Below are 112,118 nucleotides of genomic sequence, written 5' to 3'. Positions count from 1 at the left end.
CAGATTTCACATGCATAATAATACATCTATAGAACACTTTTAAAGGCTCTTTTACAGCTTACCTACTACATGTAGAACAAGATATCAGGCCAATGATGATTTGCAAAGAAAACAGATTAGGTCCTTGTCCTGGTCCTAGATCAGGAGTCTCAAACTTTAACACATCAGCATCATCTGGAGGACTTGTTAAAACACATATGGCTGGCCCCACTCCCAGAGTTTCTGAATCCGTAGGTTTGGGGTATGGCTAGGAATTGCCTTTCTAACAAGTTCCCAGGTGATGCTGATGCTGATGGTCCAGAACCACACTTCAGGACCAGTGACCTAGAACAGAGATCAGCAAACTTTTTCTATAAAGGGCTAGAGCTAGACAGTAAATATTTCAGGCTTTGTAGACTATGAGGTCTTTGTCACAATGATTAAACTCTGCTGTTGTAGCATGAAAGCAACCATAGACAATAGGTAAACACAATGAGCATGGCCAGGTTCCAATAAAACTTTACTTATGGACAATGAAATTTGAATCTTGTATAATGAAATATTGTTCCTCTTTTGATTTTCAACAACTTAAGAATATAAAAAATATTCTAAGGTTGAGGGCCACACAAAAATGGGCACCAGGCTGTGTTTGCTGGCCCCTACCTGAAAGAGAGTGATTATCTAAGGAAGACAAAACAAATTTTAAAGAAAGACATAAAGCAATAAATACAGGAGAAAGTGGTTGACATTGATAGTCATCAGGGAACTGCAAATTAAAACCAGAGTGAAGTAAGTACTGCTACACATCCACTAGGATGACCTTTTTTTTTTTTTTTTAGACTAACAGTACCAACAATTGGTGAGGTTGAGAATCAATGGAGAACTTACACTCACATAAGAGTGTAAATTGCACAACCATTTTGAAAGCCAGTTTGTCATTACTTACTAGAGCCAAATACATATGTATCCTATTGTGGTAGAGAAACAGAGACTTACCTCCCGATTCTCCTCCAAGGAAGGTCACTCTGCACAGATACAGAGAATGCTGTCAATAGGTAGCTTCTAGCTACCAGCTCCTTGAGGGTCTGCCTTAGCTGCAGAGAGTTGCTTTGCCCAAGGTCACGCTGATCCTAAGGTGAGTGAGCAAGGTAGGAGTGGAAATGCGCAAAGCCTGATGCAGAATACATTGATGGGCACTACTTATATTCCAGCTCCATGTCAAGTTGACCCAAGCTTTTTCAGATTTGTATTGCTGTTCATCCTTTCCCTCTGCACAGTTTTACTTCCTCTGCCTTACATTCATGAGTTTTTGGTCCTCAATAAGCATTCTGTACTCAACACTCCATCCTAGTTTTTGCTTCAGGAGAGCCCAACGTGCAATATATTTGACTGAGGAATTCCACTAGGATAATATGCCCTAGAGAAAATAATTCATAAGTGCACCGAAAACTGTGCACAAGAATGTTCATAGCAGTTTTTGTTTATTGTAGCCAAAGAGAGGAAGCCACCTAAATGTCCATCAACAGGAGAATGAATGAACTGTGATATATTCATATGATGAATTATTACACATCAATAAAAATGGTAGCTATATACAACTGCATGCATGACATAACATTGAGTGAAATAAGCAAGATATAAAAGAGTGCATACTGTATGGTGCCATTCATATAAAGTTCAAAAACAGGTTAGCAGTATTTATGGCAGCATTCACAAGTGATAAAAATATAAAGAAAAGCAATTAGATGATTATCACAGAAGTCAAGATAGTGGCTATGTCTATGGGATGATCATCAAAAATTTTAACAATCAGTATGACACAAATCTTTTTTTTTAAATATATTTTATTAATTTTTTACAGAGAAGAAGGGAGAGGGATAGAGAGTTTGAAACATCGATAAGAGAGAAACATCGATCAGCTGCCTCCTGCACACCCCCCACTGGGGATGTGCCCGCAACCAGGGTACATGCCCTTGACCGGAATCGAACCCGGGACTCTTGAGTCCGCAGGTCGACGCTCTATCCACTGAGCCAAACCGGTTCGGCAATATGACACAAATCTTGACCAATGAAGCCTGGCTGGCGTTCTCAATGGCTAGTGTCGACCCATGAACCGGAGGTCACGGTTTGATTTCCAGTCAGGGCACATGCCTGGGTTGTGGACTCCATCTATCCCCAGCAAGGGGTGTGCAGGAGGCAGCCAATTGGTGATTCTCTCTCATCATTGATGTTTATGTCTCTCTCTCATCCCCTCCCTTCTCTCTGAAATCAATAAAGTATACTAAAATAATGAGTAAATAAAGATGTGAGAATTTACATGATGCTTAATATCTTTCTAAAAAGTCTTGACCAATGAAAACAGAAGTTTTTTTAACAAGTTTTTGATCCAAGAACTTTGTTGTTGCTGTTTTATTTAAATATATATATTTTTAACTACCATAGCACTTTTATTTAGTCTCTATTTCTAAAATATTGTTTCTAAAATATTATTTCTAGTAGTTCTCAACCTGTGGGTCGTGACCCCTTTGGGGGTCGAACGACCCTTTCATAGGGGTCACCTAAATACATCCTGCATATCAGATATTTACATTACGATTCATTACAGTAGCAAAATTACAGTTATGAAGTAGCAACAAAAATAATTTTATGGTTGGGAGTCACCACAACATATGAGGAACTGTATTAAAGGGTTGCGGCATTAGGATAGTTGAGAACCACTGCTTTATAAGCTACATTTTCAAGTTTCCTTGTTTTCTTTTTTCCAATAATATCATTTCTGAATTATTTTATTCTTTTTAAATTTCATTTTATTGTTTAAAGTATCACAAATAGTAGTACATATGTCTCCTTTTTTTCCCCATTGACCTTCCCCCGGCCTCTGCTACCTCCCCCCTGGCACATGCCCTCACCTCACCACCCCCCCCGCCCCCCTCAGTGTCTGTGTCCATTAGTTATGCTTATATGCATGCATACAAGTTCTTCAGTTGATCTCTTACCATCCCCCTCCAAATATATTTCTATTGATTTCAGAGAGGAAGGGAGAGGGAGAGAGAGACAGAAACATCAGTGATGAGAGAGAATCACTGATCAGCTGCCTCCTGCATGCCCCTCAATGGGGATCAAGCCCACAACCCGGGCACGTGCCTTTGACTGGAATTGAACCTGGGACCCTTCAGTCCACAGGCTGACGCTCTATCCACTGAGCCAAACCAGCTAGTGCTAGACATAAGTTTTATACCTCACCAGAGTATGCTGGCTCAATACTAGCCCTGGTTTAATTCTGGGTGAGGGAGGAAGGGGTGGTTAGAAAGAGAGGCACCTGGTTTGAGGGTGATTCCCAAAATGCTAACAATGTTTGATTTCTTCGCCTAGGTGAAGGCTACTTGGGCATTCACTTTATAATCATTTCTTAAACTGTACATATATATTTTATGCACATTGAAAGAAGGAAATATAAATATTTTATAGGAAAATATAAATAAATGTTGCCCTGGCTGGTGTTGCTCAGCGGTTAGAGCATCAGCATGTGCTCACTCTCTCCCTCTCTCCCTCCCTCCCCTTCCTCCTGCTCTCTCTAAAAAAAAAATCAATGGAAAAATATCCTTGGGTGAGGGTTAACATAAATAATAAATACATACATACATACATACATACATACTTTATAAATGTTTACCTTAAAAAGTATAACTATAGCCCTAACTGGTTTGGCTCAGAGGATAGAGCTTCGGTCTGCGGACTGAAGGGTCCCAGGTTCGATTCCTGTCAAGGGCATGTACCTTGGTTGCGGGCACGTCCCCAGTAGGGTGTATGCATGAGGCAGCTGATCGATGTTTCTCATCAATGTTTCTCAATATCCCTCTCCCTTCCTCTCTGTAAAAAAAAAAATCAATAAAATATGTATATTAAAAAAAGAAAAAGGAAAAAAAAAAGAAAGTCTGCTTCTTTAAAAATAAAAAAGTATAACTAAAGCCCTGAGAAGATTGTGGGGGAGTGAAGATTAGAATGACCAGCACTATCTTGTGCTTATGCGCTTTGTAACAATATGGTAACAAAACAAACAGACCTTGAGAAATTCCAAGTTCTATAAGAAGTACACAGTGACACTGTTGTTCAGAAGAGAGAGCACTCTTTTCCAGCTGAGAGGCGACAGGGGAAAAGCTTCACAGAAGAAAGACCATTTGAGGTGAGCATTGAAAAACAGAGGATTCTAGCAGGTACTGTTGTAGAGGAGGTTGGGGGGAAAGACAGCATTAACGTGATGGAAGTAAAAATAAGTAGCATGTGATCAAGAAATTAAATAGTTAAATTGATTAGAGTAGCATCTCCCAACTATTTTATTTATATTTTTATTGATTTCAGAAAGGGAGAGCGAGATAGAAACATCAATGATGAGAGAGAATCATTGATTGGCTGCCTCCTGCATGTCCCTGATCATGCTGGAGCCCGCATGTGTCCTGACCAGGAATCTAACCATGACCTCCTGATTCATAGGTCGAGGCTCAACCACTGAGCCAAGCCAGACCAGTTCCCAACTTGTTTTGATGCTTATCACCCTGAGGAAAATTCTAAATCATACGTTATTTTCTCTAGAGAATAGTTATACATTCCACAGATACCACTGAATAATTACTGTGCTACGTGCTAGGGATACAGGCATCCTCGCAAGACAGATAAGGTTCTGAAAATTACACTGCCGATATCTCGGTTTAATTTCAACATTCTTCCTGAGAGCAGAAAACAATCTAGACTCATCCACAAAATGTGTGCGTGCGTGCGTGTGTGTATGTGTGTGTGCGCGCGCGTGTGCGATTTCATGATTAAACAGATTTAAAGTCACCCTCTCCCTCCTTCATGGCCCTACTATTGATTTTTAACTCCAGAGTTTATGTAAGATTAAAATAGCAGTGGTGAGAAGGAGGTGTCCACTTCTTGGGCTCTTGATATATTCCGCACTGGCCTTCTCTGAGAAGTACACTCACCTTGTCATCCCTCCCTGCTGCCATCCATTAAGGTGGACAACTCCTCACCAGGCATCTAATGGCATGGTCCTTACTGCCACTCAATGCTGCATCCCTTCATCAGGACCACAGACCCCAGCTTCTAAGTTCTCTTTTCCTATTTGTCTCCTTCTTCTCATCTGGGAGGCTCTTACCTACTAGGGTGGAGGGATGTGGTAAGTAACCTAATATGTCTTACGCAGCAAGCATTCTTCCCTAAAGTTTTCTGTCTTATACTCTGGAATGAGACAGAAAACAACCTAAAAACCAAGAATGTATTCTGCCCTTCAATTGTGACGCCTGCAATGGCAGTGAGATCAGCCTCATGGGTCACTGCCGGCCTTGAGAAGGGTCACAGGGTTGAGGATAGAAGGGAGCTCAGCTAATAATCTTCATGGTTTGCCCCACTGGATCCATCAAAGAGCCAATTAAATGTCACAAATAGACAAAAAAAAACTTTTTTACAAGATCTGATCGGATTTTTAAAATTTTGTGCTTTAAAAAAAAATCAGCTTGCTTTAATTTCTGTGTTTTATTTCTAAATAATGAGATTAGAGAAATGTTTTTTACTTGGCAGATGTGGATAATTTTTATTCCCAATAAGCGAAAAACTGAGGTGAATTTAGCCATAACTCTACTCTCTCTTTTAAGATTTTCAAAGTACTAGAGGAACCTGTACGTGCTCTGTAGGAATTTTGATCAGATAAATGCAGCTTATGGGTCTGATGAGTATCATCTTGAGAATTTGTAGAATTTTTATCATTTTTACCACCTGTTTCAACATCAGCATGTCTTTGTTTCTTTGTAGATATACATTAAACAACTTATGACCAGTATTTTTTTAAAAAAATTTTTTTTTAACAATCTCTAATGGTCAAGACCAAAATGTCAAGTTAGCATTACTCAGCTGCATGATCAACGAAGCACCTGAGTCATGAGCACACCCGTCTGATTGCCACTAACCACTGCCCATGTTCGATTTCTAAGGGAAATGTTGGATAGAGCATAGGATTTGTGAAGACTGTTCTTGGGAAGTGACTCTGAAAAGGTTTGTTCAGGACGGCTTCCTTGGAGCCTTAAATACCAGGCTAAGTCCATATTCTTTTAGTTTATATCTCCAATCTCTGCAGAGAGGAGGAAAGTAGGCCTAGGCGGTGCCAGACCTGGCTATGGGATTCATTGAGCTTACAGGAGAGCCTAGCCTAGCGGAAAAAAATAGGACAAAGGGAATTAAGAAACTAGCGGGGGCAGAAATAAAGTAGCAAAGGAAAGGTGCCTCTCACCATCTAATGAGCCTTTCTCACCCCAAATTCTATAAGGAATGAAAAACATAAATGGAAATATGTAAATAAAAATGAGCTCTTCTGCATGATTCAGTGGTTGAGCATTGACTTATGAACCAGGAGGTCACAGTTCGATTCCCAGTGAGGGCACATGCCCTGGTTTTGGGCTTGATTCCCAGTGAGGGAGCTGCAGGAGGCAGCCGATCGATGATTCTCTCTCATCATTGATGTTCCTATCTTCTCTCCTTCTCCCTTCCTCTCTGAAATCAATAATATATATATATCTTATTTATGATTCACTATATGGAAAGAAATATCTAAGTTGGACTTGTGCATATGAAAAGCAAGGCTTTTCAGCTAGTGGTGTTTTAAAAATCATTGAATCATTTTTACCTCTGCCTGGTCTGCTTTCCAGCCTCTGGCTGCTGACTCACCTATTTGAAATCTTCCTCCCCAGCCTCATCTATGTTAAGCAGGCCTGTTTTTGCCTTGCAGGCCCAAAGCTCTCTTACTTGTAAAAGCTTCAGCCAGTATTATATAAACATATTAAAATGCATCTAAATCCTGCATTTAAAATATTTATATTTTTGCTGTAAATTTTTGAAAGGGCTTTTATAAGTTTGCTCTTGAAATTATTTGTGCATAACTAATTTAATTTATAATGGCTATAATTTCTCTATAATTATTATGTATACCTGGAAATTCTTGGGAAGTGAGACGATCCAACTTACAAATTGTTTTCAAAGACAACGTTTTAATAACAAATTTTAATAATTAATGAACTTAGTATAATGTTATATTTTGTAACTATTTCATTAAATGGTTATTATTTTGAGTTTTCCTTTTCTTTTAGTGTTTTATAGTCTCTTTTTTAGATCTCAATTTTTTATTTTGTCTCCAAAGAGCCCATAAATCCTAAGCACTTAGTTATAATTGTCTAATGGATAAAGACAGGCACTGAGCACCCATTTAATTGTGTGTGTGTGTGTGTGGTGGTGATGAAGGTAAGTGAGGCCTGTGTTTTCTTGAAGCTAGAGTTTCATTTATTTGAATTTTGTTTAATGACCATTTAACATTTGCATTGGCTGTCTCTTGTATGTAAATACAAGTATAAGGCACAGGACCTTTCTCTGTTAAGGCAAAATGCCATCTGATAGGTGAAAATGATCAGAGCTATACATTAAGGAATTTACTATAGAAATGGCAAAACTTGATTTATGGAGTATCATAGGTGAAGGAGAAGCAGGGTTGGTGGATAAACCTGAAGTTTCAAACTTGAATGACTAGTTAAACCGTGATGTCATTAACAACCACAGATAAGTCAGAAGGCAGTTGTGAATTTTAAAAAAAATGATTTTATTCAACTTACAAAAATGGCTTTACATACAGAAGCACATACAGTCCCCAAAATGATCCCCCCAAAGGAGATATAACAATTTACCACAGGATCAGGCCTAAGGAAATGATTAAATTCATCAAGGTTGCCTTTGTTCCCTCGGCTGGCCCTAGTCTGAGGGGATTCATATCTTCACCTAACTTTGACTATAGGGCCAGCTATTTCAATGCATCCTAAGCACCACTTTAGACTCCCTCACCCTGTGACCTTCTGCTGTGCCTGCTATACTAATTCCCAAGCCTAATGTACCTTCTTGGTATATTTTCTTACTCTTGCTTTCCATGTGCCAAGCATTGCCAGAGAAAGTTATAGATGCATGCTCATTTGGATCACTATAGAAAGTCGTGCCATCTGCTTCCAATGGGGCTCTCTCTGTTGTTCTAGAACCCTTTATTAACCTTTCTGCATTCACTATCACTCTCCAACAGTGCCTTCCCTCCTTCTCTGCCTTATTTAAGTTCTCAAACCCTCCTCTACTCTCAACTTTAATTTCATCAGATTAAATGTGATAATTCAGGTAGAGCAGGTACCATAGTACCTGGCACATCGAAGGTTCCAAATAAATACTGTTTTTACTATTAATACTGAATGAATGGCAAACTATCTTGGTTAAAAAGCTCCGGCTTTGCATGGCTGGTGTGGCTTAGTGGTTGAGTGTCAGGGCACATGCCCGGGTTGCGGGCTCAGTCCCCAGTGTGGGGCATGCAGGAGGCAGCTGATCAATGATTCTCTCTCATCCTTGATGCTTCTATCTTTTTCTCCCTCTCCCTTCCTCTCTGAAATCAATCATATATATTTTTAAAGCTCTGGCTTTGGATTTAGACAAATGTCAGTTTGAATCACGATTCTGCCAATTACTAGTTAATGAGCAAGTTGCTAAACCTCTCTGAGTCTCAGTTTTCTCATCTTTAAAATAGAAACAATATTATTTCTTTACAGAGATTTAGTGATAATTAATTTTTTTAAAGTATGTATGCAAAGCCATGAGGAATGTCTGTCATGTGAATATTCAATGTTAGCCACCTGGATTAGGAATTATTTTTGTTATTACAACACCCACTTATCACATTTTTTGAGAAAAGCATCATCTCCTCTTTGAGAAACCAGAAGTTTTGGTGTCCTCACCTCCATTTCTTCACAATTTCTTTTTTTTGTTGTTCATTTTTATTTGTTGAGAGAGAAGAAGAAGAGGAGGAGGAGGAGGAGGAGGAGGAGGAGGAGAGGGAGAGAGAGAGAGAGAGAGAGAGAGAGAGAGAGAGAGAGAGAGAGAGAGAAACATGGATTTGCTGTTTTATTTAGTTATGCACGCACTGGTTGATTCTTATATGTGCCCTGACCAGGGATCAAAACTGAAACCTTGCCATATCATATTGAGATGATGCTCTAACCAACTGAGCTACGCTGCCAGGGCACCACCTCTTATTCTTTACAACAAATACTTGAGTGCCCACTATATGCAGGGCACTATTTTACATGCTGGTGATACTGTAGACTTGGGGGAGGAAGTATGAGCTTCTCTAAGATTGATGTGTCCATCTCCAACTTGGATCCTTGCCCTTCCTAATTACTGAGGAATTTTTCTTGCAAAGTTTCTGTTTTCCTCACTAGTATCTTAAATGCCCCCCACCCCTTCACTGGTTCCTTCCCCTTTGTTTTAAAGCAGCTTCAGGTTTTGCCAAGTATTTTTCTTTGACCCTTCTAGCTAATTTAATTAAAATTTTATTCCACTCTTTTTTATACTCAAACCTCTGCAATACATGGTCTCTCATCTCCATTTCCTCATGATACACTCCTTCTCAATTGTCACCTTGTTTGTACCACTTATTTTTTTGTTTGTTTGTTTGTACCACTTACTGAAACCATTTATTTTGTGGTCTCCAGTGAACTCCTTGACACATCTGAACACAGTCTCTCAATCCTCATTTTCCTTGTCCTGTTTAAAGCATTTGACACTGCTGACCCTCCCCTGCATATTATTTCCTTTTCATTGATAGCAAACAATTTAAAATGCAGGAAGTAACATGAAATAACATTACCAGTATATGTAGCAACCACCCAATTATATCAAATCTTGCAACATCAACTTTCAGATTGTTTAAAAAAATAAATATTACAGATATAGGTGATATTCTCTGTATGTTCCTCTCCAGTCTCAGTACACTCCCTCTTTTGGTGGTGATTATGCCCTTTTGTGTTTGTTTGTTTGTTTTTTATTGAAGAGAGAGAGAGAGAGAGAGAGAGAGGTTTGTTGTTCTACTTATTTTACTCATTCATTGGTTGATTCTTGTATGTGCCCTGACCGGAGATCAAACCTGAAAGTATCAGGACAACTTTCTGCTCTAACTAACTGAGCAATCCGGCCCTGGCCTGCCCTTTCATGTTTTATAGACTTTTACTATTATATCTATGTGGCCATAAACAACATACAATATTTGAAGACTTTATATAAATGGTATACTGTACATGTTTTACAATATTCTCTTTATGTTCAATATTGTATTTTATGATATCTAACTCTGTTAATACATATAGTTTGAGTTATTCATTTTAATTTAAAAATAGTAACCAACTTCATGAATACTATGCTTTATTTATCCATTCACCTGCTGGTGGACATTTAATTTGCTTCCATTTTTTTTTCTGAGATTGCAAAGAATTCTGTAATGAACATTCTTTGTGCCCTCCTTGTGCACAAAGTACAGAATTTTGCCCAGTTCTGTAGCTGGAAATGGAATTTCTAGGTTGAAGTATATTACATATACAATTTTATTGCATTATGTCAAATTCCTTTTCATAGCAGTTCTACCAACTTACACTCCTTCTCACATGATCAGAGTTCTATCTGTTCGAAATCCTCAACAACACTTGGCGTCATCTGAATTTTAATTTTTGCCAAACTAATGGTCATGAAATGCTATCTAATGGTTCTAATTTTCAATTTTCCTAAAGAGTAATTAAGTGAAACATCCTTTCATGTCTTTATTGGCCATTTGGGTTTCCTCGACTATGAGGTTCTTATTCATATATTTTGTCAATTTTTCTACTAATTTTCTTTTTTGCTCACTGATTTATAGAGGATCTTTTATATTCTAGCTATTAGTTCATTCATTCATTTAATCAATATTTTTGTAGTATCTACTTTGTTATAAGAATAGTTCTAGGCACTGGGAATGAAGCAATGAATAAAACTGACAAATATGCCTGCCCTCCTGCCTGGCCGGTTTTGCTCAATGGTTGAACATTGACCCGGGAACCAAGAAGTCACTGGTTAGATTCCCCTTCAGGGCACATGCCTGGGTTGTGGCCTCGATCCCCAGTATTGCGCATCAAGGAAGCAGCTGACCAGTGATGTTTCTCTCTCTTCTTTAAAAAAAAAATATATATTTTATTGATTTTTTACAGCGAGTAATAGAGAGTTAGAAACATCGATGAGAGAGAAACATCAATCAGATGCCTCCTGCACACCCCCTACTGGGGATGTGTCTGCAACCAAGGTATATGCCCTTGACCGGAATCAAACCTGGGACCCTTCACTCTGCAGGCCAATGCTCTATCCACTGAGCCAAACCAGTTAGGGCTGATGTTGCTCTTATCGACATTTCTCTCTATCCCTCTCCTTTCCTCTCTCTCTAAAAATCAATAAAAATACATATTAAAAAAAAATGCCTGCCCTCATGGAACTAACATTCTAGTAGGGGAAGGGACACAGTAAACAAAATTAATAAGTAAAATAGACTAATAGATAGTGATAAATCCTCTGGAGAAAAATAAACAAGGAAGAGGGTATAGGATTGGAAAAAGAGATTGATGAAGTGAAATTTTAAATAAAGTTGTCTAGAAAGGCCTCATTGAGAAAGTGCCATTTTAGAAAAGACCTGAAGGAAGTGCAAGTGCAGGCAAGGTAAACAGCAAATGCAAAGGCCCTAAGGCAAGAGTGTGCCTGTCAAGTCCTAGGAATAGCAAGGAGCAGTGTGTCTAAGCTGAGTGAATTGGGGAGAATGGTGGAAGAGGAAGTCAGAAAGGTGGTACCAGCTGGAAATGTAGAACCTCACAGGTTATCCTTTGTTATATATATAAAGTTCTCCTAGTCCATGCCTTGTCTTTTAACTGTTTATGTTGTCTTGGAGTGCATACATTTTGAAGTGTAATATAGTTGTGTTCTAATCAATTCCCTTATTGTTTATCCTTTTAGTATATTAAGTAATTATTCTCATTCCCTATTCTAAGGTCAGAAAGATGGTCTCCTATTTTCTTCTTAAAGTTTTAAAGATCTTCTTTTCACATTTACATCTTTAATCTACCTAGAATTGCTTTTTCCCCTCTGTGGTGTGAGGTAGAGATATAATTTTATAATTTTCCATGTGGATGATCTATAGTCCTAGCACCATTTAGTAGATAATCCATTTCCCCCCACTCATTTCAAATGTCACATGGTGCATATCAACTTCCATATATGTGTGATCTGTATTGGGGCTCTGTATTCTGTTCCACTGGTCTATTTACTTCTATAACCACTATAAAAATCAGTTTAAAATAAGACATATAGTCCATTGTAGATTCTTGAGCAAATGAATAAGAGCTGAAGCATTCCACTGGGAGTAATATTCTTATGACTCAACAGAGTAAAATGGTCAAAGGAGAGATCTATCACAATGGCTTACAATAAAGTGATAGTGGTGCAAATAGAGAGAAAACATAATTCCAAAGGAAATATTAACAAGGTTTGTTGACTGATTGGATACAGAGAAATGAGGAGAGATGAAGAAAGCATATGGCTTTGATGTTTCAAGCCTGGGTGGCTGTGTGAAATTATGATGAGTTGGTTTTGTTATTCAGTGTTGTGGTAACAATGGGGTATATTAGGTAAGGGGTCAGGGCCAGGGATATACACTTGGTTGTTGCCTGCATAGAGGTGACCTGGAAAGGGTTCAAAGATCTGAGCTTTGGGTATTTTTCTGATATAGTGGGTGTAAGGAATAAGAGGAAGAGGAGGAAGGAACATCTGAGAGATAGGATACCCAGGACCGTGCATTGTAATGGTAATAAGGACAGTTTGAATGGATGATGTGGGTCCTGTTGGCCCAACTCTTTTGAGTTCCCTCACAAATATGACTATGTTTTATTTCTGTGGCAATCTTCAAAGTCGCCAGAACAATTCTGGTGTCAAGGGCAGCATTTAAAACGTATTCCATACTGGACGTGTCGGAGACGCCCAGTCCGTCGGGTCTCTCGCTGCAGTTCCGCAGGTTGGCCGCAGGGGGCGGACTCCGTGGCGGCCTGGGAAACTGGCGGGGACGCGAGGCGACGCTCTCTCTCGGTCCGGCTCTCGGCTCCCGGCTCCGTCTCGGCTCGCGGCGTGGAGCTTCCCCTAGCCTACACGCAACGGAGGCGCGCGTGTAGGAGAACGCGAGCGGCAGTGTCGTCCGCAGTCCGCAGCCCGGCCGAGTCCGGAGGCCGCCCGGATGGAGGCGCCGCTTCCAGTCGGAGCCCAGCCCCTTGCAGTATCCGCCTGAGGGAAGGAGGAGGGGAGGCCGCGCCGGGCGAGGGTGGGGGTCGGAGGGACTGAGGAACGCGGCTGGGGCGGGAGCGGGAGCCGTTAGGCCCCGAGGCAGAGCCTCGCCGGGGGGAGGGGGGAAGGGGCCGGCGCAGGAGGCCGAGCCTCCGGTTTGGGGGTGGGCGGGCCGAGGGGCGGCAGCCTCCCTCCGTCCCGCCACGGGCTACCCCTCGCTGGCCGCGTTTTAGTGCAAACCCTTGACTAAAGCCCACATACTGTGGAGGGTGTGGAGATTAAGGGTCCTGTCCAGGAGCCCTGCACCCTGACCCTAGCCCAGAGGAACGGGCAGTATGAGTAAGTAACAGCTGATTCCCACAGGGTAGCCTGCCATTCCCTCCCAGCCCCAAACCGAGGAGCCAACCACCTTCCCCCTGATGCCGCGTGGGCAACAGGTTCAGGGCCAGGTGTGAACTGCGAGTGTTCTAACCGCGGGGCCTTGTCGCCAACTCTTAAGCCACAGGATGGCTCCTGGAAGTGCAGCTCAGTGGAAGGACTCAATGGGCAGGGAAGCAGGAAGCCTGTGTTCTTAGTTCCCGCCCCTGCAACTGACCTGAGTTGTGTAACCTCGGGCAAGTCAATAAAGGTGTCGAGGCCTTAATGCTGTCATAAGTTAAATAAAAACATTAATTGCTTACCTTATAGCCTTTGGAGTTGGAACTGAAAGAATAATAAATGTGAGAGTGGTTTACAAAAGGTGAAAGTGCTGTAGAATCACTTCATTGTTAATCTTGACAGAAGTGCCTTTTCTTAACCCCATTCAACTGGTTCCTCCAGTCTCCCCACCCGCTTAGTCCACTGGCTAGAACGCATATTCATTAATTCAGTAATGGTTTAATGTAGCCCAGTAAGTGCCCCATTTATTGACTTGACTGTTAGAAAAAGTAATGAAATGTGCAGAAATAGAAATGACATTTGGCATTTTATCTGTTGCCTTCTACTCTGCCATGCATGTAGGAGCTTGGTAAATACTGTTGACTGATGGATCAAATGATTATTTTGATAAGCTATCACTATAGCTGTTGGTTTCACTCCATCACCACTAATGCCTCATCTTCCAAGTATCTATGGTGACCATTACATTTCATAGGTCCCTATCTATCCCTGTGAGCTCAAGCCACTTCTCTTGGTTATTCACAGGTTTCTTGACATTAGAGTTTAAAAATTGCTGATCACTTAAACCCTGCCATTGCCCAACATTGGATTCTGCCTAAAAAACAATTTTTCTCAGTCCCTGCTTTTAGGTTGTTCAGACTCAGTCTGTATCTAATTATACAGAAGACATTCCCGCTGGCTTATCCTGCCCTTTTTCTGAGACTCTTAGAGCCACCCTATCTGGACATCAACTGGTTCTATGAAGTAGCTCTTCCCGAGGGCCTTCTTGGTCAGATCTGTTGATGTAGGAAGCTTGTATTCTTTTCCCCGGTTTCATCAAACCCTGCAAAACCAATTTAATAAAAATCAGTTTAACATAAATGTGAATTGAAAAGTAGACCACCACTGCCACTTCTCAGAATTACATTGTGTGACGCTAGAAAAGGGTGGAGAAATGTGACCCTTGGACAAATCAGTAAATTTTTTTGTGCCTTGGTTTTCTCACGGACAAAAAAAAATTATGAGGATTACATAAAATAGCTGCATTGTTGAGATCATCACAGCCCAGGACTCAGCTAAAAGGGAGTGAGCAGCTGGCCTTGAGATAAATGTCTCACTATCTGAACTTTTACTAGAACTTTTAAACTTGCAATGATAGCTGTCCTGACTGTGATTTTCCCACATAAAATCAAATTCTTGTGTTCCATATCTGCATAGGTTATGGGGGTACAGCAACAGCTAACATTTAATGGCTTGATTTGTGCCAGGCCCTCTTCTAAGCACTTCATCACCCACCTTTTATACAGAGAGAAATTGAGGCACCGAGAAATTAAGTCACTTGTTCACAGTTAGAAGATTTACACCCATATAACATATCTCAGAATTACATTGTCTGAAGTTTATTTAGAGATCATTTATTAGAGACACCCAATACTATCATACCATCTATAATTCTCAAATTCTAATATCTTGGGGTCCTTCTCTGAATTGGGTGTCCAGAACTTTTTTACTTTAGGCCTTTTTGTCCTAGAACTTGAAGCCTACCTTAATATTTAGTTCTGTAGTTGCTGCTATTGACTGTGGAGAAATTTACATGAGAGACTAACATTACAGTTAAAAATAAGATTTTTGGAAATGAAATCAAGCACTAACATTTATTTTTTTCAAGGAAAATAGATTATGATACAAGCTGTTGTTTCATCTTGAACCTTCCTTGAACAAATCATAGTATTTCCTAGGGATAATGCTGAATCCACATTTACAATTTGTCATTCTTTACTGCTTGATAACTACCAAATTCTGATTTCCATTGTTTTGTCATGTTCCTTTCTGTTCTAAAAGGAATGGTTAAGTAGCATTTTTGTGATTATTCTTAGCCCTACTTTCTTGTCACAATTCATTTAGTGACTAACATGTAGATATTCATTAAATGCTTGTGGAATTGAATTAAATTCTCAGATTATCTTTGTTTTCTGATGGGCTTTTGTGGCGGTTGCATTTCAGGTGTACAGTGTAAAGATTCAATATTTGTATATGTTGAGAGATGATCACCACACGTAGTTACAGTTTTGTAAAGTAAATTATGGGAATGTAACATACAGACCCATAACTGAATCTGTGTTCCTTTTTACCACCTTCACACATTTTGCCCACCTCCTACCTCCTACTTCTGAAGACCACCAATCTGTTCTCTGTATCTCTGAGTTTGTTTCTTGTTGTGTTTTGTTGAGATCATGCAATATTTGCTTGCTCTGTCTGATTTATTTAACTTAGCATAATGCATTCAAGACCCATCCGTGTTGCCTGTTTTGTGATCGTTTTTTGCTTATACATTCCAGTTGAAGCTTTACTGCTAGTGTTTAACACGGTTTCTAGTTTAGTTATTTTGAGATTATATTGGTATGTGTTCATTCCTCAAAGTAAGTTCTTCCTCCTTGACCCTTGCTTTCTCAGCCTTTATCTAGTTTCTGGTCTCCATCTGGGTTTATAGGACTCTCTGCTCAACTCATGAACTTTGCATGTTGAAAGGGTCCCACATTCCCCTAGTCACCTTAAAATACAAACCACTGCAAATTAAGGTCAGAGCAGGCAAGCAGTATTCTTTTCCTTAGTTTATTTCCCTTAGTTCTGTCTAAGCAACTTCTTTCTCCAGTTTATCTCCCCAAATGATAACAAAATAGAAATCAAACCCTTCAAAACAATGACATTTTTAATGTCAGATGTTGAACAGTTATATTTAGACATTCATCTCTGTTTATAGTTTAATCTAGTTTGTTTATTCAACGAATATTTATGTATTAGGCAGGAGACAGTGAATATGATAGGGTCTTTGCTTTCAAGGAGTTCACATGTTTGGGAAGTAAATATAACTATAATGGAGTATAAAAGTGCTGTATTACAGGACCACACAAAGGGGATGAAGTCTCCGGCTCTGCTTGGGGTATTGGCGGGGGGGGAGTGTCACACAGAAGGTTAGATTTTGAGGTGGCTCTTGGGAAGAAGAGTGTTCCTGGTAAAGAGAACCACCTGAAGACTGATAGGATTGGGGGAAGCAGGAATGTGTTCAGAATGGCCATTTAACAGTAGGTTATACCTTGATTCTGGGCCACAGCGGATAAGTAGTGAATGAGAATTAGTATTTCAGGTGTGCATAGGAATTTAGAATTCATACATTTTATACGGGGGGGGGGGGGCAAGTTTTTTAGTCATGTTTACGTAGAATTACCAGCATAGAAGTTGGAAACCAGAGGAAAAAAACATAAGGGACATAAAGGCAGTCTGGTGATATCTGCTACCTTGTTGCCCACTGGGGTTATTTTGAGTGATCTAGCTGGCTGGGCACTTCCTCTTAGTCCTCCATGAACCTGTATACTTTGAAGAGATAGAACCATTTTTTGGTAAAAGCCATGGGGATATAATTACAGAGGTATTTTATGAAATTCTAAGACATTCATTCAACAAACTTGAGCAATTGCTATGTGCCAGACACTGTGCTAGGTGCTAGAAATACTATGGTAGAAAGCTACAGTCCCTGCCCTTAGGGAGTTCACACCTAGCTGCTATTAGTTCTTCTCTCTGGTATGCATACGCTGAAGGTATAGTGCTGTAATTCATGCTCTTAAGATTGTAACCTGTTCTTAGGACATAGGCTACTCTATGTTATTTATGGCGTAGGACAGTGTGGATATTGAGATATTGATCACCACTAAATCCTTTTAGTCCTGGAGCAATATCTAGCTGTCATGATGCTCAGATCTAGGGAACAAGATACAGCTAACCTAATCAATACAGTCTAGATTTGTGTAACAACACAGCACTGTATTTTGTTGTTAAATGTTTGGATTTTTCAGTAGCTATTCGTTGATACATTCTTCTGTTTCCTAGGTTAATAATCCAGTTGCACGGGAAGGAACAGCATGTTCAAGATATCATTCCTATAAATAGCCACTTTAGATGTGTTCAAGGTACTAGCTTTAATTGCTTAGCTAGTTTTATAATGTTTTTCCATGGTCATTATTGCCTTGTTTAATACCATACATATTTAAATTTATCACTGTATGTATAATGAAACATACTAGTCTGCATGAATCTACCATTGAGAAGATGATAAATGCTTTGTCTGAGAGCTGAAGGGTTATATGGAATATATATACATATACATATACATATACATATACATATTCACACGCTTCCCAGGCTGGGGGTTAAAAATGTAGTCTGTTCAATGGGCAGGGGGGAGGGCATGAGTGGGGGGGGAGATGGGGGATAATGTGGGGATAAGGACACATGTAATAACTTAATAAAGAAATTTAAAAAAATAAAAAAATTAAAAAAATGTAGTCTGTTACCTATGTAGGTAGTCTTTTATGCTGACAGACTCATGTAAATTTAAGTGACATTCTTGGGTTTAACTGACAAACTGCTCATTGCAAAGTATCAAGGTTGCTGGGATTCACACACATTCAGCACTTTATCCCCTCACCATTTGAAATTAAAACATTTGGCAATTTACCTTGACATTGGTGAATCATAAGAAAATCAGCTCTGGGGAGGATATATTTGGCTTCCTGCCCTCAAATTTAGGGACAGAGAACAGAACATGTGTTGTTTCATCTGCTACAATGAGCAGCAAAAAATTGGGAGGTTTGTGTAGGAGGTGTTGCTTGTGTCATCTCACATTGCTCCGGAAAGGAAACTGATTACTAGAGAACAAACTCGTTATGTTTCCACTGGGTCCCTTGGCTTCATCTGACAGAAGCGTTCTGTTTAAGCTGTAGCTCCTTAGAAAACTTGAATTCTACCTTGCGTGGATTCTTTCTTAAACTACATTGAACTTTTTTTTTTGCCCCAAAAATATTTAATAAAATTTTTGAAAGAATAGAAATGTATAAAGCAAAGCAAATTCTCATCCTTCAGAGATAAACACCTAACATTTTCACCTTTTTCTACACATGTGACTTTTAGAGTTGGTGGAACTCAAACTATATGTAGTTTTTTGTTGGTTCTGTATGCCATCATGTTATGAGTGCTTTCCCGTGCCATTGATAGCTGTATACTATTCCATTTTATGAATGGCCCATAATGTAATTATTTCCCTGTGTTTGACATTTGGGTTATTTTCTGCTAGTATAAATAGTAATAGGATAAGTATCCCTGTACATAAATCTTTCTGCACATCTTTTATTTCCTTAGGATTTGTTCTTGCAAGTAGAAATACTAAGTGGATAGGACTTTTTAAGGAAGCATGTATTAAGAATGAAAAATACCTGCAATGAATGGTATCCACATTGTAGAGAAGATTGAAGTCATAACCATCCAGCTTGCCCTGTGTGAGAGAGACATTGAACAAGGCACCTGCATACCACACAAGTTGCTATAGTCACTTCACTTTTCATGGTGTAGCACCCTTTGTTGCATACCCAGACCTTTAAGGAGAAAAGCCAAAGATGGCTTTAGATTAGTATACTATTAACTCTATACCTTTTTGTACTACTTCTAGAGTCTCTTTTACCCTCTTAGTATTGTTTTTAATAAGAAATACAGCAGTGTTAGATTGAAATCTAGGAAAATATGTGTGCACACACACAGTAGTTCCCCATAACAAAAGGAAGTTACTTCGAGTTTTCATATTTTCTGTTTCCTGACCTGTGCCCTGTTTTGAAAAGTCTATAAATACTGGGTTTTAAAGAATTAGTTACTGAAGAACAAGGACAAACATATAAACAGCTATGTCCTGTGACCCTTGCTTCATCATGCTAGTAAGAGTATTAAGTATTTCCTAATATTAGACAGTTTAGTTCCTTACCAGTTGCTTCTGTTGTGCCTGAATAATGGAGCCAAATATACAATCCTGGCTTGTGAAGGAACTAGAAAAGGCCGAGACTACTCCATTTGGCCACAGTCAATCCAGGCTAATCCCATGGAGTCAGTACCCAGAGTGCAGTAACCAGGAAGATCTGGCAGGTGCCGTAGGCCAAATCCAGGGAAGTCAGAGAGGAAGAGATGGGTTGGGTCGAGACAATAAAGGTAAATAAGGAATTCCAGGAGAGCCATGGAGAGAAAAGAGAACTCTGAACATGGAGACTATATTTTGCCTCAATTTATACTTCCTTTTTGAGCGTGGGAGGCCTTGGACTGATGGGTACTAGTTGTAGCCTGAAGATAAAGAACTTTGGGTATTCTTTGTTGCTCAATGGGGCAGGGGCGGAGGTAATGGGATCACTGGGAAATTTTCAGAGACTAGATCTGAGTGTAAAAAGTAATTAACCTCTGGGCTTTTGGGGTCACTTCCTTGGCTTTTTATAAAAAATATCTAAATTTTGCTGATTATATGAAATTTGTATGTTATAGTTGGGGGGATTTAAACTCATCTTCACTTGAATTAACATGTTATGTTCCCTTGATTTGCTTTGAGGCGTTCCATTTGGTTACTTGTTCAATTCCTTTTTCTTTTAGTTGACTTGCTCATAATCTTTAGCATCAGTACTATTAAAATCCTTTTTTTTAATGCTAAACAAAAAAGCAAAGGGTTTTTAAAAAATATGTGTTCTAGGACCTAGAAGTGGTGATTGAGAGAAGCAGTTTTTTAGTTAGGCATATACTTCTTTTGGTTGTAATGACTGGTTTCTCTTCCCTGATCCTATTCTTTTTTCCCCTCAGAAGCAGAAGAAAATCTTTTGATTGATATAGCTTCAAACAGTGAGTATCTTTCTGAATGGAACTAATTTTCATTCAACAAACAACTACTTGAATACCCACTATATTTAAGACACCTTTTTGCCACATTTTTCATCTTACCATCTTATCCTATATTCTCCATTTTCTTCAGGCAGTCATACAAATTAGAATTTCTTAGGTAAGCATAATATAAAGCAGGTGGCTGGCAAGAATCTCTTAAAAAGTTGAAAATATGATCATGTTTCTAATGCTGAACTTCTTTGAGCTACCAGTATTGTTGCTATCAGTTAAATCTTTGCTATGGAATTGATAATTATAGGAAGGGCCAGAAAATGTTTAAAGCACAGAAGGTTTATGAGTTTGTTTTTTATCCTCACCGAAGGATATGTTTATTGATTTTTAGAGAGAGGGGGAGGGAGAAACATCGATGTGAGAGAAAAATATCGATCGGTTGCCTCGCATACATGCCCCTACTGGGGATTGAACCCACAACCTAAGTATGTGCTGTGGCTGGGAACTGAACCCACCACCTTTTTTAAAAACATATTTTTATTGATTTTCGGAAGGGAAAGAGATAGAGAGATAGAAACATGGAAGAGCGAAACATCAATCGGCTGCCTCCTGCACACCCCCTACTGGGGATCGAGCAGGCAACCCCTGGCACGTGCCCTGACCAGGAATCAAATGGTGACCTCCTGGTTCATGGGCCATACCAGTCAGGCAAACCCACCACCTTTTGGTGTATAGGACAGTGCTCCAAACTGGCCAGGGCATTGATTGTTTTTTAACTGCTGTTATGCTTTAAACTTTTTTTTATCCATTTATTATTTTATATGTTAAATCATAATGTTCACCTTTACTTGTTATATTCTTTTGGGAGGCTATAGAGCAGGGGTGGGCAAACTTTTTGACTCGAGGGCCACAATGGGTTCTTAAACTGGACCGGAGGGCCGGAACAAAAGCATGGATGGAGTGTTTGTGTGAACTAATATAAATTCAAAGTAAACATCATTACATAAAAGGGTACGGTCTTTCTTTTTTTTAGTTTTATTCATTTCAAATGGGCCGGATCTGGCCCACGGGCGGTAGTTTGCCCACGGCTGCTATAGAGTCTCTCTTACCAGGCATACCTTTTTTTTTCTTAAAATAATTTTGGGCTTTTATTTTAGCCCCATCCCCTCAAGGCATCCCTTTATTAAAGAGAACATCATCTTCTCACTGTTTTCATTCTTTCATTTATATCTGTTTGAAGCAAATCATTGACTTTCTGTGCAAGCTGTTCTTTGCTTATCTAATTGTACTGTTTTATGGGAAGGAGAAAATGGGCACTGTTTGATTGTTGTTGAAAAGAGTATGTGACCACATGAATCTGAATCAAACCGGTTGCCTTATCTCTTGGTTGAGTCCTTGGATGAGTGGGACTGAACTCTTATCTTGGAGTTGTGGATTGTATACATTTTTGTCACTTTTGTTTAGACACATAGTCCCTGTCCTTGGCACCATTAATTTGCATTTAACAGTTTGGGTGAGCTTTTCTGGTTTAGGTTTTATTATTATTTTCTTTGGAAGTCTTAAAGGCTAATTTCTAAAGGTTAAATAAACTCAGCTCCTGACTTCTACTGCAGGTATCCAAGATAGAGAATAACTTACAATCTATGTTTTCTTGTGCTTAGAAAGAAGGGAAAAAGAACTCTAAAAAAGTTTGAGTAAAGGTAGTTCAGCAGTGGCTGACATTGCTGCTGAAAGAAGAGACTGAAATATTCTGTTCTTAGTGTGGAAATAGGTATTTCATCCAAAGTTGAAAAATTAAACTGAAGTGTGCCTTTTCTCTTATAAACACCTAGTTTGTGGCATTAGTTTTTTTGGCCTCTCCTACATAGAAATTAGCCACGTGTTACTCTCTCCAGAGTTCAGGTAACCATTTGAATAAAATTCTTGTTATTTTTGCCCATTTAGTAATATGCACTGAAACCAAATTTTATCTTGATCCTTGGACATCATACCTAAACTTTTTTAAAAAATATTTTATTGATTTTTCACAGAGAGAAAGGGAGAGGGATAGAGAGTTAGAAACATCGATGAGAGAGAAGCATCGATCAGCTGCCTCCTGCACACCCCCCACTGGGGATGTGCCCACAACCAAGGCACATGCCCTTGACCGGAATCGAACCCGGGACCTTCCAGTCCCCAGGCCGACGCTCTATCCACTGAGCCAAACCAGCTAGGGCATACATAAACTTTAAGGCACACAGCATGTTACAGGAGGTGGATCCTGGATTTGTTAGTATAAATATACATATATGTCTCCAAAGCTCAGGCCTGGGTTTCTAGTACATAGATAGTATTTGAAACCAGAGAGATAATGTGATTGCATATAGAGCTGTGCTATCAGATACTGTATAGTAGCCACTAGATACATGTGCCTATTTAAATTAATTAAAAATAAAATTAGAAATTCAGTACCTCGGTTGCACTAGTCACATTGCAAGTGCTCATTAGCCACATGTGATCAGTGGTTACCATATTGAACAGTGCAGTTATAGAACATGCCCATCATCACAGTTAAGTCCAATGACAGTGCTGTTATAGAGTGAGAAAAAGGTTTAGGATTGAACTCTAAGGAACTCTACTTTTTAAAGGTTAGACAGAAAAGGAGATGCCTCAAAAGGCTCTGAAAATTAGTGACAAGAGGGAGGGAGGGAAGTTGGGGGGAAGGAGGGAGAGAAACTAGATAAATACGGTGTCATGCCTTTGGAAGAGATCATTTCAAGGAATGGTCAACTGTTGATACCTGTTAATAGGTCAAATGAGATAACTGAAGTGTACCCATTGGATTTAGCAATATGGAGGTTATTGGTAACTTTAACAAGTCAACTTCATAGAGGTGGTTGGAGCCAAAGTCATATTGGAGTGAATTTAAGAGAGAAATGGGAGATGAGCAAGTTGCGACTTTGGTTTTTTGAAGGAGCTTGACTGTGGAGGGGAATATAGATACGGACTAGAGTTGGAGCAAATAGGGGGTCCAGGAAGGGTTTTTTTGCTTTTAAAACGAGGGATTTGCCGAAACCGGTTTGGCTCAGTGGATAGAGCGTCAGCCTGTGGACTGAAAGGTCCCAGGTTCGATTCCGGTCAAGGGCATGTACCTGGGTTGCGGGCACATCCCCAGTAGGAGATGTGCAGGAGGCGGCTGATCGATGTTTCTCTCTCATCGATGTTTCTAGCTCTCATCGATGTTTCTAGCTCTCTATCTCTCTCCCTTCCTCTCTGTAAAAAATCAATAAAATATATTTTTAAAAAAAAAACAAAAAAAACGAGGGATTTAAAATGTGGTTTAATTTAATGATGATGGGAAGTAGCCTATGAAAGGGACCGGTTAAAAATATTCGGGGGAGGTGTCTAGGAATGAGTGTAAGATTCCTATAAGAATCAGAGGGGTTGTAATTCAAAGAAAAGATGGTCTTTGATAGGGGCTGTAATTAAAAGAAAATGTGGCCTTTTCTTTATATCTGGAGGGAAAGGAAAAAATGAGTACAGATACAGGTAAGTTTCCATGTGATGGCTTTCATTTTCTCTGAAGTGTGAAGTAAAGCTTTCAGCTTGGAATAAGAGTGCTTGAGAAGAGGGGGATGCAAAGATTGAGGATAAATGAAAAGATGTGAAATAGTTGTTCTAATAGTAGTAGGACACTAGTTGACTATGAAAACTTAGATTGCTCCCTATCATAGAGTGCCCAGTTGAGGTTAGCAATCAATTTATAATGTGTGTGTGTGTGTTACACTCTCTAGTTGCTCAGGTGTAAGTAAAGAGAAAGCAATTAGTTGGATTTCTGAGGATTGGATGTTTGCCAGCTAAGTGCTGTGGAAGAACAGAATGGAAAGGAAGTTCTGAGCTTTTGGAACAGCGTAATGATGGCATCTGTTTGGTATAAAGGGAAGTGAAAGCAGAAGGGAGTGAGTGAGTGGATGCTGAGAAAGAGGAGGGATCAATGGGCTGGAGAGGTTGTCATGTGAGCAAGTAAGGTAGAAGGAATAACAGGTCAGAGTGGGATATTTGAATTAGAGATTTATGAAGAGGTGGTGTTTCCATGATGAAAAGGTCCAGTGTATAACTGAGGGAGTCCCAGTAAGGACTAAGGGATGACCCAGTAGATGACTGAGGTGGAAGGGCAAGGTCATTGGATAAGGAAGTTGAAGGTATTGACTCGGTTTTCTGTGCTAGTTTTGAAGGGACCAAAATTTAAGGCAGGAGTTTGAGTGGAGAGGAAGTCTTATGAGTCATATATTGAACCCTGGATTCAGAAGTTTCTGGGAAGATAGTAAATGATCTCATGGAGGAAGGGGGGTAAGAAGCTGGTATACACAATGGGTGAGTCTCAAAGGAGACAGGATTTAGGGAGAAGAGGGAATGGCCTGGAAATAGTGTTAGGACAAATAAGGACACGAATCTTAAATTACATATGGTGTGGGAGGCTACAAACAGCCTCCATTTCAGAGGAGTACAGGGGGACCAGCCAGTTTGCAGGTGACTCTGATTTTTAATCTGGATGCACATAGAATCACTCAGGGAGTAATTTAAAAACTACCAGTGCTTGGGCTTCACCCACTTGGATTCTGTTTTATTGGCCTGAGGTGGGGCCTAAGAGTCAGTATTTTCTAAAAGTGCCTCTGGTAATTCTAATGCAGCTATAGTTGGAAACCACTGAAAGTTGCAGGGAATGTTCAGAAAAGTTGAGGATCTAGGTGTGTTTATTGATCACAAAGAATCCAGAGTCTTTCAGAAGGGAGCCAAATAGAAGGTAGGGTCATGGGGTAATTTGTTCTCTTTCCCATGCAGCATGGGGAAAGAGCATCTAGTGTTATTTTGTAAGCAGTTTCTGGAATCTTCTTTCCATTAAATGGGTTAATTTATTTTTAAATGTGCTAAAATATCTTTCAAGGATTGTGAGAGAGAAGACTATGTGTTCTTGTTCTAAATTTCTATCAGATTGAAACTTCTCTTTTATATTATTTTTTTATTTTTTGCTGTTTTTAATATAAATTATCTGAGAAAGAAAGGACTACTTGTGCCCTGAAGGAGCATTTTCCTGTATCTCACAGCTGCTCTTCATTGGCAGTCTATTCATGCCCTCTCTTTTTATCTCCTCCTTACAGTGGCACCGTCATTGATTTTCTTATTTCTGATCCCTTGCGTGCCTTCTTTTTTATTTATTTCTCTATTTTATCTCTTTTCTGATCACTAAATCTATGGCAATAGAAACTTAAGGAAATACAAAGGGAAAAAAAGAGTCAAAGGTTCAGCAGTGGATTTCTACCATGAGAAACTAGGATTTTCATTTTATTTTCTCATCTCTTTGTTATTTACAAGTATGAAAGAGTCCAGTTAAAGTCATTTATTAAATGCCTTCTATCTGCGAAGTCATGTCATTGTCGCCGGTAAAGTGACCAACTATCTCTGTTTTTCTGGGACATTCCTGGTCTTAGCTTTGCAAGTTCTGAGTCCTGAGAAGCCCCTCCATTGTAGACAACCCTGGGAGACCATCAAAAGTATGTGCTTGCAGGCTGCCTCTTGCTGTCAAGGAACTTATAGTTTCCAGGGGCATGAGAAAGCAATAGATGTAAATAAATCAGTTAAAATAAAAATATAAACAACTATATAGTTTTCCTAGATCACCATATCCAGATGATTGATATAGACGATAACTATAGGGCATCAGAAAAAAGGGAGATTGAATGTTGTAAAGTCCTAGATAACTTTGCTTGTAATTATACTGTTTTTCAATTGGTTGTACTTGAACCAGACCACTCCTGAACATAGGTCATTATATTGCTTTTATAAGTTTATCCAAGACATACGTTTTCCACTAGTAATGAAGTATAGATGCTTCTTCTCAGAATAATTTAAACCAATCCCATATTCTTTTCATTTTAATTAGTTTGTAAATTTGATTGCCTAGGTACATCTGTACCTAGGAATAATCATCCTATTTCTTTTACTTTCTTCACACTTCAGATACTGTTACTATGCGATCTGGATTTGAAATGGTAGGAATTTCCAGCTAGGAGATGGGAGGAGGGTGGTTGCAGAATTAATCTTTTGCTAGAATTTAGAAGTCTCTGCATTGACATCTGAGAAATATATCAGATCATAGGAAGCAATGATTTTAGTATATATTATATCAGTATATTGGGCTGCTCATTGACACAGTTCACCAGCCCCTTAGATTTCCCTCTCTGCACCACCCTCCAACCCTGCATTACCCTCCACCACCACTATCACACTGAATCTCTTGATCTGGTGGACATGCTTCCTACATTAGAGGTCTGAAATATTTGTGATCTGGACTTTCTCCTATTAATCTGGTAAGTTGAGAATATGATCCCAAGAAAGCAGTGTATTCCATAGCTGTATGTGTATGGATTTCAATTCTTTTTAGGTGGCTGCAGAATTCGGGTTCAGGGGGACTGGACCAGAGATCGCCGCTTTGAAATCCCTAATGAGGAACGCCTTTTGAAGTTCCTGTCAGAGATTCTTGCTGCCCAAGAAGGTAACTCAAGACTCCTCAGTTTTCTTTCTACTATTTGAATAGGAGTGAAGTTCTGACATGCTGATACAGAAGCAAGTGGCCATGAACAAAGTACCTCACCTCCTGAGTCTTGATAGCTGATTTTTTAAAAAATTCAAGAATAAACCCAGGGATGGGTTAGGGAACAAGTCTATTCAGCTTTAAGGACACTGAGCCAGTTTCCAGAATCTCCATTACAGCTTACTACATGACAGCTTACTACAGAGTGTAATCTGCCTTCTGTCCCCAAATGATTCCCAAGCTGCCCTCATTTTCTTAGTGTCTTCCTTTACATTCAAGAATGCTGCTGGCCCTGCATTTGAGGAGTGCTGAGTGAATGGCTTTTGGTTGTCATAAATTCCACCCAATGACGGGGCTCCCCAGTTTCTGACCATGACCCTTATCTCTCCAGCACATTCACAACTTCTTGTTCCAGAACAAAAGGACTCATCCAGCTGGTACCAGAAATTAGACACTAAGCATCAACCTTCTGGTTTTTCAGGTACTGAAAAGATTCTTTTTTTCTGGTTGCTTTGATCATTGCAGAGTCAATAGATTTTATCTAGATAGATAATATAATGTGGATTAATATCAGTGTCAGGCATCTCCTATGGCAGTGATGGTGAACCTATGACACGCATGTCAGAGGTGACATGCGAACTCATTTTTTGGGTTGATTTTTCTTTGTTAAATGGCATTTAAATATATAAAATAAATATCAAAAATATAAATCTTTGTTTTACTATGGTTGTAAATATCAAAAAATTTCTATATGTGACACGGCACCAGAGTTAAGTTAGGTTTTTCAAAATGCTGACACGCCGAGCTCAAAAGGTTCACCATCACTGTCCTATGGAGTGGTTTTATGGAGTCCATGCCCACTGATCAAGGTGCACTCCTGATCCTTTCCGTGGCATGTTAGCTCTTCAGGAGCCAGCTTAGTGTGGTTTAAAAAAAAATGCAAGCTCCAAGGCCACACTGCCTTGGTTTGAATCCCAAATTCTACAACTTACTAGTTATATGACCTTGGTCAAGTTGCGCAACAACTCAGAGCTTCCATTTTTTTTTCTGTAACATGGGAAGATTTTTAATAGCATTGACCTCACGAGGTCTTTCTGATGATTAAGCAAGATAAGATATAATCCCTTACTATCAACCAGGCATTGTGCTAAATCTTCAATAAATGTTAGCGCTCATTATTTAAGGTTCAAATTAACTGTTCTAGTTAATGTGTCAATGCTCAAATCAAACCCACTGATCAAAGCAAAGCCCTATTTGTCCTGGATAAGTTGCATGTTATCCTTCCCCCCACCCCCTGGTTTGATGATGGATTCTGTGTCCTTCAGGGCTTCTTGGATTTGAGGATAATTTTTCAATTATGAATTTGGAGAAGAAAAATTCACAAAGTCAGCCTTTTGGGGTTCACCGGGAACCTCCACCCCCACCCCCTTCAGTGAGCAGAATGTAAGTCCTATGTCAAAACGTATTTCCCATGTAGAAGACTTCTATTTTAGGCAGTTTAACTTTTGGATTTCTCATTTATTTGCTAGGCTTCCACGTGACAAAGAAGCTACTAACAAGGAACAGCCCAAAGTGACTGATACCATGCGGAAGCTCTTTGTACCAAATAACCAGTCTGGGCAGCGGGAAGGTCTCATCAAACATATCCTGGCAAAGCGAGAGAAAGAATATGTCAACATTCAGACTTTCAGGTAGGTCCGTCTTGCACTACTGAAGTATAGCAGAAAATGGCCTTTTGATATTTAAGGTATTAGTTTAATTAGCTTAATTAAGAATCAAGGCATAATGAAAAGGAATGGTTAACTGATTCAAGCCCCTATGTCACGCGTGTCAGAGGTGACACGCGAACTCATTTTTTTGGTTGATTTTTCTTTGTTAAATGGCATTTAAATATATAAAATAAATATCAAAAATATAAATCTTTGTTTTACTATGGTTGCAAATATCAAAAAATTTCTATATGTGACACGGCACCAGAGTTAAGTTAGGGTTTTTCAAAATCCTGACATGCTGAGCTCAAAAGGTTCGCCATCACTGCCCTATGTCTATCCGAAATAATACAAATGCCACAATTTCCCTTGGGTTTTCTAACTACTAATGATACTATGTCTACTAATGTTTCTGTCTACTCTTAGGGAACCAGATCAAGCTTACATGTACTAGAGCAGTAATTTTTAACTGGTATACTTAAAGAATTTTTAAAACATGCAATACCCAATTATTTAGTCAGGGACACTGACCTCTTTTCCATTAGATCATCAAATAAAAACACGACAACAGCCAATACAACAAAGCCGTCTGGTGTGAATGAATCAAAATTATACCTATTTTTCATCAGAGACAAAAGTATATTTTTTGTTGTGCTGCAGAATTTTAGTAATTAGTTTATGTGCCACGAGATGAAAAAGGTTGAAAGTCGCTGTACTAGAGAATTGTCCCGTAGCACAGTCCATAAGCAAGTGTGTTTATCTATCTGGCCTGCTGAATTTTTTTCCCACCAATATTGGAAAATTAAAGTCCACCATAACCACTAGATCTTAACTTACTTACTTTGGTAGTTAACTAAAGAACATTTCACCTAATCCTCTTGGTGGGGAGGTATGTCTTAGATCAGGGGTGGGCAAACTTTTTGACTCGACGGCCACAATGGGTTCTTAAACTGGACCGGAGGGCCGGAACAAAAGCATGGATGGTACATAGATAGTATTTGAAACCAGAGAGATAATGTGATTGCATATAGAGCTGTGCTATCAGATAGTATATTAGTTCACATTTGTAGTTTGCCCACAGCTGTCTTAGATTCTTTCCTGTATATTATATTTTTCATGTCACCCTTACATGTTGATATCTTCTTTTCTGGATGCAATGTGTGGTATGTGGTGTGGCATGGCCTGGTGTGTATTCCAATGTACAAAGCAATAACACTTTTCTTTATTTGTGAACAGTATGTACCCTTCTGTTCCAAGATTCCAGTCCCATCTGCTATCCCATTATGCCTCATTTATTCTAATTCAATCATAGCTATATCCCTATGCTAAAACCTTCAGTTCTTTATAGTCCTCATGATGCTTATATTTGTATGTAAACAGTTAAGACAATCAGAAGTTTTCCCCCATAAAACTATATCTTACTTCCAGGATTACAGATACCTGTAATATATGTGACACAGCACCAGATACCTGTAATCCTGGAAGTAAGTTTTTTAATTCAAGCACTAGTGGCCCAGGGTGGGGGGTCCCTCAGCCCAGCCTGCACCCTCTCCAATTGGGGACCCCTTGGGGGATGTCTGTGGGTCAGGCCTAAACCAGCAGTCGGACATCCCTCTCGCAATCTGGGACCACCGGCTCCTAACCGCTCGCTTGCCTGCCTGCCTGATTGCCCCTAACCCCTCTGTCTGCCTGCCTGATCACCCCTAACCTCTCTGCCTGCCTGGTCGCCCCTGACTGCCTCTGCCTCCCTGATCGCCAGAGTCCGGGGTGCAGGTGAATGGGATTCCTGGCTGGCAGGCTGCTGACAGTAAGCTATCCAACGGCCGATTCTGCAAGGAATGGGGCTCCCTCCTCCCTCCTGTCATGGTCTGGTTTGAAGGCCAGTCACGCCCCCAATTGCATGAGACCAGAGTTCCACCATCCCCCAGCCAACTGTGGCCCACAGCTCCCTCCTGCCATGGCATCCTGGGGACCACAGCCCCCTCGGCAGTCAGTGCTGGGTCACCGCGGCACCCATGGGAGCGGGTTGGGGGAGGGACCGAGAGGTCAGCAGTTCGGCCCACTCGCCAGTCCCCGCCCACCTGAGCCTACTGTATGTGCCACCTGGCATTTGGTCGTCCCTTAGGTCGATTTGGACATTACGGACCCTGGCTCTTGATAGATAGATAGATAGATAGATAGATAGATAGATAGATAGATAGATAGATAGATAGATAGCTGTTACAAAATAGTTATCCATATATATTTTTTAAATTTTTTTGATTAAGGTATTACAAATGTGTCTTTATCCCCCATTGTCCCCTCACCCCCTGTTGCCTGCATCCATTGCTTATGCTTATATGCATGTATACAAGTCCTTTGGTTGATCTCTCCCCTTAACCCCCATCCTCCCCTACACCCCCATCCTCCCCTACCTTCCCTCTGAGGTTTGAGCATCTGATTGATGCTTCTCTGTCTCTAGATCTGTTTTTGTTCATCAGTTTATGTTGTTCATTATAGTCTACAAATGAGTGAGATCATGTGGTATTTATCTTTCTCTGACTGACTGATTTCACTTAGCATAATGCTCTCCAGCTCCAGCCATGCTTTTGCAAACGGTAGTAGTTCCTTCCTTTTTTCTGCGGCATAATATTCCATTCCATAGATGTGCCAAAGTTTTCTAATCCACTCATCTGCTGATGGGCACTTAGGCTGATTCCAAATCTTAACTATTGTAAATTGTGCTGCTATGAACATAAGGGTGCATATATCCTTTCTGAATGGTGTTTCTGGTTTCTTGGGATATATTCCTAGAAGTGGGATCATTGGGTCAAATGGAAGTTCCATTTTTAGTTTTTGGAGGAAACTCCATACTGTTCTTCACAGTGGCTGCACCAGTCTGCATTCCCACCAGCAGTGCACAAGTGTTCCTTTTTCTCTGCATCCTTGCCAGCATTTGTCCTTTGTTGATTTGTTGATGATAGCCATTCTGACAGGTGTGAGATGGTACCTCATTGTTGTTTTGATTTACATCTCTCAGATGATTAGTGACTTTGAACATGTTTTCATATGTCTCTTGGCCTTCCTTATGTCTTCTTTCAAAAAAGTATCTATTTAGATCCGTTTCCCGTTTTTTGATTAGGTTGTTTGTTGCCGGGGTCCAGCCCCAGCGGTCCAGGGGTTCCCAGAGGTGTGGACGGAGTCGGCGAAGAATGTTTTACACAGAGACAGCATTCAGAACTCTCTAGCTTTCCTTAGTCTCTGTGGCTCTTCCTATGCCTGGCTGAGGCCACAGAGAGAGATCCCAAGGCAAGCTGAGCCTTTATTTTTATAGCCAGAGGTAAACAAGGTAGTGGTTACCAAAGTTACACTGTTCTTGTGAGTTTCACTTGTTTTTGTTCTTGTGAGTTTCACTTGTTTACACCATGGTTATACTTCCTGCACTTCCTCAGCCCATTAGCTTCCCAGATAAGATCTAGGGAGTGTTACAAGGTCAAGCCTAATTATGCTAAGAGGACTGTGCCCTCTAAGCTGGGAATTGTTTGTGACTTTGCCCACAGGTCAGGCTGAGGCTTAACCCTATATCGGCTCCCCACAGTTTGTCTTCCTTTTGTTAAGTTGCATGAATTCCCTGTAAATGTTGGAGATAAAACCCTTATCAGAGATATCATTGGCAAATATGTTCTCCCATGCAGTGGGTTTTCTTGTTGTTTTGTTGATGGTTTCTTTTGCTGTGCAGAAGCTTTTTATTTTGATGTAGTTCCATTTGTTTATTTTCCCTTCAGTTTCCATTGCCCTAGGAGCTGTGTCGGTGAAGATATTGCTATGGCATATATCTGAGATCTTGCTGCCTGTGGATTCCTCTAATATTTTTATGGTTTCCCGTCTTACGTTTAAGTCCTTTATCCATTTTGAGTTTATTTTTGTGTATGGTGTAAGTTGGTGGTCTAGTTTCATTTTTTTGCATGTGTATGACCAAGTTTTTTAGGACCATTTATTAAAGAGACTGTCTTGACTCCATTGTATGTTCTTGCCTCCTTTGTCAAATATTAATTGAGCATAGTGGTTTGGGTTGATTCTGGGTTCTCTATTCTATTCCATTGGTCTTGATATACAGCTTGATATCTGGTATTGAGATCCCACCGACTTTGTTTTTCTTTCTTAAGATCGCTGCAGTTATTTGGGTTTTTTTCTTTTTTATTTCAGATGAATATTTGGAGAGTTCTTTCTAGATCTGTGAAATATGCCGTTGGTATTTTAATGGGGAGTTCATTGAATTTATAGATTGCTTTGGGTAGTATGGACATTTTAATGATGTTGATTCTACCAATCCATGAACACGGTATGTTCTTCCATCTGTTTATGTCTTCCTCTATCTCTTTTTTCAACATCTTGTAGGTTTCTGAGTACAGGTCTTTTACCTCCTTAGTTAAGTTTATTCTTAGGTATCTTAATTTTTTGTGTGCAATGGTAGATGTTTAGTAATTTCTCTTTCTGTAAGTTCACTCTTGGTGTATAAAAATGCCATGGATTTCTTGGCATTAATTTTGTATCCTGCTACATTGCCAAATTCGTTTATTAAGTCTAATAATTTTTTGATGGAGTCTTTAGGGTTTTCTATGTACAGTATCATGTCACCTGCGAATAATGGCAATTTCTTCTTTTCCAATTTGGATGCCTTTTATTTCTTCTTCTTGTCTGATCGCTATGGCTAGTAGTTCTAGTACTATGTCGAACAGGAGTGGTGAAAGCGGGCATCCCTGTCTTGTTCCTGTTCTTAAGGGAAATGGTTTTAGTTTTTGCCCATTGAGGATGATGTTGGCTGTAGGTTTGTCATATAAGGCTTTTATTATGTTGAGGTATGATCCTTCTATTCCCACTTTGCTGAGTGTTTTTATCAGAAAAGGGTGCTGGACTTTGCCAAATGCCTTTTCTGCATCAATCGATATGATTATGTGATTTTTTTTCTCTCAATTTGCTTATGTGATGTATCACATTTATTGATTTGTGGATATTGTACCATCCTTGCATACCTGGAATAAATCCTACTTGGTCGTGGTGTATGATCTTTCTAGTGTAATGCTGGGTCTGGTTTGCTAGAATTTTGTTGAGGATTTTAGCATCTATGTTCATGAGGGATATTGGCCTGTAATTCTCTTTCTTTGTGGTGTCTTATCTGGTTTGGGGATTAGGGTAATGCTGGTTTCATAGAAAGAGCTTGGAAGTGTGCCTACCTCTTGAATTTTTCGGGATAGTCTGAGAAGGATTGGTTTTAGTTCTTCTTTGAATGTTCGGTAAAACTCCCCTGGGAAGCCATCTGTTCCAGGGCTTTTGTTTGTTGGAAGCTTTTTGATTATTGTTTCAATTTCATCAGTAGTTATTGGCCTATTCAGGTTTTTTTATTCTTCCTGATTGAGTTTTGGAAGCTTGTATTTTTCTAGGAATGTGTCTATTTCGTTGAGGTTGCCCAGTTTTTTGGAGTAGAGTTGTTTGTAGGGTCAGTTGTTACTTCACCGCTTTCATTTCTGATTTTGTTTATTTGGGTCGTCTCTCTTTGTTTCTTGGTGAGCCTGGTGAGAGGTTCATCAATCTTGTTTATCCTTTCAAAGAACCAGCTCTTAGTTATCCATATTAAACACACTTACAGCATGACAATATCTCTTCCCCATCAGTAAGCTCTCCCTTCAAGTATGAGTTTGGATGGAGTTGAATTGAAAAGCAACATGGCAGATCAATTAACTTTGTTTTTTTTAAATAGAGACGGCTCCTTTCTATAGGTTCACCTAATGTAAAGCTTAGAGAGAATAAGCTCACTGCCTTTGTGTTCTACATGCAGGCGGTTTTTCTTATGTTTGGCAAAACATTTGAGAAATTATGTTGGCTTATTTTGAACATACCGTTGTATAGAAGTGATGAGAGAACTTCCATTGGTTCATTGTTGACATTTGTTTTTACTTTTTTTTTTGTATTATGTATTAGATTTTTTGTTGGAACTTGGAATGTGAATGGCCAGTCTCCTGATAGTGGGTTAGAACCTTGGCTGAACTGTGATCCGGATCCTCCTGATATCTACTGCATTGGGTAAAGAACACATTTGGACTTTCCTTTTGGCTGTATGTTTGGTGTTAGTTTATGTGAAATTTTGCCTTTTTTAAAAACAAAAACAAAAAACTTTGTGGTAAAATTCTGCTGTAGACTCTAAGTGAGAGTTATTTGTGGGTCAATTTTGTGAGATCAAAAATGAACAGATGTCTAAAATGGTATAAAGAAGCATCTAGTCCTCTTGAAATACAGAAAACTATATTCTTCACAGAAACTGAGACATGGAGTCAGTTCTAACAGTTGCTATTTCTAGGATGTATAAGCAAAACACTTCTGTATCCCTTGTGGAGAGCTGTGTGTATACATCTTGCATAGTCTGTGCATATACTTGTGGGGAGTCCTTTTTTAAATATATTTTATTGATTTTTTACAGAGAAGAAGGGAGAGGGATAGAGAGTTGAAACACCGATGAGAGAGAAACATAGATCAGCTGCTTCCTGCACACCTCCTACTGAGGATGTGCCCGCAACCAAGGTACATGCCCTTGACCGGAATCGAACCTGGGATCTTTCAGTCCGTAGGCCAACGCTCTTATCCACTGAGCCAAACCGGTTAGGGCTGTGGGGAGTCTTTTGAAAAGAAAGCTACTTATCCTTACAGATCACCTGGGTCAGCAGAGCAGTTCTATATAATTTCTCTCTCTCCCATTTCTTTTTTCACCTAATGTCTCAAAATGGGACAGAAGGTAGTCAGCTATAATTATGGGATATGTATAGATTTTACATCCTCTTGTTTCTCACAGATTCCAAGAGCTTGATTTGAGCACAGAAGCATTTTTCTACTTTGAATCCATCAAAGAACAAGAATGGTCCATGGCTGTGGAAAGGGCTTTGCATTCCAAAGCCAAGTACAAGAAAGTAAGTCACATTTAATTATCTTTTTAGTATGTGACTAAATAAAACTGTCTAGAATTTATTGTTATGTATAACTTGTTCCAAAAGAATGATTTAATTGATTTTTTTTCTCATGTGTAATACTGGAATAGGGCAGACTAATCCTTTTTATACCTACCTTAGAAAAAAATTTCCTGAGCTTTCTGATTCTGTATTTTCATTGCTCGGTTAGCTTTTAGGAGAAAAAAAAATTGTTCTTATAACAATAATTAAAACAATTACCTATAAAGCCACTGATTTGTGGAGTAAAAGTTTAAGGTTGAAATTGTTCACTGACATTGTCAGAAATGAATGCTTTACAGAAAAGCAGTTTGAAGCATGCAGATGCATAGGGTATGTTTTGGAATCAGAGCAAGAATACAAATTGTTGTGGTATTTAAATGAGTTCTAAACTTGGTCATAAGTCAAGACTTTAGCAAGGTGGGCCAATTTGTTGGTCTTTAGAAGGCACAAGGTAGAGGCTACCATAAGAGTTGTTTTAATTGCAGGGTTACCACACTAAGACCTTTAAAAGGAGTTATCTGCCTGAGTAATTTTTACCTTTATCTTCTAACAGTTGATGTAGGTAATAAATATCCTGATGATGTTATTCCTCTCAAATCAGCCCCTGCCTAATACATATTTCAGACATATGTCTAGTTCTAGTTCACAGACTTAAGATAATCAAAATAAAAGGGAAATTGGAAATTAGAAACTAGGAAGGAGGGAAAAGGGAACAAACTGGGATAGAGGTTTTCTCTTCACTATTTGAATTTTTAATACGCCCTACTCCTGATAGGCTAAAAAAAGTGATTAAAATAATGACTCTAGAGCTGAGTGCACTCATTGTGATTAAAAAGTAATTAAAATAATGGCTCTAGAGCTGAGTGCACTCATTGTCCCCCAAAGACTTTTAACTTACTGGTCAGAAGAGCTTCCCAAGAGAAATTTTGTTTCCTCTTCATGGAGGTCCACCAAGAAATTAGATGATTTGGATACAGGTTGGGTATTTGTTATGTCTTCTTGATGGAAATTTAGTTGTATGAAGTTAGATATGTGGTATCTAAAAGGAGTGGTATTAACATGAACTCTAACACCTTGGCTCTCATAGGTTCAACTAGTTCGCCTTGTTGGAATGATGCTCATGATATTTGCCAGAAAGGATCAGTGGCAATATATCTGTGATGTTGCTACAGAAACAGTTGGAACCGGAGTCATGGGGAAAATGGTGAGTTCCTTTGGAAATGAGCTTGATTATTACTTATGTCCATGTGAAGTTCAGTTGCTATTTGTATCTTTGAACTAACGGAACAATTACTCTTGCCAACAGGGAAACAAAGGTGGGGTAGCAGTGAGGTTTGTATTTCACAATACTACGTTTTGCATTGTCAATTCCCACCTGGCTGCCCATGTGGAGGACTTCGAGAGAAGGAATCAAGATTATAAGGACATCTGTGCACGAATGAGTTTTGTGGTCCCAAATCAGGCCCTCCCGCAGCTGAACATCATGAAACATGAGTGAGTGGTTAAGTCTCCTTTAGCCTTGGAATAGTAGAGCTGAGAAAAGAATAAGCATGGTGAGAAACTGTAGAACCGTGAAGAGTAAGGAATTACCATTTAGGGATAGAGTCACAAAGAAGAGGGGGTTTGGAGGAATAGATTCATGGAGACAGAGAAATTAGATGCTATCAGAGGAAAGGTTAATTCTGTTAGGGCATCTCAAGTAATGCAGGAAGGGACTGCCCATTGGAGTCAGCTTTTATTGTTTTCTAATTATAAAATAGAAATGTTTGTTGTAAATGTAATAAGGATAAGATTAAAAGTAAAAATCCCTGATTTCTTATCCTCTACTCTCCCCAGCCAATCCCTCTCTCCAGAGGAAACCACTACTAACAGTTTGCTGTGTATCCTTCTAAGTCCATGCTGTCCAGTATGACAGCCAGGAGCCAGGGGTGGCTGGGGTTCTGAAAAGCAGCTAGGCTGAGCTGAGATGTGCTATAATCATAAACTATACAGTGGATTTCAGAGACTTGGGAAAACATGTAAAATATCTAAAATTTTTAGTATTGATTACATGATGAAATGATAACGGATATATTGAGTTAAATGAAATTTATTGTTGAAGTTATTTTCACTTGTTTCTTTTACTTTTTAAATGAAACGATTACAAATTTACAATTCCATTTGTGATGTGCATTGTATTTCTTTTGAATAGTGCTGTTCTAGACTTTTTTCTATGCACATACAAGCACATACTTATTATATGGGACTATATTGTCCTATTTATTGTGGATCTCTTTTTAAGCCAGTATATATAGATCTACATTGTTCTTTTAATACCTGTGAATCATTAAGAATAGGGGTGGTGGAGATTTAAAGACCCCAATGGATCAGTATGAGAGACAGTTTAGTGAAGAATGGGACTTAATAAGGATAGAAGCAGAAATCAATTGAGGAATGGGTTGGGTGGTAGAAAATGATCAGTTGTAAAGAAATTAATACTGGTAATTGAAATTCTGAGAGGATGATGTGGTTTCGAATAAGTGGTTTGAGATGGGAATTGTAGGAAAACAAAAGATAATCTCAGGGTAGTAGAATCAATAGAGAGTTGGGTAACTGAGGAAAGAACACAGATCTGGGGCAGGGGGAGAAGGATAGTGATGTTGGCCTGTTTTCATATTGTCTCAATAATTAGGATCAGGTGGAATTCTGTTTCACAGTGGTAAAATCAAGGCCTTGGCATTAACGGTCATAAAGTTACCCTGAAGTCCCATAAATTTATTTCCTCAGGATTCCAGAAATTCCGTGTTGCACTTAAGATTGGCAAAGAGACTCATTCAGTGCTTGAGTAGCTCACAGGAGAATCCATTTGGTATGGTAATTTCAAGGTCTCACCTGTGGGGTTCTCAGCACATGTAGGGGTCTGTTGGTGTGATTGGGAGCCTATAGATCCCAACATATTTCAGTCTCCTTTCTGCTTGGGATTTGGAGCACAGATTTGGGGCAGGGGCAGAAAGATTGGCTGCAGCAGAGAGCCCTGGACCCACTTTTCCCAGTGATCCCTGCCTGGGAGAGGTGTCATTCAGACCACGCAGACCTTAGTGGAGAGCCTACAGAATCCAGGGCTTATAGAGACAGAAAACATTCAGATTCTCTTCCCTTAGAGACCTGGCAAGCAGCCAGGCAAAATTTTGAAACTGGTCCAGCAAATAAACTTCATGCTTCTCTCAGGCAGTTAACTCCTTGGCTTCTGAATCCCATACATATACTGTGTTATTTCCTCGCCATTGTTCTTCATGTTTGGAGTGCCTACCCTCCTGCCTATTTTATAATCCCTAGTCCCTCTCAGGTATTGATAGTGCTTGCCCCTAAAGGACAATTTCAGCTTCAGGCCCTTGTCAGATAGTGACAAACAAATCCTTATCAACAATCTGCCCATTTTTCTTCTCTGATTGATTTTTATGCTAATTATGGCTACTTCTGTGTATATATTTCTCTTTGTTAAATGTTTATTAAACTGATTGGGGTGACATTGGTCAGCATGAACATATAGGTTTCAGGTGTGAGTTTCGGTGTTACACGATCTGTATATTGCACCATGTGCCTACCACCCAAAGTCAAATCTTCTGTCACCTTCTATTAGGACCCTCCCCCCCTTCCCTCTGGCAATCACCACACTGTTTGTGTTCATGAATTTTATATCCCACATATGAGTGAAATCATATAGTTCTTAGTTTTTTCTGACTGACTAATTTCACTTAGCATGTTCATATATTTCTTGATCCTCAGTGTGGTCATCTGGTTGGGAGATTTGAACTATAGACTTTGCATGCCTGATGCCAACGAAGTGAAGAGTCTTATTAGCAGGAATGATCTTCCGAGACTCCTGAAATTTGACCAGGTAAGTAAATTTTCATTTTATAGGTACTTTCTTAGATAGCAGATAAAATTGTTATGAGACAGACGTGTGGGAGGTGTGTCTTACTCTAGGAATAGATGGAAGGGTTTCATTGTCTTGGGAAACAGGGTGATTAGTGATGCAGTGAATGCACACAAGGTTTGTGGTGCTTTTATGAAGCACTTAGATGGCAGGAGGTGAGATAGTGATAAAGAGTAAATATAAGGTTATTCATTAACTTCTTATCAAGAAAAGATTTGTGTCAATGAGTTGGAGGATGGGTGGGATGAATTTGAGAACACTTCCTGGAGGAAGTGGGCCTTCAGCCATGTTGATGTGGTTTGGCAGATGGAATAGGGAAAGCTGCTCTGATTGTTTGGCAGGCTCAGCAATAGTTTAGAGGTAAAAGGGAAGTCCTGTAAGGGAATCGGGAAGCACAGAAGAGAAGTTTGGGACAAATAACACAGACTGTGGTTTAATGTGAACTGATTGAGGGGTTGGAGCTAGCTAGGTTATAGATGTTAAAATCTGTGGGGAAAGTATTGTTTTGGTAACATTTATATAAAACTTGATATTCTGGAACCTAGTTTTCTGTAAATTTGCCTCGGAACCTGGCACATGACTTGAATTTTTGTTTCAGCTTATGAGTACTGGATGCTAAAAGTGAATGCTTATTTGAATGTCTTTAAATCCTTCCATGAGCCTTTTGATCTGACATACTAAAATTTCAGGTGTTTTGCAGTAGAATGGTTTTTATAGTGAGCCTTTCTTGTCTGTCTTCCTTCACATTGAAGTTGGTTGGCTAATTTCTTTGCATGGCTTTATCTATTCTGCCTCCAAAGGGGTTATAGTTGGATTAAATTCTTCGTCTTACGTACTTCTGGTAAAATATTTGAGTGAGGATAACTTTCAAAACAATCTGTAGCTCTTCACTGAATTTGACTTTTGGAATTATCCAACATTTGTGTGGTATTTTTTTAAATCCTCACCTGACGATATTTTTTTCATTGATTTTTAGAGAGAGTGGGAGGATGGGGAAGAGACAGAGAGAAAAACATCATTGTGAGAGAGACATATAGATTGCCTCCCTCATGTGCCCCAGTTAGGGCCAGGATCGAGCCTGTAACTAAAGTATGTGCCCTTGACCAGAATAGAACCTGGTGACTCTTCAGTTTGTGGGCCGACGCTCTAACCACTGAGCAACTGGCTAGAGCTGTGTGCTTTTTTTTTTTTTTTTTTTTTTGAGAGAGAGAGAGAGAGAGATAGCAACAACAATGATGGGAGAGAATAATTGATCGGCTGCCTCCTGCACACCCCACACTGGGGATCAAGCCTGAAACCTGGGCAAGTGCCCTGACGAGGAATCGAACCATGGCTTACTGGTTCATAGGTCGATGTTCAACCACTGAGCCATACCAGCTGGGCATGTGTGCTTTTTTTAAAAGTAAAATTGTGCTAGATGGTTCTTGTCCAACTTCAGGGAATTTAGGAATATTCAGATTTAATTTTTCCATTTTACCTAACCATTATTACCAATAAATAATCAGCAGTGTGTTCATAATGAGCATCCTATCTGTTGCTGAGTTTGCGTGCTATGGGAATTACATGATTCAATTCATAAGGTATAGAAATTTTATTTATATACTTTGACAGTTGCAAAGGCTGTGGAACTAACTACTTAGAAATGGCCAATCTACCAGATTATCACTTATTAAGACTAGAGGCCCGGTGCACAAAAGTCGTGCACAGGTGCAGTCCCCAGGCCTGGCTAGCGATTGAAGCATGAGTGTCTGGCATGGAAGGGCAGGTCCCAGCTGACCTCGGGGCCCTGGGCAGGACCTGGGCCCTCAGACCCCTGCATGACCCCTCCACCTGAATCATGGCGCCTGAGTCCCCACAGAGATGCAGTGAGCATGGCTGGATGCCGTGGGCTGGGGTGCAGTGTGGGCCTCTGGGCAATCTATCGGCGCAGCATGAAAGCACAGCAGGCAGCGCATTCTCTCCTGGCTGGCCTCGCAGACTGGCTCCTGCACAAACCCACAGGGAGCCTGACTGGCCCCTGCGGTCCTGGCAGCTGCAGTCCAGCTCATCTGGAAGATGCCATGGCACCTAAGTGTGGGGGCTTCCCCGACACACAAGCCCTGGCATCCCAGGGGAGGGTAGCAGGGGAAGTGAGAGTGAGCTCAGCGGACACCCCACATTCTCACCACACCTCTGTCCCTGTCACCCCCGCCCCAGGTAGCCAGCAAGAGGTCACAGCGCATCACCACCGATGCCTGCCATGTTTTGTGCTCTCTCCTCCCCCCGGGTGGTCACTGCACGTCATAGGGAGCGGTCGAACTCCTGATCTGAGGGGACAATTTGCATATTAGGCTTTTATTACATAGGACGATGTGACCCTGCTTATGTGATGCTTCTTTCTATTTGTAGCTAAATATTCAGCGCACACAGAAAAAGGCTTTTGCTGACTTCACTGAAGGGGAAATCAGGTTTATCCCTACTTATAAGTATGACTCCAAAACAGACCGATGGGATTCCAGGTAAAGTAGCAAAAGCCTCCTCGAGGAATAGGTTAAGGCCTGATCTTATTTCTGCCCCTCCATGGTGGTGAAGGGGTAGGAAATTTTTAGGTAATGCCACAGAAGCAGATATAAAACACCTATTGGTTCAGTGCTATTATAGAAGAGTTTTTAATTCACGTGAACTCAAAGATGAGCATATTTTTAAAAAGTATAACTTCTATATCAGTGCTGTTGCAGTCTTATGGGCTATCTGCAGTACCTTTTTTTTTTTCACCCTGGCAGACTTGCTTAGATTTTGACCTTCCTGATCTCACCCTTTTCCTTACCTTTTGCCCTTTTCCAAACTGTTTCTTAACTATTTGACTCAAGACACCAGAAAATGAAAACAAAGAGCCATGGAAGTTCTTCCAGCACAGTGGTTCTCAATCCTGAGTACACTTTAGAATCTCTTGGGGGACTTTAAAAAATACTGATGTCTGGGCCCAACATCTGCAGCTGCTAGAGAAAGCTGAGACCCGCTGTCTGGGGGCTCTTTGTTTCCTAATTACCCCTAGTAAAGTGCCATTGTCAGTACATTTCTGGTAACTATTGGTCTTCTACCTATTATCTATTTCTTTGTTTCCTAGCTGGCTGAGCCCCTGGACATATTCAGCTTCTTTAGACTCAGGGAGCACTAGGGTGGGGAGGGAGGAGTCTGTGCTCCACAGAAGCTGGTCAGAAAGTGAAAGGTGACACTGGCAGAAGATCTGTACTCTTGGCCTTATTTCTTCCACTCACCTGACTTGAAATTCAACTGAAGAGCTACTGATAAGAACTTATTTGTGTCACCTTCTGGATCAGGTGTACAAGGTGTTGCTTATTTTAATAGAATGATGAATGGAATTTTTCCCCATCTTTGGTATTCTATGGGCTCTTAAGTATTCAGACTGGCATGCTTAGATGTTAGTTCATTTCTATTAGAAGCTAGACTTGTTCATAAAAATCCAGGTTTAAAGGAGAAATCCAATTACTCATCTCCAGGGAGTAAGCCCAGTCTAGGAATATAGTATTGGATTTTTAGATTTTTATTAGTTGTCTATTTATTGTGAAGTATCATTATAGTTTATAGAGCCAAGGAAGAGGACATTTTCTGTATATAATCCTGACCTGAGGATATTTTAAAGAAGGTACTATTTTACTTTCCCCCAGAACAATGTTGTTGAAGATGTAATCCTAATCTTTAGGAGCACTGTTTATTCATTCATTAGATAAGTGTTTATTGAACACCTACTTTGCAACAGATACTGTACTAGGGACTGGGAATTCAGTGGCAACAAGCGGACACAGTCCCTTCACAGAGCTTGCAATATGGTAGAGACGATAATAGTAGGGGTTGTTAATGAAGGAGAAGTATATAACAAGAGCGCCTAACCCAGGTTTGAACCAGTGTGGTAGGTATTACATTCTTGTGTGGTATGTTCTCATTATAATTCCTTTCTTTATTTGCAGTGGGAAATGTCGGGTTCCAGCCTGGTGTGACCGAATTCTTTGGAGAGGAACAAATGTTAATCAGCTTCATTACCGGAGTCACATGGAACTAAAAACCAGTGACCACAAGCCTGTTAGCGCCCTCTTCCTTATTGGGGTAAAGGCTTGTTTGTTTATTCATTTGTTTGTGTGTTAAGTATCTGTATTCTTAGAGCATTTTTTAGACTCAGAACAGATCAGTATTTCAGTGAGCCATAAATGTTTCCATAACCAAACAGTCATTTGCAGCATTGAGAAGTTAGTACCCTTGACCCTCCTAAATGCGGTCTCTATGGCTCTTACACTGCAGGCCTTTTAGTGACACAAATGTTTCTCATGCTGCATAATGGCGAGGGAGTAACCTTAGCCTCCTAAAGTCCTTATACATAAAAAAGAGAGGCTAGGCCGAAACCGGTTTGGCTCAGTGGATAGAGCGTCTGCCTGCGGACTGAAAGGTCCCAGGTTCGATTCCGGTCAGGGGCATGTACCTGGGTTGCGGGCACATCCCCAGTGGGAGATGTGCAGGAGGCAGCTGATCGATGTTTCTCTCTCATCGATGTTTCTAACTCTCTATCTCTCTCACTTCCTTTCTGTAAAAAATCAATAAAATATATTTAAAAAAAAAAAAAAGAGAGGCTAGGTTTTAAAGGATGAGTGGCTTTTCTTCAGAAATAGTAAGAAGTTGAAGCATCAAGAGAGAGGTTCCAGGTGGAGGGGTGCTGATATCAGGAGCAAAAGCACAGACTGGTCAGAAGACAACCAAATTTGTATAAATATACTGTACCTTAAGAAGCATATTCTACAATGAAGTCTTCCCATCCAGGAACACAGGTTTCACATTTCTCTTTAACTCCATTGTACGCTGGTCTAGGTAAATGGCCAATTATTTAACTTTTTTTGTGAGTAAAGCTTTTGTTTTCATATTGCATATTCTAGCTGTGTGTTATTAGTATGCAGGTTATATCTTGGGATCGTGTTGATTTATTACAGCTAGTACATATATGATTTCTTGTAGATTTCCCAGACCTGCAGTCATGTAATCTGTAAGAATCTGTATAGTGCAGTGCTTGATAGAATGGATTTTATAGCTAGAACTGCATAGATTCAATTCCCAGCCCAACCACTTTCTGTGTAACCATGGAAAATTTGTGTAACATCTCTATGCCTCAGTTTTATCCTCTACAAAATGGGGTTAAAATAGTACCTACTTATGAGGATTAATGAGGTAAGACATGCCAAACAGCATAGGAGAATAATTACTTTCCTCTGAGTATATGTTGATTTGGGGGGTTTTTGAGATAGGTTATCACTAACATGTCTTATCCTACTCCTGCATTAAAGGGGAATGAATTTGAGGCATTTCTTTTATGTACAAAATTAGTTTTATTGAGGCAATCATGACTTCACTTTTGTGCATTTTGAAATTTTAAAATAATAATAAATGTTCCTCAAATAGTAGCTAGTGTGTGCCAGGGACTGTGTAAGGCAATTTACACACATCTCATTTACGCCTTCCAATAATGCTTTGAGTTAAATATTTCTCATTTAACAGGTGAGCAAATGGAGAACCAATGCATTTAAATAACTTCTTTAAGAGCATTCAGCTAGAAGGATTGCTGAAATTCAAATCTATTAACTCTGTTTAACTCCCAAGCCTACTAGTATAGATGTTCTTTCCACTACTCCACAATGCTTCTATAGGTCTAAAGAACTTACGGACTAGATATGCCTTCAGATACTACTTTTAGCCCACCTAATTTTTAGTTTGTACTTGTGGGCTACCCTGTTTTATTATTTGAGTTCTCTAAATCCATTTTTTAAAGGATGTCTTTCCTGAAACACTATCTTTATGATCTAATCAGTTATGCTTGGCTTTTTTGTTTGTATTTCTTTTTAGAACCTTGGACTATTTGTAATACTCCATACATTTTACTCCATAGCTCCCAGCAGGATATTTAAAAATTTTCATGCTTCCTGTATATTTTTGTGTATCTTTAATTAAGGTCTATCTTTCTAGTTTTTACTACTTTTTAAATTACACAGGAATTCAAAAGTTCTTTCTCTTTAAAATTAAAAATATTTAAGCAAAATTTACAGATAAGGCTGAAGATCTTCAATTCCTTTCTATCCCTTTCCCCCCCTTTGACCAAACCCCCACTCCCCAGCTAAGCCAACTACCCTTATGAATTTATATCTTTCTAGACCAGCACTGTTCAATAGGTTTTTCTGTGATGATGGAAATGTTCTAGATCTATCCTATCCAGTACAGTAGCTACAAGCTGCAGGCAGCTGTTGATCACTTGAAGTGTGGCTAGTCGCTAGTGTGACTTTGGGAACTGAATTTTTAATTTTCTTCACTTTGAAATAACTTAAAGGTCCCTATGCGACTATTATATTGGACAATACAGTTCTAGACCTTTACGTATGCTTTTCTGTTTATCCACAGATGTTTGCTCAGCTTTGATGTGTTTATTTTCCACATTTGCTTTACAACCTCTAACTACCTTCATACTGAATTTGTCAAGTTTCTATTCTAAAAAGAAACTTGGATCTCAATAAGTTAAAACGCTGTGTTAATTATGTTCATTTTTGGCACTGATTTGTATGAAGTCTTAATAGTGAAAAGAACAGCTATGTCAGGAAGCTGAAAGTGCTGTGTCAGACAGGATTTTTGATCTTTTGGTCAGGATGACTCGTTTGTCTGTTATCGTGCTTTTAGTCTAATCTAGGACATTTTGGGTCAGCTGTTTTCTAAAATGCCCATAGGCTCCATTTACTAGCATACCTTTATCATTATGAATAATCTGAGTGTTGATATGATTCTTGGCATTGTGCATTGCAGCTAATAGAGTTAAACGCTTTAATCATGTTTTCTGCTATTTCACCACTTTATGATCAGTTAGAAACAATAATAGGTATGTTTTGACACTGTCATTTTGTACAGTTCAGGAAATCGCTTACAAAATCATCACATTTTCTCCACCACCAAATAACCATGGAAAAAGAAACTATTCTTTTAAAATATGTTATTATTATTGCCAAGCTTCTTAGCACATAGGTTTTACTTTTCCAAGAAGTTAATCTAGTAATGTTACTTTCATCTTAAAGTCTGTGATTCTGTAATGTTTAGTTTCATTTATGTTTGCTTTAGTGACTTTACAAAATGTTTTCATTGACTTCAGAGAGAGTAGAAGGGAGAGAGAGAGAAACATTGATTGGTTGCCTCCTGCATGCACCCTAGACTGGGATCACACCCACAACCTGGGTATGTGCCCTGATCGGGAATCCAACCAGTGACCTTTCGGTGCGTGGGACGACGCTCAGACCAACTGAGCCACACTGGTCAGGGCTACTTTAGTGATCTTTTAAAAATTGTTAGATTCTTAGATATATTTGAGAGCTCATAAGACTAAAATAAGGGTCTCAGGCAAAAGTTTTGTATGGTGTGGGATAACAGAGTGTTGAGTATGTTGTTTGAACCACGGTTTATTTTAAATGATTGCTGTAATGACCTGTTGTAATTGTTAGGTAGTCTCAAAAAATGAACTAGGAGCATGTAAGACTGAAAAGAGGTTTGTTTTCTTTCAGGTGAAGGTTGTTGATGAACGGAGATATCGGAAAGTATTTGAAGATAGTGTACGCATTATGGACAGAATGGAAAATGATTTCCTTCCTTCCTTAGAAATCAGCAGGAGGGAGGTGAGCAAAAATACTTGGCAGCTTCTTCTGCTGCCCATGGTGGTTAACGCAGGGAAAACCATGTGACTTAGAGAAGGCAACAGAGCGAAAATGTTGAAGACAGTATCTGCTGAAGTCAGACTGCCTACATTCCAATCCCAGCACTGCCATTTAGTAGATTTATGACCACGGCTAGTATCTTACCCTTTTAGAACTACAGTATCCTTTTCTGGATAAAGGGGTAGTTTTGAGGATTACACAAGTTAATACATGTGAAGCTCTTAAAACAGTGCCTGGTACAAAATAAGCCCTCAGATTTTAGCTACTCTTATTTAACATTTTAGAGTTGCTGACTAAATCATATCTCAGGAACCCTGACCCAAGGTTAGGTTATCCTGTTAGGATCCCAGGAACAGAGTAGCCTAGAGAAGTAGCAAGGACTGCCTAACTCAGCGGTTCTCAACCTGTGGGTCGCAACCCCTTTGGCGGTCGAACAACCCTTTCACAGGGGTCGCCTAAGACCACCCTGCATATCAGATATTTACATTATGATTCATAACAGTAGCAACATTACAGTTATGAAGTAGCAACGAAAATAATTTTATGGTTGGGTCACAACATGAGGAACTGTATTTAAAGGGCCAGAAGGTTGAGAACCACTGGCCTAACTCCTCTGCTGGTGTGAGCATAGTAATATATGAGAGGGAATAATGTACATCTGGCTCAGTTGGTTAGTGTATACAACAGTTGCACCCTGATTAATAATTACCTCATTCTTTATTCATATTTTCTATGGAATAATCCAACTGACTGACTTCCCCTACTAGTGATGCATGTTTGTGTCTGTCCTTCCTCAGTTTGTGTTTACCAATGTGAAGTTTCGGCAACTACAAAAGGAGAAGTTCCGTATCACCAACAATGGACAGGTTCCCTGTCATTTTTCTTTCATCCGAAAGCTTAATGACAGCCAATACTGCAAGCCATGGCTTCGGGCTGAACCTAATCAGGGCTACTTGGAGCCAAGTGAGTTTTTCCTTTACCATTGTCTCTGCTTGTGATGTACCATCTCCTCATGACTCCCATATCCCCTCCCTTTGTTTAACTTCTTGTTCTCTAACCACATGTCTCTTACCTTCACCATCAGTGTATTGGGATACCTCTTTTTTGTGTCCACTCTCTGCTTTGTCACTTGATGATTTTTTAGAGGATATTCCTTCTGTTAGTTCTCATCCCCATTTTGTTTTCCCATTGGAAGTTTCTTTTACCATGTGTCATCTCTTACATTTCAGATGAGACAGTAGACATTTCCCTTGATGTGTATGTCAGCAAAGACTCTGTGACCATCCTGAACTCAGGGGAAGATAAAATTGAAGATATTCTTGTCCTTCACCTGAATGGAGGCAAAGATTACTTTTTGACCATCAGTGGAAATTACCTCCCTAGTTGTTTTGGTACATCCTTAGAGGCTTTGTGCCGAATGAAAAGACCAATTCGAGAAGTTCCTGTTACCAAACTCATAGACTTGGTAAGAAACATCCTAAGACATGAACCTCCTTTAGATACACTTTTCACAATACTTAAGTGATGTCCTCATTGTCTCTTTGCTTTCTTTTTTGTTGGGGGGTGGGGTGGGACTGTGGGGGGCTGTCATGTGATAAATAAGAATGAGACTGTCACTCTAGCACTAGTTTCATTAGATTAAGCCTAAAAGGAAAGAGGAAAGGGTAATCTGTAATTGGCTCTTGTCAGGAATATAATAGGTAATATTAAAAGCACTGAATTAGATTAAAGGTTCCCTTCTCAAAGATATAATGCTTGTTTGTTACCCTCTTCATACTTCCAAGTCACTTTTGTATAAATTGTCATGTATATGAGGTACAGTAGGTGGGAGAAGCAGTATTATGCTCATTAAACATATGAGAAAACTGAGGCACAGAGACAGTAACTTTTCCAAGTGGAATAAGTTAAGACAAACCTATCACCCAGATTTTCTGACTCCCAGTCCACTGCTCATCACTATATCTTATCTAATCTAAGTCAAACTTGGCTGCTTATTGCAGCCTAGGCCTGTATGTGAACCTCAGAATGCCTGCCTCAGAAGCCCTGGGGTCGTTACGCAAGTGCAGGTACCTCCCCCCACCTCTGGCAACAGAACCAGATTCTCAGGGTGTGAGGCCCAGGAATCTGCACATATCAGCATTCCAGAAGATTATAATGTTCACAGACGTTTGATACATGTTTAATGTGACTCTCTTAAGAAAAGAAAGGAGGAGGCTTTCCCCTTCCCTGTCACTAAGTTGTAATACTAGTGTCCTTATGGAGGAAATGCTTATATTATCTTTAGGAACATACATTGATTTAGTAACAAGTTCATCCTATTAAGTTTTCTTCTAAATGAATGTATTGTTAGATTTGTGTGCAGACCTCTTTAGGGTATAAAAGTATATCCTTGATCTTTTGCCAAAGAAAAGTAGGTGACGTGACAGCCCTGCATTATCACTACCATTAGAATTCACTTGATCCTTTTGCCTGGCCAGAACATGATTGTATCATCTAGCTAGAGGGCTGGGCCAGCAGGCAGGCTGCTGGCTTGTCTGCCTGTGATCTGTTCTGTTGCCATGGGATTGTTTTAGCTATGACTCAGATGGCAGATTAAAGCCCTTGAGTCCAGTCCCAGCATTCTTTCTTGGAATTGTACGTGTTTCCCTAGAGCCCTTATGACTGAGGGTATTACCCCCATCCAAGAGAAAACCATTTTCTTCAGAAATTCATATCCTGACATTCTGTTATTTTTCAGACTTGTTTTTTCTTCCAACAACATAGTTCTGTCTTTCAAATTTAACATTTAACCTTTTAGAATATATTCTAAATGAAGTTGTTTTTCTTTTTCTCATACCCTCTTATCTCCATTCCAAACACTATTTCCAGCTTTTTTTGTTTCAACTTTTTATTATGAAAATGGCAAATGTGCAGAAAAATTGAAAGAACGGTACATCCCCAGCCAGGTGGCTTAGAAACAGAAAGTTGGAGCTTCATTCCCTACACCAAAGGTTGTGGGTTTGACTCCCCATCAGGGCACATACCTAGGTTGTGGGTTCGATCCCTGATCAGGGCATGTATGTGAGGCAACCAATAGACATTTCTCTTTCACATCAATGTTTCTTTCTCTCTGCCTCCTTCCTCTGTCTCTGAAATCAATAAAAACATATCCTCAGCTGAGGATTAAAAAAAAAAGAATGAAAACTCACATGCTTTACATATATACAGGAGTGGGGTGGGCAAAAGTAGATTTACAGATGTAATACAAATAAATCATACAATAATTGTTAAATACTAATACAAGAATAAACTCTATGTTGTGTACTCACAACTGTAAACCTACTTTTGCCCACCTCAGTATAGAGGGTTTTTGTTTTGTTTTGTTTTGTTTTTTTGGCTTTTGCATTTGCAATTGAGTGGTGATATGTCACTTCCACCAGTGAATATTTCAGCCTGCGTCTCAAGGAATAGGACAACTTGTGTATAAGCATAGTAGTACCATTATTATGCCTAAGGAAACTAGGCAGTCCATATCTAGATTTCTCCAGTTGTTCCAAGAGGTTTTTTTTGTTTGTTTGTTTTTTTGTAGCTTTCTTAAAGCCAGAATCCAATCTGGATTCATACAGTACATTTGGTGAGATCTTCAGTCTCTTTTAGAGCAGATCAGTTCTCCCTTTTTTCTTTAATGGAATTAATTTTTTAATTTTTAAAGTCCAGAACAGCTGTCCACCATTTCCAAAATTTGATTATTTCCTCTTGATAATTTTTTTAAACTTATCCTTTTTTTAAAAAAATGTTTTTATTGATTTCAGAGAGAGGAAGGGAGAGGGAGAGATAGAAACATCAATGATGAGAGAGAATCATTGATCGGCTGTCTCCTGCATGCCCCACACTGGGGATTAAGCCTGCAACCTGGGCATGTTCCCTGACTGGGAATCAAACCAGTGACCTCTTAGTTCATGGGTTGATGCTCAATCACTGAACCACACCAGCTGGGCTAAACTTATCCCTTTATACTCCCTCCTCCCACCTATTTCCTGTAAACTGGAATCTAGCTTTACTTTTGGTCAGAGTTGGCAAAAGCGTTACAATACCCACAGTAATTGTCCCATATTAAAGTGACTGGAAGGAGCTCAACAAGCATACAATTTAAAATTTTTATTTAAAATATCAGGTAATTTAACCATGTTTGACCATGAATAGGAAGTAGCCAAAATCTGTAGTGGAGTTAATGGCTCTGTAGGAAATCCTTTCCTTCTTTTTGTGCACAAATGATTCAAGGTTTAAAAAAGTAGAACCCTCATCAATTTTTCATTACAGAATTGCTGAGTTCTTATTCAATTGTATGTGTGTGGTCGTCATTTATTCTTTTAAAGCTTTTATTTTGTAGAACTTAGGGTTTTGATTCTTTTCACATCCTGTTGCATTTTTGCATTATTAAATTCCTGTATTTCATTGATGGGAAAATTATCCATATTAGTGTGGGCAGTAAACAAGAAATCTAACATTATCTGTACCCCAATCGTAATACCTTTCCCACTCTTGATTTTGCCCTTCTGAAATGCTTTGTTCCAAGTCCCAAGATGATATTTCATATCCCATGAGATGATACTATTAATAATGGTACCTGTTGTCATCTTTGTATTATTTACTCTAAATTTTGAGTGAAACCAGACATGAGTTCAGTGCCTGTGTTGACTCTCCATGTACCATTTCAGAAAGATTCTTGTGCCAAACCCTCTTGGCATGAGTACTTTCATTCTTCATTCCAATCTCAATGATAGTGACTTTGCCCCTCTAGAATAGTTGGGATTAGCCCAAGTGGCAAGGAGAACCTGTTTGTACTTATTTTTATTCTTTTTCAGAATGAAGATAACACTTTTATGGTTTATTAAGATTAGCGTATAATCATCAGTATTTACTTATTACACAATGGATACAAAATACTGTGGAGTTTATGTGGGTTCTGTAATTTTGTGGTAATGAAAGTTTTCTTGTATGTAGAATATGGCTAAATTCTAAATCAAGGTTAATAGGGAGTTCGGTTAGAGATAATGTAAACATTAACCACCTTCACTGGCTAATGTCCAGTGTGTTTGGGAAGTCAATATTTTGGAATGTCATTTAGAATGAGAGTTATGGAGCTTGTAATTTGTGTTAATAATAGATCCCTTTCCTGTGCTGTTTATTCAAGCCCTTATATGCTATAAAAGCTTATTGATTAACCAGCTAATCTTTGTAAAAATCAATCTCAAAATCAGCCTATTTTGGCTTTAATGAATATTTTGTGCATGTAGCATTAACATAACTAGAAATTAGTTCAGCACCTAAGAATAAAGTGGACTAGGAAAGTGTTTTGGGGTATGTTCATGGAACAGTTTTGAGTCAAGCCCAAGTATTTAAGAAACGTGTATTAATATATTAGGTAAGCAGTCTCTTCCAGGCATAAGGACATAGTGCATTAAGGTTGAAAGATGAAAGTGAAAAGTTGTCAGATTTCCTTGGGAAGAGTGGATATTAAAGATAAGAGTGTGTGGAGCTGGTTAGGTAGGGTGAGGGTAGGGGATGGAGAGTCTCAAAGTCAACAGATGAGTTTATAGGAGAGCCAGAGAGCATCTAGAGTCAGTAGGAGGCTTTGATGCGTGGTGGGAGCTTGCAAATGGACACATTAGGAGGAACATTCCAGTGTTGCTTGTAGACTAGACTACAAGTTTGTAATTTGTGTTAACAATAGAAATCTTGTAAGTTTTCACTTTTACCTTTAACCTTAATTCACTATGTCCCTTATGTAGAAGAGACCAAATTTGAATGCACCAGATCTGGTTTAAGGTTTGACTTGTAAATACAGAGATGGGACAAGTTGAGTGATGGGTAGACAAACTGTACTTACTTGGGGTCATGTCTATTAGGAAAATAATATCAAAAATTTAAAATAACAAGAATAACAACTTGGTGGTTAATTCATCTTCAGTGATTTCTCTACTAGGTGTTTCCTTTGTATTACTAATCTAACCACCCATTTCTTATCCTGTGAGGTGTATGGTTTGTGTTTCTTCTCTTTAATTTCACATGAAGCAATCCTATCTAGAACTTCAGTATCATTCAGTTTCCTGCTTTTAATTTCTAAATTTGAATCTGCCTCTAAATGACTCTTTTAAATTATTTTAGCTGCATTTACTACTGGGAAAATTCCTCTCAGAGTGAATGCTGGGGTAAAGAATGATTTGCTATACATTTGTAGTGTGCCAATGTTGCCCCACTGAGGAAATCCTGAATGAGGTTCCCTTTTTTAATGTGGTCAATGGTGTAGCCTTTTGCAGAGAGTGGGCAGATCAGTTGAACTAAGTAATTAGCAGTAACCATAGGACTACCTTATGAGTATGCTGTTTGTTGGTGGGGGCTAAGTGGTGCTTCTATTTTCAGACTTGAGCCTAGTGTGGAAATAACTGTAATTTACATCCACTTTATGCCTGTAGCCAGGGAAGTAAATTCACAATGTAAATCTATCGCCTTTTGATTGTTCTTTCAGAGATTGCTCTTGTGTATACATTCTCTTATATTTATTTATTTATTTATTTATTTATTTATTTATTTATTTATTTATTTATTTTACCCTAACCGGTTTGACTCAGTGGATAGAGCATCAGCCTGAAGACTCAAGGGTCCCAGGTTCGATTCATCAAGGGCATGTACCTTGGTTGCGGGCATATCCCCAGTAGGGAGTGTGCAGGAGGCAGCTGATCGATGTTTCTAACTCTCTATCCCTGTCCCTTCCCCTCTGTAAAAAAATCAATAAAATATATTTAAATATATATATATAAAATTTTCCAATTTGTAGGTAAGGTATTTACTCTCTCCTTCTTGACACACCTTGATAGCTTTTTGACATACCCTTTGCCTCTATATCCTTATCGTTTCATTTCTTCCTCTTCAGGGCTGTCAGCTTGGTCTTTCTGTAATACAACTTTGGGGCCTGTCATCTCCTTGCTTAAAGGTAGTCAGTGGCTCTCCCTTGCCTGCTAAATGCAATCCAAATAGCTTTACCTGTTGCTCAAGGTCCCCCCAAAGTCTGACTTCAAGACACCTTTTCAGATTTATTTCCCACCATTTTTGTCCACATCTTCCCATGCTCTCCACAAACCTGATGACTAAATTTTCCCTAATCTCACCTCATTATTTACCTTCTCTACACTATTGTTGACTTCTGCCCCTTACACTTATAATGTCCTCACTCCATTGCTACCCTTTAAATCTCTGTGAATCTTTTAAGGGCTAGTTAGGTTCCATCTCTGTTGTGAAATGTCCCCCAACAGTCCCAGGTGAAAGCTGTTTCTCCTTCCTTTGAATGCTGTTTTATTTGTTTGTTGGTTTTAATCATTTACTGAGAACTCATATTTGTAAATTATAATAATACTAGAGGCCCGGTGCACAAAAATTTGTGCACTTGGGTGGGAGGCGGGGTCTCTCAGCCTGGCCTGTGCCCTCTCACAGTCTGGGACCCCTCAGGGGATTACCACCTGCTGGCTTAGGCCCGCTCCCCGGGGGATTGGGCCTAATATGGCAATCAGACATCCCTCTGGCAGCCCGGCAGCTCTCAGGGGATGTCCACTTGCCAGCGGGGAGCAGGCCTAAACTGCAGTCAGACATCCTTAGCGCTGCTGAGGAGGCAGGAGAGGCTCCCACCACCACTGCTGTACTGATAGCCATCAGCCTGGCTTGTGGCTGAGCAGAGCTCCTCCCATGAGAGAGCGCCTTGACCACCAGAGGGCAGCTCCTGCATTGAGCGTCTGCCCCCTGGTGGTCAGTGTGTGTCATAGTGACAAGTCATTCCCAGTCCTTCTGCTGTTAGGGTCAGTTTGCATATTACCCTGTTACTATATAGGATAGAGGCCTGGGGCATGGGTGGGGGCCGGCTGGTTTGCCCTGAAGGGTGTCCCAGATCAGGGTGGGGGTCCCGCTTGGGTGCCTAGCCAGTCTGGATGAGGGGATGATGGATGTTTGCAGCTGGTCACACCCCCTTCAGGGTGGGGGTCCCCACTGGGGTGCCTGGCCAGTCTGGGTGAGGGGCTGAGGGCTGTTTTCAGGCTGGCGGGTGACTGAAGCTCCCAACCTCTCCTTTTTTTTATTTATTTTTTTTATTCTGGGATTTATTTACCTTCTATGGCTGTCACTGAAGCTGAGAGCCGGCTTTAGCTCTGAGGCTCAGCTTCAGCTCTGAGACCTCGTCTGCTGAAAGCAGGTATCTGGGCTTTGTTTAGCTTCTATAATTGAAACACTGTTGCAACTCCAGCTCTGAGGCCCGGCTGGCTGAAAGCAGGTTTCTGGGGATTGTTTAGCTTCTATAATTGCAACATAGTTGCTTAGAGTGCAGCTCAGAGCCCGGCAGTGGCAGGAGGGGAACCATGGCTTCCTCCATCACTGGAGCAAGCAAGCCTCCTGTTTGCTTCAGCTGCCTGACTGCCGGCTGCCATCTTGGCTGGCAGTTAATTTGCATTTTGCCCTGATTAGCCAATGGGAAGCGTGTCAGAGGTACGGTTAATTACCATGTTTGTCTATTATTAGATAGGATAAGGCCATCAATTTTGGGACTTCTCACCCTAACTCAGTTGCAAAACCAAGAGAGGGATTGTGTCTTTCTTCTCTATGGCCTCATTTCTCTCCTCCCCACCCTCCAGAGGCATTAGCACAGTGCCTGGTACTGCTAGTGGTTGCTGCTCAAAGAAAACTGCTTTAAGGGCCTCGTTTGACAGGTTAGTATATAAAAACTCTGCCTAGTTTTACTCATCATATCATGTGGCATGTATTCGTGAGAGAGAAAATTGAGTGTGTCAGATAGGCTAATTCTTTATTACTAAGTAGTCTACACTTGTTTTCATTTTTATTGAATTTATTGAGGTGACACTGGTTAACAAAATTATATAGGTTTAGGCACACAATTTCATCTGTACACTGTATTGTGTATTCACCACCACAAGTCAAGTCTCCATCCGTCACCATTTATCCCCCTCCTTTTACTCTCCTCCACCTCCTTCCACCGCCTCTCCCCCTGGTAATCATCACACTATTGTCCAAGTCTGTGAATTTTTTTCTGGTTTTTTTTTTTTTTTTTGCTCAATCCCTCCATACCTCCATTCTGCACCCCCCATACACACCACACACATAGCTGTCAGCCTGTTTTCTGTGAGTCTGTCTCTATTTTGCTTGTAAGTTGTCTACATTTTTAAGAAGGCTGTGCTCCAAAATTATGTTAAATTAGATATTTGGCACTCAGAATTAACTTTGACATTGAAAAGTATTATAATTATCTATAATAATAAAAGCATAATATGCTAATTAGACCAGATGGCCAAAGGACCTTCTGGACGAAGCTAGGACTGTGTTGGCCGAGGCAGCCCCAGCAGCTGCGAGGGCTAAGCCCCGCACAAAGTTTGTGCATCGGGCCTCTAGTAATACTATAAATACTTTATACTTATGAAGCACTGTTACTCTGATTATTTTTATTTCGTTTTATATGTGGTATTTAAAAGCCCAGATAAACCCACAAAAGAATGTTTAATTCATAATATATCTATTAATACTAACAACCTACTTGCCATAAATCATAGCCCTTTGGGGGAAATGCACTCAACATTACCACTCGAAATGCCAGAGAACATACTCCACCGCTCACTCAGCCCCAGTACATCTCTGGTAGCAACATGAGACAAGATTTCTCCTTTTACTATTAGACCTTAGACGTGTGATTTATACTCAAGTTCTTTTTTTAAATTTTTTTTTAAATACATTTTATTGATTTTTTACAGAGAGGAAGAGAGAGAGATAGAGAGTTAGAAACATCGATCAGCTGCCTCCTGCACATCCCCCACTGGGGAAGTGCCCGCAACCCAGGTACATGCCCTTGACCGGGATCGAACCTGGGACCTTTCAGTCCGCAGGCCGACGCTCTATCCACTGAGCCAAACCGGTTTCGGCCTTTTTTTAAAATTTATTTTATTATTTATCTGTTTATTTTTCAACATCATTTTTTTTTAATCCTCAATCGAGGGTATTTTTCCATTGATTTTTAGAGAGAATGGAAGAGAGAGGGAGAGACAGAGAGAAATATTGATGTGAGTGAGAGAAACATCGATTGGTTGCCTCCTGCACTCGTCCTGGAGCCTGCAACCGAGGTACGTGCCCTTGACTGGAATCAAACCCAGGACCCTTCAGTCCACAGGCTGACACTCTATCCACTGAGTCAAACTGGCTAGGGCTATACTCGAGTTCTTGGTGGCCTGTGGTGGGATTGGAAGGATTCCTGTTGGGGGTTGCTGGGAAGGTAGAAGGAGCTTTGAGGGACCCAGGCCTTCTGCTGGCCTACTGTCCTACCACTGCTGGGTTTAGGCTGCTTCTCTGTCCCTATGAGATAAATTTTGTTATCCCTGTTTTAGAGATGAAGAAACTAAGGATTTACAGAGTTTAATAACTTGCTTAAGGCCTGTAGAAAATTAATAAGAGAACAGAGATTTGTGCTCAGGACTAACACCAATGCCTGTACTCTTTCTGCTAACTATGCTGCCTTGTAACTAGGGTTTCTCACTGTCTTTAGCCTGCTATGGAGTGGAATACGTTCTCACCGCTTTTCCTTGCCTCTCTGTCCAGGAAGCAGTCAGATTCTCCTTTTTGAGTTGTCTAAGGGAGCATAGTGGTAATGATTGTGGAGTCAGACCTGAGTTCTAATCCTCTCAGAGCCTCAGTTTCCTCATCTGTAAAGTGGAGATAATACCGACTTTGCACACATGTGCAGAATAAATGACATTGTGTATGAGCACTTTGCACAGTTCCCACTATATGGCAGAAGCTCCCTAAGTGGTGGATGTGTAATTATTGTTGCTGTTATTGGATTGTAATAATAACACGAAAGACAGAGATGCTCAGAAAGCTTTTTAATTCAGCGCTTCTTCCCTCTCCCCTGCTTTTCTTTTTTCCTCTTATGTCCTATAGGATAACCACAACAGGGATAAAGATGGATGTTCTGGCCCGCAAAGATCTGAAGTAGAATTAATTTACATTTTAGAGGGACCTACATATTTGGGGACTCTAAGGTCCTTTGAGGAGGGGAGTGGCTATGAGAAGATGGAAAGGAGTGTGGCTAGCCAGAGTAAGAGGAATAGCAGTTGAGAGGAGAGAAACTTACCGCCTCCTTCTGAATGACCACAATCAGGCTCACAACCAGATTTTTCCATTGAAGTGGCTTTAGGTCAGGGATGGGGAACCTTTTTTCTGCCAAGGGCCATTTAGATATTTATAACATTATTCAAAGGCCATACAAAATTATCAGCTTAAAAATTAGGGTGCTATATTTGGTCAAACATTTAATTAACTCACCCCTCATGCCTTGGCAGGGAAAGACCAAATGATTTCGAGGGGCTTAGACAGCCCGCAGGCTGGACGTTCCCCACCCCTGCATTAGGGTGAAGCATGAAGCTGCATAGTGCAGCAGCAGGGCCTGCCTCCAGGCAGCACAGGAAAAGGAAACATCAGGGCCATTCGACCAGGTCAGCTGTCAGCTGCCAAAGGACACAGAAGTCTAGGACTGCACATGAATGTTTCTTGAGTGATAATCTCAGTAAACTGCACAAAAATTTAATATGCATAATAGAGAACTTTGCATATGAGAATTGTTTCACTTTCGACAGTCATGATTTATTTGAAGAATTTAAAACTGTTTAAAGCTAGTTGAGTTCTAATAATACTGATCTGTTTCTAATTCTATAAATTAATTCTAATAATTTTCTATCTGTCAATGACTTTCTTTTCCTGCTCTGCTCTCAGGAAGAAGACAGCTTCCTAGAAAAGGTAATGCAACCTATGCTTTTCCCTGTGCTTGATTAACATTTAACTGTGGTCCTTGGAATTTGTCCCTAGGCTTTCCCATTTCAGAGACCTCTGACTCTGTGAAAATCCCCCAGAGCTGGCTTTTAGTGTGTCTGAAGTACAGGAAAGATACTAACTCTACCAGTCAAGTCATTGAGACCCAGGACATAAAAGCAATAGACTCAAGGTTCCAGACTTGTATTTTTGAAATGAGAAATAACTAAAGAGCTGTTTATGCATCTGAAAATTCATGAGATGGTGGAAGGTACCACTTAGCTGTCCTCCATTTCCAATGATAATAAAACCAAAAGTGTGTTGCTCTTGCACTAAGAGTGACTTGGGTCTTCCAGGTGGGACCCAAGTGCGGTGGTGGGGCAGGGGCTAGAAACTCCGGTGGCTACCATGGTGTACAGCGGTTTCACGGTGCCTCTGATCGTGATGAGCATGTTCTGGAGCATCGTCGGTCTCCTGGTGCCCTGGTTCATCCCTAAGGGTCCCAACCGGGGAGTTAATCACCATGTGGTGACCTGTTCAATTTGCTGCTCTCTCTTTTGGCTGATTGCAATTCTGGCCCAACTCAACCCTCTCTTTGGACCACAGTTGAAAAATGAAGCCATCTGGTATCTCAAGTATCACTGGCCTTGAGGAAGAAGACCTGCTGCCCAGTGCTCAGCCATCAAGCCATCAATCGAGAATTCCTCTATATGTGCAGTCACCTCCACACCTGGGCCACACCTTCCTTTGCTCGCCTGCTCTGGCCATCAGCTGCCTTAAACACGCACACCACAGTTGGCCATCTTATTCTCCAGTGCAGTATTTTCCTGTTAGCTTTTTTACACTTTGATGAATTATATGCCTCCTTAATCTAAATTGTGCTGATGCCATCAAATGTTTAGGCACTCCTCTGAAACAGAAGGTGCTCTTCTGGGAAACACGGCACTCTCCTTGGGACCTGTGGATTTGAAGATGGCTCCTGCCTGCTCGTGACATGGGAAGAAGCAATGACGTGCTTAAAAGCTGTCATGAGACAGTAAGACTACAGTGCGGCAGCCGGTAGCAGAACATGTTCAAGGGGAGATCTGTCCCGACAGAGTTACACCAAAGTATATTTTCAGGATGAATTCCTTACTTCTGCCATCTTTTGGAATAAATTATTTTTCTGCTTTCTATGGAAAAAAAGTTATTTGGGATTAGTGATAATAGTGATTAATTACTGAAAGAATACCCAGATCTGGTCAAGAAATAGAGCATAAGAATAAAATAATAGAGCTGAATGAGTTCATAAGGGGTCATCTGGTCCCACTCTCTGCCTTTGGACAGGGTCAGGTGTTTTCTCCATTCTGTTGATGAGGCAACTAAGGGCCAGCACAATTGAAAAACTCACCGGAGTCATACTGTTCCTGACATAAGGGTGTCAGGAGTGTGGGGCAAAGGAGACTAGAACCAGTTCTCCTGAAAGCTAGTGAAGCGCTCCTTTTGCGGCTTTCCGCCTCTTTGAACTTGAGAGTGCCTGGCTTCGTACAGGGCTATCAAGTAGAGAAACAGGGGCTTGAAAAACATTCTTAAAGCACTTTCACACAGTCATTAATGTGACCACCACATTTGGTGCAGTTAAGACCTTTTTGTGGTGGGGATGTACTGTTTTTGTATGTTAGTTATTAGCACTAGCGTTACAATGTGTGGGCTCATCACACACTGGATGTGTCTTGTTGAAAGAAGACAAATGTGCTGGTTTCTCTTTGAAAGTTAAGAGCTCAGGATAAGTTGTGGACTTTTAAAAAAGTATTATTTCTTGTGCATGAACTTTTTCTAGACTTCAGAGACCTCAAGTGTGACATTTCATATTATCATACATGAATTTGAAAATGGATAGTGGATGGTGTATATAACCTACTGACATTTTATTAACCTTTTTAAACCACTAAGGATTGTGACGGTTCTGCTCCCAACCTTTTCCTGTTAATAGCAGACCATGTTCTGTCTTTTCATCTTGGACAGTGCCTGTGTTGCCTTAATGCCTTAGTGCAGGAAAAAGTGCCGATTGGATTTCAGATTTTTTTTATGAGTATATGAATCAGTGCTGAATAATTTATATATGGTAAGTTTGGTGGCATCTTCTACAGAATTTGTACTTGTGTTGCATTTGGTCCAAAAAGTGAACAGAGTGCATTATGGACAGTGTTTTGGCTTAAGTACCATGTGGATGCCTGGATTCAATACTCACAACCAGAAAGAAGTTAGAGGATGAGCTGCTGTTAGAAGTTCTGGCAACTCTAGGGAATGTGAATATAAAGTAATAGAAGCCCGGGGAGAAAAGAAAGAAATGAAGCAAAATAAATGTGAAGAAAATAGATTTTAAATGGTAACCAGCTGCCATGCTCCCTTCTCTTTCTCATCTCCCCCAGAAAGACACGGGGGCTTTAAAAGGTCACCAGTGCTTATAGAAGAACAAAATGTTAAGAGCCCTTAGCTCTGCTCTGGTGGACACAGTCTCTGGAAGTAGTAAAATGTTTCTTTCTTTCCCTTAAAGCTACATGGCTTGGGAGTTGTACATGGAATTTACAGAATTTCCTAACGTTAAATATATATAATATATGACCGTAAGCTGGAGGAGGAGGATGGGGAAAAGATGCAAAAAAGTTGTTCATTTTTTTCTCCACTAGGATTTTTATGAAGGCTGCCTTCAGATGCCTTTTAACCCATTTCAGACATCTTTTGATATAATTTATATTTGACTATATAAACATAAGAAAATTGAGTTTATTCACTGTTTTCAAGTTCAGATTTAGTTATTGATCCAATTTATGTCACTTCTGTGTTTTTCCTCTTAGATTCTTTCAGGAGAATCTAACAGATAATAGGAAGATAGGTGAAAGGTGTCAAAGCCCTGAGAAATTTTTGCTGAGCTATTAATATAAAAAATAACTTCTGGACTCAGACCCTAGACTTTTCATTGTATTTCTGGCTCTTGGTATGCTGTATTCAGTTTACTATTTTTGGATCTTAAGGCTTATGACTTTTAGTGCCTTAAGATTAGACCTTCTGTCAAGCCTGAAATAATTCATGCACGTAGGTCTAATGTGGAGAATTGTATTGAATTCCTGAGGACCAGTGAACCTCATTTAAATCAACAGTGAAAACTCTAATATTTGTGGTAAAACCTGAAAGAAGAATAAGTTAAAAGTCAACAAAAACCTAAGTAGATGCTGCTCTCTCAGAGTACTGTGTTGACAACTGTAATTTAATGGTCCACATGTCTCTGGTGGTGTGTGGACTCTACCGTGACCGAGTCGCTGGAGTGCTAGTTCTCAGTGTCACCCTTGAAAGGATTTATAGCACACAGTGCATCCAAGTGATAAACCTAATAAACCCAAATGGAATGCTTAATGGTTAAGTGAAGCATCTAGAAAAGGAGATCCTTTAACTGTGGGAATCAGTATCAAGTGCCTTCTGACCAGAGGTATTCCCAGTGAGGGAGGAAAAAACCCCGCAATATATTAACAGATGAAGATCAAGTTGTACCCATATAAGCAGGATTTGGAGAGTAAGTTACAGACAAAAGTTTTTATTGAGACCCTTTTGATTCTCATCTCTTAGGAGAAATCTCTTCTGCAGATGGTTCCCTTGGATGAAGGCACCAGTGAGAGACCCCTTCAGGTCCCCAAGGAGATCTGGCTTCTGGTAGATCACTTATTCAGATATGCCTGTCACCAGGTAAGTGAGAGTGGGCCTGCTCTACAACTTTGGAAGGTGTGTGAGTTCAGTGGGAAATGATCATACCTCACATCAGTCTAGAGCAGTAGTTCTCAATCTTCCTAATGCCGCAACCCTTTAATACAGTTCCGCATGTTGTGGTGACCCCCAACCATAAAGTTATTTTCGTTGCTACTTCATAACTGTAATTTTGCTACTGTTATGAGTCGTAATGTAAATATCTGATATATGTGTTTTCTGATGGTCGCGACCCACAGGTTGAGAACCGCTAGTCTAGAGCTTTTAACTGTCCCAAGATACCTCCACATGGCAGCACTGTCAGATCGTCTGGGCACATGGAAGTATCCCTATTTACAGATGTGAGAGCTAAAGCTTGCAGGTTAAGTGATTTACCTAAGACCAGAGCATAAGCATAGTGGCAGAGCTGGGTCCCGAACTGAGCCCGCCTGTCTCCTGGCTGCACACGCTTTTCCCTGGACCACTACATACCTGAGATCATGCCTGCTTTTGCTGTCGTGTAGGCATTGCAGATTTTAAAGTTTAAAGCAAACTTCAAGCCCATTTTTTTAAATTTGGTCTTCATTTTTCTTGTAAATCTTATCTAATATGCTAGTCACCCCCAACCTATTTCCCCCCAAAAGAGAAATCTCTTGGGACCAAATTGAGCAGCAAGGTTTGCGATGGACATGCCATTTACTCCTGTCCCAGCATTCTGTAATACGGGTCTCCCCCGCTATCGGTAGCATTCCTATGAAACCTTTCATAAGCCAAAATGGTGTAAAGAGAAGTAATTACCATTAATTTATATGAAAATATTTTTGAATGTTCCCAGACCCAAAAAATGACCCACCAAAGCATACCAAATAACACATAAAACCTAAAATAACACTAACATACAGTAAAATCAGGAATGCATAAATAAATGGAGATGAAGCACAGATGCTCACAGACAGTTCAAAGCTATGGTGACTTAATGCTGAGATGCTGATGCTGGGTGTGGTTTGTGGGGAAGGAGCTTGTCCAGGCCACACTCATTGCTTGGGTGTGGGATGCCTGTATAATAGCTTGCTGCAAAACAAACACTGAATGCTATTTTTGTTTCTTACATTTTTTTCAGAAAAGCAAAAAATTGTTTTTGGATTGCTTTCAGTTAGCGAAAACAAGTACTAACGTAGGTCTTTCGTAAAAGCAAAGTGGCATAACGTGAGTTTTCAGAAATGAGGGTACCTGTATCTTTGAATGTGGTCTTTAGACTCTGTCTTCTACTTGTCAACATGGTAGAACTGGGAACACCTGGTTTCCTGATCTAGCCATCTAGTCCTCTGCCATATCGGGTACAGGCTAAAACTTTTGAAGATAATTTTCAGGTTTGAAATAAGATTTTACACAAGTTATAGAGATGACAAAGAGAGCAGGCACCGTTGTCACACCTCCATTCCTAATCATGATTATGCACACCATCCTTCCCTTTACTTCCTGCTGCTTTCCTCATCCCTGGGTAGTCTTCAGAACCTTAGGATTATTTTGCCTTGTTCCATTCCTTGTGACTTCTTTGGTAGGAGGACCTGTTCCAAACCCCTGGAATGCAGGAAGAGTTACAGCAGATCATAGACTGCCTGGATACCAGCCTTCCCGAGAAAATCCGTATCCTTTTTGACAAAGGCTTAGGAAGCTGGATGAGTACTTGGCCAAGCTCTTCTTCCCACCTACATTTGATGTTTTTGCTTCCATCTTTTCTTCATACGTGTCTTTTATTTTATTCTTTTATTGTTTAAAGTATTACAAATAGTAGTACATATGTCTCCTTTTCCCCCCATTGACCTCCAGTGTCTTTTATTATAAGGTAATCATTGACTATACAATTGTTTCTCAGTTTCTTTTATGAAATTTTGACCTTTCTTTGTATCAGACTCTTACTGAAAAGAATCAAGGGTAAGTTACAATGACTTTTTAAAAATGTATTTTTATTGATTTCAGAGAGCAAGAGAGAGGAAGATATAGAAACATCAGTGATGAGAGAGAATCACAGATCAGCTGCCTCCTGTACGCCCCACACCGGACATATATCCTCACCAGGAATTGACCTGTGACCTCCTGGTTCATAGGTTAACACTCAACCACTGAGCCACGCCAGCTGGGCAATAATGGCTTTTAATAAGTACAGAAAATAGGACCCACAGCACTGGTACTGTTCTGCTTCAAGCAATTTATCACTTCTGCCACCAGATATCCTGTCACTATGACAGGGAGGAGGATGGGACTAGTTTCCAGGACTGATCCAGTGTGGACTGTCCTTCTACAGGCTATATTCCCCTGACTCTCAAGTTGGCCCAAACCTCCCAAGAGTCTGATCAATTTTGTCACAACTCAGCTGCAATGTACATGGACCAATAAAATAATCAAACCCCAATTAGGATCAGTATGCCCTGAATAAGAGGAAGAGAGCAGTTGTTGAGGGAGCTTGAGGAGGGGAGCAAATCAGGTGTGTCCCTTTTCCTGGAGTTCCTTTCCCTTTACTTGTCTATCCAGCTGGCAGTAATCACTCTGTGGCTGAAGCTCTGCTAATTTTCCTGGAAGCCCTGCCAGAGCCCGTCATCTGTTACGAGCTGTATCAGCGTTGCCTTGACTCTGCTCAGGATCCCCGGGTCTGCAGACAGGTAAGTTTTATTGCTCTGAGGATGTGTTTGGGGCAGGCTCCCCCATAAAGAAACCATTGAATTTATAAAGCCATATGCTCTGCCAGGTACATGGTAGGATGGCTCTGTATCTGTTTTTCATGGCTTGACACCAGCATTGAGAGTTGGAACCCTTAAATTTTAGGTTGTGTTATTTCCTATTATATTTTGCACCCTCTTCCAGTTGGCCCATTGAGTAGGGTGGATACCTCTACTGTGGCATAAACTTGTGGAAGCTGATCACACATGGGATTCTGGCTGACACTTCTTCTGAGCCTTCTTTTTGTCTGCTTGGTGTAGCAATAGCTGAGAATACCTCTGAATCAGATTAGTGAGTGTTGGGAGGAGTTCCCATCCATGCTAAATGACATTGCTGAGAAAACTATTCAGCTTGACAGATGCCATGGGTACCTGACATTTTCCCATCACGAGGAAATGAGAAAAGACCAGATTAACACCGACCTGCTTGTGATGTGAGGTGTGCATGTGAATGTGTGATGATGGCATGGCCTGGTCATTGAGTGGACGGGGGCCAAATAGTATGACCATTCTGACTTGGAAATTATTATTGGGCAGGCACTGTGTTGGTCATGAGTAAATCAAGGAGGGTTGTGACAGATGAATGGGGTCCTGTAAAGGTTGGATTACAAACTACTTTTATTGCAGCTATGGGCTCTTCTTACTCCCTTCTTTGAACTGTTCTCCTCACTGCCTATCCCCTTTTTAAAAAACAGGTGATTTCCCAGCTTCCAAGATGCCATAGAAATGTTTTCCGTTACTTGATGGCATTCCTTCGAGAACTCTTAAAATTCTCTGAATACAACAATGTCAGTGCCAACATGATCGGTAAGACTACCTAATAAGAACGGCCACAGTGGGTGTTGGTCAGAATGTCCTTAGTGTCCAGGCACAGGACAGTCACTTCCTTCCCACTGCCCCCATCCCCTGCCTCCCCCCCCCCATCCCTGAGGCTTTGCTTAGGTTGTGTCTGACAGGGCTTTTCCCCTTTTCTTTCTCGTGCCCTCTAGCTACTCTCTTCACAAGTCTTCTCCTAAGACCCCCACCTAACTTGTTGGCAAGACAGACTGCGAGTGAACGCCAGCGCGCTGTCCAGTTCCTTTTGGGTTTCCTGCTGGGGGGCGATGAAGACCAGTAAGCCCTTTCTCTTAACTACACTCCAAGATTCTAGAGGTGGAAGATCTTGGACACCAAGTATTTCAGAGTGATTTGCAAAGTCATGTCACAGGAAGGGTCTATTGCAGAATTTTGAGGCATGAAAAAGGAAGAGTTTCCTAATCCCTCCCTTGCCATATCCTACACAGTAAAGTACTATTAGACTTATATTGCCAAGCCAAAGTTACCATATTTTGGTGTTTTTGTGTTCTCTCTTTATAAGACAAAGAGTTCTGTATTTACACACCTTTACCTGGGGATGTGTTTGTTGTCCCCTGCCCAGCTGTCATGATTGTCCTTAGCACCCTAGGCCTAGATTCTGTGATGTTCCTGTTCTAGGCCTACAAGCACTACTTGGTGTAGCTCAGACTTGTGTGTAGTCCTTCCTCTAAAGCACTTTTGCCCTACCATCCCCACTTTGCCTCTTTGCACTCTACTAGTGCTATCACATCGGAGGAAGTCAGAGTGAGGCTAGTGACTCCTTGGGTGTCCCCAACAGTGAGTTAATGTTCTACGTGTTTTTGTTACATGCATTTGTGCATTTCTACTACAGTGGTATCCATATGTCTCTGTAACATTGGCCTTTTCATGGATCTGCACTGGGTGGAACCATATTCTCTTGTCTCAGACCTCATTTTGTAGCAGAACTTTAGGACTATTAGAAATAACATTCCATTGATGTGAGAGAATCAGAGTGGAAGCACTTTGAGTATTCACAAGTTAAAACATTCATGTTTGACAGGTCCTGCTTCCTACCATCCCTTCTCTTTTATAAATTTTACATGAGAACTATGGGACCCATCTCCCACTTAGAAACACTTACACCACATTAAAAAAGCTAGTCTGCACCTCAAGCAGGCCTTTCTAGAGATATTTCTCCTTTCCCTCAGCAAGAGTACTGAGGATTGAGGGTCATTCTGGGAACCCCTTCACTAGTCTCCTGACGTACAAGGGGCCAGTGTCGCCCCCTCCCTCATCAAGGCTGACTGGACTGTACAGCCAGCTCCCTTTGGCTCCCAGCCACTTTGTCCAGTGCTGTTTAAGAGAGATTGTGCAATGGGGCCAGCTAAGCACCTTTTTCTGCCACTCAAGACAACCCTCTGCACTCTTCATTTACTCAAGCTCTGTAGGGCAGCCTTTTAAAAAAAATTAATCTATGTCGGTTGGCAAACCAGCTACTGACTGCAAAATTACCTGATACAATTGGCTTTCTCTTGTTTTCTTTCATTAAAACCACCCTGAGTCAACTTACTCTTGCCTGTTACTATTAAATTCAAGGAGCCTAATGGACAGGCATTATGTCCAGTGTTAAGCATTGACTCTTAACTCTGGCACATCAAAGGAGAGAGCCAAGAGAAACAGCACAACTGAATGGTTCTCCAGTTCCACCATCTCTTATAACTTGAGGTTTTTGGGGAAAGAAAACATACATATCTTGTGATAGACTGGTTAAACCCTTTCCTGTCTGGGACTTACGGTACTAGGAATCAAATTATTGGTGCCAAATATCTACAGATCTGATAGATTAAAGGCTGGGTGTTGATGTAGTCAATGGAAGATGGTGAACAGAACGCTTTTGTCATCTCTACTAGGCCAGAAAGCCATCACAGGTGAGGCATATTATAGAAGCTGGGCAAGGTCATAACACAAAGATAGGGCAGTGCCTGTCCTGGGAACTGTGTGCAGCATCCTAGCTCTTTCCTCATAAGGCAGATGCACTTAGTTCATTGCCTCAACCTTTTTCCAGCTCTGGTCCTGAGATGTACGCATGGTTGAGAGTTTTAGACAATCTCTAGGTAGAGGAGACAAGAAATAGAGCAGACATAAGATATCTGCCTCCCTACAGTGCCTCTAGCACCCCAATCTCTGATTCCTAAGTACCTCCAGTGTATTAGTGACTAACACCTCTGAAGTAAGGAATTCAGACTTAACTCTTAGGGAATGACTGCATCTTTGGTTTTAGGGAAGAAACAGTTCAAACTCATGTGGTAATGTTGCATTAGTCTCCCTTTCACTGTTTTCTGATTCTTATTCTGTAATTGTTTGTTACATTTCTCAAACATGTTTTGGTCACTAAGCAAAGCTGCTAGTGGGATTCTGTATTTTGTGTCATCTTTTTTTATTATAATTTATTGCAAATTTTTTTCTGAATAAATATATGTTGTGTGAAAAATCTTAAGTGTGATCTTGGTAAGGAAGAACTGAGGAGGGAGCCTTATGTCCCTGGGTCCCAGCTGACTGTTGAAGTCCCCACAGCTATGCCTGTATTGTCATTTCCTGTCTTACAGGGAAATATCAAGAGTTCTCAGTATATTTGCCCTTGGGCAGGAGAAGCAGCTGTATGTTTTCGGAGGCTAATAAAGAAGTCAGTGCTTTCAGAGGCCAGCCAAGGATCCTTATTTTAACCCTGGGGATTCAGGCAACAAAGTAATCCTGCTCAGAGAAGGAATGTTGAAGGAATGTTGATACTTAATGCACATAAGTGTCACATCAGGTCAGGCCCATGAGAACTCCTGGTCCAGAAATCTGACAAATCCCATTTTGTGAGATCCCAGCTGTCCTTGCCGACATAGCCTCAATAGTGTCTACATAACTCCAAAAGAGCCTGTTTTCACATAATTCATTTTGCAACTTTTGAAAACCAGTTTTGAGCTTTATCTCTTGGGGTGATGAAGTCCATAATTCAGTACTTGGGGGAGACTCTAATATGAGCTGTAGCATTTTAGGAGGAAACCCCTAACTTGAGCATTATACCTTATTTCCCTGCTATCTGCATAATGAACTTGCACATTCTGATTCCATTTCCTTTGAGACTGAAGAGGCCTCAGCTGGAGGTTTCTTCTCAACCAGCGCCCTCTTCCAGTTCCTTTTCACTGTGAGCTTGACCCTGATGAATGTGCTGACTCAGTGTTGTCACGAATAGTGTTTCTAGCTCCACCCAAAGCCTTGGCAGAAGAAGATGGAGTTTTTTGGGTTTTTTTTTGGGGGGGGGAGGGATTCCCCCCAGTGGATGGAGACTGACACCCAGCAGTTTTTTACACAGCAGCAGGCAATGTGGCGGAGCAGCCTCAGTGACTGCCTTTCCAGGTCTTAGAAACTGCATTCCCGGCTGCTGTTCCAGGAGAACCATTAGGGCCTTTCTGACTGCAGGGCAAATTGAAGACCTGATTCTTGGTATAGTCTAATAATTTAAAGCCACGCTCTACCACCTTAAGTTCACAAAGTGTTACAGAGAAAACCTTAGTGATGAACTAATCCAGTCTCATTGTTCTTATGGGCAAAGTCAGGCTTAGAGGGGACAATGAGAGACTTAAGATCACTTAGATTTCATTTGAATGATTGCACAATATATACATACCCATCCCTCCCCGCCCCCCGAAAAGCCAGCCATACAAAGAACCTTTCAAGCAAAGTAAAGAGTGAATGCAAACGTCCTGAGGCAGCAAGCAAAGCATTTTGCCATTTTTAGGGGACAACCAGGCAGAACACAGGGTGTGGGTGAGGGCGTGCTGGATGAGAGGTGGGCAGGGGCTTGATAACTCAGGCCTGTGGGGCCCAGGGCAGGAGACTGCCTTTCATTCAACATGCAATAGGAAGCCATGGATGGCCTTACACAGGAGTGACATGATTTATGCTCCTTCCCCTAACCTTAATAATAGTAATAATAACCAATAACTAGATCTATCACTTATCCCAGGTGGTGTATTAATAGATTTTACCTCACCTTTGGCCTTAACAACCACCTTATAGAGTACTACTTTATCTCACTTTCATAGGTGAGTCTCAGAGAAACTAACTTGGTACTTGGCTAGTGGCAGACCAGAATATGACCCCAGACCAAAATTTGACCCTTAAACGTAGCCACTATCTTCCCAGCTTGAGTGGAGGTGAAGGTGGGGATGCACCTTAAAAGCCCTCTCTCGCCTGGCCTGCCAGTGTGGTTCAGTGATTGAGCGTCAATCTATAAACCAGAAAGTCCTATTTCGATTCCCACTCAGAGCACGTGCCGGGGTTGCAGGCTCCATCCCCAGTGTGGGGTGTGCAGGGAGAAGCCAATCAATGAATCTCTCTCATCATTGATGTTTATATCTCTCGCTTCCTCTCTGAAATCAATTTCAAAAACTGGGTGTGTTTTTTTAAAGTCCCCTCTCTTCTACCTATATCCCAAGATTTCAAGTCAGCTAGACAATCTGCCAGGAGCTCAAATTCAACCTGACTTTGAACCTGATCAGCTTCTCCTGGCATCCTCTTTTCTCCTATCACCCAGGCTTGAACCCTTGGTTATTTTTGGCCACTGTCCCACTTCTAATCAGTCACCAATTGCAATTCAACAAATAGTTACCAAGCACCTGCTAAGTGTAGGCCACTATGCAAGGTTCTGAAAGAAACCTAAGTGAATAAGACTGGTCATGAAATAAGGTACATAATATTTTTTAAACAAGGACAAAGGAAGGAAGAGGAAGGGAGGGGCAAAAGGTATGATGGGGCATCCACAGAAAAGGGGCCAAGGTCAGGTCCTTTATCTGTCCCCTCCTTTCCACTGCTCACTTCCCATAGCCCACCACCAAATTCAAACCCTCATTACCTCAGGCCTGGTGTAGTCCCCCTCCTTTTAAATTTTTTCAACTACAGTTGACATTTAATGTTATTCTGTGTTAGTTTCAGGTGTACTACATAGTGGTTAGACAGTCATACTTTACAAAGTGGTCCCCCGATACTTCAAATACTTCAAGTACTATGGCCCCAATCTGTACTTCTCAATCCCTTCACCTGTTTCACCCAACCCCGCAACCCCCTTCCCCTCTGGTAACCATCAGTCTGTTTTCTGTATCTATGAGTCTGTTTCTATTTTGTTCATTCATTTGGCTCTTTAAAGTCCACATGTAAGTGAAATCATATGGTATTTGTCATTCCCTAACTCAGTGGTTCTCAACCTTGGCTGCACATTAGAATCACCTGGGAATCTTTTTAAAATCCTGATTTCTGGGCCTCATCCTCCGGAAATTCAGTTTCTTTGTTATGAGGTGGGGCCACAACATTAGTAACAAAGAAACAGAATTTCCAGAGGGTGAGGCCCAGAAATCAGGATTTTTAAAAAGATTCCCAGGTGATTCTAATGTGCAGCCAAGGTTGAGAACCACTGCTCTAACTTACTTCACAGCAACTGGGTTATCCCTTTTAACCCTTTCTCACCAATTTCTCAGCTGCCAGTAACTCTCCCTTTTAGTCTATCCCACACACATCACTGCCAGACTAACCTTCCCAATGCACTGCTTTGACATCACTCCCTAATCAAAACCCCTCTGAGGCCCTAGCTGGTTTGGCTCAGTAGATAGAGTGTCAGCCTGCAGACTGAAGGGACCCAGGTTCAATTCCAGTCAAGGGCACATATCCAGGTTGCAGGCTCGATCCCCAGTAGAGGGTATGCAGCCAGTCAGTGATTTTCTCTCATCATTGATGTTTCTCTCTCTCCTCCCTTCCTCTCTGAAATCAATAAAAATATATTTAAAAAATTAAACCTCCGAGCCCCTTAACCCCACTTACCATAGAAGTTTGAATTCTTCATCCTGGTATTAAAGCTCTCCTTGACCTCTTCCACTTAGCTCTCTGAATCTCCCACTCAACTTCTCATGCCCTCACCTTCTCTAAACTCATGGACACTTTCTGCTTTGGCTCAGTGTGTGCCAGCCACCTGGAACCCTGTAAACCCTATCTCTATCACACCCAAATGTTACCTTCTCTAGGAAGTCTTTCCCCATGACTCCTGCCTCCCCTGAACAGCTAGAACCTTCCCTTTGTACCACTATTTTAACACACCAGACACCAAAGGGTATTGCTGCCCACTCTGGGACTAGAAGCTTTGTGAAAGTAGAAACCAAGTAGGGTATATTTTGGTTTTCCACGTGAAGCCTTGCACAGAGCAAGTGCTCAACAATATTTGGTTAAAAATAAAGATTGTCCCTCAAAGCACTTAAAGACACAAATCATATACAATTGATGTCCCTGAAATGTGTATACATTTAATTATTCACACAGAGCTCCTTTAACTTTAGAGTATTGCATGCATAGTACTTAGTAGGGTATATTAATATAGTCCAAGAAGAGAATAGCTTTTAGCAGCCAATACTATTTTCTATTGTCTTGTAGGCAACAAAATCAGCTCTGCTGAATTTGCTTTTAAAAAGTGATTCTCAAGGTTCCTCAAAAAATTAAAAATAGAACTACCATATGATCAGCAATCCAACTTCTGGGAATATACCCAAAAAAATTGAAAACAGGGACATGAACAGATACTTGAACACCCATGTTCATAAGAACATTACAATAGCTAAAACCTGGAAGCAACCCAGATGTCCATCAACGGATGAATGGAGAAACAAAATGTGGCAATATGCATACTATGGAATATTATTCAGCCTTAAAAATGAAGGAAATTCTGCCACATGCTGCAATATGAATGAACCGTGAGGACATGCTAATTGAAATAAATCAACCAGTCTCCAAAAGACTAATACTGTATGATTCCACTTAGATGAAGTACCCAGAAACTAGTAGAATTCATAGTAGCAAAAAGTAGATTGGTGGTAGCCATGGGCTGGGAGGAGTGGGAAATGGGAAGTTGTCATTTAATGGGTAGTTTCAGTTTTGCAAGATGAAACGTTTTGGGGAAAGGTTGCACAATAATGTGAATATATGTCACACTACTGAGCCATATACTTTTAAATGGTTACAGTAATTTTTTTAAACCACAATTAAAAATTTTATCATGATTAAATTTTAAAAAATGATTCTCAAAAGGCAAATAAAAACAGTAGCTTCCTGGAATTCTTTTTTTAATACGTATTTTTATTGATTTCAGAGAGGAAGGAAAAAGGAAAGAGGGAGAAATATTGATGCGAGAGCCCTAGCCAGTTTGACTCAGCGGATAGAGTGTCAGCCTGCGAACTGAAGGGTCCTGGCTTCGATTCCAGTCAAGGGCATATGCCTGGGTTGCAGGCTCGATCCCCAGTGTGGGGCGTGCAGGAGGCAGCCAGTCAATGATTCTCTCATCATTGATGTTTCTATCTCTCCCTCTCTCTTCCTCTTTGAAATCAATAAAAATATATTTTTTAAAAAAATAAACATTGATATGAGAGAGACATTGATCGGCTGCCTTCCAGATGCCCCCTACTGGGGATCGAGTCTGCAACCTGGGCATGTGCCCTGACCGGGAATTGAATAAGTGACCTCCTAGTTCATTGGTTGATGCTCAATCACTGAGCCACACCAGCTAGACTTCCTGAAATTCTTATAGGACCCACAAGTCCTAGCAGTTCTGAGTGTCACTACTCCATCTTCCTCCCACATTCTGCCTCCCCCATTCTCTTGGCTTAAACCATGAGGGATGTGTGTCCCTAACCGCTCTCTGCTCCTTCTTGCTATGGAGTCAACTCCTCTTGTGCTACATTCTCCTTACACCTCCTCCAGAGCATGCATCAGAGTTTGTAATTATACCTTCACTAGAGGCCCAGTGCACGAAATTCATGCAGTGGGAGAGGGGGGTGTCCCTCAGCCCAGCCTACACCCTCTCCAATCTGGGATCCCTGTGGGATTGGGCATAAACCGGCAGTCAGACATCCCTCTCACAGTCCGGGACTGCTAACTTCCAACTGCTCACCTGCCTGCCTGCCTGATTGCCCCTAACCACTTCTGCCTGCCAGCCTGATCACCCCCCTAACCACTCCCCTGCCAGCCTGATCGACGCCTAACTGCTCCCCTGCCAGGCCAATCACCCCCAACTGCCCTCCCCTCCTGGCCCGGTTGCCCCTAACTGCCCTCTCCTGCTGGCCTGGTCACCCCTAACTGCCCTCCCCTGCTGGCCCGGTCCCCCCCAACTGCCCTCCCCTGCTGGCCCAGTTGCCCCTAACTGCCCTCCCCTGCTGGGCTGGTCCCCCCTAACTGCCCTCCCCTGCAGGCCTGGTTGCCCACAACTGCCCTCCCCTGCTAGCCATCTTGTGGCTGTGGGCACCACCATCTTTGAGGGTGGGGCAGTCAATTAGCATATTCCCTCCTTATGGGCTGTGGCCTTCACCATCTTTGTGATGGTGTGAGGGTCAATTAGCATATTCCTTTATTCGATCGGATTAATTGCTCAAGGTCACCCTCTCCCATCAGGTCAGGAATTCAACAGTCATAGTCCACTTTATTTCCTTTTTATTTTTTTCCCCATTTCCTTATTATGGTACCCCAGCACATACCCTAATGCATGGGACTAAAAAATCTGTGTCATCTACAACTCTAGTGTCAGCGAAGGCAAGCAAACCATGCGTGTCTGCTGCTTGTCAAACAGTAAACAAGTGTCACCTTCCAAGAAGCAATATAGCAATATGTAACAAGAGCCTGGAAACATTCATAGTAGTAATTTGCTTCTAAGAAATTACCCTAGAGGAGCACAAAGGCATAAATCCATAGAGGTTAATCCCAGCATTATTTATTAGAGCAAAAAACTGGAGGCCCGGTCAACGTGGTTCAGTGGTTGAGCATCGATCTATGAACCAAGAGGTCATGGTTTGAATCCCATAGGTGGGGGCACATGCCCAGGTTGCGGGCTTGATCCCCAGTGGGGGGCATGCAGGAGGCAGCCGGTCAATGATTCTCTCTCATCATTGATGTTTCTATCTGTCTCTCTCCTTCTCCCTTCCTCTCTGAAATCAATATAAATATATATATATATATATATATATATATATATATATATATATATATATGTTTTTTTTTTTTTTTTAAACCGGAAACAATCTGCATAGCCTTCAGAAACGAAAGGTGGGAAAACATTGTAGATTTTTATGGATCATGTGTATGTGTGGTGATGGATGTTAACGAGACTTTTTCTGGTGATCATTTCAAACTATATACAAATATCGATCAGTATATTGTACACCTAAAACTAATTTGTCAATTATAAACGAATTATATGTCAATTGTCTCTCAATTAAAAATATTTTTAAAGTTACAATACATAGGCACAAAAATGGTGAAAGTTGATGCTCCATTCTGTAAAGAATAGTCCCCTCTAGCTAGTAGCATTGTGGTGGCTCCAGAATGTCATTCAAAGGGAGGCTAGGGACTCTGTCTTGAAACTGCAAGTTGCCTTCACATAGCAAGCAGAATTTATCCTTAAATTGCATATGCATTTGGAATGACTTTGGGGGTGCTGGTGGAGATTATGGTAAAGCCCCCAAGCCACCCTCTGCTGCCAACCTAAATGATTTTTTTAACTTTTATTTTTGTGTGTTTTTTAAAATATTTTACAACTAGAGGCCTGGTGCACGAATTTGTGCATAGGTGGGGTCTGGGCTGGCCAGGGGGAGGGGCATGGGAGGTTGGCCGGCCAGCCCTGCTCCCAATCAGGGTTGGGGGGTGTGGGCTGATCGGGGGTGGGGCCGGTTGGGGGAAGGGGCTTGGAGAAGACCCACTGAGCTGGAGCTGAACATGGGCCCCAGGCTTCCCAGGGAGGATGGCCTCAGCAAGGAAACAGAAACCACCAGAAGGCTCTGCAAACAGGCTCTGAGCTCCCTTTGGTCAGGCGGAGTCAGAGCTGGTATCTGTGTGTACATTAGACACAGCCCGGCACTCGCCTTTGTCTGTTGGTCAAATCCATTGCATCAAAAAACTTGTTCTCATTCTTCTCTTTGGGCCCTTGCAACAAACACAGGCCAATTGGAAGACATGGGCCCCAGTGGCAGAGCCAGGCCCCACAATCACCTGGAATTTAGGCCTGAGATAACTGGGTAGCAATCTTTACAGAACAGAGCACACTGTTTTAGAATCTTAATTGTCCCCTAAAATGTGCCCAGCTGCTCCTCTTTAGCCAGGATAGACTGAACTAAGGAACCAAATACCGAGTTTCCTTTTAGGTGGGATCCACCGGGAGCCAGCTGGTGGCAAGGACCCTCACAGGCGGCTGCCTTCTCCCCAAGCTCAGATGCTCTGAGCCGGTCCATTTCTGGCAGTGCCGGGTCCTGGGCTGCTGGTCGGGTGGCAGGTACACAGGGTTTCTCTCCACCGCCTTGCTGGCCTCCCGAGCAGTACCCTCCAGCCCGGCATGCCAGGTGGCTGTCGCTAGAGCTGGGACTTGGAGAGCAAAGGAGCTAGCCTATGGCTACAGGGACCCAGAGGTGGCCAGGCCATGCCCCCCACCCCACTTCTCAGTCTCACGTGGATCAGGCCAAAGCCCGCTGCCCAAGACTGGCGCCACATGGGGAGGGTCACTGCGGGGAGAGTGGTGCCCTGACCTGCCAGCCTTGGTGACGATCATCTCGGTGCCCAGCTGATTGAATTTGTCCCACAGAGCCTTCATCTCAAGCTGCATGCTCACACTGGCCACCTTTGTGTTCTTCTTTACCAGTGCCTTGGCAGTGTGGCACAACTGGCCCCGGGGCCGTTGGGCTCGGCAGCAGCACTGGTGGCAGCCGGCATGTCATAGTGACTGGTCATTCTGGTCATTCTGCCATAATGGTCGCTGGACTTTTATTATATAGATGAGCATGCATTACTTTTTATATCAGAAAAAGATTAAAGAAAATATTATTTCATAAAAGAAAGAAACATCTGTGTGTTGGAATGAATGGACACAGTGTTTTGCTCAGGCATGTAGGCAGCTGAGAAGGCCTCAAGGGCACAGAGCGGGGCCCACTCCGCCTCGCTCCCTCGCATCTCAGGCGTGCTCTGTTCTTTGCATCTACAGGCTTCTCTCCTCTAGCTTCAGGCAGGTCAAGGTCCTCTGGGTTCCCTGGCCACTCAAGATCCCATTTGACCATGGGCCTCGGGACTACAGAGGGCCTGGCATTCTAAGCCACGTCCATTCACAAGGCACAAAACTGTGGTCCTGACTCTGAAAAGCACAGATCATTTGCCAATTGTATCTGTGACCAGCAGATGGCAGAGGAGAACAATGTTCCCAAGCTGCTCTTCCCTTTCTGGTTTCGTGATTTCCCTCTATTTTGAGGAATTTGACTGATTATTCTCCTTAAAAATCTACTTGTAGCCTAAAAAGTCAACAAGAACATCCACAAAACATTTTTTCAGAACTAGATTGAAATTGTCTAAAGACCATGGAAGTTTCAGCCCCATCTTCCACTGAAAACCAGAAGGAACTAAACATTTTCCTCTCTTGCTTCCTTTACTGTCCTCAATGTTCCATGTTACTTAGAAACTTTCAGTGAGGCTGGGGGGGGGGTAATTTTTCTGCTGAAAGCTGATGAGTTAGATCTTCTCTGGAGAAAGGTGAGCTGAAAGGAGGGATGGAGGCGATGAAACAGCTGGAGGAAGGGGAGGTGCAGATGTGAATGGGAAGAAACAGAATGATCCCTGGACAGATGATTGGAGAGGAGGTTGAAAGAAAGGAGCCCAAAAGGCTTGTTACGAATTGAATTGTGCGCCCCCCCCCCCCCGCCCCGCACATCTCCCCGCCCCCCTAAATTTCATATGTTAGTGTCCTAAACTTCAGTACCTATGAATGTGACATTTGGAAATAGAATCATAGCACATGTAATTAGTCAAGTAAGATGAGGTCATATTGGAGTAGGGTGGGCACTAATTCCATATGACTGGTGTCCTTATAAAAAGGGGAAGTTTGGACACAGACACACAAATAGGGAGAAAGCCATGTGAAGATGAAGGTATAGCCCTAAGCGGTTTGGCTCAGTGGATAGAGTGCCGGCCCTGGGACTGAAGGATCCTAATTCTGGTCAAGGGCAGGTATTTCAGTTGCAGGCCAGATTCCTGGCCCCAGTCGGAGCGCATGCTGGAGGCAACTAGTCGATATGTCTCTCTCACATCAATGTTTCTATCTCTCCCCTCCCTTCCACTCTCTCTAAAAATAAATGGAAAAGAATATCCTCGGGTGAGGATTAACAACAACAGAATAAAGATGAAGGTAGAGATTGGGATGATGCATCTATAAGCAAGGAACAAACACCAAAGCTGTCCAGCAAACCACCAGAAGCTATAGGAGAGGCCTGGAAAAGAGTCTGACTCCCAGCGCTTGGAAAGAACCAACCCTGCCAAAATCTTTTTTTTTAATTCTCACCGGAGGATATGTTTGTTGATTTTGAGAGAGAGGGAGGGAGACAGAGAAACATCGATGTGAGAGAGAATGAATGTGACATTTTTTAAACATCTATCAGTTGCCTCCCATATGCGCCCTGACTGGGAATCAAACCTATAACCCTTTGGTGTACCGCATGATGCTCCAACCAACTGAGCCACCCGGACAGTGCCCTGCCAACACTTTGATCTTGAAGTTCTAGCCTTCAGAACTGTGAGAGAATCACCCTGGATGGGTAGCTCAGTTGGTTAGAGCATCATCCTGATACACCAAGGTTGAGGGTTCAATTCTCAGAGTACAAACAAGAATCAACCAATGGCCCTGACTGGTGTGGCTCAGTTGGCTGGAGTGTTGACCCTTGCACCAGAAGATTGTGGGTTTGATTCCAGGTCAGGGCACATACCTAGGTTTCAGGTTCGCTCCCCAATCAGGATGAGTGGGGGAGGCAACCAATTTATGTGTCTCCTCTCTCTCTCTCTCTCTCTCTCTCTCTCTCTCTCTCTCTCTCTCTCTCCCCCTTCTTCCCTCTCTGGAATCAATAAAATAAAATAAAAATCAACCAGTTAATACATAAATAAGTGGAACAACAAATCAATGTTTCTCTCTCTCAAATCAATAAATAAAACATTTTAGAAAAAGAACTGTGAGAGAATCCATTTCTGCTGTTGAAGCTACCCAGTCTGTGGTACTTAGTTACAACAGCCAAAGCTCTCTGGGACAAATGAGATGATGGAAGAAAATGGACAGAATTCCTTCACGTGTCCCCAGGACTGTATGACAAGTAGACAACTGGAGACCCTGAGGGAAAGGGAAAGAGAGCATTTGAGGCACTTCAGACCCAAGCTGGTGTCTAAATTCTTGCAGAGGTTCAATCTCAGACCCTGAGAAGTTATATATATATATATATATATATATATATATATATATATATATATATATATATATATTCCTAATATGCAAATAGACCGAACGGTGGGTGTGGGCAGCAGGTGGCAGAGCGCCAAACATGGCGGACATCAGCCCCAGTGGGATGGTGGAGCAGGTGAGCAGGGGGTGCCAGACCAAGGCAGGATGCTGGTCGCTGTCATCAGGGCGAGCCTCTGGTGGTTATTGAAAATTCTTTGCTCCCGCACACCACAGTCCCACTCAGTGCTCACACCTGCTGCTGGTGCCCAGCACTGGCTCTGATCGCTCAGTGCTGTCAGTGGTGAGAGCAGTGGCTGCTGGCCCTGATTGCCCCTTAAGGCTTCTCTACTTCCCCCTGCTCCTGAGGGGTGATTGGGGCAGCAGCTGCCACTCACACCCATGATGGCGCTGGCCCCGCTCGCACCCGCTGCTGGCACTGGCCCCCATTGCTCTGCGCCATCAGGGGGTGCGAGCGGGGCCGGCACTGTCAGCGCATGGGAGCAGCAGTGGGAGTAGGGCTGCCAGCAGAGAGGGGACCAGGGGCTGCAGTGGGAGGGGCTGTGCAGGGGCATGAAGGATGGGCCGAGACCCGCCCCTGTGCCCACTGCAGCCTTACGGCCCACAGTTCTTTTCAAGGTGCATGAATTCATGCACTGGGCCCCTAGTTTATTATAACAACAACAACAAAGCGCTTTACATGTATTAACTTTGGTAGCCTGAGTGACCACCCTATGAGGTGAGTATTATTATTCCCATTTTACAGATGATGCACATGATAAGTTGTATATTTATTCAAAGTCCTGGACCCAGGAAAATGGGGGCCAGGACACCCAGGGGCCATGGCAAAGGCTGATGGCCAAATCCTGCTAGAAAGCAGAGCACATGACATATCTAGAGAATGGCTCATCATCTCCACCCAGATGGTGCTGGAGATGCCAGCAGTGAGTCAGTGATCACAGTGATCATTCAGCTTTCCCACCACAGCCAGGGGTGTCCCCAAGCCCCCACAGCAAGTGCCTGCAGTCAGGGGCTGCGTTTCCTGAGACAGGTTCCTTAGAAGACTTTTTCAGTTACTCCAAACCAGCCTTGCACTCCAATCCACAAGGTCATCTGAGGCCCTGATGTCTCCCAGCTCCCCTACTTGGGGCATAGAACCTTGGCTCTGGCCACACATTCACAGGCTCTGATGTTAAGGGGAGAGAGGGTGGACATTTGATAGGTTCTTTCTAACTGGCTGTAATCCCAGAAAGGGTGGTGGCCTGCTGGAGAGATGGGCAGCCATCCTCTATGGTGGCCAGGCTCACTGTCTGGCTGGCAACATGCCCACTTGTGGGGAACCCAATTGTGAGACCCACCTCCAATTTTCTGGGTGGGGATGTCCACAATCAGGTGAGTGAGGGGGTTACTCAAACACAGCTACCTTTATATGTAGGGTAGTATCTACCAAATACAGAAAGCTGGGGATTTTGGAGACCCTAACCTGTTCCACCTGGAGCTTTCTCCTGAGTCCTGCCAAGAACGGAGACCTCAGGACCTAGTTGTTCTATTCTTCTGATGGCATCTTGGGCCACCTCTCTACCAGCAGGCCCACTGAATAGATGTGTTGTTCAGATCCCTAAGAGCTGAGGAGTGCCATTAGCACCCCTGATGGATGGTCACCAGAATGGGGAGGATCCCTGTGCCCTGCCAGGGGAGAGATCAGGAAAGTAAAGCTTTCCCAATGGTCTACAAACCATCTCCCATTTCACCTCAGCCTGCAGTGTATATCTGTGACCATTCGGGGGCACTGTTGGGTCACAAGATGCTCCAAGAAGCCAGGCCACCATTCCAGTCCCAGCTTTCTGGGGGTGAGAAAGCCCAAAGGAAACCCTGTGGTTTTCTTCCATGTTTGGGATTTTCCTCCATGGTACGAAGGAACTGTCCTAGTCAGTCGTGGAGGCATGGGCTGGGCGCCTCATGCTAGCTGTTGCAAAGAGTAGTGCAGAGAGGCAAGAACAGCGGACTGAAGGGGCCCTAGTTTAATTCCAGGCACCAGACCCTGGCCAATTAGCTGGACCAAACAAGAGGTGAGACAGAGGAATCAGACAGGAGGCAGAGGGAAATCTGGATGATATCTTTGCTCTTGGGTCCAGGGGTTTTCTGTTTTAGGAGAGACTCTTTACCTCAGTGTGTGGGGTGGTTAGGCTTGGGTGCAATTGGAGGACTCAACACAGAGCAAGCAGCCCAAACTAGAGATTGGGCATTATGTTTGACACCTCTCTCTCACCTTCCCTCATCCACATCACCCCCAAGTTCTTCAATTTCTATCTCCTGCATAACTTTTGAGTTTTTCCACTTCTATCAAACCCACTTCTACCTCCACCCTAGTCCAAGCCTCTATCATCTCTTTCCTTGATGACTCTAAGACAGGGTTGCCAGATGCTGGATGCCTAATTAAATTTCAATTTAAATTTTTTTGAAATATATTTTTATTGATTTCAGAGAGGAAAGGAGAGATAGAAACATCAATGTTAAGAGAATCATTGATCGGCTGCCTCATGCACATACCCCACTGGGGATGCAACCCACAACCCAGGCATATGTTCTGACCAGGAATCAAACCGTGACCATCTGGTTCATAGATCAATGCTCAACCACTGCGCCACTCTGGCCAGGCTAAATTTCAATTTTAGATACACAAAAAATATTTTTTAGTACATCCTATACAATATTTGGGCTACACTTATTCTAAAAGTTTTTCTCTATATGAAATGCCTATTTCATAGGCATCCTGTTTTGTTTTGTTTCTAAATCTGGCAACCCTCCCAAGAGTCTCCCCAGTCATACACTTCTACAACCTATTCTCTACAAAGCAACCAGAATGAACTCACAGAAATTCATGTTTAACCATGTCACCACCCTCCTCAAAGCCCTCCAAGGATTGCCTACCACCCAGGGATCAGGTCCAAGCCCTCCACATGGCACACAAGTCCCTCCATGCCCTGACCACCAGCCAGCTCTCAACTTCATTTCCCACTGTCCTACCAAACCCACCCTATGGCCCCAGCATAGTGTGGGTTGTTTAAGCCACTATGACTGTGGTAGGACAGTGGGAGATGGGTCCCTTACATGTATACCCATGCCTTCACACACCCACCTCTACCATGAAGGCTTTTTCCCCTAAAGAAATCAGTCATCAAAAAACCACCAGCTCTTCTTTCCAAGCTCTTCCTAACATGTCTCCTTTTCCCTCAAGCCAAGCTCGCCCTCCTTGCATCACATAATGATCTTTAAAAGAGCACATTTAACTATACCATAAATGATCTGTGTGTGTGTCTGCCCCACTAAACTTCAGCCCCCTTCAAGGAAGGGCCCTACTGTTATACATATTTGTACCCACAGTGTACAGCACAGCACCTGGCCTACAATAAGGCACTCAATAAATGTGTGAGGCGTGAATGAATCAGTGAATGAATGAGTGAACATAAGTGATTCTAAATTTCCTAAAACCTAGAAAGGCCACTAACAGTGACTGCAGTGATAAAGGAGGACACCAGGGGGCAGAATAACCTTAGTTTTGTGTGGCTTGCTGGGGGAGTGGTACAGAAACATACCTGTCCGGCACTTGTTTCCTCTCTTCAGTTCCAAGGAGAGTTTTTGTTGGTGTTTTGTTTTGTTTTGTTTTTAAATCATGGAAACACAAAACAGGAAGGGACCTTAAGAGACCATACAAACCAGCCCTCTGCTTTCAGGAGGTTAAAAAATTCTTTCCATTTCCATTTAATACCTGCTTTCAGGTAGTAAAAAAATTCTTTGGTTTGTTACAGATCGATCATAGAAAAGTTAGGAGATTTGCACCGAGTTACTCAGCAACTGAATTATATATAGGCTGTGTGGCCTTGGATAAGCCACTTCCCATCTCTGAACCTCAGTTTCTTCAGATATTAAGTAGAGATGATAACACCTCCTTCGGGATCTGAGTGGATCAGATGAGATAGAATATAAAAAATGTGAGCTAGCAGAGGGCTTCCTAGGTGGAGGTATACAATCAATATTGGTTATGGCTACTGTTATTAGGAGATCAGCAGGCATTACAAAGGGAAAGGGGAGTCAGGGAAGGTTTCTTAGGGGGGTGGAGATTAAACTTGATCTTGACTTTGAAAGAGGAGAATTTGGAAGGATTTGGAAGGTCAGATAGAAGAAGATGCTTGTAGGTAAGTCTTGCCAAGCATTAAAAACAAACAAACAAAAAACACAAAGGCCCCAAAGTTCACTTCCGTCCTCCCTCATGGATGGTCCAAACAAAGGTCATGTGGGTTGCCTGGCCCCAGAAGGGCATACCAGTCAGAAGTCACAGGGAAACTGAAGTGGTGAGATGGCCCTCCTGTCCTCCATGAAATTCAAACTTCCTCACAGCAGGGGAAGGCTAATCCTGGACCAAGCTGTGTGGTCTGCCTCCAATTTGTGACTCGGGGTGGCCCCCAGAGGCCCTGGGTCTAACTCCCCAACCTCCCCTGAGAATTGGTCCTTAAGAATGTGCTTCCTGGTTGTCCCTGGATAAATGAGTGTCACCCCTTCCAGGGAATTAGTCTGCATTTCAATGGGAGCTTTGCGGAGACAATGCCTTCCCTCCCAAAGCTTCCCAACTTTTGAGCAGCACGAGCTCTTGCTTTCTTATTTGAAACTTGAATGGATTCCTTGAGCAGTTTATATCTTCATTGTTGGCTGAATCCCAGGACACAGGAAGCACAGTTTACTTCTGTCTGAATACACAAAGCTCCCTGGGTCCACACTCAATCTCGCAGGCAAGCAGGACCAGAGGGAGAACAGCTGGTGGTGCCCATCTACTTGGGCTCTTGTTTGGACAAACATGGTATACATGTCCTTTCTCTGCTACTGTGCATTGGTCAGGATTGACTAGGTTATGCTGCAATAACACAGAAAGTCAGAAGTCTCAGTTGTTGAACACCAGAAAGTCTTATTGCCTTTCACACAAAGTCTAATGCAAGGTGGGCGACAGATAGCTGGGCTATGGGAATGTGTGGTTGCCAAGATCTCCACAGCAGGGAAGAGAGAAATGGGGAAACTTTGTCTTAATCAGCTGGGGCTGCCATGACAAAATATCACAGCCATGGTGGCTTAAACAATAGAAATGCATTTTTTATCTTACAGTTCTGGAGGTAGGGAAGGCCAAGATCAAGGCGCCAGCCAATTCAGTTCCTGGTGAGAGCTCTCTTCCTGGCTTTCAGATAGTTATCTTCTCACTGAGTCCTCACGTGGCAGAGTGAGCTCTCTAATGTCTCCTCTTATAAGGTCACCAATCCTATTAGACCAGGGTCCTACTTTCATGACCTCGTTTAACCTTAAGTACTTCCTTAATCCAAATGCGGCCACACTGAAAGTTAGGGTGTCAACAGATGAATTTGGAGGGTTGAAGGGGGGGGCGGGGTGGCATACAATTCACCAGCTCTTAACTGCCTCAGCTCAGAAATGGTGCACATTACTTCTGACGACTCACCTTTGTTCAGAATTTATCACATGGCCCAAACTTAACTGCAAGGGAGACTAGGAAATGTAAGGGAACAAATGGATTTCTGTATAGCCAATCTTTGGCACACACTCTCTTCTGGGCTGAGTCTTGCTAAAGAAGGAAAGTCTTCAAGGTCAGAACAACAGCTCTGAGAAATAGGTAGGAAACACACACGACTGGGACTGTTTGTCAGGTGGTTCAAGGAGTCAAGACCTGGAACCTGATTCTGAATAGGATTCTAGGGGGCGGCAGTGGGGGTGGGAAGGTAGGAAACTTGTCTCAGGATGTGAACACAAATATTTCATCACAGATGTATCAATAGATGCTCAAGAAATTCAAATGAATTGGGCAGAGACCAGGCTTTTGATTCAATTTTTAAAAATTGACCTATTGATTGTTCTCCCCCTGCCCCCAAAAAAGCTCTCATTCTTTTTTTTAAATCTTTTTCCACTACATATCAACATAAGCAAGGCTAATCAAGTGCTATCAAATTGGATTCTTCAGGAACCTGCTCTATTGGCAAGATAATCCTGCCCAGTGGGCTGCACAGCCATGGTTGATTTCTAACTTGAAGAGTCTGTTCTTTTAAACAGATGATTTCTGTTCATTTGGGAGGCAAATATCACCAACTCAGCCCAGCCTCCATGTGGACAAATTCAAAGTTTGAATTGGTGAAGTCGAAAATAGGTTTTGCTGTTCTGAACTGTCCATAACCATGATGGGAGCAAGCATGACTGGATGCCACATCTTTCCTCCTTTTCCATAGCATGTAGGTAATTGAGCAATATGTTTAGACAGGTTGTTTTAGGGAAAGATTTTGGTCATCTGAGGTTGCTCTTTCATGACCTACCATACTGTGGCTTATAGGGCCTGCCTACTGCTCTGACCTCACCTCTCTGCCTAATAACTCGGGCACAATGGCTTCCACTGTGTTCCAAGAGACCCCCCCACCCAAACCCTTTGATGCCCTACACTTGCTGTTCCTCTGTCTAGAATGTTCTTCTCCCAAACCTTGCAGCCTGCTTCCTCTTCATCTTTCTGATCTCAGCCCAAATGTCGCCATCTCATACAGGCCTGATTATCCATATAAAGTCATAAAGTCTTCCAGCCATCCACCTACACATTTACTCATTATCATCACCCAATTTATTTCTTTGGTAACAATGATCACAGTCTGCACCTACCTGTTTCGATGACTTATTTACTTCTGAATGGCTTGGAAGTGATTTCTCAGGGCTGGACTTACTAGACTGTGATTTTCCCCAGAGGAAATAGGGACTAAGGTTTCTATATCCTTGGTCTGCCCTACAGAAGGGAGGGACATTGACAACTCGTGTTTAGCAATATTTGAGTCCTAAAGTAGCAGGAGAGTTACTAAAGCCTTGGGTGGAAGTCACACATCCTATCTAATAAAAGAGAAAAATGGTAATTGGCGTACGACGATACCCTTTTCATTGGCTAATCAGGGCTATATGCAAATTAACTGCCAACTAAGATTGGCAGTTAACTGCCAACAAGATGGCGGTTAATTTGCATACGTAGGCACAATGCAGGGAGGCGAAAGGGAAAGCAGGAAGAAGCCCCCTGCCACTGACAGTGATCAGAAACCCAGGGGCAGGGCAAAGGCGGCCCTTGGGCTGCCTTTGCCCTGCCCCCCAGCCATGATCAGAGAATCAGGTGCCTTTTCCGCCCTGGCCAGTGGTAGCAGGAAGTAGGGGTGGAGCCAGCAATGGGAGCTGGGCACGGTCAAAGCTGGCAGTCCCGGGAGCTAGGGGTCCCTTGCCTGGGCCTAAAGCGAAGCCCACGATCGCGGGGCCGCTGCAGCTGCGGGTCCCAGCTGCCCGGGCCGGATGCCTAGGCCAGAGGCGTTAGGCCTGAGCAGGGGCGGAGCCTGCAACCACGGGGAGCTGGGGGTCCCCTGCCAGGCCTGACACCTATGCTGGAGGCCTCAGGCCTGGTCAAGGGGCCGATCCGGTGATTGGTGATCAGAGGGTGATGAGGGTCAAATCCTCTGGCCGAGGCATCAGACCTGGGTGGGGGGCGGAGCCGGGGATTGGGGGGATATGATGGTCCCCTTGACCAGGCCTGAAGCCTGGGTCAGAGGCGTCAGGCTTGGGCGGGGGGTGGAGCAAGTGATCAGAGGGAGATGGGGGTCCCCTGCCCAGGCATGATTCCTGGGCCAGAGGCCTCAGGCCTGGGTGGGGGCCAGAGCCAGTGATCAGGGGGAGATGGGGGTCCCTTGTCCAAGCCTGATACCTCTGTCAGAGGCGTCAGGCCTGGGCAAGGGGCCGATCCTGCGATTGGAGGGTGATGGGGGTCAATGCCTGAGGGCTCCCAGTATGTGAGAGGGGGCAGGCTGGGCTGAGGGACACTCCCCCCCCCCCACACACACACACCCAGTGCACGAATTTTGTGCACCGGGCCCCTAGTGATATATAATTGAGCGCCTGCTGTGTATACATGTAACACTCACTATGCTCTAGGGTTCTAGGCAGCCTTGGTCCTTGCTTTGCCTTCATGGAGCTTGCAGTTCCTGTGGAAGACACATAACTCAAATAATTACACTACATACTCCTACTCATCATCATCATCATTATACTGATAGCAGTAATAATAGTTACCTCATGTTGTGCTTACATATTTTGTTCTGTGCATAGGGTAGGGGGATATGAATCCTTTCCTATGGAGACACTTACCGTCTAGAAATAACAATACAAATAATAAGTGACATTTATATAGTGCTTGATCTGTACCACGCATTGTTCCAAGCACCTTACATCTACTAAATCATTTAAGCCTCACAGCGACCCTATGAGGTAGGCACCATTTTTGTTCCCATTTTTACAAACAAGGATACTGGGGCTCAGAATGGCCAAGTAAGCTGCTTAAGGTAACACAGCCAGTGTGAAAGAAGCTATTATTAGCCACTAACCAGGGAATTCCCCTGTTTTTGTTGTGGCTGTTGTTGACCTCCGTTGCTTAGGAAGTGTTATATCAACTCCTACTGCAGTTTAGATCCTGTTTGCTGATAGTGCTGATAAACAAACAATGCTGTAGGAGACCTGTGTTTGCCCAGAGCACTGCTGAATTTTCTCATTGATTTTTTATGTGATTGAATAGCTTTGAACCTGAGTCAGTGAGGTCCTTCCTGAAGAGTGGGGCTTGCAGTAACTGATCTTGGCAGGGAAGTCATGGTTATAAGAATTTTTCTTTGTTCTAAGTTAGGCTCTCACACTGGCCAGCTTAATGGCTATGTTCCCAAATGCCATGCCTCTCCCTCAGGAATGGCTGAGGGCATAACAATGTAAATATCACATTCTGTATAGTGCTCAAAAGAATTGAAATCAGTGAATTCATTCACTCAACAAATTCTTCTTGAGTGCCAACTACGTTTAAGGTACTATTTTTGGAATTGGGACTACTGCACTGAGCAAAAGAGTTTGCTTTCACGGTCCATACAATGTGATAGAGACAGACAATAAAGAAAATTAATAGGTAAAATATGACATTTAATGATAAAATGCTCCTGGAGAGAAAGATAACATTGAAGGAGAATAGGGAAAACTGGGGATGGGTGCAACTTTAAGTAGGGTGGACGGAGTAGGCCTCATTGAGAAAAGGACTCATGAGCAAAGATCTGAAGGAGGTGAGGGTGTTCCTACAGCCTGGCTGAAGGCCCTTATATACACAAGTCCTTGGGCATTGGCCTGGCTTGCCAGTGCCTAGTAGGTGGATCTCCTCTCTTTGACTTTATGTTTGGCAACTGTTGGCTGGGGCTTGGCACAAGCAGTTATGATCAAGGACACCCACTCTCCAGGTACCCACTCACTCTGACAGGGCTCGGGAAACTGCTGTGCTGAAATGATACCACCCCCACGCCCCTCCTGCAACCGAAGGAGCAGGTGGGCAACTGCAAGAGTCTCAAATAGGCAACCCCCCTCTCCAGAACGTTATCAGTTCCCTGTGAGACCCTCAGCTGATGTCTGTCCTTCTAGCTCTGCATTTTTAGTGTGAAGGCAGTCCTGACATAGACCCTCCTTTCTCCAACCCCCAGAAACCTGTGCTCTGTAGAGTCACCTTCCTGCTGGGGGTTACAACATTTACACTAAAGTGGTTTCCAAAATCCTGGATGTACGTGTGCATGCACATGTGCATATGTTTGTGCACTGGAAAGGGAGCTGTATCTCAGACCTTCACATTTCATCAATTCATGTCTTTTGCTTTGAGCATGGGACTAATGATGTCATAGTTATGGGTTCCAGTTTCTTTTATTCACTCAACACTATAAAATAGGGCTATGAGTCTTACTCTAGCATCAGGTTGACTTGAACTTGAGTACAGTCATCCCCCCTCATCTGCAGGGGACATGTTCCAAGACCCCAGTGAATGCCTGAAACCACAGATAGTACCGAGTCCTATGTGTACTGTTTTTTCTTGTACATACATACCTACATAAAGTTTAATTTATCGATTGGGACGGTAAGATATTAACAACAATAATTAATAATAAAATAGAACAATTATAAAAATATACTATAATAAAATTAAGTGAATATGGTCTCTCTGTGTGGTAACCCATCTAATAACTGAGCCAGATACTAAGTGACTAATGGGTGGGTATCATATGCAACAGGATCTGCTGGGCAAAGAGATGATTCATGTCCCAGGTGGGATGGAGCAGGACAGTGCAAGATTTCATCATGGTACAACAGCATGAAATTTAGAACTTATGAATTTTTTATTTCTGGAATTTTCCCTTTAATATTTTCAGACTGTGGTTGACCATGGGTAACTGAAACTGTGGAAAGCAAAACCGCAGACAGCGGGGACTACTCTACTAGTCCATCTATATATTTGTTCTATGATCTGAGACAGGTCATGATTAACCTCTCTGAGTAGGCATTTTCTGTAAAATGAGACTAAAAGGCAACGCTTTGCTCATAGGGCTGTCAAAATTAAATGAGATAGTCCTTACAAGGTGCCTAACACAGAGCCTGACACATAGCAGGGGTTCCACAAATGGCAGTGCCATTCCTATTAATTATCAAGGACTTACTGAGCTAGCACTGTGTGCTGTACACTGTGCTAGGTGTGGGAGAGTTAGAGGGAAGAATTCAGAGATGAGTCAAAGGCCAACTTGGCTCCATTCCCCACCCAGCCCCCAGTCCAGCCATCTCATCCATGAGACCTTACAGTTGGGTGTGCAAGCACCTGGTGTGGGTCCCACAGAATCCAGGAGGAGAGTATCATTGGCTCGGTGTACCACCCATGCCCCCATCCTTCCCACTCCCACCACTGCTAGAGCCACAACTGAGTGTGAGTGCAAGGCCACAGGCAGAGCAGGGCATGCATTTCTAGGTGTATATGGGACAGGGGGTGGGGCGCCAATGCTGTGTAGATTTTAACTGGGTCTCTGCTTTAGTTTCCCCTCCTCAGCTTCTCAGCCACTGGCAATTTGTCATCACTATCTACCTTTTATTGGGAAGTGGCTTGCTCTCTTCATCAGAGATTTCCTATCATCTTCGTGCCCTTTTCTTTTTTGTCACCTGCCCACTCCCTGATTTTACACTCTCTGATTCTGGTCTCAGTCACTACTAGCCTCAGTGGTCAGTGGATCCCTCATGTTAATGGGGAGGCTCATTGCATGTCTTACCAGCTTACAGGGCATGATCGGCCCATTTTTGGGTATTGTTGGGAAGAGGAGGGAGGGGAAAGAGAGTAAGAAAAAAGAGGATTTTGCCTCTGCTCTGGCTGATGGAGAATGTCATCTCCTGCAGGAGACAAGGAAACCCAGTGTGAAACTATGCAGCCTACACGTTATGTTGTGGAAGAAGAGGATAAAAACAGTGAGAACCAGGGTGGAGGAAGTGGGACTGGGGCTGGACTTTGAATGAGAGGAAGGATTGGGATGTGGTGGGCAGATTCAATTCCCACCAGGTGGGATGCAATCAGCTGTCTGAGAGCTGGTAGCAGGGACCAGTAAGCAGTGAGGAGTGAAGGAGGACAAGAGGTAAACCATACAGGTGGGGGTCAGAGGTGGCAGCAGAAGAAAGGTACAGAAGGGCCTTTGGCTAGACAGTTGCAGAAGCCATGTGGGCAGGCCTTTTTCTCCAAGCCTTATTCTGTCCTCTTTTAGTCTACATTTTTGGTACCACTCCCCTTACCCTTTTCCTTCTTTGAGTCTCTCTGTGGTCCTCCTCCCTTTCTTTCAAGTCTCAGTTATTTCATATGTAAACTAAGGGTTCTCCTACTGGAGGCCGATGGTGTCACCTCTCCTGCTTTCCATTTCACTTCTGAAATCAGATTCAGTAAGAACCGGTACCTAAGGGCTGCTCTCCATGGCCTTGGCCCTGTTGGCACTGCAGATGTTTGTTCCAGAGTGGAAGCATGAGGGGCCAAGCCTTGGGTGTCCTGTTCTTATTTGTTGTGAGTTGTTTCACTTCTCACCCAGGCTGGAGATGGGCGAGAATGCCAAGACTAGAAGTTGCTTTTCTTCCAGAATCAAATGGCTTCCTCTCAGCACCAGATTGTTTAAGATGAGATGGAAGCCAAAAGATATCTTTGATGTTGTTCAATTGAGAAATCCATCAGGTGGGATCGAGGTTGGAAATACCAGAGTGAATAGCTCCATCCGTGGTAGCTTGTTGGCAGGAGTGCTGCCTGGACTTGTTTTTTTTTATGACAAACATTCCCTAATATAAACACAGGCATAGCAGGGAATAACAACAGTCAGTCCCCAAACAAACAAAACAGGAATAGGACCTGCCTTACATGGGTGATGGCTCTCATTGCAATGATGCAGCTCAAGGGGCCTTCACTGTGGAATTTCCTGCCTTGAACGTGATGGATTTTCCATTCTTGTCCTTGAGTGAACACTGGCTTTAGAGCTTAGTAGATGACAGTAGGGCTGGGCAAGCTTCCCTGGAAATGGGCAGCACTGTCTCAGCCGGGTCTGAGGGGTACACCTCCCTTCTTGAGTCATGCCTGGGGTGAGTGCTGCTACTGTACCCCTCAAAGTGTCATGAGACGCATTGCCCCCAGGTGCCTGAAAACTTAGTTTGAAACCACCTTCCTTCTGTACTCCATCTTGGACTACCCTCTTCACGCACCAAACACTCCAGCCATAACAGACTAGTCTCTGCTTTTCATGAGGGGGCCATGCTTTCTTGCATCCTCTCTGCTTACTCTATTCCTTGGACCACTCTGACCCCCTCAGCCCCCACCATTTTTGCCCATCCAAGAGGCAGTATAGTATAGTGGTTATGAGCATAAACTGTCTAGGTTTGATTCTAGATTCCATTGCTTGCCATCTGTATGGCCTTGGATAAGTCAGTTAACCTCTCTGTGCCTCCATTTCTATATCTGTTAACTTGGGGGAGATAAAGGCTCTTCCCTGGATCATGGTTAGCCTTAAATGAGTTACTATTTGTAGTGCACCTAGGAGAGTATCTGGTACATAGTAAACACTATATAAAGTATTAAGAATTAATATCCAAATCTTACCCCATTTTCAAACTTCTGCTCAAATGCAGTCTTCCTGATCCATCCAAGTGGAAATGCTTTCCCCCTAACTTCCCATGGTCTTTTGGCTGGATTTGTCCTGGGAAACTACTTGGTGTCATAACAATGTATGCACAGGCATCAGCTACCTGAGGGCTGGGACCACTTCTGTAACTTCCACAGGACCTTACACCCAGTAGGTGCTAAATAGATCCTTGGTGAATGATTGAATGGAGTTGAGAAGGGGGGATAACAGGGGGAGAGGACAGCTGCTCTTCAGTCATGGCTGGCCTCCCCATGAGAAGGTGAGGGACCCATCACCAGCAAATTATGATCAGGCCTTCCTTGTGAGCATGGGCAAGCCTATGGCACAAGTTCACAGGGGATAGCGTGGAGGGATGCACCAAGCAGCCTCCACCATGTTGACACCCTGGACCACATAAGGGTTGCTCTATGCCCACTCTAACCCTAGGATTCTCAGTCTACAGTATGGCCAGATCAATCAGGAACTCCGAGCCAAACCCTACACATTTCTTTTCCTCAAAATGCAACCTACTGCTCCCCTTCCCATACAATTGGCCCAGTTCCTGCTGACCTTGGGCCTCTAGATGCTGCCCACTTTCCTTCCCTCATTTCCCTCTTGGCCAAGGATTGTGGACACATCCAGCACCTTTTTGAGTCAGCCCCATTGTCTATTGAGGCTGGATTTGAGCCTTACCAGGGTGCTGAGCTATATTCTAGGTGGCCCCAAGCTCTCCCAAATACCTTTAACTGCTATATTCCTATTTTTGTTCTTTGCCTGTGCCATCTCTTGCTGAAATGATTTCTCTGTGGGATTTTTTGTATACTTCACAGCATGTAGTATGGTGGGAGTGGAGGTTGACTTTGCACATAGTAAAGACTTCTTTAATTCTTTTTTGTTCAATTGCTGAATTAAGGGGTGGGAGGAGGGAAATAAAGCTATAGTCACTCTGATAATATTCTTCTTAACTTTTAAAATTCTGATCATATTAGTGTATGCCAGAGTTACCAGGGTCCTACATGCCCCTTGAGATCTAAATGATGTTGCTTTGAGCTCCTCTCCACCTCTGTGCCCTAACCCATGTAAGTCAAGAGCCCTGTCCAAGGTATTTGTGAATTTCATGGGGTGGAGGAATTGGGAAGATTTATATTCTTGTGACCTCCTGTGATCCCAGGTTCCTGCAGCTTTAGGCATGATCTTTGCTTTCATCACATTGACCACACATGTCACCTAGAGCCTTCCTTGGTTCCCTGAGAATAGAGTCTACTGAAGGTCTGTGGTGGGTAGAGTCCTGGGTAGGGGGTCACATCACATACAGCTCACAGACTTCCTACATCTCTTCAGCTCCTCTGTGCCTCTTTTCCTCTGCTCCTTACCATTTCCCTCCAGGGTTTCTGAGGTTGCTGCAAATGTTCACCCCTAGCTGAAATCTACTCTCAAGAACTCAGCTAAATATTTTTACCAACATAGTTCGTTCTTGCCCTGTGGATTCTTGTCATTAGCAATACATTTTCTCCACCTCATTACATAAGTAATTTCCTTTCCCTCTCTGGGTCTCAGTTTTATGATCTGTATATTGGACTAGAATCACTAGATCAGCCCTGTTCAATAGAAAGATAGTGCAAGCCGGTGTGCTCTCCTTCCCAGGAGCATGCTCTCGCCTCCGCCACCCCCTTCTTCCACTATAGGCATACATCTCCTAAACTCTAAGGGACCCCACGAGGCTTGCAACCAGGGAGCAATGGGCAGGAGCAGTTACAAACTCCCTGACCCTGTCCGCAAAGCCCTCTTTTCTCTGACTTCTTAGTGAACCAAAGCAGAGCAGCCTGGGCTCATTTCCCCAGCCCTTCATTGTTTCACTGTCCCCAACTTTAATAAACATCCTCTAAAATAAAAAATAAATAAATATAATGCAAGCCATATATGTAATTTTAAATTTTCTAATAGCCACATGGAAAAAATAAACAGGTATAATTAGCTCATATTTACCCTCTCAGGTAGCAATGGGGGAGCTACTAAAGAATTTTTTAACATTATTGAGGTATGATTGACATAATGAACTGTGCATATTTAAGGTGTACAGTTTAAATTTTGACATGTATACACCTGTGAAACCATTCTCACAATTGAGATAGTGAAGATATCTGTCACCCTCCAAAATGTCCTGTGTCCCTTTGAAATTATGTTTAATATATTTTATTTAACTCAATATATAAAAATACTATTGTCATTTCTACATGTATTCAATTTGAAAATTATTAATGAGTTATTTAACATCTTTTAAAAATATTTTTATTGATTTCACAGGGGAAGGGGGAGGGAGAGAGCGATAGTAACATCAATGATGGTAGGGAATCATAGATTGGCTGCCTCTTGTACTCTCCCTACTGGGGATTGAGCCTGCAACCCAGCCATGTACCCTGACCAGGAATTGAACTGTGACCTCCTGGTTCATAGGTTGACGCTCAACCACTGAGCCACGGCAGCTGGGCAGTTATTCGGCATTTTTATACTAAGTTTTCAAATTCTGGTGTGTTTTACACTGATGGTGGGTCTTGTTTCACACTAGCCACATTTCAAGTGTTTCATAGTGACATGTGGCTGCTAGTGACTGTTTTGGACCACATATATCTGCACGATCTCCGAGCACCCTTCACGCTCTCTCACTGAAGGGCTCCCATGTCTATACCTCTTTCACACATCTGAAGTGTGTCATCATCTTTCATCTTCAGACTCCACAGCGCTCCTATCTGAATGGTCTCCAGGTTTGCGTTATGTACCTAGGGGGTAGTGAGCAGGCTGCCTTCCTGCATTCAAGGTGGCTTGAACCAAGCTGATGCTGCTGTGTGCACAGCCCTGGTGCTCGCTCCTGTGCAACTTGCAATCTGGACCCACAATCACCCCACCCCAGCTGAGACATCCAGGGGAGGGCCACTCATTGGGACCCCGCTTAGGCAATTGAATTCCAGAGCATGCTCTGTATGGGGCCATTCTGTCAACAACAGAGTTAGGCAGATTGGTTGTGAGGTATTACTAATCAAGTACGGAAGTTCATAAATGAGTGACTTTAAAAAAAATATGTTTTTATTGATTTCAGAGAGGAAGGGAGAGGGAGAGAGATAGAGACATCAATGATGAGAGAATCATTGATCAGCTGCCTCCCGCACGCCCCATACTGGGGATCGAGCCAGCAACCCAGGTAGGAGCCCTGACTGGGAATCAAACCATGGCCTCCTGGTTCATAGGTCGACGCTCAACCACTGAGCAACACGGGCCAGGCAAGTGACTTTTTATTACAAACAATGTTGGATTAAGGATTATCCCTATGATCAATAAGAATGGAGCCAGACTTCCTCCTAAACAAGGTCACTTTCATTCCAGGAGGCCTTCTTAGATGGGAGAGGAAGGGCAGGTAATAGCTTCTATGCTGGGAGTCGCACATGACTCCTCACCTGTCTTTCCTACGTGGAACCCTTGAGCAGCCATTAAGGATCATTAATAGGTATGGCCGTGGTAACTACAAATGTGGGATGGGAGTTGTCACAACCCGAGTATGTCAGTGGCAGCACACCTGGAGTATGCTGCATGCAAAAAAGATTGAGAAGTCCTAGAACAGGGCACTAGGGTGGGATAGGCTGTCCAGAATGAGGGGCCGCTGGGGCCTGGTGCCATACACTGAGGCACAGATGCAAGACATGGAAACTGAGCGATGGCCAGCAGGACTGTGCTGGGTGGGCCCCAGTGAAAGGGCAAGTGAGCAAGAATATCTTCCAGACGCTAACACTCTCAGAACCGGTCCCTCTTAGGGCAAAGGAAGCATAAGCCTAGGGTCAGGCAGCAAAAGAGCTATAGACAATCACCTTAGACTAGCCCAGCCTTCCTTCAGGCCCAAGGGGCGCCCTGCCATGGGTTGAGGGAGCTGCCTGACTTCTTCAGGGACAGGGAGAGAGGCTGGGAGTGGGGGCTGACTGGGGCCCTATAGCTCCCAACCTCTAGGACAGCCATGTGGGGCCAGAGGGAAGCTGCATCTTTTGCTTTTGCAGCTGCAGCGGCAGTGAAGAAAGCGGGAGGGCATCCTGAGGCGGGAAATGCCTATCAGTGTCATCCCCAGCTGCTTCCGGCTTCCTCCTTCAAGGATCCCGCAGCTCCTCTGTATCCACGCCAACCTCTCTCCTGCCCCGAGTTCTGGCAGGCAGCTGTGCGCCCGCTCAGAGCCCACGTCACAGGTCCACTGAGGGGCTATCAGCTCCCCATTGTTCTCAGGGTTTCTCCGGCATTCCTTTGGCTCATGAAAGGAAATGCCTGAAGCTTCCCTCCACCTTCTCAGAGATGCTTGCCCCCTCAAGGGACACTGCCTGAGTGGGTCTGGCTAGGCTGGTACACCTGCTGGAGGCCAAAGACCAAATCTGAGAGGTTAATTAGGCCTCTGTTTCATGGATTCACCCTAAAGGCTCCAGAAGGGCAGCTTTCCCTTCTCCCTCCCGAGCATATGCTGTTACCCCACAGTTATACACACAGCCACACTCCCTATCCCCATCCTACTCATTTCCACACTGTTCCACACATGCCCTCATATGCACACCCCCATTCTTCTACGGAAGCTGTCAGGTGTGGCAGGGGCAGAAGCTACTTTTGCTGTGGGCATGAACTGAGACTCTTCCAGAAAGTCTTCCCTGGCAACCCTATGTGGAACCCTTGAACAGCCATTAAGGATCACTAATAGGTGTGGCTGTGATAACTACACATGTGGGATGGGAGTTGTCACAACCCGAGTATGTCAGTGGCAGCACACCTGGAGTGGCAAACCTTACTGAGTGGAAGCTGTCCCTACCCTGACTCCCCAATTGCTATGTGCCAGGCTCAAAAGCCCTGCCCTCTTGAAGTTTTTATTCCAGTGTGCAGAGAAGACAACAAGTAAATGAACAAGTAAAATGTATACTATGACGCATTGTCATAAGTGCTATGGAGAAAAAATAAAGGACAAAATGGGAAGACTGAGTAGGGAGAGGGTTTGCAATTTTACTTTATTTATTTTTTTAAAATAGGTTTTTATTGATATTTATTTATTTATTTAGAGAAAGAGGAAAGAAGAGGGACAGAGAGAAATATCCATCTGCTTCCTCACTACTGGGGAATCGAGCCCACAACCCAGGCATGTGTCCTGACTAGGAATCAAACCAGGGGCCTCTAGGTGCATGGGACAATGCTCAACCAACTGAGCCACACAGGCCAGGGCTGAGAGTTTGCAATTTTAATATAGTGGGTAGGGAAAGCTTTATTGGAAAATTGACATTTAAGCACATACTAAAGAATATGAGGAAGTAGGCCATGCTGATATCCAGGAGAACATTTCAGAACAAGTGCAAAGGCCCTGTGGTAGGAATGTGCCTGGAATGAGCAAGGAGTAACAAGGAGGCCAGTGTATTTGGAGTGGAGGACTCAAAGGAGAAGCAGTAGTAGGTGAGACTGAAGACGTAATGCAGGCCAGATCCTGCAGGACCTTATTTGCTACTGTAATGAGGGAGATGGGAGCTGCTGGAGGGTTCTGAGAAGAGGCCTCACATGATCTTAGATGGTAAAGGATTATTCCAGCTGCTGTTTTGACAACAGACTGTAGGGAAAATAAGGGCAGACCCAGGGACACCAGTTGGGCTCTTCTTGAAATAAATCCAGGTGAAAGATGATGGTGTCTTAAGCCACAGTGGTAATAGTGGAGGTGATGAGATGTGAGAAGAATCTAGATATATTTTAAAGGTAGAGTTGACAGGATTTGTCGATAGACTAGATGGGAGGGAGTGAAAGAAATAAAAGAATTGAGGAGGACTTAAAAGGTTCACAACTGAGCCACTTTGGAGTTGCCATTTACTGCAGGGAGGTACAGAATCAGGTTTTTACTGGACTAGGGTAGAGAACCCGGCACTCAGTTATGGCCGTATTAGGTTTGAGAAAATTATCTGACATCCAAATGGAGCCGTCAGTGGGCAGCTGGGTACATGAGTCTGGAAGTGAGGAGAGAGACCTATACCTTTCCCATGCATGTTTTTATGCTTTTATGGTGCATTGTGTCTATAAACAATTTCTAGGATTGCTTTATGAGTGTTTAAATTTTATAGAAATAATGGTAATACCATGTACATATCTTTTTGCAACTTGCTCTTTTTGCTCAACATTATGTTTTTGAGATTTATCATGTTGAAACATATAGTTCTTTCTATTCAACTCTATAAGTATTTCACTGTATAATTATGTCCTAATTTATGTTGCCATTCGCCCTATTAATAATAGATTTAGGTTGTATGGATTTCTGGATGTTTTTATTCTTCCATGGAGTGTGATGCAATGCTTTCTGGTGCTAGGTCCACAGATACTAAATGATTATTTCTGTTCACCTCTACCTGTGTGTCTGGGATTACCAATTCCCACACAATAAGGAACAAACCATATCTGTTTATTTCCTTGTGTCCTATTCACTAAGCTGGGCCCAACCACTTTTCTCCTTAATGGTATTTATTTGGTTAGCCACATAGCTCAGACTGCTGGAAAGTAACAGCCATGATTTGCACTTTTTCAAGTTACCCCAAAACTTAATGGCTTAAAACCATGAGCATTTATCTCATGGTTTGTGTGGATCAGAAATGGGGTGTGGACCGTCTGTCTTGGGGTCTCTCACAGGCTGTAGTCAAGGTGTTGCCGAGGGCTGCAAGCACCTCAAGACTCAAGTGCTGGAGGATCTCTTCCAGCTCACTTACAAGACTGTTGGCGGGAACCTTCAGGTGCTAACTAGCTGTTGAACTGAAAGCTTCATTTCTTGCCAGCTGTCAGCCACCCTCAGTTCCTTGCCATGTGGAACTCTCCATAGAGCAGCTCGCAACAAGGCAGCCGGCTTCCACAGCACAAGTGAGAGATGGTGAGAGTGTAAGAAAGACAAGAGTCACAGTCTTACAATCTAATCTTGGAAAAGACAGCCTATCACCTTTGCCATATTCTATTCGTGTGAAGCCAGTCACTAGGTTCAGTCCACGCACTGGGAGAGGGATTAGACAAGGGAATACCAGGAAGCTGGGATCATGGAGATCCTCATAGAGACTGCATACCACAGAAACCAGAGGGCTTAGCTGGGGACAAGATCAATGGAGTCAAATGCCTACAGAGACATCAAGGAGGGTGGAGGGTGAGGAAGTAAAAGCCAGAGAGCAGGAATAGGAGGATGGATGGACTATGGGCTGAGAAAATGAAGGCATCTAACAGAGAGCATTTGTCTCAGAACTTTGGCGGTGAAAGTAAAGTGTATGTCAGTGGAGCGACATGTCAGTGGAAGGACAGGGAATCTCAGAGCACATTTTAAGGCCAAGGGGAAGGAGCCAGTGTGGAGCCAGGCCCCTAGGACAGGAGGAAGGGCATCCTGTCATCTACTGCTGAGTGCACTCTAGGTTACAATTACTTTTACATATACATTCCTATTTGATCCTCAAGTCAACCTGGTGAGCTGTTAACGGAGGTTATAACATCATCCCCATTTACAGATGAGGAAACAGGTGCAGAGTAGGGAAGTGGCTTTCCCACGATCAGATAGCCAATGTCTGAACCAAGACTAGAATTCAGGTATTCCGTCTCCTGGTGTTTCAAGTTCAGTGCTGGTTCCTCACTAGGCCCCAACACTTTCAGCATGCTATTCCGCTGCTCAAGAACCAACCTGGCTCCCTTGTGTCTATGAAATTAGGGACCTCTTCTCACCTCAAGGGGACTGAATGAAGGACTATAGTTTCAATTTAAGGCAGGGCGAACCACAGCTGGAAAGCCGTAAGAATCCCTTGAAGGTCAAGGGGCAGTCACTCAAATAGGGTGGCTTTGGGGTGTGAGGAGGTGTAGGGAAGACCCTACAGAGTGGTCTGGTGAGATATATGCCTCTGAGTCCATGGAACTCTGTTTGGGCCCAATGAGGGTATGTGTGCAGGATTGCTGCCAAGTCCACATGCACCAAGCAAGGCCTCGAAGGGGAGGCACACAGCCCGGGAGGCTGACTTTCACTACAGAGGAGCTGTCCCAGTGAATTCCTCTCCCAGCCACTCAGCATCACTGGCTCTGCAGGCAGCTGACAAGTCCAGTGAAGGAGTTTCCATCCAGGTCTAGAAAGCACCGGTGAGATCTGGGCAGCTGCTTTTATCCAACCTCGCCACGGCCTGTCTTCCCCTTTCAGAGGGAGCCTGAACCCCTTTGGGCAACATTCGGAAACTCGCTGGTGTCCCTTCTGAGACTCCCTGCCTCAGGCCCTAGCCTGCCGCCCACCATGGCCTTAGCCCTTTCCCATGAAACCTAGAGCACCTTGAGACTGGGGGCGGTGTCTCTCCTAACAGGCAGGGGATCCAAGCCCTTTGTGAGCCGCAGGACATGCACAACTTACCCTGACATTGAGACAAGGAGTCAATGACAACCTACGGGTCACCTGGAACAACCTGAGCTACAGGATTCTGGAGACCTTCTAGAGCCTCATTTTTTTTAGATAAGAAAATTGAGGTACAGAAGATGGAGGGTGTTGGTCCAAGATCTCAAAGCTACTGAATGGCCGAGAAGGGGGAGGGGGTGGAGCATAGTTTGAAGGAGACTTGATGCTAAGGAAGAAAAGACTGCTGTGCAGCTAAGGCAGGAGTTCTGAGCAAAGTGTAAAGAAGTTGATCAAAGCAATGTGAGAAGGCTTGGAAGTGGCACACAGTAGGTATTTGACAAATGTATCATAAATAATAAAAACAATTGTTGCTGCAGAAGTAGGGGGAGGAACCAGGCCACAGAGCCAGAAAACTCTGCCCTCTCTGGGTCCTGCCTGGTCCAAATCAGTGAGATTTGAATAGCCAGTTGGAGCTTTCTTCCCATGTGACCCAACTGTGATCGGAAAGTGGGGTGGTGGTAAGGGACGGGGGGAAGTTGGAGGAAGGGAAGTCCCACTCTTACTTGGGATAAAGAACTCTACCCCCTTGTTTTCCCTTTCAATTTTCTTGAGTGTGGACTTGGTACCAAGCAGTATTAGAAACACACACACACGATCCCCTATGAGGCAGGAACTATCAACACCTCCATTTATAGTTCAGGAAACAGCTAGCAAGTGGCCATCTGGTTTTAATGCCCATGTACCTAACCAGTAGACTACACTGCCTTTTGGCTGAGAACGGCAGCTTGTAATGGAGCTGCTGCCACTGATGGTGACATAACAGGACATGATTTGGGGTTGCCAAAGTCCTGCACACTTGCACACAACCTCTACATGTCATGGGGCCTGAGGTGCTCCAATAAACAGCCTAATAAGCCATTAGCCACAATGAAGGTTTTGACATGAGTCTCAGGGCTCTGTAAGGACAGCAGGGCCCTAAGGAGACTGCACCATGGTGGGAATGTTTGAAAAATAAAGGAGGAAGAATGTACAGGGCAGCCTGTCTTTCTCTCTAATCACTTCATACTTATTAAGCACCTACTATGTGCCTGTGCAGGGGCCTGGGGCTACAGCAATGAGCCAGAGAAGCCTGTCCCTGCAGTCCCAGAGCTCACAATCTAGAGTAGTAGAGCAATTAGCAGTCACACTAAAGTGTGACGGGGTCAGTAGGGGGTCAGTGAAAGGGTTGTGGGGGCACCAAAGAGGGACCAAACCGAGGTCTAGTCCAACCCTGGTCTACTGTGCCAGGGAGAGACTCCCCCCAAGAACTTTTCACTTTCAGCTGAGATCTTGTTTGATTTTCACCACAGCCCAGTTTCCAGAGAGGGAAACTGAAGCCCAAAAAGTCAAATGATTTGCTCAGGAACTCAGTCAGTGAGTCACAGAGCAGGCACCCAGAGTCAGTGCTCAGACTTCTGGTCCAATGTGCTCCCCGCTTCAGCAAGAGCAAATGCAAACAAGTTCTAATGATGGAGGGAGTTTTGCAATGGAGGAGAGGTGTGGGGCAGATAGGGTTGGAGGAAAAGTGATCCTACAGGACATGAAATCCAAAGGAGGGGATGGGTGTCCAGTGGGAGCGGTACAACCTGAGAGTTCAGTGCCCTTTGGGCCCCAGTGAAGTCCCAGGAAAGCCTCTAGCAGCAACCCCTACACTTGGCAGTTCCTGGGGCAGCCAAAGGAGGGCCATACCCACCAGGCTTACCAACTAGGAAGGCAAAACTGCTTGCTGTTGCCCCAGACCTTCCACTTGACAGACTTGGTGTTCATGACACCTGCCCCTGAGAGTCCATGGCAACTAGGAATCACTATCACTACCCCGCACCCCTCCCCCCCCCCAAATCACAACTCACAAGATGTTCTTCTGCCTATTGTTGTCAGTAGCTCTGTGGAGCTGTGAAGAAATAGCGTGCACCCAGCCTTTAAGACTGAATGTAGCCTCCACTCATCTCAGGTGGGGCAGAGTTAGAAGTGGTTATTAGTTGTGGGGGTGTAGGTGAAAGAGGTCTGCAATGCTTTGAATGCATCCATCTGCCTGAGCTCAACATCACCAGAGATAGGCCATGGTTCAGCATTCATCCCAGAATCCCCTCTGGAGCTAATCCAGAGGCATCCCAGTTGAAGAGATGCTCAACTTTTAATAGCCCTAGGTTTCAGTCAGCCCCCGAAGCTTCCAGTTTCTCACATGCTAAAGAAAGATCATTCTAAATAGCTTGTCTAAATAGATTGTTATAAAGAAATAAGATGACATCTAGCACAGAAAACATATTCTAGCAAAATGTCTAGCACATAATAGATGCTCAAAATGTCAATCTTGGGAGCTTCATTCTAAATATTTTTGCCCTTCCCCACAATGGAAACTCCTCTCTTCTCCACATCCTTATTTTAACAGAAGCCCCCGTGGGTCCTTGGGAGTTCAAAGAGCCCAAGTTAGAGGTCACCCAGAAGTTCCTGGTTTATTGGGAGTGACCCTACAAGCATGAGAGTCCTGGGTTTTAGTCCTGGCTATATTAATGGCTGGCCTTGATCAAGTTACCTGCCCTCTCTGGTTCCCAGTTAGCCTCTCCATATGGACTATGAGGGGCTGGCCTAGGCCAGAGGTTTTTCAAATTATGTTTCACAGAAGCCTAGGTGCTTTGGGGTACACTTGTGGTGGGAAGAGATATAAGACTGAATGGGTGAGGCTTTGGATACCCCCCTAATCTTGTTTTGATGGACTTTGTAAGCGCCAAAACTTTGAAAGTTGTGTGAAAACTCTGGCCCATGCTCCTGGCTTTGCTATGGGAAGATGTTGCCTTGGCTGCTTCCTCAGCCTGAGTGCACAAGCCCCGCAGCCTGGGAGCAACACCAAGAGATGCTCCCGACCTAAATGGTGCCCCAACTCCATTTTCTCCCATGCCAACCTGCCTGAGCCCTCTTCCTGCCCCAGTCCTCTCTGACAGTCACAACTTCCCAAACCAAGGCTGCTTTGGCCAAACACCCCAAGGAGAAGTATGGTGAGGAAGGCTGGGGCAGAGAGGGGGCCTTGGAGGGGGAACAAGCCCACGCTGGCTCTCCCTCCTTGGAAGAGAATGACAGGGGCCAAGCCCCCAGGACACTGGCCCCGTGGCCCACCTCCCAGAGCGTTCTTGCTGAGTGTGGAGGGTGGAGGTCTAATCTGCCTTTGGGACAAAGCCTACCTGGTGCTTGAGTGTTGTTGCCATGGAGACACAGAAAGATGTTATTAGTATCTTTTCAACTCAGTGGCCTTGTGTGGTCCAGTCCCGTGCAATCTTAGCAGTAGCACACCATCACCCTGGCAACCCATTAGCCTAGTGTTGTTACCATGGAAACTGCAGCAAGGTCGATCAGCCTGGGAACTTCCCTGAGGAGATGTGCTCTGGGGGGGGTCTGCCCATGGCAGTGCCCACTCTGCAGGCCTCCCAATGGACAGTGAACCACTCCTCGGACACTCCAGGTAGTTCAGGATCTTTTCTGGAGCGAGATCAGACTCAGTGTGAAGGGAAAGAATTTGGCCCTGTAGTGGCAGAGCTATGCCTTGTTGCCATGGAAATACTGCTTTTAAGTATCTCAAAGCACAGTGCAAAACTAACTCCTCCAGGAGATTGAGGCTGGCCGGAAAGGAGGCTGTGAGCCTGCTCTTCATTCACTTGTCCATTCAGTCATTCAGCATTTATTGAACACTTATTAGTACAATGAAGGCTGTGTATGGCCTGGGCTCTAACTATAGGAACCCCTGCTCACTCACCCTCCTCAGTAGAAAGAGGAGTAGTAAGGTGGGGGAGGCATCTTACTTCCTGATTCAATCCCCATTTGAGGAGAAGGTGTTGACACACCAAAGGGAATGAGATCAGAGGGTCTGTGTGTGGACAGGGGTACTTTGGGAGAGTGTTTGCTTTCTTTTTAAAAAAATATTTTTTATTGATTTCAGAGAGGAAGGGAGAGGGAGAGAGGTAGAAACATCAATGATGAAAGAGAATCATTGATTGGTTGCCTCCTGCATGCCCCACACTGGGGATCTAGCCAGCAACCCAGGTATGTGCCCCGACCTGGAATCAAACCGACCTGGAATCAAACTGTGACCTCCTGATTCATAGGTTAATGCTCAACCACTGAGTCACTCTGGCCAGGCAAGTGCTTGCTTTCTATAGTCTTCTGTTTTTAGCCTACCCCCTGCATAAGTATTCAGGGAATTAGAATCTTTGTGTGGTCTGGGTCACCAAAGGCTTGACCAGACATGGAAGAAGACAGGCTATCCTGGGAACCAGTGAGTCCCCATCACAGAAGGTATGCAAGCAGAGGCAAAACAACTGCTTAGTGAGTATTGTGTAGAGACCATAGAGCACAATGGCTAAGAGTACAGGTTCTAAAGCCAGACTGCCAGGCTTTAAATCGTGGCTCAATTGACTCGCTATGTGACTTTGGGCAATTCACTTAAGTTTATTGAGCTTTGGTGTGTAAAAAAGGGATAAGAGTTTCTACCTCGTAGGGTTGTTGTGGGGATTAAATGAGTATAATATGTAGAGCACTTAGAGCAGTACCTAGCATATAAGTGCTCAATAAATATTAGCTTGCATTATCTAATGATAGCTTGGCCTAGGATTCTATATTCTTCCTGAACACCTTGGGGATAAAAAAGGGATTCTGGTAAGGGTGAGACTGTCCTGCTGGGGAGCTGGCTGAGGGGAGCACCTAAGAGCTCTGCACTCACCCCTTGCATGCTTCCAGCAATAATTTCCTTTTTAAAGTGGTTTTGGATTCATTGTCTTAATTGAGCTTTAAGGCAACACAAGAGGTACAGTTATCATCACCATGTTATTGATAAGGCAGGTGACGCTCAGAGGGGACAGTGACACGGTTACCAAGTGGCAGAACTGAGATGGGAGCTTACCTTCTATCACACCATCTCACAGTCCTCCAGGCCAGCTTGTAGGGAGGACAGCAGTTGGAATGGGAAGTCATGCAGTGGGCAAAAGAGGAGCCCTGCCGGCAGTAGCCTGTGGAAAGCACAGGTTACTGTTTGCATTTCTACAAGGAGGAGCTGAGCTCAAAGGCCAGGCAGCAGAAGAGGGTCTCTCCTAGAAATGCTTCAGTGTGACTGGTATGCTCCACCCATGGGCAAAGGACAAGGCTAGGCCTGCTCCTGAGTGCTTCCCTGAACTTGAACTTGAATCCTCCAGAGCTCCCACCCCTCTGAGCTCACGCAGAAAGCTGGGCCTTTGGGCAAAGTCTAAGGGAGTCATTAGACTCTGATCTGACTTTTCTGTTCCCTACCTAATGGTTCAAGTATTTATCGGATGGCTAATAGCCTCACCACGGGATTTTGCTTGCTGGGACTAGTAAGGTGGACTAATATTTTTATGCTATTTAGAGGGGTAAATAAGAAGGGCTGTGTTGTTGTTTTTTAAACACACACACACACACACACACACAGCCGTCTCATAGGCTCGAACACAAGAGGAACACCTTAACTCATGGTCTCCTGAAGCTCCAGGTTAAAAACAACATATATTACCTGGAAGTGTGGGAAGTACACAGAGGTGACATTGAAAATCTTTAGTAACCAGCATGACATGTATAACATGGGCACCAACTAACTCCTAGCACATACAGAGGAAGAGAGCAGTCCCAGATTGAGCCTTGGCCAGGATCCGAGTGTTCCTTTAGGCCTCTCCTGTAAGCGCATGCAAAAATCAGTTTTGCTCATTGCCTCCAGCGGCTCTGCGATCTCCCGTAACAGCTGTGAGTCTACGTGATGTACCCGCTAGGGGGAAGGCTGGTGGAATAAGGAAATGCTCCTGGGGAGCCAGGCAGCCAGGGAACATCCTGTATGGATGTGGACAGGGCCTGACCTTTGCAGCCACAAGCTAGAGACCATCACCCTTGGGATCCTTGGATGGCAACTTCTGTTCCTCCCCCACCCACTAACATGCACAAGCAGTTAGTATGCACACAGACTTAATACAGTGAAAATGCACATACCTTCCCAGTCAGTGTTCACAAATACAGAACCCACCTCTGCCCATTACTCTCACCTCCTCTCAAATTATGGGCATAAACTCACACCCACGAAATCACTTACACACTCAGAATCCTGCACCAGAAGCAATTAAAAGAGTCTCCTTTGACTAACTCCATTTGACACCCCTCCATACACATCTTGGTTTTTGCTCTTTCTCACACCTTCCGTGGAATAGGACAGATGAAGTGGCCCTGTCCCAGGCTTGGCGCAGGCAGTAAGAAGTCCCTCCTGCAGTTCCCATAATCTGCCAGCAGGTGGTAGCATCTCACTCCACACTGACTTCCACCCAAAGACCTAGAGAAAGGGAGGTGGAGCACAAGGAAAGTTGAACTAAGAAGCTTTCAAAGTGTCTGGCCAGGTTAGCGGGCCTGCTTCCAGTCTCTGAAATGGGTTTAAGAACAAATCACGTCTGCTCTCTGCCTCCTGGGTGCTTGTCCTCAAGCTCTGTGCTCCCTCTGCCAGGATTTCCCTTTTCCTGCTTAATCTCTGCCCACACTGAGGTCTGGGCTCCCACTTCTCAAGGAAACCTCTCTGATCATCCCTACCCCTCACCAACTAGATGGTGAGCTTCTTCTGTAATAAACTTCCTAGAGCCCTTACCACAGTCCTGGTCAGACATTCCCTTGTGATTTTTTTTTTAATAATATCTGGTGGTAAGGAATGTGGTACATAGTAGGCACTTATTAAACATTTGTCGAATGTTGAGAAATGAATGTCTAGCCTTTTACAGATGACAAAGCACTTTCATATGCAACCCAGACATCCTCTGAGGTAGGCATTTTTCTCCCTGTTTCACATATATATCCAAACATTTGAACTTCAGAAACCACCTGAGCCTCACTACAATACAAGCCTCTGAGGAAGCTAGGAATTGTTATTTCCAAATTAGAAACAAAACTGAGGCTCAGAAAGGTGAAGTGAGCAACCCAGGCTGGGTACTTGGAGGAGTCAGGATTCTTAAGTCTCTAGATCCTGTGCTGGAAGGTATGATCCTTAGATTCCCTGTCACCACTATGGGCGTGGTCACCTCCATCAGGATGATGGCCAATAAAGTGTATGGTTAGCAAACACACAAGCTTTGTGGGGAGGCAAACCTGGGCTCCCATCTGGCCATCACCTGTCCAAGGAACATGTGATAAGGCTTTATGGGGAGCCTTGGCTGGTACTTGAGGGGTTGGGGGAATTTGGGGAGGCAGAGAGCCAGGGAAGGGGAGATCAGAAAAGCAAGAGGAGTGCTGGGCAATGGAGTTTGGGTAACTCAGGCAGAGGCCTTCTTAGCTTCTGCTTCCTGAAAACTACTCACTTCCTCACACCCCTACTGGGGTGAGGGGAGCAGCCAGGGCTGTACAGGGGACACTGTGCAGCCACTGGCACATACCCTTCCTCTCGAGACTCCCACAAGCAAGGTAAGGAACAAGACTTCTCCACTGCTCACATGGTGTCCTAGCGTGGGGTAGGCATTTTTTTTTAGTTCAATGTTTTAAAAGATTATTTTATTCGGTTCTTGGTTAGGGGCTTGTAAATGGGCTTTTCTTATGTTTGGGTTCTGAAAATGTTAGCATAGGTTGAGGGGAGGTAGAGCTACTTTTGAAACTAGCACCTGGCATGAGACCTGCAACTTGACAGGCAATATGGGAGCAGAAATAGGTTGTAGAGGGCTGTGGAGCTGAGCTGGGGACAGCCCAGGGTCCCCTTAGAGTGAGGAAGGAGGGATATCAGATTGAAACTTCTTGGGAAAGCATCACTTGAGATTTCTTTTTTAAAAAATACATACATGTGCATATTTTAATATATTATGTGAAATAAAGGTTAAATTCCCAATTACTCTCATCCTTATTTTCTAATGTTTCTCTCTATTTATTTATTATGTATTTATTTTTCATTGAGTTTATTGGAGTGACATTGGTTAATAAAATTATATAGGTTTCAGGTGTACAATTCTACATCACCTGTATATTGTATAATGTGTTCAACATCCCAAGTCATCTCCTTCCATCACCATTTATCCCCAATTTACCCTCTTCTACCTCCCCCCATTCCCCTTCCCTTTGCTAATCACCATACTGCTGTAGATGAGTGGATTAAAAAGCTGTGGTACATTTACACAATGGAATACTACTCGTCTGTAAAACAGAAGAAAATCTTACCTTTTGCGACAGCATTAATGGGCCTGGAGAGTATTATGCTAAGGGAACTAAGCCAGTCAGAGAAAGACAAGAACCATAAGATTTCACTCATATGTGGAATCTAATGAACGAAATAAACTATTAAAGTGGAAGCACTTGAGATCTCTGTAGAGGGCTGTGGTGAGCCCTCCCTCCTAGGACCCCTTCCTCTGCATTCCTGTGGGATCTCTCCCCTCCCTTCTTTACTGTCCCTTTTCTTTCCACATCACTTACACCTGAGGAGTTCCTAAGGAAGTGAGAGGAACTCCAGGCTGTGAGACAGTTTGGGAGCCTAGAGACAGGGGCATGAAGTCTCATAACTATGCCAGGGTCACTGGCCCCTACCCCCACACTTACTGGGGTGGGAGCCAGAGACACAAGCACTTCTGCTGCCCTGTGACTGAGGGCGCCAGAATTAATCCCTCCCCACAGCAGAGAGGTGACTGCAGCCCTTAAGTGAATGCTTGGCATTTCAACAGTGCCTTCGTCTTTCTTTAAAGCAATGCCACCTTAGTCCTCTCAGTTTTTGCATTCCACAGAATATCCTCAGATGAACTTAGCCTCTCTGTGCCTCAGTTTCCTTAGTATAATACGGGGTTGTGGCCTGGCTGGTGTGGCTCAGTGGTTGAGCATCGACCCATGAACCAGAAGGTCAAGGCTCAATTCCCGGTCAGGGCACAGAGAGGTTGTGGGCTCAATTCCCATTTCGGGTATGCAGGAGGCAGCCGATTAATGATTCTCTCTCATCATTGATATTTCTATCTCTCTCTCCTCTTCCTTTCTCTCTGAAACCAACAGAAATATACTTTAAAAAAACCCAAAATGAGGTTGTAATGGGGGCTAAGGAAGTCAGGATGGTGATGTGCTTGGAATAGTGCTTGGCACATGGGAAGCACTTCCTACCAGTTTGCTAGTATCCTCTAGCTATGTCCCTTTAAGCAAGCCACTTTCTCTTTTTTCTGAGTCCCACTTTCTTCATCTGTAAAAATGAAGGGGCTCATGGCACTGAAGGACTTTCCAGGTGCCTGCCAGCTCTGACCCTCTAGGATGCTATATGTCTGAGGTAGGGAGAACAGAGATTATTATTCTATGAAAATACATGAGGGGGGACTGAGAACCCCCAGAAGATAAAGTGACCTGCCGAGGATCACACAGCCAGTTACCGGGTAAGCTGGGGTTAGGATCCAGGGCACCAAACATCTAGTTTCAGGCCATTGGGCTGGCCTGGCTGCAGCCTGCCAGTACTTTAACACCCAAGGAAGATTAGAAAGCATTTGGTTTGCGCAATGGTGAAAGAAACGGAGGTTCCTGCAGCCTCTAGGGCTAAGGGAAGCTTGTGTAGACCCACATAATCCAGCGTGGCCTTCCTCACTGGGCAAGGTCCCTGCTTCCTGCCCTATGCCTATTTCTTCTCCCAGAGCACTGATCCCTCTTACTTGAGGTCACTGCTTACTGGGACCTCAAGGAAGCTCTATTCATGAGCAGATGCTGCACGCATGCTCGCGCGCACAAGCACACACACACACACACACACACACACACACACACACCTTCAAGGTGACCTGGGTAGGTGAGGGGGTTGAGGCCCAGAAAAGCCCAAGGAGACCCAGTAAGCCCTGGACAGAAGCAGACTCGGGAGTGGAACTCAGGCTTCTGAGCCGCTGGCCGGTGTAGAAAGGAGCCTGACTTCGCAATCCTATGCCAGGTTCTGCCCAAGCTAATGCTGCCACAGAGAGGAGAGAAGGCTGAGGGCCTGATCTGTTCCTGTGGAGGCCCTATGGGTTGTTTAGGACACTGGAAGTTTCCAGTGGCCAAGGCTCACTGGAGGGTGGGGAAGGGGAGGGGGAAAGGAGGGGGGGAAGGGGTGCGAGGCAGGGAGGGGTGCAAACCCCTATTGGGAGATGGCAACTAACCTAAGCTAAGAGTGGAGCCAGGTTTGAGGCTTGACTCGCCAACTAGTGGCTCTGTGAATTTGAACAAGAGCCTTGACCTCCCTGAGCCTGTTTCCCCATCTATAAATTGGAGATGATGGCTCCTGTCCACTTAGGGTTTTAGCGTGAGGCTCCGTGAAGATATTAGCTCCCACTGGTGAGCTCCTATTGTGGGTTGGGCACTGTGCCCAACACTTTACCTGCATCATCACATTCAGTCCTGACTAACAGTACTGAAATGTAGGCAGAGTATCCCATCCAGTGTGGAAACAGGGCTCACTGAGACCAAGACGCTGGCTTTCAAGTCTCACAGATAAGTAATTAGTGGTGCTAATGATACCATTGTAATTAAGTAGTTATATTAACAACAGGAAAGGAGCAAAGGGAAGGCTATACATTGTAGGCATGTTCCCTGCAAAATATTGGGGGAAGGGACTGGACAAAGGGAAGACAGATACATGCCCAGTAAAATTGGGATGACTAGGGAAGGTACTTGACTGTCAAGCACACCTGGGGACAGAGATGGTTGGCCAGAATGGGCAAGGCCACTGTAAACCCTCAGAGATTTGGGATACTTAATTCCCTGAACAAAGAAGCTTGCTCTCTTGCGCTCTTGGGCACTCTTAGTTCCTCTTAGCACACTTGGCTCATGGCTCACACTTGGCTTCCTGGCACTGTCCCATGTGGTCCACACACACAATGGACTAATGGACTGCAACTAGCCTGATGCTGCACTAGACCTGTCTCCAACATGGAAAGGAAACTCTGGTCA

At 42.9% G+C, this 112,118-nt stretch overlaps 1 protein-coding gene across 7 annotated transcripts; it reads left to right on the top strand.

Moving 5' to 3' along the window:
* The first annotated feature begins 12,920 nt into the window (after nucleotides 1-12,920).
* On the top strand, nucleotides 12,921-68,957 carry OCRL (OCRL inositol polyphosphate-5-phosphatase). 7 transcript variants are annotated; one of them, XM_059680113.1, is made up of 24 exons: nucleotides 12,921-13,156; nucleotides 13,424-13,503; nucleotides 17,686-17,765; nucleotides 20,464-20,499; nucleotides 26,912-27,022; nucleotides 27,453-27,542; nucleotides 28,387-28,504; nucleotides 28,591-28,752; nucleotides 34,729-34,830; nucleotides 35,594-35,708; nucleotides 36,835-36,951; nucleotides 37,054-37,241; nucleotides 39,513-39,624; nucleotides 42,052-42,161; nucleotides 43,632-43,767; nucleotides 47,238-47,348; nucleotides 48,185-48,350; nucleotides 48,617-48,852; nucleotides 59,181-59,204; nucleotides 62,820-62,936; nucleotides 64,496-64,580; nucleotides 65,466-65,593; nucleotides 66,346-66,457; nucleotides 66,640-68,957. In XM_059680113.1, exons 1-24 carry the CDS (start codon nucleotides 13,118-13,120, stop codon nucleotides 66,765-66,767), a joined length of 2,703 nt encoding a protein of 900 aa, XP_059536096.1. In that variant the 5' UTR covers nucleotides 12,921-13,117; the 3' UTR covers nucleotides 66,768-68,957. The 7 variants fall into 7 exon arrangements, with proteins under 7 accessions (XP_059536096.1, XP_059536098.1, XP_059536095.1 ...); XM_059680115.1 differs by having other exon boundaries at nucleotides 20,461-20,499; nucleotides 27,477-27,542; XM_059680112.1 differs by having other exon boundaries at nucleotides 20,461-20,499.
* Nucleotides 68,958-112,118: the final 43,161 nt, after the last annotated feature.

This window comes from Myotis daubentonii, chromosome X (genome assembly GCF_963259705.1).
Source record: "Myotis daubentonii chromosome X, mMyoDau2.1, whole genome shotgun sequence".
Classification (NCBI taxonomy): domain Eukaryota; kingdom Metazoa; phylum Chordata; class Mammalia; order Chiroptera; family Vespertilionidae; genus Myotis; species Myotis daubentonii.
The sequence above is the reverse complement of the archived record's forward strand: the minus strand, read 5'-3'. Positions and strand labels throughout refer to the sequence as shown.

Excerpts from the sequence above, each read along its gene's own strand:
- OCRL (XM_059680112.1), top strand. The coding sequence starts at position 13,118 with ATGGAGGCGCCGCTTCCAGTCGGAGCCCAGCCCCTTGCA. Across the intron at positions 17,766-20,460 it reads CCACTTTAGATGTGTTCAAG|AAGCAGAAGAAAATCTTTTG; the intron begins GTACTAGCTTTA and ends TTTTCCCCTCAG. Across the intron at positions 35,709-36,834 it reads CCAAAGCCAAGTACAAGAAA|GTTCAACTAGTTCGCCTTGT; the intron begins GTAAGTCACATT and ends TGGCTCTCATAG.